Source organism: Catharus ustulatus, chromosome 2 (assembly GCF_009819885.2).
Source record: "Catharus ustulatus isolate bCatUst1 chromosome 2, bCatUst1.pri.v2, whole genome shotgun sequence".
NCBI classification, from domain to species: Eukaryota; Metazoa; Chordata; class Aves; order Passeriformes; family Turdidae; genus Catharus; species Catharus ustulatus.
The window spans coordinates 72,399,993-72,521,888 of NC_046222.1; the positions used below are offsets into that span (position 1 = coordinate 72,399,993).

General features: G+C 40.8%; 1 protein-coding gene across 5 annotated transcripts; it reads right to left on the minus strand.

Annotated features, from left to right (window-relative positions):
• Window positions 1-16,115: 16,115 nt before the first annotated feature.
• Window positions 16,116-118,318, minus strand: TBC1D4 (TBC1 domain family member 4). Of its 5 annotated transcripts, XM_033051480.2 has the most exons (21): window positions 117,794-118,318; window positions 60,190-60,792; window positions 57,982-58,071; window positions 54,712-54,816; window positions 50,967-51,099; window positions 49,050-49,141; window positions 48,168-48,278; window positions 47,390-47,509; window positions 43,826-43,900; window positions 42,629-42,855; window positions 40,650-40,799; window positions 33,941-34,098; window positions 32,848-33,057; window positions 30,989-30,991; window positions 29,185-29,343; window positions 27,698-27,856; window positions 27,014-27,258; window positions 24,137-24,296; window positions 21,798-21,967; window positions 19,913-20,089; window positions 16,116-18,352 (listed from the first exon to the last, which is right to left on the minus strand). In XM_033051480.2, exons 1-21 carry the CDS (start codon window positions 118,271-118,273, stop codon window positions 18,125-18,127), a joined length of 3,855 nt encoding a protein of 1,284 aa, XP_032907371.1. In that variant the 5' UTR covers window positions 118,274-118,318; the 3' UTR covers window positions 16,116-18,124. The 5 variants fall into 5 exon arrangements, with proteins under 5 accessions (XP_032907371.1, XP_032907373.1, XP_032907374.1 ...); XM_033051482.2 differs by lacking the exon at window positions 30,989-30,991; XM_033051483.2 differs by lacking the exon at window positions 40,650-40,799 and having other exon boundaries at window positions 117,794-118,317.
• Window positions 118,319-121,896: the final 3,578 nt, after the last annotated feature.

A 121,896-nucleotide genomic window follows, 5' to 3' on the forward strand; every position in this document is an offset into this window, starting at 1 on the left:
CTAATTTCCCCACGGGGAAGGATACACTGACCCACAGACACTGGGGGACACCATGGTTTTCCATCATTGTTTCAGGAGTTGAGAACTTGTAAGGGGGTTTTGTGGTTGTTTTTGTTGTGTTGGGCTTTTACTCTGGAATGATAAAACAATGGAAATCTACATCACATGAGATCTTCCAAATATAGCCCATATTGATGAGAAGAAATATATTTATCTCCCTTTGTTCCTTTCTGAGACCACCACAGATGCAAAGAGTAGAGGTTATTAAGTCTGATGTCCCAGCTGTATTAGCCTTTCTATACTGCAACTGAATACACAGAATTGAATTTATTGACTAGGCTTACATCACTGAACACAGGTATCCAGAAAAAGATTCCTTCAGTGAACTGGGGGGAGAGACAGGGTTGAGGAAAAACATATTTTGATTTTTCTTCAGTTAAGACCTTGAAAAAAATATATTTCAAAATATACAGCAGCAGTGAGATGTTTCCACTGTGTATGTATTTGCAGTCCAGTGTGTCAGAAAGTTGTGAAATTATTCATGGGCTTTTTCTCTGTGATATGTCAGTGGAGAAAGATACTATCTCCTCTCAGCTAGTTTCTCCTAGGCTTGAGATAGCCTCTGATGTTGATTGGCTTACTTATATGGCTAGAAAGATCAAATAGAAGACACAAGTTGGATGCTTTATTCAAATAACCATTCATTTTTTGGCTTATTTGAAATACAGAGATAACAGTTGAAAATTTCCCCAAGAATACACAAAACCCCTCAATAATGTCAATACTCATTCTTGTCATATATGGGAAGACTGTCTACAGTGAGACAACATTATTCTTTATCTGTGTACATGGCTATCCTTACAGAGGACTCTATTAATTTAATTATTTTTTCCACAGAAATTTAATGATGGTCATTCACTCTTGACTGTTTTCACCCGTTTTCCCACACAGTACATGAAGGACAGGAGTCTTCCCAGAGCTGCTTCTGCAGCAATCAAAATTGCAATCACAATTGTTATGTTGCAAGCAACAAATTTCATATTTTCTGCTACTCTCCCTTCAGGGTAGGTCATGTTTGAAGCAGTAGTTAGGATTCTATTTCATTGACAGACATGTCCAATAAGAATATAATTTATTTGAAAACACTACCTATACTTGTTCAGTCAAGGAGTACAAAACTGCATTTTTTAGATTCAGCTGAGCTGAACATTGCTTAGGTGCAAAGTCTTTACCTTCTAGTACAGCTAATACGAGAATTGGCTTTCCTTGGCCAGATTCTGGAGGGATTTTTTTAAAAATCTAGACATGACCACTTAATTTACTTAAGCCAGAAGGAAGATTACTTATTAAATAAAATGGGTTTTGATTTAATCACGTTTCAGAACTGACTTTGATGGTCTGGAAAATCCCGGAGGCAGTGTAAACACCTGCATCCTGAGGCCAGTGTGAGCAGCAGCTACACCAGCCCTTAAACTGTGCTCCTTGAACAGTTTTGCAGCTAGATTAAAACAAGGTAAGCATTTCTAAAACTTCAGCTGGTATTCTACTTTGAGGCTTAAAAACAATTCTTGGGGTTTCTGTGGCAACCCCACAACCACACAATCCCCAACCCAAGTTAATTCAGAGGATAGATGAAGAAATACAGATGAGTTATCTGAAAATGCAGTTCAGTATTGTTGTCACTATCTGCACTTAATACTTGTGACAGACACTAAAAGAAGTGCCAGTGCATTGTTCAAGCAGTCCATCCTACTGACAAATGGGCAGCTGTGGTTAAAGGGATGCTTGGACAAGCACTCTGCATTGGATGGAATTCAAAGCAAAAGGATCTCCCCTACTGACACAGGAATCACTCTACAGAGGTTTTGTTTTTGAGTGAGATACACCACATCTGTAAACAGAGGGCCTGGACAGCCAGTGTGATCCACAAATGACAGCTCTGACCACCTCTTTTCCTTTCCCACACCAGACCAAACAACATCTGAAGGCAGCCTTGCAATAACTCGTGGCAGACTTCTCCATCTCACTCTGCCATTTGGAGCACGTTGCCATTGTCTCTCCACAGGCTGCCCACGTCTGGTCTCTGTCCCAGGCCCACAGATACTCATCTCCGGGCTATGAAAGCAGCTGCAAACTGCTTGGATACATGGAGCAGCTGGAAAAACCCTTGATCCATGCCAGGGCTGAAGGGATTCTGTTGTGGAGGTGTTTCAGGCCTTACCTGCATTCATAAGCACAGGAATGGTTACATAGCTTGCAGGATATAATCAAACCTGCTCTGGTAAACACAGAGATGCAAAATGCAGACTTTAGAACCATGGCAGAGATCTCAGCAGAGTGACCAGAACAGGAAAATGTGGAAGTGTATGTATGATGAAGGATGAAAATGGGTGCAGGCAGCATCACATAGCACAGTAGTACACAGTATATTGGGCAATGGTCACAGAAGCACAGGGGCTTATTCTGCTCTTACCCTGTCTTCTAGACAATCCCTGCTAGGTGGCTACATCCCAGTTTTCAGGTTTCCCCAAAACAACTGGAAGAATTAAGCATATAAAGTAAAACATCTATACGTGTTAGCCTATAAAGTAAAATCTACTACTTTTCTGAGAAGAAAAAAATCCCATTAAAGACACCATTCCCCATATAAAAGAATAGCAACATCAGAAGTTCCACACATCTACCCATTTGAAAGGCAAAACTGAGAAGCCTGGCCAGGTTCCCTTGCCTACAGAATTAAAAATCGCCTCTGCCCCAAAAGAGGAGCCAGTGCTGATAATCTCTAATAGGTCAAAAAAGAATGCTTGCACACTGGTTGGTTTGCCAGAATAATTCATGTGGTTCAGCTAATTCCTGAGCAACAGCAACAATATTCACTGCTTACTGAGAGACTAAGTCTGCCAAGGGAGCAATTTTCCCCATGAAATATGTAAGCAGTTGAAGGAGCAGAGATGAGAATAGTCGATTTTTACATATCAGATATACTTTTGCTTTGCTATAGTGACAGAACTTCAAAGGAGAGTTAAAATGTCAGGTGTGCCTCAGTTTGCACATCCATATGTGTCAAAGGTCCAGCACAGTACCTGTTTGAAACGAGATTTCCTGCCACAAAAGACTGTGTTTCCTATGCCAGGGGATGGAGTCAGTACCATAGCCACCTTATTTCCCCCTTTTTCACTTTTATCAGCTCATAAATTCTAACCATACGAGAACACATTGTCTTCTTAGACAACAGGCTTCAAAAACAAGGGGAGGAAATGTATTTTCCCAGGGCTAGGTGGCTCAAAGGATTGTACAGCTATAAAGATCTACTCACAAGGGGATTCAAATGAGATGACACATGGGATATGATGGTGGGAATTAAAAAAAAAATCAAGGCAGCTCACAAGACTAAGAAAAAAAGAAAACATTCAAAAACGTAAAAATCCCCAAACCTGACACATTTCAGGATTCTAACAAGTAACTGCTGAAGCTGTGAGAAGACAAAGATCATTGAGCTGAAATATTGGTAGTAGTTCTTTCACAAGGGAATGAAAGGTCACAATGACGTCTTCTCTCCAAGATGTAGTTTCCTAATTTTCTCCCCAGTACCAGGAATGAATTCACTGAGAAAGCTGTGCCCTTGTGGAAGGCATGAAATCTCCTGCTCAATATTTACATCTTTACTGAGAGGTAATATGGAAAACAGGTTCAGGGAGTGCAGAAGCAGGCAGCTTAGGGAATACTCTGGCTTGGTCTGAGGCTCTGCAGAGGCAGACAGCCATCTACTGCCAACAAATGAAATAGAAAGCAGCCCCACAGGCTTCCTGAGAGCTGCATTTACAGAAAACCATGCCTTACAGGAAACAGCTTTGCTTGGCACATCAGGCTATCCATGCTAGCCAGCATTAGGACAAACCTGTCTCAGGAAAATGTAATATTTTCTTCTCCCACTGACATGTTCGTGCTGCATCAAGGGGAAACAAATCCGGAGCAGATGATGGAGTGGAAGCCTTTTTCATACAGATATGCTGCAGGTTTTTGGATTCCATTTGTGGAAAATCCCTTCTCCCCACTCTCCACCCACCTCAACAGGCACAGTCGGATTCACAATGAATCCTCACAGACTGAAACACTCTGAGCTCTGACAAGGCAGGGCAGCAAATGGAGGCCAGCAGTGCAAATTGGAGCGCTGGGAGCACACTGCAGGTAGCTGAGTATCAGATTATCCAGGCACCACAGACTACAGCTTCCACCTGGAAGGCAGAGAAACAAAAGCCTCCCTTTGTGTCCCAGGGTTTGGCAGGAATTAAACACAGCTCCTCTTTGTGGTGGACCCAGACTCGCACAAGGAACAGGGAGCAGCCAGTGAACTCCCAGGCTGTCCTCAGGGAATGGACTATTTTAAGCCTGCTTGCAAACATCTCCCTGCGTATGTGCTGTATTTTCACGGAAGAATAATTTAATCTTCATTGCCATCATTAATTTTTGACAGAGAGCACCATATGACATCGTGTTTACAGCCCACTAAATCTCCATTATGAAGCCATGCTTACAGAAAGAAGAACAATCTGAAGAGCTGTGTTAACTTTTATGATTATATTCCAGCCTTGAAATACAGAAACATGATTGAAGTTACACACATACATTTAAAAAAAAAAAAAAGTACAGTAATTTCACGAATACAAGCCGCACCAATTTGACTAAGATTTTGCTCCTAAACCGGAAATGCGGCTAATAATCAGGAGCGGCTAATACAACCTCAGAAGTGCCTGCCAGAGTGCTGAGCCGAGCAGCTGCAAAGTCGGCATTTTGCGATTGTTACAAATCGCTACTTTGTTGCACCGCGGGTGGAGCCTGGCTCCGTGTAGGCAGAACGGGGGGCGGGGAGAGAGGCGGGAGAGCTCTCTTTCCTCCTCTGCCACAGCCCAGGGGAGAGACGGGGGGGGCCCGGCGCCGCCATTGCCGTGGCCCGGGGAGGAGAGGGGGGACCCGGGCCGCCCCTACCGCGGCCCGGGGAGGAGAGGGGGGACGCGGGCCGCCCCTACCGCGGCCCGGGGAGGAGAGGGGGGACCCGGGCCGCCCCTACCGCGGCCCGGGGAGGGGGGGGAAGCCGGCGCCGCCATTGCTGCGGCCCGGGGAGGGGGGGGGGGAAGCCGGCGCCGCCATTGCTGCGGCCCGGGGAGGGGGGGGGGGGAAGCGCGCGCCGCCATTGCTGTGGCCCGGGGAGCCGACGGGAGCCCCGCGCAGCCATTGCCGCGGCTCGGGGAGCCGACAGGAGCCCCGCGCAGCCATTGCCGCGGCTCGGGGAGCCGACGGGGTGCTTTGTCCCCGCCCGCCGCCGCCGCGGCAGGAGCGGGGAAACTCCGTCCCTGCCCGCCGCCGGCGCCACGGGCGCGGGAAAGCTCCGTCCCCGCCCGCCGCCGCTGCCGTAGGAGCAGGGGAAGCTCCGTCCCTGCCTGCCACCGCAGGGCAGCGCCGACCCGGGGTGACCGAGCCCAGGGGCAGCGGCGGCCGGCCCCGAGCTGCAGCACCGTGCTGGACCACCTGGCCCCGTCAGCGGCCCCTAGCGGGCCGAGCCTGCACAGCCTTAGCTCAGCCAGTAAACCCCGCCCTGCCGCGGTTCTGTTACTAATTGCACGCGGGTCCTCGCTGCGAACGACAGAGCGGCTTATATTCGTGTGCGGCTTATCTATGGACAAAAACCAAAATATTTGCCAACACCCAGAGATGCGGCTTATAGTCAGTGCGGCTTGTATTCGTGAATTTACTGTAATTAGATTTTGTTATGTTTTTTCCAGGATCCAGAGGAAAAGCTTCTTGTTTAAATAATCTGTACTAATACAACAGATACCTTTCAAAAGACCTGCATAACATATTGGCATTCATTATTATGCAATATTTATCCTATTGTTTCCAGCTGTGTTGAACAGCACGGGTAAGTTCTGCTATTTGGAGAAATTCTATGACAGCAGCAGAGATTTAACTGTGGTGAGCAGGATTTTGTTAATACTTCTTGTGCTTACATACTTTCATTTGGCGATCTCAGAGTTTCAGTGGGATCTGTTACTTTTCCCTGGGGCACAAAACCACGCAGAACTAAAAATCACCATCAGCAAGGAGAACTGAGGAGACCCAAGAGCTCTTGAACCCTTCTGACACAGAGGCATCACAACCACCGAGGTTCTGAGAGGGACTTGTAAAACCAGGAACAGTTTAGCAGCCACAACACAGCATGGCACAATTGCACCAGCTCAACAACAGGGAAAAGTTTAGGCCTAGATTTACCCAACTAAGTTAGGCACATCCAATAAGTTTAACACTTCTTCAAAAGTCAGTGAAACAAAAGAGGTCCATCCAGGGAGTAATTCTAGTCTTAGACTAAACTATTTGAAAGAGAAATAAAGCCAGGATTATCCTCTGGAGTTCTCCCACTCTTCCCTTCCTGCAGAGAGTGCACAGAAATACTCAAATAAATGCCTAAACAGTGCAGGGCAAATATGGACAATAATTGTCCTCTAACCCACCTCCTTTGAGATAAGACTCTCTTTGTAGCAGTGTGACTTCCACTATCTACTTTAATAAGTATATATTCTATTAAGCATTTTATGAAGCATTTAAGTGTATATTTAATACAGTGCTTCCCTTTCAATCCTGCTCCTAGCAGCAATCATTCTTCACATACACCCAATCTCCTTTGGATTTAAGAAAGTTGAGTCATGGCTTAACATTCTCAAATTAGTCCCATTAACATTAGCTCCCAGTCATCAATTTCTAAGGAAAACCTCAGTATTGAAGTGACAGCTCATGACTACACAGGGCAAACCTGGGGTTGTGTAGGTAACTCCAGTCAGCGGGAATCCCTGGAAAGTATTTCTCTGAAAATCAAGGTTATAAAAATTAGACACTACAGCCAACAGCCCTGTGGTTAATTTAATCTTCATAGATTAACCAAAAATTTCTATAAAATTTTATTATTGTGTGTATTGTACAAATTTACACGAAGACTGGGTTTTGGAATCATTAATCTTTTCAGTCTCCAAAAACCTAGCAGCAGCTACATGTCATTTTCTTTGTTAGAGGAATGAATAAAATTCTGGGGATCTTTTTTGGTTTGTTTGTTTCTTGTTTTGGTTTTGGTTTTTAGTATTATTTGCTCTTTTTTTTGTTTTGGCATTATTTTTCTATTTTGAGTGATAGAGACAAAACAAAGAACAACAGTTTTGGCTGTTTCCTACCAAGTTCTCTCACAGTCAAGGGTTTTAGGAAAAGAGCAGGAGATATTTTTATCACCATCATCAAGTACTCCATAGCACAAGACTACTGATGGCTCTCAGATATGACCATATTTTTCTTTATTTTTTCCTTTTTTTCTTTTCCATTTTTTAAAATTTATTTTTATTGGTAGCACAGCCTGTTGAACTTCACACCCCAGTGAGGGCATTGCACAGCCACATTCCTGCTTCACAGCCCTATCTCAGCCATCATCAGAGGGCTGCTAAGAGCTGGTGAAAGAGCAGAGGAAAACTGAGGAGTGTTCCTGGAGCCCTGGAGAGCCCACTTTGCCTTTACTGCCCGCACTGCTCTGTGGAGCTCTCTCTGCTGCTCCAGCACCCACACCTGCCCCTTCACTTCAGGTTTCAGGGCTGCAGCATAAGGAGCACAGGGTAGGAGGCAGACAGGGTGGGCACATCGACATAGCCTTGTTTTCTCTGAAGTTTACATCACATCTCAATCTCCTGGGTCATCTCTGTCTCAGGCTGCTGCCCTGAGCCTCTGTCCCCCCTGCCACAGCTGTGGTGAGCTCGCACTCTGTGAGCTACCTGGCTTCCTTCTGTCTTTCCCTCCAGCATGTAGAGCAAAGAGAAAATAAAGCTTTTAGTGCAGCCTGTGGTCAGGAAAAAATTGAGTGAAACAGTTACTTTTATTGACATTGCTTTATTCCCATGGCTATTAGGGGCAAAATTGAATAAGGGGGGATATAGGATTGGTGATCACATCAGCTCTGCACTGTGGTTAAAGGGCTGTGAACCCTGCTGAGAAACTGGTGATCTTCTTTTTCCTCCCATCTGTGTCTAATGCATTTCCATCTAATTGCTCTGACATTTACCTAGTGGAGATCAGATGTAGGATTTGGAAGAGAGAATAGGTTTCAATGAATGTAACAATTAGATTATGTAAATGAGAAGAGTGTTTAAATACTTAGGTAGCAGACTTTGCAGAAAGCTCAATATCCCAAACCTTTGCAAGCTCAGTTAATCCTACATGGTATAATAGGTATGACTATGTGTGGCTTTTCACGTGAAGGCAAAGGAAGTAATAAAAGCTTCTCTTAAAGGATGACTAAAGGAAGCCACTCTCAGTACACAAGTCTTACAGCCCCTGCAAAATCAAAGAAACATACTACACATCCTTGATTCCTCTGTAATGAAATGGTATCTATCATTTACACGCACAGACCAATGTATATTCTGACATTAAAGAAAAAAAAAAAAAGTTTAACAATCTGACCATAAGGGTGCTGTTACATTTGGAGGGTTATAAAAAAGGCTGATACCAAGGAGGTCGTGTGCTCTAACTGCCTGACTTGGCATTTGGATTTTTCTGAAAACTAGAGTTCCTCCTCACCTGCAGGTCAGAGACCAAGCCAAAGAGATGCAGGGATTTTGTGCACTGGATCTTTGTTCAAAAGTTCATCTCTTCCATTTTATGACTTCAGAAGTTTTAGGTGAACTTGCTGAATTGTTCTTTGGATAGAGGAGAATGTTTTACCCACTCCAGTTGTTCAAGTGACTTTGTGTTTGTGGCAAAACTTAATGTGTGACTTGTTTCCTGTGGGAAAAGGAACCCTGTTTGTGGTAAGCAGTGTTTGTGGGTGCCATCAGGGTGCTTTAGGGCTGCAGAGGATTTTATTGGTAGGTTCTTTCTCCTCCCTACATTGTTACTGTGAAAGGCAGTAAACATTATATCTTGAAATGTTTACAGCTTGCAGAGGGTTGCTGGCAGAGCTCTAGAGAGATATCCCAGCCTAATTTGTGACTCCAGACCTTATGGGGACAAGCACCTCCAGCAGGCAAAGTGGCATGGGTTTCTCCCCACATACCTAATGCAATCCCAGCCCTTGTCCTCTCCTGCACTATATGTTCCCTCCTTCTCTTCTGTTTCTCCTTTTCCTTCCCTCCTTCTGGGCCATTACACTTTTAGTTGTGTTTGAAGTGGTTTGCTGCTGTGCGCACACACTATGGATGGTGATAGAGCACACATTTGTTTTACCACATATATATGGAACCAGGCCCTAAACTCCAGTGTGCTCTATCTACTTGAGCCAGCAGCAGTAGCAAATCCTCCTTCACCTTTCACTCCAGCTCCAAGCAAAGTTTTATTGCTATTCATTTCCTATTTCACACAGGATGGACTACATTTTATTTCTGTGTTCAGAGGTTTACACTGAGACTCTTTTCAGGCTCAGACACCCCTGAGATGAAGGGAAAGAAAAGGAAGAAAATAAAAATAATAATAAACCCCTGAAACTACTAGCTCAGATGACACTGCAGTTGAAGAACAGCAGTTTGGTATGTGTGGAGAGACAGTGACAGAATCACATTTCTCTCTTCTCCTTTTCCTGCTCTCCCCAATGTGGTGACTAAAGAACCGAACTTCGAAGTGTGGGAGCAAAAATGGGCTGGAAAGTCCTACCAGGACTGAAGCTCACACAGGGGAGGGAGCACACTCAAAGGAGCAGAGGATCTGCCACAGCCTAGATAGCCTGAGGGGTCATGTTTTGTTTAATAGCATGTTCATTATAATTTCCCTCAAAGCATGCCATAAAGGGGGGAAGTGGGAGGAGGAGAGGGTCAGTAATTGAGATCCTTTGAGGGTTCAGTCCTGCTCATTATTTGAATCTCTTAAGTATAAGAATAAACAAAAAAGGCTGTGGAAGCTGTCCATATTATTTATCCACTGCTGGAATTTTTTCCAAGATGCATTTTTGACCAGAAATCATGCTTTTTGTTTCTTAACAATTGTGATAACCATTAGGCAATTATATAGAGGGCTTGACAAGAGGCGCTGCACCTATACTTTTCTTGCTGGTATTTGCAGCGGATGGGAGAGAAGGAAGGAGTACATATTTTAGATCTCAACATAGCCAGAATAAGGTGGACATCAAAATTAGATGAACAAGATTTACTCTTTGGAGAAGTCTCTACAAAGTCAGTGTTGACCCAAAAAGCTTGATGAAGGTTAAATCAAATCATCCCACCTCTACAGGCACTTACAGTATAGTTGTACATCTGCCTACACTGATCATAATTGCCCTGGGCTGATGCTGCTCTTCCCACCTCTTTGATTGATGGCAAATTTTTGGGACAGTGCACATCTTTTGCCATCTTATGAGATTTTTGTTGTGTAGGCTTTCTCACATCACAAATAAATATAGTTTCCTAAATGAAGGATTCTTCTCTCAGCAGTTTTGCACCATTTGAGTGCTTTTGCTCTTTAGGATGCTATGATCATTTCAGGTGGTGCTCTGAAAAATACATATTTTTGTAAGAGATAAATAGGACAAATGTCAAGAAACCAGAATTCCTCAAAAACTGACACACTATCATAAGCTTTGGTATAAATAAGCTCCTATAAATGGAGAAGTGTTTGTCTCATCTACTCTATGATTTCCTACCTTAGTTCCATGTCTTCCTCCCCTCCCACACACAACCACTTTACACATCTCCAGCCCCCTCAGCTGAAGTTTCCTTCAGGGCTGTTTAACTACATCAAGCTGTCTTCCACTGAGAGACAGTTGAAAACAAAAAACCCAACACCATCATGTGCTAGGAGTGTTATCAAGATCCAAGCCCTGGACCTTTTAATGACTGGCCAGCTGTGGCCATGCATATGAAACATCCTCTGGAACTGCCTGTTGCAGGAACATGCAAATTAACCCCAAGGAACAGCCAGACAAGGCTCTCTGCATTTTCACAGAAGATGGAGAGCAATGTTACTTTCCACTGAGCTGATGAAAATACATTTTTTAGGAAAACACAAGAGCTTAGATGGTATCTTTCTCCAGTAGGCTGAGGTTGGTAAGAACATCACCCACGAGCCAAGGAAATGGTAAGAAGTGTCACCCTTTGTGAAGAATGCAAACAGGATTTCAGTGGCTACACATATGGAACCAGCTGACCTAAAGGGAAAAAAAGATCCTGTCCTCCTGCCAAGAATATAAAGTACTGAAAGCAGTTATGCCACTGTGAACAGTTTAGTGGCTCAGCATTCCTCATTTCCCTTCCCATTTGGAGTAAGAAGGATATAGCTTTTACATGTCCAGGGGAAAATATGATAAAATTCTGTTCTTCCAGAATTGCTACTTTTCTTCCTTCCACAACATGCAATACCAAAAGTCAGTGCAAAAATAACCATTTCAGCCTATCAAAGCCCTCTGAAGTTTTCGGGACACAAAGGTCACAAATTTTAGTCAGGATGATGGCTTAACAATGATTCAGCCTCAATAGCTGTGACTGTTCAGCAGGCAAACAGCTGGAGGGAATCCCTGCTCCCAGAACTGTGCAAATCCATCCCTGCTACCAGGACCCCAGGCTATGCAGTATGGAGGCATATCAGTCACTGAATTTTTAAGATACTCTCTCCCTCTCCAAAGCCTCAAGCACTACTGAAGTTAATGTTGTTCCTAATTATATCTTAAATAAACATGTGACATCAAAAAATTACTCTATAGATTCTCCCCCATCTATATTTACTCAGGCATAATAGCAGCTGCCTACACGATTTTTGTCTTGCTAATGCACAGCAATAATCATAGAACCACCCACAGCCCATCTATTTTGGTAGAGTGCAGAAATAGACATTAAACCTATAAATGTCAGAGCATGCCTTCGTTTCAGATGTTAGTATCATTTAAATTAGCACTTGAATGATGTTTCCACAACGTGAGAGCTTTTCAAATGATGGTATATTGCACATGAAGTGCACTGGCCCTGCTTTAAGCACCTTCAACCCATTAGGCCCATCTGTAATTTGGCGCTTTTAGAAAAGCAAACGCATCGTATAAGGAAGAGCTGTGGTCCTTTTTGTTTATGCCCAGAGGTCCCCAGGGAATTGCTGAGTAGTTGACCATGGGGCTCTGGTTGGGAGGTAAACATGACTTGTGCTTGTTGTCCAGATGCATTTGGGAACAGCTGAGTCTGGATGGTTGGAACATCACATTATCTGAACGTGTCCTCACATTTCAGAGTGAGCACAGTGCCCAATAGGAAAGCAATGCCGTTGGAGGGAAAATGTGTTAACTGGAAAATGGAAGCAGCAAATAATGTTTATTCTGTAGGTGTAGGAAAATTAGGAGCAAATCCTCCACCTTCCTTTTGACCACTAAACCCCAGTAAGATTAATTAAAAGAAAACTAGGAAAAAAGAACTGATTATTTGAGATTTAGTGGACATGGGGAAGATTATTGCAAGAAAGTCTTGTTTTAAAAAGACAAGAACAGGGTTAGTTTGAAATCAGACGGTTAGACCAGATCAACTTAATGCTGCTTTCAAGAAACACAGATTCTGCTCAAACAAAATAGTGTAAAAGGAGACACCTGGGATGAGACTGCTGGGAAGAATGTATGTGTGTTTTTAGGATGAAGTGCTTCCATAACTCTCTTACACACGTGTAAAGATGAAACTCTGTTAAGACATCCATTTCTGAGATGGCCCTATATGTCATTTAGTAAGTCCTCTCATTATAATAAAGTCTTACGCCACAAACATCACATTTTATTGCAAGTAACATGCAAATAGAGCATCATGCTTCATCAGACAGGAAACTAAATTCATACTCTTCTCTAAAGTAAGATCTACAGCACCCCCCAAGCCGCCACACACACGAGCTGCGTGTACAAAACCAACAGTGACACCTCGTGGGCAATATTCAAGCACAAATAGAATAACTGTGATTTCTTTGGGAATACCAACTTTAGAAATTGATCACTGCAAAAAAAATTGAAGGCATATGTTTTTTGTAGCACTGGGAGGGAAAAAATATCAAATATCACCCTTTACTGAGTGCTGCAGAGGATAATGCAGACAGCCCAGCAACTCCACACAGAACTAGTCAAGCATCCTGCAGGAGCAGGAGCAGGAGCAGGAGAATGGAGGGAGTTCTGACTGGCACTGGGGGTCTGCCCACAGCAGTGGTTTGAACTAGAATCAGGTGTGCACTCCAAAGGACATCTCCCCCTCATCCCTACTTTCTCTGGTTTGGTTTGCATTCCAGTGCTGTCCCAGGACATAACACTAAACTGGAAGACAACACTCAGGACAAACGGCACAGGACATGGGCACACAGAGCACAGGCCAGGCTTGGCCCCACCTGCAGCAAGGAGCCCAAACCTGCAGCATGGAGGGATGGGCAGCCTGCCCACAGCCCCCCACAGACTGGTTCTGGGTGCTGAGCAAGCCAGGCTCTGCATGGTGGCTGCTTCTGGGTCCCAGCTAGCCTGGATCTGCACCTCACACTGCCCCCCAGGATATCTCTAGTCCCCATGTCTGCTGCTGATATCAAACTAGGAGGAGCTGTGGGCTTCCTCAAGGTTAAAGGGACATCTGGATGGACTACAGAGCTAGGCAATCACCAACTGTATGAAATTTAACAAGAGCAAGTGCTGTGTTCTCTATCTAAGATGGGGCAATTCTGGTCATATGTACAAAGTGGGGGATGAGAGGCTGCAGAGCAGTCCTGCAGAAAGTGATCTAGGGATTTGGGTTGATGACAAGTTAAATTTGAGGCAGCAGTTGCCATGACAGCAAAAGGGCCAACCTTGCTCTGGGGTGCATCAGGCACAGAATGCTTTCTCCCACTTAAGTTCCAGCAAGAAATGATGTATAGCACTTGTGTCATCTCTCAGCACATGCTCTCATCAAAAATAAAATCCATATAATAAAACCTTCTTACTTTCCTTTATCAGAGTGAAAACTTAAGTAAGTGCAATTTGAGCACAGAAACAGTCTGGATAAGCTGCAGGAGAAGTTTCTTTAATGGTAAGATCACAAACAATTCCCAAATCACTTGTTAAAAGTGGCTGCTGAGCAAAAGTTCTGAAGAGAACAGTTAAGGACTGGAAGACTTCTCAACTCAAAGGAAATGCCAACAGAACATTTTGATGAAGGTGCACTGCCAGCTCCTTCCTTTGGAAGGCTCCTTCCTTATTAACAGGTCAATATTAGAGTAAAACCAAACAGACCAAGTACCAGTCTGTCCAGATTCTACTACACTGCAAACCAGCCAGCACACAACCTGTCAGCTGCTCAAGGCACACAGTCATCTTTGCTTCACTGCCCAGCTTTTTACTGTCACTGCAGAGTTCAACACACTTTCAGACAGAATGAGCTAACATGTCAAACTTATAAACATATAAACTCACTCTTTCACACTGGAGCAAGGATATAGCTAAATACTGAATGTGTCTTTTTTGAAAATAGTGTTATGTTTTGTTTTTTCTAGTCACTATAAAGACTGAGGAATTAAATGCATTCAAGAGCTAATTGTGGCAGTACAAGAAATACACAGAAATACAGAATCAATTAGAATTCTTCTAAAGGATGGTGTAGCCTGGCATAAATCTTGTCATGTTACAGCCTGCACATGCCTGTCAACACCCATCTATGACTACAAAGACTGACTGGATAATCATTGTTAACACTGCCTGGGGTTATTCACCTCAGCACAGAAAACGCTATTCACACTAATACCTTTGTGGTTTCAGGTTTAGATTAAGTGTCCAGATGCAGACCCTCTGGATCACAGTAGTAATATGAAATTCTTGGATAAAGCACTGAAATTCTTTTGTATGTTACAAATTGTTCAGCTTTCTTGTAGTGATACTGAGCTAAGAAGTGGCCACAATCAAACAACTTAATAGATACGTGATTTCAAGAAAGGCAAATTTTCTGTAAAATCTAGTGCTTTTTTAGACAAAAGCGAACAAATGCAACTTCAGGCATCTTAAATAAACATTCTTCTTTTGAGGAGAGAAATAAATATTTTACTTTGTAGGAGAAGAAAAAAAAACCCAACTAACAACTTTCTACCCAGGTTTTCCATCCATAAAAAAAATGAGTAACAGTCTCCTGCATTAACTCTTCCTACCAGACTGACTTATTTTGGCTGTATTCCTGCAAAGTGGAACTCTTCACTTACCAGTGAGCTAGAAGGACATATGTCTTCCCAGACTTTGAAAAAAGCCCTCTACCAACAGAAAGCAGTCTAAGTCATCCGCTTCTGAAAACAGCAGATACTTTTCACCCAAGATTTAGTTCTCCAGAAGCTGAGACCAAAAACTGAGAACTCTGTTATGCCTAGTTCAGAGAGAGCAGTAGCTTTGTTTTGAATTTCTTTTTTTTTTTTCCCATCAGAAAAACAAGATATAGAAATAGAAAAGCAATTTTTCCAATACCAGGAAATGCCCCTTCTCCCAAGCAATTATCCTTGCAGCTCTACCTCTGGCCCACTGCACCTTAAGACCTCCCTCCTCACAGCTGCACAAGTGCAACTGCACAGAACATCTGTAAAGCTGTCTGTACATTACAGATGGACACAAACACATATCCAGTTCAATCTTCTAAATAATCTTGCTAGCTATTAATCTGAAGATGATCTTGAGGATACCTGCTTGAGTGCAGACTTCAAGCTACACAGCCTAGAGACCCCCAATTACAAGGCACTCTTGGGTTCAGCATACAAACATGATTAGAAGTGTCCTGATGCCATGAGCCACCCACCTCACTATGGTTTTACTTCTGTAGTTTACTCCCATGTGTTGTTGCACCCTCCTCCCATTTCAAAGTTAGATACACAGAGTTTATCAAATTACTCGTTTCAATAAGCATATGTACTAACTGAACTGCTACAGATCAAAAATACCTTTAAACAATTTCATCTTCTGTTAAGAACCATGTAAGATTACTCTCCCTGAGAAGAACATCCTTCCTTGTACTCTGTGTACTTTTACAAATACTGCAGGTTTGCTTCCCCACAACCAGAAACTAAAGACAGATTCTTTTCATATTTCATGTGAATGGTACTATTGAGAACGAGATTGGTACCTGAAGTGTAGAAAAATAAAACTAGTCAGAGGCTATGGGAAATGCAGCAATGACATTTATTGGAATTTCTCCAGGCATTACATGAAAAAATTCTGAAGTGAAACAGAGGATAAAGCTCATCCAGTGCATCTTTAAAAAAAAGATGTATCTGAATAATCTTGGTTCTTTGTAATAGACGCTGCAGTTCCTGGGATTAGTTTTTTATGTACACATCAGCTAAAACTCACTCTGAAAAAAAATGCAAAGAACTGCTTTTTCACTTGACATTTCCCCATCTAGTACAATACGACATTCTTAAAACATCTAGACAGATTCCACATAGTTTTATACACCCTGCTAAGACCTTTCACCCCAAATGTAAAAAGAGAGACTCTTAAGTAAATCAGATCTTTAATCAAATAAAACACCATGGAAGTGAAAAAACAACAACAAAACACCCAGGAGAGCCGAAGCCCCTGAGTTCCACAGTGTGAAGGAAATAAGCGTTGTTGTTCCTCACTTTTATGGTAACATAAAACATAATACTTAGAATGCAGTGATATTCAGTCCTTGCTTTCTTAATTGGACAATCTTATGTGAAAAGACACTGCTGTATTTGGCACTTTGCTTAATTGGTTTTCTTACTAAAAAGAATAAGTGTTTCCTGAAATACAGTAGAAATGGAAAGAGATAACATGAGCCACTGTAAAATGCAATTAAGGGTTCAGACATGCACTTCAAAATACTTATCTATTACACATTTGTCTAAGCCTTCTCAAAAATTCCACTCAAAAACATTTTCAAATCTATATGCAACTCTATAAACATAATTTTTCACTTGAAATGATCAGAGTTTATCCCACCTTCTGTCCAGAACACATAAATTCATGACTTTTGTTTTAAAAATATCACAAAGCAGTATTAAAACAGGAATAGCCTGGAAAGTGTTATTAAAATTGTGCCTGTACTTCAGGATCCCCTTTGAAATGTATAGCCACTGTATATGTGAAAACTGAAAGGTACATAATATCTGAGACTTGCTTGGTCCTCTCTTGTGCACTCACACTTACTGCAACCTACCTCGATTTTCTTCTCAAATAAAATTTAAAACAGCTTTCTGCATCCCAATACAATTAGACAAAGCTTCTTGCAGCATTTCTTTGGTTAAATGAGAACCCCTGACACACCTAACTCTTACAACAGGCAAGTCTCCACTGGAAAATCAATATCAGGATAAATACCATCCCACTGTTGTGCTTCCTTCTCTCCTCATCACGATCAGCCCCAGCACAGGTGGAAGCAAACAGGCCAGGAAGGAAGTGGCAGTCACTGCTCGCTCTCGCCCTGGCCAGCTCTGTGAGTGTGTGCAGACACCTGTTCCTTAGCTCTGGGTAGTGGAGGTGCAGCTATAATGTGATGCTCTTTTGTTTCCAGTTCCAACATGCATGTGGAATTACACTGCTGACTGGTCCAGCCCAGGCAGTGGATGGCACTACAGCTCTCTCTGTGCAAACCAGGTCATGATACTTTGTCTCCTTAGCGGTCTGTGCTCACAATCTCAGTAGAATTAAAAGAGAGGCACGCATGAGTTCACACAGATTTTCCACAGAAGACGTGAAACATGCTGCTCTTTGGAGGGAAAATTACATTCTCCTTTTTTTTTTTTTCTTCAAGTATTATTCAACATATTCAATATACATATATATAAAGACACACTATCCTCATTTCACTACAAGACAAGTACATCCAGAATGAATTTGCAGATCGCCATTATCTTTCTCTACTCCAATTTCTCCTTTCCTTTAGGTCAACTCCAAATATACATCTACTCATCATAATTACATGTGAGAATCCTTTATTTCCCCCTTGTGATTTATTTACATAATCATAAAAAAATTAATAGCCTGAATTTGCATACTGACACTTGAAGGCCCATCTGTAGCTATGAGTGTCCCAGCACTATTTTTGGGTAATACCGTTGCCTATTGCTAAATAGCTATTGTAAGCAGCATACAAATTTGTTCATTCCCTTTTTGTTTTTTCTAAGCCTAGAAAACCCTGGTTTATGGCTTACTCCATATTTTATTATTTGGGTTATAGTTTACTTCCTTCAGGAGCAGTTCACAGTCTGACAACACTTCTGCTGGCAAATATTTCACAATCTGCTCAAGAGTCTTTTGATATGTTATCTTCTCCTGTTCCAGGGACTGAATTACAGTCTTCATTTTGCTCTCTCGTGTCAAAACAGTCTCCAGGCTGGCTTCCAGACTCTGAATTTTAGCATGAGCAACCTGTAAACAATAAGATTATAATATATTGATAAATTCTGAAGAGTTTTCTTTTAATATTATGATATAGTATCTGCTAAGGAAAGAATTACATAGCTATTTCTAAAAGACATCAGTGTAGGCAGACAATACAAGGAATGCATACTGTGTATCACAGACAAAATCTCCTCATAGTGGCCAGATCAATCTGAATAATTTCTCAAAGCTTTACAAAGGGAAGGAGACATGCAAGTTGCAGTAAGCAAGGGACAGCTGAGAGTAACAAGGAAGTGGAGCCAGAGGGAGAAAAAGGAAATCAGCAGAGGGAGGACATGACCTGTCTGATAGTGATGAAACAAGGGGAACCCTCTGTGATAAAGTAAGTTAGAAGGATGGAGAAGTTGGAGGGAAAGAGAACCTCAACATTAAGTCTAGAATCAGACTGTGTTCCCTATTCTCTAATTAAAACCTACAGCTTCCTCTGACTATTCAAAGAAACCCTGGACCACAGCAGCAGCAGTTCCCTCTGTGGGAACTGGAAGAATTCTGATTGTTCCTGGGAAAGGATACAAGCAGAGGAATGAGGAAGTTACACAAACAAAAAGGTGAAGAGGTTAAGCGCTGAGAAAGATGCATTACTGTAAGGCACTCTGAAAGAACAGAAAAGCCTTGATAAAGCCTTTCAAATCAGCCCCTCAACTATTGTATGCCTTTGCTGCATTTTCAGAACAGAGGTAAAAGCCACAGCTGCAGTAAATAAACAAAGAAAAATAAAAAAAGAAAAATTAATAATAGTAAAAAGTTCAAGTGATTCTGGTTTTCAGTATCAAAAGAACACAGCACCCTTATACCACAAACACAAAAATAATGAGGACTTGATAATTCCTTTTTTCCTTCCATTTTCACGTTTCAGAAGCTGAAAGCGCTTTTTGAGCTCTTGGCAATGCTTGTTCAAATTCACAAATATAACAAGAAATAGCCTGATGATGAAGAAAACAAGAACTTATCTTTCAAGAAAATGCAAGACAATACAACATATTGCAACTGAAGCAAGTCTTGGCCAAGCTATGAGACAAAGGGTAAATAGTGAAGGAGAGAGGGCTTTTTTAAAGCATAGCTTCACCAGGCAAAGTCTGGTGGGCTTTCAGATGTCATCAGGTCTGCTAGAACTATGAGTTTCAACAAAAGGAAACAAAACAACACTGCCTATCAAGGCCTGGACAAAACAAATCTGCTGCACTATGGATTATTTCTTAAAACTTTCCAAATAGGGAAGCAGAGAGATGAAGGGACAGAGAACTCACTTTTCAGTAAGATACACAGATTTTGCCAACAGATTTTATGGCAGATAAGGGTAGAGAGATTTTGGGAAAAAGGAAATGTAAATCAAGAAGGAGAAGTCCAAGGAATGACAAAGAGAAGAGAGGTATGCCTAGCAGAAGTGAATGGCTGTAATTAAGAGAACTGCTCTATTGCACAAGGTATCACAGTAAGAAGACTTCTCACATACACTTAATAAATTTTCCTCTATTGGCTGAATCACAGAAATGACTCCACCATGAGTTTGTAGCCTACGCTGTTTACCTGTAACTTCTCCAACAAATCCATGTTTTGCCTCTTCAGATGATTGTTTGCCCTCTCCAGCTTCTCCAGAGGTTCACCTTCGTCACAGGGACTCACATTTTCCTGTAGCTCATCCTGAAGAACGTGGTACTCTACTTCATAGGCATGGAGCTGTTTTGAAATATCCATCTCAAACACCTGCCATGAGAGAAAAGTCCATTTTTAACTACAATAGGGAATGTTCCCTATTGAATGTTTATGTGAATATGAATGTTTGACTAAGAGTCAACTCTTCTTGATTAATGCTTTTCCTGTTCCCTTCAAAAAAGTATTTTAAGGGGATGTCTACAGTAAGAGCATTATAACAGAGTTGTAACCATAATAAATCATAGACTTCAGAATAAATCGGATCATGCCTTTCACAATTACCAAATACTATATCTTACTACGAGATGTATCAGCAGAGAAGTCTTATTCAATCCAAGAATTTAATAATATGACAAAGTTTTTATTGACTCTTGCTCAGGAATATTAAGAAGTTCAAGATAGAATTTTTAAATCAGGGATTAATCAGATCTCTGCCTTCAAAACTGGATCCCTTGCCTCCAAGAGCTAATTTACAGACTTCTGTAAAAACATTCTTCATCGTTATAGTTTCCATATGCTCTATCCCTGCATGATGACACACTAATTTCTTACTGGGTTATTTTATGGACAAAGCATTGTGAAGACTACAGAACTGAGCCTCTAACAGTGAGGGGACATATGACCCCAATCTGTTTACACATCTAGTCACAGCCTCTCAGCTTCAGAAAATTACCAAGGATTTTAGACTAGGACTTGAAGGATTCTACTGTGACATCAATTTTCCTAGAAATCACAAACATTCCACCAACACAAGACACACATGGATTCCCTGAAAAACCAAGTTCCATATTACTTTCACTGTTCTATTCTATTCAAATGAGATAAAACTTTAAATTATGTAGTGTTCAAGCTGGATAAGTACCATTTTCCTCTACATAGTTACCTGATCAATCATCTGTGTATTACAGATCTGCATAATCTACATTTTTCTTTCATTGCCCATTATAAGGGGATGGTCCTGGGAACGACAAGACTCAGATAGCCAAGCAATTGCCCCTGCAGCCAGGCTAGGTAGCAGCAACAGGATACAGGCAGTCTACACATGAATGCAGATCTGGAAGGCTGCTCAGAAGAGACCACAGCACACTCAGCTGAGCTGACCTGCCCTGCATGTAACCACATTCAGCTCTGCAGGCAACATAACCCATTCTTTACCCTATCAGACCTGGCTTTGCATAAAGTCATTTCTACCCTGCCCGCACAGCACAGCTGCTCTGCAATCCGTGCAGAGCACAGAACAGATTTAATGTCTAAGAGTATCAGAAGTGTTAAACTTCCATCTCCACCACTGCCAGAATCAGTGAGTCCTGAGAGACACAGAAGTGCCTGACACAGGTTTAGCATGGCAATGACAGTCAATGCAATGAAGAAATGAAGATTTACATTGTCAGAAAATGAATTCTTATCTAACAGCACCTGAGTCAAACCTTAACAAGCCACAGGAATGCACAAGTGTTTACTCCACTCCTGCCGAGGGACATGGTTTTCTAGAGCTCTTCTGTTATCTCTGAACTACCACCTGAAGGAGGAGAGCTGCTCAAAGTTTCACAATTAAGGTACTAGACTGAGGCTCATTCTCAATTTGCAGCTTTAATGCAGAGGAAGATCAATTACAGATACACAGATTCCAGCCATTGACAGTATTTCTCAAGAAGCTTTACATATCTTCTGAGCAGACTTTTGCATATAGTGTAAGGGTGATTCTTTTAAAGTAAACTAATTGGGGGAGGGGGGAAGTAAAGAGGAAAAACATCCTTACCTGAGTAATAATTTTTTCCATTTGAGGTTTTGTCATATCTGGAATAGTGGTTTTAAGAAAATCAACAATGTTCTCAAAACTCTCACATCCCATTATAGATGTCTCTTGACTGCTAAGTAGGCTCAGTGCTACTTTAAATATGACTTCTGTTCCTTGAAGAAAAATAATGTCTAAAAGAGAAAATAATTAAAGTATCTTGAAAATGGGAGCTAGAGTAATTGGAATATTACATATATTTACTGGGATGCTCTTTTTAATCAATCACAGTGCAGATGTATTCATTTCAGAAGTGCAACCTGTCTCATTTCATCATGAAGATAAAGCATGAATTTTCCTCAATCTTACAGACGTGAGACAGCATTAAAGAAAATACTGCATGCTTATTATGTCTGTAGCAGTTATCTGCCATAAGCATTTCATCACTGTCTGCCAGAGACTGTTAACCAACTGCTAACTGGTTTTAAGTGCTCCTGTGACTGAAAAGCAACTGGGGAGCAGATCACAACACAACAGTTTTCAACAGGCAGAATCTAGTCCTTGAAAATAAAATAATGTAGATTCCATAACCAGTTATATTGTTTTCAAAATCCATAGTAGTGACCTTACTGGCTATAATCTAAGCCCCAAATCCTTAGTTTGAGGTATTATTACATGGATAAGCAAGGAAAATCTGGGCTCTGCAGGTCAGTAGACACAGACTGTATAGAAATGTGAATCTAGAGGACAGTAAATAGAAATTCTGCCTCAGAATCAGTGGTGGACTCGAAGTTACTGAGATGAAGGCAGCACATGGGCATTTCAAATAAACCTCCTGAGCTGTTGGCTCTGTCACACCACAGAGTGTTCAGGGCCTCACAACTGAGGAAATTCAATTCCTGATCCTGATACTTAAGAAGTTATCTCTGGCCTAATCCAATATCACACAGCAGCACAAGGACACTGATGAGGCAGCCATATCCCTCACATGCAGTTCCTGAAATTCTCCCTTCTCAAGTCTATGATGGACATCCAAACAGCATTAAATATATCATTTGTGAAGGACAGACAATAGCCATTTGTTCCTGTATATGACAATGGCCCATAAGATACTGAAAATTCAGGAATTCAAAGCATTAAGAAGTAAAACAACACAGTAACTTTTCAATTTTAAAAAGGGAACCTGCCTTGCTCAGCTTATTTACAGAGAAATGAACATCGAACCTCCTTCCCATCTTTTCCATCTGTAAAAAATTCATTTAGGAAAGGAAAAAAACAAACAACAAAAAAGAAATAAACACAAAATGCTCAAGGTGCCCAGAATCCAGAAATCCCCCTGGGAAACAAATATTCACATGACTGATACACCACTGAGAAAGAGATACACCAATCATTTGTTTACCCAGACAGCAGCCAGCACTGGCTAAAAAAAAAAATTAAAAACTTAAAAACAAATCCAACCAACCAAAACCCTCTTCCTGCCACCGAGCCAACACACCACACAGACTGAGAACCTAACACACTCTAGTATTAAAACATGAGACAAAGTCAGGTTGACTTTCTTGGGGAAAGACAAAAGGTGCCATATGAAAACAGAAAGATCAAAGGGAAAAAAGTATCTGATTTATAAGGAATTACCTTACACATGCACTTAGATTTTTGATGCATATACAAGTACAATGAGTTTTGCATTAATAAATAAATTTTAAGAAAGGTGCATGACTTGAGATTTGACTAAGCTGGAAGTTCTTATGGATAAGAAAAGAACCCAAAAATAATTACTTGACATCCTGAAACTGTAAACACTACCAGGCATAATCAGTATTTAGGCTTCTGTACTACACATTGCCTGAAGAGGAGTTTTTAATGAAAAAAATATTTAAATTAAATCAGAGGCATACTAAGATTTGGAAATTTTTCAATATATACATGAACGCCTAAACCAGCCTTTAAGTTCAAATTAACTCGAATTTTTTTAGAAAGCACTTTAGAATCAGAATTCACAAATGCATTTTCTTTTTTCAGTTTGCATGCTCGACAAGATGAACTTTTCTACTGATATAAACTGAATATATTTGCATAAAATACATTTGCAACCATAAACTTTCTGCTGCTTACACTTCAGAAGTCTCTTAGGTAGTAAGCAAAGATATAATTATTTGCACAAGTCTAACATCTCAAGAAATATCTTTTGGATTTTCTTCTTAAGAAGGAGCTGACATCCCACCATGAAAAGTGTTGCTACTTGCCACCCACAACAGTCATCCCAAATGTCCCCAGCATGTAGAAAACTACTCCCGGAGTGTTTCAAAACACAATGGATATTGTTCTGTTTATTATTTCAATAGAATAAACTTTCTTACCAAACACTCTGGCTACAAATCCTAATGAAAATTGAGATGCAAACAGTGTAAGAAACCACGGTGCAGCATAAAGACTGGGACTGATTTCATTCTCTTCAAGATGATTATACAGGTCTCGGTGGTAATCATGTAGAAGCCTTGAGAGTTGATACATCTGAATCTACGGTGCATGAGGGGATTGGGGGGTGGGGAAGAAAGGAAAGAAAGAAAAGTTCAGCTTTACTCAATTTTCCAAATCATTCCTATTTCATTCAAGGAAAATTAATTGCAGTACAGATGGCACAGTAAAATGAAGCTTAATTGCCTCCTGGGGCCTCGAGTGGTATCTACTCATGTATAAACAACCTGCCACTAATGAATTAAAACCAACAGGGCAGTCAATAACAAACAACAGTTTGAACCTGATTACTAATGAAGTATCATTACAGATTCACAGGCTTAAGGTAAGAAGGGAATATATGGCTCTAACTTTGTCAAACCAGAACTTTCAGTCTTGCAGCAATGAAAGTAGCTGTACCTCTTCCAAGATGTCAAAACTCTTCATGAGTTATTTGAGATTAAATTTACACATTTCAGCTTTAATTCTTTGAATTTTGGTCTTATTTTTGCTGCATTTAAAACTCCATTACTTTAGAGAGTTTCTGTACCCACAGAATACATTTTACACAGAGGCGTACTACACACATATTTCCCAGCACATCTCCCAGTAGTCCTGTGGAGTTTAAGATTCTGATACAAAAAAGTGTTGCAACCTATAAAAGGTTGCAAGGGAAAATGGTTAAAAGGTGCTATTCATGGCTAAAAATACCACTCTGTGGTAAATTATTTCCTTGTGACGCTTCTCTCAGAAAGCAGAAGATGAGAAGCAGACACATATTGATCAGTTGTCAGGTCCAATTTTATTGTCAACAGTGCTTTATGCTTAAGGTGAATCTGTTCCTCAATAAGAAAATGACTCCTTAAATCCAGCTATTTTCCTGCTTCTAGAGGTCATGCTTGCTCCCTACCAAAAGCTGAGTGCACTTGAAGCTACCTGTATGTCAGGACTGCACACAAGCAGAGGGATCACTTTCATTTAGGCAGAACAGCTAACTCTGTGCATGCATTTGAGCTCTTGCTTTAACTGTGTATGATACCAACTAAGCCAGTTTGTACACTGTCAATACAAAACATGAGTGAAATCAGAACTGCACCACAGGGCAGTAAACCAACTGGGATAAAGGATCTACATTACTACTTTTCCCAGACAACAACTAAAAAATCAAGGTCAAATAAATTTTCATTATACTGAAGAATCATCCAACATTTTTCTTTCACAGGACTGAAGCCAATTCTGCCTATAAGCTTGTTTGTGTTTCACTACTGAAAATTCAAAAGAATTTGTAGTGCTCTACTCCTATTAGAAAACAACCCAAATATAGTAAGATCCTCTAAGTCTTTTTGCCTAGTTTGTCTTGAGCAGACAAAACTTTAACAGAAGAACTGCCTAGAAGCAAACTGGGGGGAAAGATAGGTCATTTAATTTAAAAGGCAAGCAGTACTACAAGTGGTAAACTTTCTCAAATTCCAAAGTGTTCTTACTAAAGAGGTTCTGACAACGAAAGAGTCACACTCATTTGAATGCAAGTATCAAATCCTGAACATGTGAATGCTTTCAAATCATCAGAGGATGGAAGTCTACAACTGCAGTATAACACACACACATCTTCTAGGGGAAAAAATCCCCACAAACATGCATTTATCACACTTTGACCCTCACTGGTTTAAATACTGTGGGGAGGGATGGAACAGGAGGAGGTAAAACAATGCTTTTTATGGGTATTCACTTTTAACTCATTAACAACAAACTTGCTATAGCATACTTACACTTATAGTCCTCTATCATTTTTAGAACAAGTACATACAGTTTCTTTAACTATTCCATTGCTCTGGACATTTGCTAAATAAGCACCTAAAGTGACTGGTCATGAAAAGTGGGCTGAAATTCTCCCTTTAGTTTTACCCAATTATGAGTGTTTGCTATGCAGGGACCATGGGGAAAAAAAAGGAGACTTTTGTATTATCTGCTGCTTTGTTTTCTCTTCCACCACTGTGGATTATAAAAGTTTCAACTTTTCAATGGTATATTCCTTTATAATATAAAGGGTGTTTAGTTTATCATAATTATTCAAATCAGTGGACAATTACATGTCAAGGTGAAATATTTCTCAAACTTTAAACCCTGAAATTTATACAGGTCTGAAAAATTTTCTGTCTCCCTCCTAAACAGTCTTGAGTATCTATAGCTAGCTGTTAAATAATATTGCACAGCATGCATAATTGCACAAGATAATTAAACTATTAAAAATGCATCGATTTTCTCTCTCTGTTGAGGGTGATGAAGTAGAAGAAATGAGAGAAAAAGAGGTGAAATGATTAGTCAAGGCAGAGCAGCCCCAAGTACAAATGACTGCAGAATACATTGACTGGCCACTGTGTGTCACTATTGACTTGACTTGGCCTTACAAGAGAGACCTCTACATCCAAGTGCCCATGGACTGAAGAAAAACAAAATCTATTTTTCAACTCCATCCATACATGACCAAAGCATACCCGTTTCCTTCTGGCATAAGGAAGAGAGAGCAGTGACGAAGAGAAAAAGAAGTGCAAAATAGCAAAAAGCAGAATTTCTGAAGAGACGGCAGGAAAAACTGCAAGTTTTAAACTTCTCTGTTTGCAAATTGAGAGGCAGAGAGGGGCTTGACAGTAAAATATACATGTACCTCAAAACCTCCAAAACAGTATAAGAAGCTTCATAAGGCCCTGGAGAACCTAAACAACCTCTACGAGGTCAAAAGTAATTTAAAACTATGGTTTGCTCCAGAAGGACTGCCTTACCTGTAGTGACATCATGTCTGGTCTGTACTGCTTACGGAAGCCAAGATCATACATGAGGAATTTCAGCATTTCAAAGGCCTGCTCTTCACTCATATGTAGAAGCAGCACTCCAGCTACAAAACTTATACCTTGACAATAACCCACTTCTTTGTCCAGCAAAGAGTACGCTTTCAAGAGATTAAATAGTGACAGCTGTCCTGCTCCCAGGTGTGTGGAAAAGTAGGGATGTGTAGGGAATGTCCGTCCTGACATAAATAGAGAAGAGTAGTTGATATTCAATTATTCTGAAGAGAAACCCCAGTCCATCTGACAAACAGCACTTCTCCTCCCTCAGACCATTTCTCTTTGCTTTCATAAGTAGTTTGCATTTAATCAGATCAATCTGTATATTACCACTGATTTTGGACTGCACCTTTTGAACTCATATAATATTCTTGTCTGCACAGAACTTGCAGAAACAACTGACTTCTCTTTTCAAATAGATGCAGAAGGGTGTAAATATGAATGGCATAGCCTAGGAAATCATCTGCCTACAGGACTCTAAGTGGCACACACAGAATGTATCCTGATGACATAGAAAATGGAGCTCATAGAGTAGCATCTATCTTCAGCAACAGCTTCTATTATGACTAGTGTGTTTTTCACTCAATGACTCACAAAACCAGTCAGAAGGGACAGACTTACCTAGATCTACGAGGATGGCGTGCTGTTGAGCTGTCAGTTGTTTCAGAAGTTCTTTGTAAGAGATGTCTGGAGGCTGTTGTTTATTTGGCAGCCTGTGCCTGACTCGGTGTTGCACAGCCAAAAACTGCCAAATTTCTCCTCGACGACTTTTTGGTACACCTGCAGGTCAGTCAAAAAACAAGAGGCCTAAGCAAGGGGATATTTTTAGTGCTGCAACAAAAGAATTTGCTTTGTCATAATTTTGGCTGAACCACTCTAGAGAATCCCTTACAAAGTGAACTCCACTCTGCAGAGCATTCACTCAGTAGCCATGGCTCAGTCCCACAAACTAAACATGAACTACAAACTTAGGGGTAGATAGCTCTTGCTTTGCCACTTCTGAGCAACTTTTTTTGGCCAGTTTTCTAGCCTCCAGCAGGAAAAGACACACAACTACACTCAGAATGTAGAACGGCCTGTTTAGAAAAGCTGAACTAAATTCACAAGTGTAAAATACTGGGAAGTCCAATTCCTCTTTCCCTTTGCAAAGGGCTGCTCATGTCAGTCCACAGATGTGGAGAGATACATCCCTGTTCGGTATCTGACTCTGTAAACCAACCCTTCAAAGTCAAAATGTCAACTCTGCTAATACCTTCTAGGTAAATAATTATTTAACAAGAAGACAAGTTAAAAAATCGTATCTTTGTTCCCAACTCTGAACTGCAATCCAACAGCAGAAGATAGGGTATCAAGGTAAATAAATTGTTGGCAGACTTCTGCAGGTCACTAACAGGAACTGTTTTATACCTATGACAATTTACTTTGGTAGTAATTTAAACTTCCCTTCTGTACCACAATCAGATTACACTGAATTATTTTTCAGCATCTGTACACAGACATGAGATTCTATGGACGAGAGCAGAGCAGCGCAATCAGACCCTATATTTGCATCATACTAACAAAACCCTCTGGACACCCTCTTGGCCTATGGCTAGTCCAAAGGAATATCTACTTCAAGACAAAATTCCCAGTTTTTCACTCCAGGAAATGAAATACAAAGTGACCATAATCCAGACTCTCCAAAACTTGGCTCTGATTCCTGTAGGTTTTAGGCACAGTCCACAGCAGACATTATGGCCCTGCCCTCTCAGTAAGCAAGTAAAATCAGAACATCTGAAGTTCAGACTCAATTGGATCCATTGATCAAAAACCAAGAGGTCACAATGTTGGCTGCAGAAGCTCCAAGTTCAATCTTTAATGTAATGACACATAGAAACAAGATGCTGCTTTCAGGAGTATGACTGTGCATGTTTCTGCTGTGCTGACATTGCAAGCTGCAGGCACAGCAGAACCTATTTTCTGTCCTTCAGGAGAAGGCAGCACCTTGGTGAAAATAAGTTAATTTTTTGCTACTGGAAAAAGTGTATTGCTGATTTCTGCTGGTATCAGAGGGGAACAAAAACTATGATCTTGGAACTTCAGAGCTAAAAGCCCTCCTACATAAATACCTTCTTTTAAAGTGGAATGAATATCTTCCATGTCACATCGGATTTTGGCTCTGCAGTTTAGTAGCTTCTTATCCCAAATATTTATGGCATCTTTCTGACATGTGCCAACTTCATCATAATCCAGTTTTACTTTTCTTGATTGGAGCTCATCTCTGCTCGCTAGAACACAGAACAAAAAGGAAGAGCACATGGAAAACCAGAATATCACCAAATTACAAGATAACAGCAAATACAGAAACCCCACTCAAATTAAATATATCTATCCAATAATCTGACTGGGAATAAATGAATCTACAACTCATTAGTTTATAGCTTAGATGGGCCCAGTTGTCATAAGATGTTGCATATAACAATTTAACTTCTCTTACTGGGTCATGAATATTAGCAATTTATGAAGCACATAAAAATATTTTTTAAAGTTTGTGGCAAAAAAAAACCCACTCAACAAAACCTCACAGCACCTGCTCTGCAAAAACATCTTTGATCACTTTATTCTTGTTTATATTGAACATTATTACAATTGTTTGAGTATGGAAAGTCCCAAACATATTGTATTAGAGATTTAGGCAAGCAAGCTAGGCAAGTCTTCTGAACTGAAGTCAATCACACTGTTTCAGGTTCTTACATGTCCCTTAAAAGAGTGAGATTAGTTCTTAGCACTACTACCTAGCATCATCAGGCTGACTAGTGCAAACAGAATGAACCAGCATCAACCATATCCAGATAAATACATTTGTGCTGAACCACAGAACTCTTGCTGTTATAAACTTAAGAGCTTTGCTGCACAGAACTACCTGGTACTAAGTATTCATTACTTCTGAAATAAAGCTGCATTGTCACTCTGGCATTTCATGGAGAAGCAGCTTTCATTTCCATTACTAAGAAATTAACTCTGGGTATTCTATTATTCATGATGCATGTGCAGAAAAACACTCCAGTTCCTCTAACTAGTGGTACAAAAAACTGAAACCAAGACTTGAATGTGTCTTAATTTAGAGAGATATGTTTAACTGTCATTGGAGTGAGCTGCACATTTCACAATATCACCTCTGAGTTGCAACTGAGTTTATCCAAAATTTGCCTTGATCTGTGCACACTACTTGCAGAAGCCTCCTTTCTCTTAAAAATGTATTCCCTTTCCCACTATCATCTCTAGGTGAAAGCAAACTCTTGCTCACATTTTTATACATTCTGCAAAACAAGACCATCTTCACTTCAGATAGAGTCAATATTGGATCAATCCACAGGATCATTGCCTAGCCCACTTCAAAAATGACAAATTATTTCCAATGTTACACCTCTGAGATCTTACCCATTCAAGACTACAGGGGGCTCCTGAAGAAGCAGGTACTATACAAGGTGCAGTGTACTGCCATAAAAATGGGAGTGTGATCTTACCACAGGAATTTGCAGTTCAGCTTGGCTGATTTCAAATGCTACCCTACTGCTGTACGATTTCACCCAGGAATTCCCACTCTTGTAAGCAGCATGCAACAGATTCAAGACAGCAATTACATATCTCAGTGTGACAACAAACTCCCACGTTAACAGTGCAATTAACCCTAGTGAAAGCCAGCAAGTCTGCCTGTTGATCATACATGCCCTGTCTAATACCCCATCCCTGGTTGTTTTCAACCATCCTTGCTAACATTTTTTCTAATCACTGCTAGGTGGCCTCCTACTTTTTGCAGCTCTTATATTTCTAGGTGATCTACTGGAAAAAGGAGCTTCTAGCTTCTCAGAAAAAAAGAAAAAAGAAAGGAAAAGAAAAAGAAAGCAAGTTTGTGCAACTGACAGAACTTACCTTCTGTAAAATAAAGAACTAATAGCATTCAAGTCTCCTCGACAGCAAAAGGAATAGGAAAAGAGGTTCTATTAATATTTTGTACATAAAAGTGAACAAAGGATTAACAGAAATCCACTAGAAACAATTTCACAGTGATTCCAGTCTTAAACCAGTCTAATATATACAGCTAATAAATTCACAGCTAGGAACCTGGCTTCAAGTAAAGAAATGTCTGCATTTATGTTACTACATTTCCCTTTCCTGGGATGTACATTTAATTGTTGGCTAGGATGCAAAGAACCACCTGAACCTACACTTGTTTGGAATGTATCAACTCTGTATATGTCCTGTCCATAAAATGGCCCATGTTATAACAGCCCACAGGAAGGAGACCTAGAAATAGGTGTTAGAACAGTTTACTTTTCACCCTTTGAAAATAAGGTGATGAATTCTAGTCAGCAAGAGCACCAGTTTCACCAGGGGTACTCATGAACCTGAATACAAGAACGGACACATGCTGCTCAGAGCACAAACCAAGAATATAGGCTGGCAAAGTTCAGCATCTTTGCTGACAACAAAGATGTTGTCACCACAAATGATCAGGTGGGAAGAACCTGATTTCTGCATATTTATTACAGAAGGGAAGCAACTTGTAACTGAGTCTTAAGGAACCGGACTGATTTAACAGTTTTCAGTACCCTCAGCCACAAATTGCAGGTATAACAAGGAGTTTATCCCTCAGCAGCTCAAAGTAGCAGAGGGAATAATGTGAAATTAGTCACCACAGCAGATCTCCAGCTTCCTCACCCCACAAAAATAGACTATTTGCTGAAATGGTTTATGAAATGAAGATTTTGGCTGTGAATCTAGGGTTTCTACAGAACTGTGTATCAAAAGGGAGACAGACTGTAGAGAGAAACAGCACCAATACACTACATGTGTAGGAAATACATTCAAGGATGTTCGCTTGTATGGACATGGAAAGACTTCCGTCCTGATGTTTTTCTTTCCTCTCCCTGTTTCCCAGTAAGCTAGTCTAAAGAAGGAGAAAGAGTTAACTGATCTTTACAAGACCATTATGTATGAAGTAGTATGGTAGTATGAAGGATCAGTCTACCATATAGGTTATACAACATAAAGGTGAAGATGAAGGCAGCAATTGTAGAGAGGACACTTGGAATTTTCAGCTTGCACCAAAAGCTTGTTAGTCTATTATGCATCCTATCTTACTTGTGTGAGTCTTGACTAGATTATTTAATAAAATATCCTAGCCAGAAACTCAGGGAGTTGACAATCAGAATAGCCAACTTTAGATCCCTCTCTAACAGCACTCAATTTTCAGTGTACAGTGCTCATGTTCTAAAAAACAGAACTTTCTGACATACCTCAAGAGCCAGTTGCTCAAAAATCATATTTGGATTCAAGCATTAATAAATTACCACTGTGATGTGGTTAATGAAGAACAAAAAGCCTGGAGAGAAAGGCCATGAGCTGCAAAGGACTGAAACGAGATAGAAAGGGTAAGGTTTCACCATACCTAAGTGTTCACACAGCACCTGTTCTCCTCACTCCACATCAGAACTCCTAAACTCAGACAGATACAACACTGACTAGCATCCTTTGTCTAACATGCACTCTAAAAGGAAAATTTATCACTTTCTTCTGTTCTTCTGTCACTAAGATTACTCATTTTAAGTCAGGTAGACAGAGAACCTGGTAGACTGAGACAAGACTAGGAAAAACAGGCTTTTTCTAATACTGTAACTAAAAAGTTAGAGAACCACATCTCTGTTTGAGGTGCCCAACACCAGAACAATTTTCATCTTCAGGCAGCAGAGTCTGCAATAGCTTTTAGGAGTATTTTCTAAATAGCTAACCTTCCAGCTTCTGGTTTTCTTTTTCCATTCGAAGTAACAGAATTTGTTGATGGATGGCTTTTCTCCACAGACTTTGCAGTTCTTCTGAGTTTTTCCTCTCTCCAGTTTTATCTGGACCATCCTCATTTTGCAATACTAGAACAAGAGGGTCCTCCTCCAGGGGTGGAGCAAGAAGGGATAAGGGTAACAATTCACTTCCATCATGACCATCTGCAAAGAATCAGAAAGCTATTACAGCAAACTCAGATTGTTTGATGTATCATGAAAATCTATGTCATAGCAGAACAAAAAGAGCTGTCTTTCACATTCAGCAGTGATTTGCTGATTCCAAAGACAGAGAAAATGCAGTGCAACAGAAGAAAATTATTTTTAATATGTTCTTTGTTTACATTAATAAAGTCATACTTAAATTAAGTAGAGTTAGATAAAGGGTCACTCAGTACTTCAAATCTTTCTCCTGCCAGCTCCTTCCACAGTTATGACAAGACATTTACCCATAAAGCCTCCTTTACACCTGAGCTTGTTTACTGCTATGATTTACCATGGGTTCTACATTAAAGCTACTTTTTCCATCTGCTAACCTGCAATACAGAGAGTGCTACAGCACTCCAAATATAGAGTTTGCTATGGTTTAGAATTCTGCCAAACAGGACTTTATGAATAGCACAATTTCAGCTATTTCAGAGGTTTCTACCTTGAATGGCTTAAAGCTGTAAGAATTATTAACACATTCAACAGCTGCTATGTGCACTACAAAAACAAGATATAAAATTTACCCTTTTCTGCAAAGACTCCTATTAATTTCCTAACTGTTAAAAAGAATGTCTTAGTCAGCAAGACACCTGTCTTAATTTCCTTGCTACAGAAGCTATGGCAGATTGCAAATCATTTAATTTTGATGCCAAAATCCTCTCTTCAAAGCAACAAAAACCTAAATAAATGCCAAATGAGCACAACTGATCTCTGGCAAGGTTCTAGCATGAATATTATACCACACTGACTGCCTTCTCCCTTTCATATTATCACATGTTGCAGTTCACTACAGTATTAATTAACAACTGCTTGTTTATTTTCTTTAAAAGCACACACAGACCTGGATGCTGCATCTTGGAAGGAGATTTATTCATAGGTGAAGCTACCTGCAGGAATATTCTCCGCCGCCAGGAGACGCGGCGAGGTGTGAGCGTGGCCCCTGCAGCATTTAGAGATTCACTGCTGCAGGCTGATGTTCTTTTCTTTCCCTCCCCATCACTGAAGGAAAGAAAAAGCAGATGGGGTATTTAAAGTCAGTATTCCTTGTAGGGGAAAAAAAGCCATTTATTAACTCTGTCTACTGCATAACCAAACCTGCAGGAGCATTTGTGGGGAAGCTTAAGAAGGCAAAGCGCGCTGAGAGTGAGCTTCACCTTGAATATTGAAATGCCCAATTCATTTCTTGTAGCACAGTGCTGTGAAGTTTGCACTACATACCACCAGGAAGCATTCATAACATTCATACAGGACTCAGCTGGAAGCTCAGAACAAAAGCATAACTTTTTGAGAAGCTAAGAGAGAAACATGGTAATACTTAGCCTCTAACTTTGACAGCAATGGGTTTTGTTTTGCCATACATCAGTCTTCTGGGAGCAATCTGATGTAACACCTCTAAAATCAGAGATGGTGCTCCAGTGGAGCACAGCACTCCATTTAGTGCCATTTTAAATGTCATGCTGAGCTCACAAGTGAATATTTCATTGGAGACAATGTTCTGCCTTCTCATATAGTCTCTTTCCTAAGCTTCAAGAAGTGGATGCTTCGCTTGGATAAATGGGGACATATGTCCTCATGTTTCATCAGCTGTAGGAACAGAGACCCTGCAAACAGAGGGCAGATCTTCTCCTCAGCTGCCATGTAGAAATATAATTACACATTAATTTTAATAGTATCTTATGCTGTTGGAAGAAACAAGGAGAGGAGACAGGATAGCTTACTGGGAGGACACACCAAGTACACCTTTCTACTGACTACTGCCAGAGAAAAAGACATTCAGCTTTCATAAGTACTTGATCCACTTTCAGAAATATTTCAGAATTTTGCATTTGTGGTAGTAAATTAGGTACACAGATATTGTATAACAATGGGCACATTGATATCTGCCACAAATCCTTCCATGTAACGTCAACAGCACAAGGCAAAATTACAAGCTTTTAGGAGAAGAGCATCAAACAGGGAGCTATTTCTGCAGCTTCACCTTTCTCACAGGGAAAACTGCTATATCAAAACAGTAGCTACACTTAAACCTTCATCCTGTAACAGATTTCAATGCTATAGGGCAAGGATCCTAAAAAGTTAGATGAAAGGAAAGCCCAGCATGTTTGCTATGTTTTCAGTGGGAAGGCAGTTGCAGGTGATTGCAGTTTGCCAGCTGGAGTCTGTCCTCCCACATCTGGCTTGCATTGGAGAAATCTGCAAGCGAGGACTATGAAGTTTCAGCTTCACCAGTCTACCAGCTACACTATCTTAATCAGCATGCAATAACTAAAACTCTGTGCTGAATGAATGTGCTGAATTCACCAAGCTCGGACTGGCCTTTTTGGTGACCAAAGCTGTCACTATGCTAATGATCTTAAACACCTCCCTGACATTTGTAAGCCTGAGTCACCAAGTGGACCCACTGTCACACCAAGGTGTCAGACCCTTCTTCATATCCTGGCAGAGAAAGAACCATGACTTCAAATTCACCCACCCAGCACAAGGCACCAACCCCTGCTCTCCTCTCAGAACAGTGCTACTGTGTGGGAGCCCTCAGTGACACACAGTCTGAATTGTTCTCCACTCCTGATTTAGCTTCCACAGCACCTTAGTTCCCTATAGCATCACACTACTGGTAGGTGGCCACAGTAGATCCTCATGTTGCACTAACCTAAACAGCAAAGTGACAATCTTCTTTGTCTAACTCTGTGTCTTTGATGATGGGTAACCACTGCTTGTGGTAGCTGAACACAGACTACTTAGGCTATAACACTAATTCTGAACCTATACGTTTTTAAAAGGCATTTCAGTCCAACAGCTCTTGGAAATGGGATACTGAATTTGGATATATATAACTCTAACTTATGTTTCTATAAATACCTGTAACAGAACTACTTCTTACTATTTCAAGTCTTACATACCATCATGTTATAACACAAAAACTGAGTCATTCCAGGGTTTACTAGACAGTAACAAGGGAATAAAAGTTCTTTTCTACTGCTATGTACAAAAATCTATGTTCAGCTACTGTGCCTCTAGACAGTCCTAGGAATAGTGTTCAATTTACAGTAGCAAAATTCACAGAAAAGTCAGAATAAGGTAGGTATTTTTGGGTATGAAACTGACCTGTTTACACCATCTGAGTCACGGAGTTTACACTGGGATGAACTAATCACGTACTCTACCTCATGAAGTATGCAAATCATACAGCTCTGAAGGCCTATATTTCTGTTGTTAAATCCTCCCTTCACAAAAATCCCCTGTCGTTTTAAGCAACTAATATTAACCACCTTCTCTTTCAAAGAGCTGTCCAGTAAGTGATTAGAGGAAAACTTTTGCAAGAAACACACCTTGGAAACACACCAGGAAAACACCAAGATTTAGGAAAGGAGGTTAGAAAGAGAGCAAAGAGAGTTTCCTCATTTCAAGACAGACAACTCCTAGCTTAGTAACAGATCTGAAGGTGTAAAACAATACCTACAGAACAAAAGCAGGAAGAAGTCAGAGTAAGATGGTAGTGTCTCCTACCCTAACAAAAAGATTCGGGAGGTTGATGCAAAAAAGAGTTTCTCTGAACAGGGTGGGGGTAAAGAAAAAAAATTAGCTATCAGCTCCCACAAAACAGGTTTATTAATGTGAGTGGAGATTAAGCCAAAGCATCTCCCAAACAAGAAAAACAACTTCTTAAATAGAGTTTGATCACTGCTACTGAAAAGCAGAGCAGAGTTTTCACTACCACCTAAGCAGACATCTTAAGTGGACATCTTCCAACTACATGCTGCAAGGTCACCTATGGAAGAATCTCTGGAAAAAGATAACAGTGTGATACTCTGTATTTAGGACAGATGCATCACAACTCAGTTTGGAGAATAATGGTTCTCTGTAGGGCTACTTACCCTATGCTTCTGACCCAATACAGAAACCAAAACACACTTATCAGCTTGTATATAATAAAAAATGAACAGCTGTAAATTCAATATAAAGCCTCAAATATTTCAGCCTCTACTTTCATCCTTAAGCTGTTCCAAGAACTAACTCATGTACTCCAGAGCACAGAGTACAGATCATGTAAGGTTTCATCTCAGGTAACTGCAACTCAGTTTCACCCATTCATTATTCTATGAGATCATGCATAGCATGAAGGTGAGACAGCTAGTTCAGGGGAAGAAAATAAAAAGAAAAGAAAGAAAAAAAATCTCAAAAAATTGGTCAGATTACAAATATGCTCATTGCTTAGTTTTAATTATCTAAATCTCTTCCCAGAACTGTTCTTTAAAATGCTCCCAAAGGCTGATATTTTAAAAACTACAATGCTACTCCATTTTTTGTGAACTCTTTACATAATACTTACCTGAATTATTTTGCACTTGAGTCCATGAAAGCCAAATGGCTTGTGAATAAATAGGTTGTTGTTCATGCCACAACTTGCATTTTTCCCCATTTTGCTTTCATTTCAATTTCTCTTCTTGATTGCTCTAAGTAGCAATTGAATCAATGCAACCTACTTAGCAATTTGGAGGCTGAGACAGTACAAAATCCCCCAGATCAAGTATAGAATTCGACTTCCCAGCATTTAAGCTGGCATACACCTACATGTACTACTAATGCATGAAGCATTCCTCCCACCTGAGAAGAAAAACCAGTTCCTACCAGTTTACATCCCCCTATCAGTTCTCACTCTCGTCATATATTTTTATGCTGAATAATCACTTTCTGCTATTTTGTTTAAAGAATATTCTCAAGTATTTTACTTCCTTCATGAGACTCAAAGTAGTTTTTAAAAAACGAATCTGTTCAAATTGAAATTCAGCTTAAATGATCCTTGCACAGCAACATAATGAACAGAGAAATTGTGGGCTAGTCAATATGCACTGAAGGTCGCTGCATTTTAAAAGTGCTGCTTTTGTGTTTATATTAAAAAATCTTGATTATCTTTATGTTGACAAGACTTTTTTTTAATCTTTATTTGCAATTCTGTCCAATGCTGCACAATATACTTGTCAAAAGTCAAGATTATGTAGAGACCATTTCCATCCTAGCCTTTTCTCCAGAGAAATATATTAACAATGTCATAAAAACATTCTGAAGGTACCTATACATATTGTGTTGATGCCAAAATTTTATATACTGTTCTTTCCTTAAAGAAAGGAACTACAGTAATTTCACTATTATAAGCTGCACCATTTTGACTAAAATTTTGCTCCCACCCCGGAAATGCAGCTTACACTCAGGAGCGGCTAATATGTGAATAATTTTCTGAAATTTCCAACCCCAGAAGTGCCAGCCGAGGTGCTGAGCCGAGCACCTGCCAGTAAAACTTGGCATTACGCGATTGTTACAAATTGGTTACTCTGTTGTGCGGTGGGTGGGGCCAGCTCAGTGCCGGCAGCGCGGGGAGGAGAGGGAGGCGGGGAAGCTCCCTCCTTCGGGCAGCGCAGCCCGGGGGAGAGGCGGGGGGCTCTGTGCCGGCAGCATGGCGGGGGGAGGGAGAGGGGGGCTCCGTGCTGCCATCCCCGTGGCTCGAGGGGGAGCGGGGGTCTCCCGCCCCCGCCTGCCGCCACGGGAGCGGGGGAGCTCCTTCCCCTCCTGCCACCACCGCCGCAGGTGCCGGCGGGCTCCGTCCCCGCCTGCAACAGTGGGGCAGCACTGGGCCGAGGCGAGCAAGCCCGGCGGCAGCGGCAGCCAGCCCTGAGCGGCCCCACCGAGCTGGGCCACGCGGCCCCGTCGGCAGCCCCGAGCCGAGCCAGTAAACCCCGCTATCCCGCGATTCTGTTACTATTTGGCAACTTTGTTGCACACAGGTCCTCACTGCGAATGACAGAGCAGCTTATAATCAGGTGTGGCTTATTTATGGACAAAGAACGAAATGTTGCCAACACCCAAAGATGCGGCTTATAGTCCGTGCAGCTTGTAATTGTGAAATTACTCTATATGGGGGGCTGTAACTACATGATCTTTATGGTCCCTTCCAATCCAAACCACAGAAACCAACCAAACAAACAACAACAAACCAAGAAAAAAATCCCATGTTATTCTGTAACATTCTCTTTGCATAAGCCCATCTGAGCGCTACAATTCAAAAATCTTTCTACAATGAATTCAAACTGAAACTGTGTCTGCTCTTGTACACTGAAGTTTTCCGTAATACCAAGAAAAGCTGTCTGCTGCATCATGTGTAATCTCAAAGCTGTATGATAAAGAAGTGAGGCTCTACAGAATGTTTCTCCAGTGCAATATGAATTCCACACTTCAGGAATGTGTAGTAGCTAGGTTTATTCTGGAAAATGCACTGAAGTTTTAATTAGGGTTCCTAACAAACAGTTTATAGTCTGCAGATTGCAAAGCACTGACACACTGTGCTTAATTCCAGCCTATCTACACTCACATGAGAATGCTAACACCTCACACTTACCCTACTGGGATAGATGGTGGTCTTTCCTCTCTGAGAATAACAAACACAGGCAAAAAAACTCCAAAGAACCAAAGAAGAAACCCACAAGAAAGAATACACAGTAAATATGAGAACTTCCTCTCACTCTTAAACCTGATGGCATAACATACATTTGCAAGTTTTGGCCACTGTTAGTTGGACAATATATTTCATTCTCTATTAGCCAGCTGAAGTGATGGATTACCTCAGTGACTCTTATCACATCAGCATTATTCACACAGCACTTCTTTCTGACTATATCTATTGTATTCCCTTCACAAACCCAACTAGATGCTAACAGTGTACTCTTGCTACTGCAATTTCCTCACCATGACAGTTTGGGCCCAGCTGCCCCCAGAAACACCTATAACTAATGAGATCCCACTTTTACAGAAATCTCAGTTTGGAATTATCTGGCATTAAAATCCAGTTTTCATACAATACTCAATCCTTCATTCTCCAAGCTCAGAAAGTTGGGTTTAATGGTGTCCATTGCCTGTACAAACTGAGCTGAGCATTGGTCCAGCTTGGACCAACTCTGCCATCTAAAGGGAACACAGAAACAAAGCTGGACTGGAACCCAAATTAGAGGTATCCTGTAAAGAGACAGTTTTGAGTTTTTTTTTCACCACTTTTCATACCTTTGCTTCTTCCCAAATCCTCTTCAACTGGAAGTTATTTGTTAATTCTCTCCAAACATCTCACAGTTAGTATCACCCAGTTTACTTGGTGTTTCCCCTTCCTCATGCACAGGCATCCCACATTAGTACTGTACACTTTTCACATTGCTTTTTTCTTATTTTCACATGCCAGTGATCATGCCGGTTTGCATTCAGCAGAAAAAGCATTAAATTGGCATAACACTCCTAAAACCCATTGCATTTCATGTGGCAAACCAATGCAGCAGATTTGCAACACTGCAACAGAAACAGGTGACAGCTACTTGATGTCAGCATAGAAGCCTTTAGTTTTAACAGGCTTTTTTATCCAAAAGCCTATTTGCCCATTTGCAACACGGAAGTCTATCAGAAATGCAGGAGCACAAGGCAAAATGGGAGAGATGCCATGTGCTGCATTCCACTGGGAATCCTGCTGTTAAGCTAGTGGCACTGGAGAACTAGGCAGGAGACAATGCTCTCACCTCTTGGAGAGGTCACTTTCTGAATGCTGGAGCAACCTTCCTGAGCCCTGGTAAAAGGTTTTCAAGAAAGAAGGGGCAGAGAGAGAGGAGGGGAGACCAGGTGACGCAGATTCACTCTCACTGAGAGCGCGCCGAACCCCGACCACAGGACTGTGCAGGCAACAAGAGAACACAGCAGATGGGTCAGCACGGATTCGGATACAACAGCAAAACCACCAGATTAGAGACACTGGCCAAATACCTCATCTTGGCTTACATTAACTTGGTTTCCCAGAAGATAAAGTATACCACGTGCACTCCTAGGCAGCTTCCCTGGGGATACTGACTTTGCTGTTACAGCTGATTTCTATTAAAAACTTTTCAATGACATTGCAGAATAGAGAGACCACCTTATTTCTTTAACTTTATTTATTGCCAAAGCACATTCAGAAAAAAGGAATCTTTTAAACATTCATAAAACATCCTTAGAAACCTTCTTCCAATAATATGAACCGCATTGTTTCTTCCCCTTCTGTTTTCTTTTGCTTTTGTAAACAACACATTAGGAAGTAGAGATTATTTAAATATAGTCTTTCTGAAGTAATGAAGTGAAGTAATTAAATTAAGAAAGGTAGTCCTACTCCACAGTTAAATATTATTTAATAGTAGTGACAAATATTAGAGGGGGCATAAAAATTAATTCTGCTTCTTTTGCTTAACATTTATGACTAATCCTCAAAAGGAAAGAGTGAAAAATCCCAGCCTAGAACCACGCTGCTACAAACTGTTTTGACTAAAAATCTGCTGATGCCACTTACGAGTTATTACAAAGTAATGTAGTCAGCAAGTCCTTCACTTTGAACTGTCAGAGTTTCCTGTTTGCATACAACATGGTCAGTGGGTAAAAAGTTTATCTCAGTAAAAAACACATTATTTCTCTCTCTAGAAATGCAATGTAACAAAGGTTAGTTTCTTAACCTTCACTCCATCCTATTCTCCCAAAACAGAATAAAATTTTTGCCCTTCTCTATTAGCTGGTGCAGCATTTACACTGATATTTTAATGTAGACATCAAACAGGTGACAAATTACTATTTAAAGCAATTTTTAGAAATAACCCACAAAAAGTAGAATTATAGCCAAGCACTGAAACAGACAATAGCCTGGAGAATGTGATCCTCCAACAGAGAAAAATTCAGCTCATCTGGACCTGAGTTTTGTAAAGGGTTTGGAGTTTGTATAGTCACTTACAGCCAGCATAGAGGAGAAAGAGAAGGTACAACCAAAGAGGCCCACGATGAACTGTGGGGACCTCTTCTGCTGAGTGAAGGAACTGTATTCCATATGTTAATAGCTGGAGAGTCTCCAAAAAGGAAGCAGAAAGAAGTTACAGAGGGAAGCTACAGAGGGAAGCTCTGGAGAAAGGCAAACAGGGAAATCACATGCCTCACAGGATGTGTTTAATCCTTATGTCCTTTTGCAAGACTCCTCACCAGTTTTAATTCTGGACATACTCTCTGTGGGATTTGACTAACACGGCTACAGACACATGAAGCTGTTAGTGCCTTTTTCATCCTGGCATCCAAGTTTCAGGCTGCTATCTCTGCCACTAAAAGCACTGAGGGCCTCTTTTCCAAAGGGTCTGACTAACAAGACTGCCAAAAAGGCTCAGCTTAGAGGTCACAAATAAATAAATAAACAGATTGGTGCTGGCATCTGGCCGAATCATCAGTTTGAAGGATTGATGCCTCCCCTGAACCACTAATTCAGGGACTATTGAGTTACTGCAAAGTACCTAACTACTCAGAGGCAGAGAAGACAGGCTGAAAATAAATTAAATTAACAAACCAACCCCAGAGAAGTGCAGAAACCAACCTGAACCAGGCTCCTCAGCTCCTGTTCCAGAGGCAGGGCTGCTGCTGCAGCCTCCACGAGGAGGGTGAGGCTGGCGCAGGGGGAGCAGGGGACCGCGGGCAGGTGGCACAGCATGCCCGGACTCACCTGGTGGCCTCCACGCAGTTCTGGCGCAGCAGCGGGGAGCGGGCGCTCAGGGACCGGCCGTTCTGGAAGGTTATCCTGCGTCTGGCACTGGAGGGAGGGTGGCTGAAGGTGTGCGCGCGCCTCCTGAACTGAGGGGAGTCCGAGCCTTCCTCGGGAAACGCCTGCCAGGCCGAGGACACGGGGGACGCGGGAGGAGTAGCTGGCGGGGAATCGCCCGGAGAAGTGTCCTGAAAGGAAGTGCTGGCTGGGTAAGGCCCGAGGCTCTGTGCCCTCTGAGAGCTCTCACTTAAGCCACAGGCAGCCAGCGCCGGGGCACCAAAGCCTCTCCCCCTTCTGGGTCATGGCCTATTGTATGCTAATTATCACCCAAACCAGACATCCTTTGGTAGCTCACTCCAAACCAGCAGCGCCCTTCTCCCAAAAAGTGAAAGCAGAGGGAGGAATAAAACTGTACACGCAACACAAATATACTAATTACTCCAGGCATCCTCTCACAGGGATTGGCATTCCAGCTACCAGACCTCTGTCTCTTTCGGGAAAGCACAGGAATGGAAAAGGCCAGGGAAACTGCTTTTAGCTAGTTTCCTCGACATATCGCGAGCATACTTCCTGTACCGTCACAGCGACATCCTGGAAGAGAGACTGTTAATACACAGCCAGTTTATGAGGAACTGTAGCAGGAAAACCATAACAGAATCTTCACCTCCTGGGAAAACCAGTAACCTCATGTGAAGTAAAACTTTAAAAACAGGAAATAAAAAGAAAGTGAACAGAGTTCCGCCCTCTTGCTACCATACAGCATCCCCAACAGCTGGGCTTAGGTCAAAAATTCTTACTTCCCTAAAGCAGATATTACTTACAGAAAGGATTCTTCACCTTCAGAGCGCTTCCTTTTGTTGAGACATGACCTTACTTAATTACTTCAGTAAAACAAGGCAGAAACCAGAAATTCCTTGCTTTTTGTAAAAGCAAGGGAAGTGTAGGAAAAAAAGACTGGCAATCAGATTAAAGCTGAAGCTTCAAGTCAACATAAATCCCGGCTTTCTTACACCCTCTGCCTCCCAGTGGAATCATCTTTGAGTTTTGTAAGTTGATGTGCTTTGTTCTACTTCCTTCAAATTAAAGCAGAGCGCCGTGTTCACGCTCCATTGAGAGCCGTGCATGAAAACACCAGTTTAAGCTAAGCTCCTTACGTACTCTGTCAGAAACCAGGCTGCTGCAGCGCTCAAAGCTGTCCACACTTCCCAGGCGGCCTCGCATTCTGTTGGCTCCCTGCAAGACAAAAGGCAAGAAATTTAATCTGGTCTGTTTCCTCTTTTTCTGAAGGTTGGGCAAAGATGGCAACACCTGCGCAGGTGAACACAGGACAGTTCAGGCATGTGACATGTCTGAAATAAGACCACAGATCACGGGTCAAGCACGGGACTTTACAACAAGTGACATCTCTAGCTGGCCAAACTGCATCTTCTCCCACATTGCTCCCAGGAGTTCTAAACCTGCAGCTCTATTGTTTGAAGCAAGTGAGTATTTCCTGACACTTCAGAGGCAAAATAGCTAAGTTGGCTCAAACAGCTGAGTTCAAAAAACTCCAGGCTTCAGTACTGTGCATGCACTGCTCCTGATGGATGCATCTGACACACTACAGTCCCATGAGATACAGTTTATCAATATCCAAGCATTTCAGACAAATTATATCCACCTAGGCAAAAGGAGTATAAGTACTAAAACTGGGGAGAAATGCTCTCTTGGCAGCAAATCTGGCCAAATAGCATCAGACAAGACAAGACTTTTCATTTATAATGCAGATAAACCTGATGCAAATTTGCTAGAAATTTATGCTAAAGGATCTTTGCTGAATTCGTAACAGTCCTTTAGTTTCACAAGAAAAGGCACAGATCCACAAATAGATCCACAGTACTTTTGACTAGCTTTCACTCCTATGTGATGTTTTCACTCCCTGGTGATGTCTGCTATTGGACACTTCTGACTGCTGAAGCAAGATGTTTTCAGTATTTTATCAGGAGAAAAATAGCCTAGGTTTTAGCAAAACTATAGACACAGCTATTCTTGGTATGCTTGCAATCCAAGGGAAGTTTTATCAACATCATCAGAATTTATTTAGCCTACTTTTTCCTGGTAAGAGTTATTTTCAAAACTTAAGAGTGCCTTTTAAGCACATTATCCCGCTTAAGCGCATTACCAATAAATACTCTGCCTGAAGCATCTTTTCACTGAATCTTCCAAAAAACCAAGAGTAAAGCGTAAGTTGGAAGTTTCTCACTAACTTTGAAAATGCACACTTTTGGCACTGTAAGAAGGACTTTTTGGCTAAGAAAGAACAACAACAGAAGAGATTAGTGCAGCATGGAGTGGATGAAATCTGTTCAAGAGGTCAAACAAAGGTTATATTTATTTTTTATTTATTTCTCTGAGGTACCTCATTAGCAAGCCTGTTTTTGGTCCAAACCTCATGAAAATAAGATCAGTCCAGCAAAACAAACAAGTAAAGGAGTGAGATTCCTCTGGGACTGTGTGAAGCCAGGACACAGAAACCAACATGTTTTCTAAGGCAAGTAGTGAGTCGCTTAATATGCCACTTGATGCTATTTACCTAGCTAAAAATCCATCCACCTAAAGTGTTCCTAGATACGACATACTATTTTCTTTCTAACTTTCCTAAGATTGAGGCTAAGACTTCTCCAACTTCTATTGACTTCTAACTTCTATTTTAAAATTTTTCTCTATAAAAAGATGTTGAATGCTGCTTTAAAAAAACAAAAAAAATTTAAGTTCTTTCTTGGTCTCTCTGTTACTAAATGTACTTTTAAATAAAGATGGTATAATTAGCTGTATCGCATTTATACCATCTGCACCTGGCTTAAGGAGGGGAAAACAACTACACCAACAGGTATTTAGTGCCTAAATACCTTTAAGAATTAACCAGGATCTGTTAGGCTTGTTGTAATAGCCTGATGAAGAATAAGAACTACAGTCATTGTGAATCACATGTATGCACATAACACACAGTATACCTGCACAGAGACATTTGTATGTATGCACCTGCTTTAAACAAATAATTTGTGGTTGAGCTGCACTCCAAGTAATTTTTCTTGGCCTTGCATTGTGTAACCTTTAGGTGGATCTGCAAGGATGAACCCCTATGTGTATCATGACTCACTGCAACATACTGCTCATACTCTTGTTCCTGATCTGTACTGTCAAGGTAAAGGTGAGATGACCACAGTCACAAATCTGCTTCAAAAAAAGCAAACTTGAAATGGCCCTAATTCAGACTCAGGTGTCCCCTTCTCTTGAACTCAATCATGGGCTGGGTAGAGCCTTAGTTTATAATATGCAGCATGTCTCAGTGGCCCCGGTGAGAAGAAACATACTATACCCAAAAACCCCTAACATCTATTTATAAGAAATTTCCCTTCAGAGATTTTTCAATGTAAGCAGTGTATTTCATCCAAATGACTTTTCCTTGACATGACTGGAATGCCACCATGGCTGTAAAAGCTTTATTTCAGGAATTACTTCTTTCACAGCCACCACAGGGTTAGTGACCCACCACTGGAGTTAGATCACTTGCCAGTCACATGTCCCTTAGATGTGGAAAAGAAACCAGACACATCAAAGGCATGACTATAGCTGTCACCATTTGATGATATTCCAAACTGCTGAAATTACACTAATTTTCTGACTGCCATCACTGTTTTGCTCTCTTTTACATTCCCTCTCTCTCTCTCTTTCCATATTCATATTCCATAGTTTGTGAAATCTGCTACACAAGAGAGGTCAAATTTGACCAGGAGAGTTTAATGCTAGTTTCAGTCCTAGATCAAATGGACATCCACCTGTAATTTCTAAGGATTCTCTCTGGCAAAGAGTTCTGTTTCCTTTATAGGAAACATCCATGGCATCCTATGTTACTTTATGACATTTCCATGTCAGCGGCAGGACAAGTGCAACTTAGTGCTTTTGATGTTACTAGCAGAGGGAACTTATTGTCACTGGTCCAAATTGTCCCGTATTCAGCTCATCATATTTCCTCTGTAACGTCACACTGGATCCCAGGCACACAGCCTTCTTCAGATACCTCTCTCTATGCCTCTTCTCTGACTCACCCTTCTGAGCAGAGGACACTAAGCAAAACTTGCCATTCAGACTTTTTTACCAAAAGACTATTTAATGTAAGAGATTATCCACAATTTCGCGTACATCTGGCTAGGAAAATTAAAATGAAGATCAACTCACTTTTTAAGACTATTGCTTTTTTCCCCCTTGCAAAATGAACTTTGTTACTAGCTTCTAAAGATTCTTAGCGCCTAATATGAAAAATTGTAGCTATGAGCTGGAAGGTGTTACTTCTCAGAATAGAAAGATTTCCCATATATGCAAGGCACATTTATTCACACTTTGCAAAACCAATAACATCTCTCTTTATGGGATCATGCAACCATCCTGATTGAATTTTATTCTGAAGCAACATATCCAACAACACGCAGCTGGCTCACTTGCCACCTACAATGAATGTTCATTATTCAGAAATTTGTCTTTTTCCCTCAGTATGTGTGGTCTTACAGTAAACTTTCTTGTACAGCAAAGTCACAATCAACCCAGCTGTAACTCAGATTTCATAACAGGGATATTGCTTCATTAAGCATTTATCAGATTGAGGACAAAACAAAGAAAAATCTGATAGGTCTTTACTGTCAAGGATATCTGGGACAGCTGATGATAATGAGTTGTTAAACTTACCCTTGAGAAGATATTTTCCAGAGAGCTAGTCAAGGATTTCTTTGCCTTGTTTTTCAGAATGTCAAGTTTAAACCGGCCACCACTGGTGGTATTTTCTGGAATTGCACTGTTAGAAATGACCTGTTGAAATGAGCAAGGACACAATTCAGCTTTGTCAATTCTTTTTTTAATTGCGAAGACTATTTCCAAAGACTAGACCTGAACCAGGTTACTAAGAAACAAAGTACCCTTGGCCTTATTTAAAAAAAACCACGACAAACATACTACCCTCCTTCCAAAAAAAACTCCAAACAAAAAACCAAAACAGTCTCCCAAACAAACAAACAAACAAGCCAAACCCCAGTTAAAGGCACATTCCATCCCAAAGACTATACTGTAAAAGTATACCAATTTAACAATACTGCTGCCCATTTCCTTTGCGAGTTCATAGTTTAAACCAAAACTGATGCCCTTTTCATTCCTATTCTTCCTAGATATTATTGCTTGGGCATAGGAATCAAAGGGGAAAGAAAAAAGAAGAGTTATCCTCACACTATAAGGAAATACAGACATAAAATTAATTGGTTGTCTTTCTTCCTGTCATGCCCCCTCAACTTATAAAACCCAGGTGAGCCACTATAAATTCAATCAGATTTCTTTTCCTGTACAGTCCTTTCTCAATTATAATACCCAGCTTCAGGTACTCCTGAAGAAATGTAGCAGTGGTCTTACAGGTAATTAAGACAGCATTTTAATAGGTTGGGAAGGAAGGGAGGAATAATACAAAACCAAGCTTTACCGACGGCGCTTCACCAATGTGGATGTGTGTTTTCTGCTTGGTCTCACAGAGCTGACGGAGATGTAAGATCACTAGCTCATTTTCTTCCTGGTCATTGTCAGGCTTCATTTTCTGTCAGTAACAGCAAAAAAGGAGTTCATCTTTCAAGTCATGATTTGCTTATTTCTCCTTCCTATGTAGGTATTCCATGAAATACTGATACACCAAATGCCAGAGCACACTGTTATTATGTCGAATTGCAATTCTGTCTGTGTGCCTCCACACTCCTGAGCAAGACAGAACAACTGAAAAATGTTGCAGGCTGGAGAAAGAAGGAAGCCTTACACCCACACCTTTTCTTTTCTAAGACTGTCTGTTACTTTACAGCCCTCTAAGTGGCATAAAGAGACCAAGCCACTCTATTCTTCAGTAGTCCAGAGAGGAGCACAGCCTTCAGAAGCCTAAATCATTGCACGCTTCATCCACTAGAGTACATCGACTTACACCAGAATGTAGTGCAAAAGTAAGTAAAAAAACACAAATTCTGAGAATGCCAAACATGTTCCTGACACCTGCATGTCCCTCCTGCTCTCAGCCTATGCCCGCATCACTTTCAAGCAGGGAAACATGTTTACAGATGAAAAACTAAGCTCAGAACAAAAAATACACTCTTACATTAGAACACAGAGCATCTCAGCAAATTTGGGAAACAAAACTTTTCCAAGAGCAGTATCACACATGCATCAGACATGAGGTTAAGTTGGAAAATGCTATTTCAGTATGATTTTTAGTGGAAAAATAGTAAATTCTAGGTCAACTACACAAAAAATCAAAAGCAAAAATACCTAGTCCATTTTATTATGGACTATTTCAAATGAGGAAGAACAGCTTCTAAGGTATTACCTGAACACGTTCAAAAATGTCTGCTTGCTCATTGTCAGTTAGTGATGACAGATGTCTCTGAATTACAAGTTTGGCTCTTGGTGGATAGAGTCCTAGGAAAAGAATAGACCATTAAAGATTCTCAAACAATCTCTCAAAACACTTTTGAGCAACGTGACAGTAGAAGATATAAACCTGTATTTGAGTTTATACAGGTTAAATATATGACAGTTGTATGACCAATGTACACATGATATTAAATAACTGAGGTTTTGCTAAACCACACGGCTTTGTCTCCTTTCTTTAGCAGTGAAAAATATAACCAGCAGCAGCTAGGTGGCCGGCTCCTCTGTAAAAGGTTGTGCTCCCTACCCCACCAATGTCTTCTGTCCTAATGCCAAGAAATCACTGAGAGCTGGAAGCCTGACGACTGCATGGGAGAGGAGGAGGAAAGGAACAGATCAGGGTTATAACGGGAGAGACAATCAATACAGAGGATACAGGATACTTGGAAGTTTTCAGATGCTTTTACTGAAAAATTTAGATGCCTTTCTGCCAAAGGAAATTATAGACTAGAGGTCATACCAGAGAACTAAAAACACTTTTAAAAACAAGAACACCATAAAGCTGTAAGAATAAAGGAAAGAATTTCTGATATTCAATAAAGTGCACATTTTGTCACAGAGGTCATTCTAGGAAGCTACAAAAAATGTGAGTGAAAACAAACCCCTCGAACCAGATGAAGATTTTTTTCCCATCTAAGGTAGATATCATTCACAGAAAATTGCAACCAGAACTAATGAAATATTTTTTTCAAAATCATGCAGCTTGAGGTTTGATTTTGCTAAACTTCCAGACTCAAAGTAGATGAATTTAAAAAAAAAATACTAAAATAGTTTTTCAGTCACTAAATGGGAAGTTTACAAAATTACTACAACAGTACTCTAATTGTTGCCCCAAGAGAGATTTTATTTTGATACTGAGTACTTTTCAAGTTACTTACACTGCTTTATACAGCAGCCTCCATAGTTTATCATTTACAGAAAACTTTCCCAGCTTAGCTTTACTACTTCTGTTGTTAAACCCGTTGTTAAACCTGGAAACTGTAAGTCTAGCAAAAGCCTAGCAAAATTTTACCCCGCTAGGATTTTACATTTAGCTTTTCATCCACCAGAGGGAAGCAAGTGGCAACAGTGACTTTCAATGAATGGGAGAACTGTAAATATTGAGCACCACCACAACCACACCAGAAAATACAAGACTAGTTTGCTTTTGGTAACATATTTGCTTTTTTTTTTGCATATAATACTTTGCAAAGACATATAGCTGAGTGACTATAAAAATAGGATCCCAACTTTTTAAAAAAAATTCTATCTTGAAAATTTTTTTAATGTGTTCTGGCATCACTTCCAGAGACCGTACAAAAGTTTGCCTATTCATGTCTGAAGTCAGATAGTTGTCTTAACTTTCTTTATTAGATATATTAATCTCCTAAACTAATAATTTATTTTCCCATAACATAACTAGATTTTGAAGTGTGTAAGGGAATAAACACAAAGAAGGAAAAAATAACCCCACACAGGAAAGAAGGAACACACAGAAAAGATCCTTTTTGATCATGGCCATCTTTTTATGAGTCATTTTGAAAGGATGCAACTTGAGAAAATAAAAATAAAACAAACAAATGGAAGGTCAACTGGTGGATTTTGCTGCTCTGATTAAGAAAGGTATGATGATGGAAGAGTCTGGATTTATAACAGAAGCTACACTATATTCTTTTGCAATATCATTACTGCTAACACTCCACCTAAGCACAGGGAATGCAAAGTGACAGTAAGAATTGCATACTGGGATACTTTCCCTCTGCTCTTACATTGCCTAAATTATTCCTCTAGAAAAATCAGCAAAGCACAATTAAAAGATAAACTCAGCTGCTACCTTCAATTCTTTCACAAAGTTTGTGCAATGAATGCATAGGGCAGGCCTCACACAGTTTAATCTGCGTCTTGGCACTTTGCAGGGCTGCAGCAGTGCTGAAGGCTTGCTTCAGAGTCAGCATTACCTCATCAACCTATATGAGAAGGAGGGAAAAGAATATATAAGCAAAAATACATGCCATATACACAAAATTAGATTTATATATCACATCTCAGACAGGTGCTTTACAATTAAAGAAAAAGACAAAACTACTCAAACACAGTTGCTAAAGAGATCAAGGTTGAATTCCCAGCTTTCTGCCTTTTTTTGTAGATGATCACCATCTTTAAGTTCTGCCAGACAGTGTTATTTTGATGTCTAACTGCATCTATGCAAGCTTACTGGGAAAGCACCCACTATTTTAAGAGGTTGCAAGTGAGAATTTTTGGCTTGAATATATGCTGGCTAAATAAAAAGCATTAATTTCTTTAGCTTCAAGTCTCTCCTGTAAACATGTTCCCTCCTAACCTGTCCTCCCACCACTAAACCATTTTAGCACCAACCCCACAGAGCCATCCCTGCTGGCAGAAAGGAGCTTCCCACAGCAGCTCACTTCTGTCCTGGATACCAGACTGCCCACCAACTTCATTACAATCACTGCATATCCTTAAGTGCTGCTGGCCTGCCCTGCAATCTGCCCTGATCTTTCCCCTGCCACTACACCACAAACACAGCAGTGCTGTGTTCCCACACACCAGCACTAGAAAACCTCAACTTGTACCTAAGAAAGGTTGAACTCACAGCATTTCTCCACATTCATTCAAATATGCTCCCAGACCTGGCATACAAAGCACCTGGAGTTCCCCTCTCTGTATTTCAGGGGAATACAATGCTCAGTCCCAGCATCATCAAGGAAAGAGGGAGACAGCAGCTTGAGAACAATTTTAGGAACAAAATCAGTATTCTACTTCAGAACCAAGTCCTCACTGTGCTTGTTATTTTGTTTTATAAGCAGGAAGAACAAAGCTGAAATATTTAAGACCAAAATCATCCAGTTTAACATTAAAAACATACAGACTTTTCTGAGAGTCTGTCACTTGGGGGAAAAAAAAAAAGTAGAAATGGAACCTGAATGTAGAAATTTGAACTGGTTTGCATCCCAGTATGTCTAGGTTTGTTTCCTTTGCTTTAAACCTCACAGTTTTAAGCACAACCAGTAATTTCTGGGTGCTTTCTCAGCAATAAAGCAGAACACTGAACAGTGAATGTCCATCTTGCAACATGGACTGGTAAGTTTTTTAAGTTGGCTGCAATCCCTCTCCAATGCAAGATCCACAGAACAGTGCTAAGCATATGGATTATGACAACCCTAAAGTCATAAGAACTATAGCACAAACTGTAACTAGGCTTAGAGCAAATCTATACAAGCCTCCCAACACAGCCTGCCTGGCAGTGGAGAATCTGGAAAGCTCTGCCACAATCAAACTGTCACAAGGATCCGAGTGATTGCATCTGAAAGTAGCTCAGGAATGTTTATTTCATACTGCAGTGTAGGCATACCCACACATATCAGCACTAGAATAAGCAAAGAGGTTCATAAAAACATAAAAACCACTTCAGCCTTTCAATTATGCATAGTCAGATTTATCAATAGGTCAGATGTAATTTTCTATTAGCACAATGATAAAGCTGATTTCATAGCAAGGTCCCATTTTGACAAAAATGCAGCCTCAGCTGAGCTGTTAGCTGTTTGAAGTTTTATTGATGTTAATCTATTCAGTCCCAAGCTAGTCAGTGGATCAACAAATTACATTTTCAGCTAGCTAGAAAAGTGATTTTTAACTTTATCTGAGAAAGAGTTAGCAGCTGTTACCAGTGCTATCAGAAACAAACACCTTTCAGCACAAGAAACAGCTTTTTTTAAAGTATCACAGTTTTAAAATAAAAATTGAGTACAGTAGTTTCACGAATACAAGCCGCACGGATTATAAGCCGCACCCCCGGTGCCTCGACAATGTTGCTGTCTTTGTCAATAGATAAGCCGCACCCCGAATATTAGCCGCACTTTCGTTCGTAGCGAGAATCCGTGCGCAGCTTTCACAAATTGGCCAATTAGCAACAGGATCGCGGCATAGCGGGCTTTACTGGCTCGGGGCGGGGCCAGGCAGGCTCGGCCCGCTCATGGTTGCCGATAGGGGTGGATGGCCCGGCTCGGCGCTACGGCTTGGCTGGGCCGGCCGGGCGGTGCTGCTGCCGCCGCCGCCGCCAGGCTCCCTGCTCCCGTCTGCACTGCCACTGCTGCGTTTGCTTGCCCTGCGGGCGGTGCTGCTGCCGCCGCCGCTGCCAGACTCCCTGGCTCCCCGCTCCCGTCTGCACCGCCGCTGCCATGTTGGCTCGCCCTGGCCGGCACTGCTGGCCCCCGCACCGCCGGGCTCCCCCACGCTGCTAGCCCTGGTTCCCCTGGGCTCCCGTGCACTGCCAGCCCTGCTTCTAGGGGGCTTTTCCCTGCTGCCGGGCAGCCCCGCGCCGCCGGGCTTCCTGCTTCTACTATCCTATCCTATGCAATGTGGCTCCCGTGCACTGCCAGCCCTGCTTCTAGGGGGCTTTTCCCTGCCGCCGGGCAGCCCCGCGCCGCCGGGCTTCCTGCTTCTACTATCCTATCCTATGCAATGTGGCTCCCGTGCACTGCCAGCCCTGCTTCTAGGGGGCTTTTCCCCGCCGCCGGGCTTCCTGCTTCTGCTATCTTCCCCTATGCAGTCGGGCTCCCCTGCACTGCTAGCCCCAGTTCTCCCGGGCTTCCCCGCCCTGCTGGCTCAGGCTCTGCCGCCCTCCCTGCCCCGCCCTGCTGGCTCAGGCTCTGCCGCCCGCCCCCACACTGCTGGCCCCGCCTCTGCCCGGCTTTCCCACCTCAGCCGGGGCCGGCCGGGCTCCAGCTTGGCTTGGGGCTGCCGCGGGCTCTCACTTCCGTGTTGGCAGCTTTTAGAATTTTGTTAATGTATTAGCCACCCCGGAATATTAGCCGCACTTCCGGGTTTCCACCAAAATTTTGGTCAAATTGGTGCGGCTTGTATTCGTGAAATTACTGTAGTCAAAATTATTTCCTGTATGAATCTCACACTGTTAAGCTCTCTGTTATCAGTAAAATCAGTGGCACCTGGAACTTCATTTAATTGATACATACTTTATACCATGTCCAATGTACTTTTTTATAGTTATATACATCCACAAATACTACTTTTTTTTCTTCTGTGATCAGATGCTGCTATTTTCTTCTCCTGAGGAACAAAACTGACTACAGGGAAAAAGCTAAAGCCAGATGTAGTCTTAAGACACATGCAGGATCAGCCAGCAGTTTAAACCCTACCTTGAAGGGTATGTTTGGGTTTTATCCTCAGCTTTGTTACTGATTCAATATGTCTTTATATGTTTAATGGGGAACCAAGTCTCTCAAAAGTTAGAATTGGAAGAGTTAATCAAATACAGAGCCCAAATATGCTCACAGTCTGCATGCATGAACACACCCACATGGATTCATCTATTTATTATTGATATATGCATCAGCAGAGTACCAGGATATGGCTGTGTATGATCAGAATGTAAGCATTTCCTATTGCAAATTTGCCTGTGCACAGATGACATCCTGCACCTGAGCAGATGTGACCACTGAGGCTCAGCTGACACAGCAGAACAACAGAGACTCCTATTGTTCAGGAAATGCCTTGGAAAAGCTCTGATGAAATGGTAAGAATCATTAACAAATACTCACCAGAGACTCACTTGCACACTGGAACACATAGCAAACATACTGGCTTAACCCCGGTTCCACAGATTCCCGGCAAATAAAACCAAAGTGATCTACGTGTTTGATACCCTAAAAGAGTTTAAAAACAGCATTAGTGGATTTTATAAACAGGTTTAGTCTACAAAAAATTTAAAAACTATAAATGCATACCCCTAATGATCTATTTTACAAGTAGTATAATTATTTTTAAGTTGCTTTTTGTATTGAAGTTATATAAAGATCTTTATGCAATCAAAACCAAAGTTATACAGCAATAAATCTGGACCAGAATTCATTCCATTAGCAAAACAAGATTTTCAGGGAAGAAAACCAAAGACCACTGGGTTGTATTTGGAATTGCCTCCACAGTAAAAATTTGATGCTACAAGCCATGCTAAAACACAGGATTGGAGAAGTAACAGGGTAGCAGCAGACTCTTGCTTTCCTGCAATACATGTTAGGACTACACTAAAAAAGAAAGAAAAAAAAAAAGGAGGCAATGAGTGGCAACATACAGAATTCCAATTAAATTCTGAAATAAATTCTTTGAGACTGAGTTACACACCAGAATTTTCAAGACTTACTACGCATTACTACTGACACTTTTTTTTTCAAGATCTCAGTATAACAGCTTGACAGGGAATGCGGCCTTGCTAAAAACAGCACTAAGAAGATCAAAGAAAAGACAGCTGCTTCCTAAGAAGCACACTATATTCCCAGTCTCAATTCATGGAACATGACTCACTATTGTTAAAGCTTTTGCCAGTGTTTTTATCATCTGAGTATGGTAATAGTAGATTTTCTCCAAATGAAAGCCTAATCCCTCAAGTTCAAATACAACAAAAATCAGAACATGGCTGCTTGGATCCATCTCCAAAGAAAACACCTATATCATAAAAGAGAGGAGGAGGCAAAGCAACTTGCCTGTCACTACAGAAAACAAGACAAAATTGGAAATGCAGTACATGCCACACTGAACATATTGTCCTACACACTGCAGTTTTTAAAAACAAAATTCCAGAAGTCACATTTGTGCCACTTAAGAGGGTTGCTAAGATGACAAAAATGGCATTAGTTGAACTATAGTCCAACTAATCTTGACTTCCTTTTCTCATGACATATGAAGTCTTCAAAAGCATAAAATAAAAAAGGTCAGCTGTACACACATGTTGATCCACAGAACAGTGAAGTGTTGACCTCTGTTTTGCAAGAAAACATATTTATCAAAGGTGGTTTGGTAAGATGCCAGTTCCCTCCTTACTGACAATGTCTGAACAAGTCTACTGCTGTCTTGACTTCTCAGACTCCACAGGAGAACATCTGAGGGGGCAGACATATGTGACTCTTGCCCTACTGAAGCACAAATAGGACAGTATGTTCCTAAATCAACAGCACTTCCATCACATTTCTTTAAGAGGTCATGGCAAAAGAGCCAAGTTTGTTGTTGTCCTGGGTTCCCTCAAGGGGAAGGTTGCAACAAGAAAACTTCTACAGCTATTTGATATCTGAGTTTAGACTGCACACTCAGAGGTTTATCATCAATTATGTCTGCTGCTTGACAATTAAAAGGAGTGTGGATAATGACTTAAATGCAGCAGCTCAACCATGCTTAAACTATAAAATACCTTTATTAGACCGGAATAAGAGAATCCAAAATGCAAACTGGCAATAACATCTCCTTTTCATTGTTTGTAAAGCTTGGAAGGACAAATATTCCTAAGCCACAGTCCCACAATACATAGTAAATCACTTCCCTATAAATCTGTAACAGAGGAGCCCTGGGGCTAGCACCAAGTTCTTAAAGGAAGTACTGATGAGGTTTATGCAACCAATGCTTAGTCTTGAACAAATTAATATTTTATTTCTATTGAACACAGAACCCCTTTGACTTCTCTAAAGTAACTGTTACACATTAAAAAAACCCAAAAAACAAAAAAAAACCCACCAAAAAACCAAACAAAATCCCCAAACTATTGTGACTGCCTCCTTGAGTTACTGAAGAACGCAAACTAACAGAAGCTTTGATCCAAATGAAAGTGAAGAGGGGAGTGAAAAACACCTCCAAAGCCCAACACACAGAATTACCTGACACTATTTACTGTACAAAGTTATTTTCCTGAAGGAAAGTTGGGCCTTGATGGTTTTCCATGGTGTTATTGGTCACCATTCTTTAAAGTCTGCAGAAAAAAGGTTGGTCCTGCTTAGGACTATTTTGTTTGACTATTATATAAGTAAGTATACACAACCTAGGAGCTCAGTAACTAAAGCTGAAGTGTTACCTCAGTACACACAAAAAGCAGGAGAAGACCCAAGTCGTCTGCAAATTCTGCTTTCCACATCTCTGCTTTAAGAATCATTTTGATCTGTATTTATTATAAAACTATTACTACACTGATTATACTGTCCCATTCTCGATTTGCACTAGTTTTTTTCCTCTACCAAAAGCAATATCATTGTAGTTAAAATGTAGTTGATTTATGGATCTGGACCTTTAGTTGGTAGCTCAAGACACCACTTGAGTTACAAGTATTGCCTAATTCTTAATCTGTTTAGCCATTGATAGCCCAGTCATGCAAGAGAAAACTTGTTACTAGCATTAAAATGAATGCACTTGAGGGTGAAATACAGGTTTAGAGAATGCCAAAAGTGTACTTTAAACTAGAATAATCATGTTTAAGTAGGCCTGAAGTGGTGATATGGCATGGCAAATGAAAAGAGATAATAAAGTAAGAACTCAAACCAAAAAGTGTCTGTAGTAACTGGTGCTGAACAAGAGCAAGATGGAAAGGTGAACGTCTTAGCCATGACATTTAACCTTAGAAGAAATAATTATTAATTACTGAACATAGCTAGGTACACCTATCGCCATATTCTCCAGAAGAAATTATGCAGGTGGACTTTTGTTTTTCTGAAGGGTTGATTTGATGCTCTCCTACTTTCATTCTGAAGGCTTTCAGGAACTTACCTGTTCAGAAACAGTACACTCAGAGCATCCTAAATGGAGATTAAACTGCTTCCAAAAACATATCCAGTACTCTCCCAAAGCGGAACAGATCATACTTTGTTTACTGATGAGTGATTGAAGCTGCTGCTATTACACAGCTCAGATGGTTATTTTGCACTCATCTTTTCTGGAAAAAGAATTCTGCATTTCTTTTTTTCTCTTGCCTATAGACCAGCAAGGCAACGCAGCTGAAGAACAAATAAAATCTTTTTCTCCTGCTGATGTACATATGGCATCTTATTAATGCTTACCTGAGAACATGAGGAGATATCTTTAAAATTCTTTTCAAACACAACAGATTTGGTATCTGGACTGATGAGGTTAACTTCAAACCTTCCAACCTAAGGGGGAGAAAAATAAATCTAATTTATGACTGTCTCGGGGGCATAGCATTTACAGCAACAAAAATGTCAGAATCTCGCCCTTTCTTGTTCACCACAGAGTACCTTTTGGCACAGCAGCTTACTCAGCAGGAACAAGGGTGCCAGGGTGCTGTAATTCTGCCCATGGTGAGTAAGAATATTTCAGCAAGAACAATACACTCAGTTGAATAACAAAAACGACTTGGAAAAACACAGCTTTTCTTCCCCTCCCCCACCTTTTTTTCTTCCAGTTATTTTAGTCCAAAGATCATATGTTTGACAGACAATACTAAAACCTTTAAGAAATAATGTGGCTAAATTAAAAGCTGGGGGAAAAAATGGGAATTCTTGGTTTTTAAGTTACATCATAGATTAGCTGAGAAACTGAGACTATACATTTTGGTTTGTACTAAATCCAAATAAGAAAGAGTAGGTTCGGCAGCAAACTACCTTTGAGCTTTCCCAAACTGCTTCTCAAGCCCATGGAATTTATTCTGCAGACCTCAGAGATCTTTTCAGATAAATATTTTTCATTACTAGTGATAAGCTGTGGTTTTCTGAAGGGCAATGCATTCTCACTTCAGTTATCATTTCCTCAAGAGAATAAAAACCAAGAATGATCCTTAAACCAAATGGAAAGACAAAATCCAGGCATTTAGCCCACTGTTATTTTAAGGTCCAAAGATTTTTCCTTTTATGGGTCACCTCCTTTATCTGTCCTGTTTTCTCAAAACAAGCTCCAAAGAACTTCAGGCAAGAGAAGTAATAACCACTGGAGTCTGAAGGAAGAAGCCTTCAGTGCAGAGATGTTTGAATACTCATCTGGTAAAGAGGAGACATTAATACAAATTATCAGAAAGAGGCTGCTCAAACACAAGGCTGTGGATGTCTTATGTGAAGTTTTCTCTTTTTAAGCACACAAAAACAAGGTTTTGTTTGCATAGTAGTCTTCATTGACTCTCTGAAAGAATATTCATGTTTTTCAGCTAGGTTCTAAATATCACCCACACAGACAATCCAGAACTACATATAAAATAATTATTTCACTAAAAAACTCTGCTCCTTTAAGTGATTACTCCATAAACAAATACAGTAATTTCACGAATACAAGCCGCAGCAATTTGACAAAAATTTTGGTGGAAACCCGGAAGTGCGGCTAATAGTCGGGAGCGGCTAATATGTGAATAATTTTCTGACATTTACAACCCCAGACGTGCCAGCCAGAGTGCCGAGCCAAGTACCTGCCAGTAAAAGCCGGCATTTCGCAATTGTTACAGTGTTACCGTGTTGCCCTGGCTCCCTGCAGGCAGCACGGGGGGCGGGGAGAGAGGCGGGAGAGCTCTCTTTCCTCCTCTGCTGCAGCCCAGGGGAGGAGAGGGGGGGGCGCCGCCATTGCCGCTGTTCGGGGAGGAGAGGTGGGGGGGGGGGGGGGGGGGGCGGGGGACGCCATCATTGCCGCGGCCCGGGGAGGACGCGGGGTGCTTTGTCCGCGCCCGCTGCCGGCGCCACGGGCGCGGGAAAGCTCCGTCCCCGCCCGCCGCCGCTGCCGTAGGAACGGGGGAAGCTCCGTCCCTGCCTGCCACCGCGGGACAGCGCCGACCCGGGGTGACCGAGCCCAGTGGCAGCGGCGGCCGGCCCCGAGCGGTAGCACCGGGCTGGGCCACCTGGCCCCGTCAGCAGCCCCTAGCGGGCCGAGCCTGCACAGCCTTAGCTCAGCCAGTAAACCCCGCCCTGCCGCGGTTCTGTTACTAATTGCACGCGGGTCCTCGCTGCGAATGACAGAGCGGCTTATATTCGGGTGCGGCTTATCTATGGACAAAAACCGAAATATTTGCCAACACCCAGAGATGCGGCTTATACTCAGTGCGGCTTGTATTCGTGAATTTACTGTACTTTTTCTTAAAATTTGCCTGAGCTTACGAGTTGAAGTGAAACTTCAGCTACTTGTGTTCCAACCATTTATGAATAGATACTAAAATATTTATGACAAATCATGAAGCCATACAAGATCCATTTTACTTATCTTGCAAAATTTGTCTGGACAGGGCAAGAAGATAAATTAAAAAACCAACAGGAAATTGCCCATCTAGAACACACCTGGAACAACATTGTCCTGTTCTTCTCAGAATCAGAAGGTTGAACATGACTGGGAGCACTGGCATGTCTTCTGCGGGACTGTATTTTCAGGTTTGTGTCATGAACCCTTCTCTGCATGACTGCAGTGACACTGCTGCACCGGGAGCGGAACTCCTGCTGCTCATCAAAGCCAGAGTCCTCTAAAATCCTCTCTGGAAAGGAGCCACGAGTGCTGGCCAGGTTGGTCAAGTTGGTCTGGCTGCCGATGGTAAACATTGCAGCATGCCCTGAAGGGCTGTTTGGGCTGTCCAGCTCCTCAAAGGGGCTGTCCAGAGGAGAAGCTGGCACATTTTCTTCACACAGGGGCAAGTCCAAACTCGACTCATTATTGCGCTGCTCGTTCAACAGTTTCAGGCGCTGGCGCTCATGAAGGCTGAACTGCTCTATGCAGTCATCAATGAGTGTGGAGGGAGCTTTCTTGTGAGCCACTGTCACCTTTCCACAGTACAAGACCTCAAATTTTTGGGAATCGTAGAAGGCATCTTCACTATCCTTACTTGGTTTGGCATCTTCTTTCAGTGCTGCTTTAGAGACTTGTCTTATGCTGCTGATGACATCAGGAACCTAAGGGGACAGTGTGAAAGGCCTTTTTAGTAACCACAAATGAGACAGCAGAGACAGGATGCATCAAGCATTTTTTAAGGTACGTATTTATATAAGACATTTCTCCAGCAGAGTGCCACAAGCTTCTTGGCAAAGAATATAAAACCTGTAAAGTCTAAATTCTGTATGGACAATTTATGCAGTGCAAGCAGAGCAAATAATTTCTAATTTTTCTTCTGGAACATCTTCCAGTACATAAGGTTTTAAATTACCAGAAGGTCAACTGGCAAATGTTCACATCTTTTTTCTGTTTGTTTGTTTTTACTTAGACTACCTTCTCTTTTCCATTGTCCTCTGCCCACATTGGCATATTTTACTGCTGTATTCTGTAAAAGGCCATCACTGTTCCTTTGTTTTTATTTTGCAGACACACTTATTCTATTCTAAGACGGTTTCGGGAATAATTTTGTGGAAAAGAGACCAGCAATCTCTATCAGTTTCAACTGACAGTTTTGGAATAGAAGCACCAAGAATATGGACAATTTACTGAAGTACCATGTACAACTGAATTAGGTCTCACTTATTATCATCTGTAAAAACCTTGCCCCACCCATCCCATGGCACAGTTCACCTTAAGATCACACTTCCCTGCTGACTCGGTTATTGTGCAATTAAGCAACACACACAAATCTCTCTTCTCCTCTGCACAGACCCCCACCATACCCTGTAGGGCCGAACTGCACATCTCCAGAAGAAACTCAGTTTCAGCCCTGTATCACACAGTCCTTCAAAGACACCTGGCTCTTCCTCCATTTTATCCCAATCACCCTGGGAGGAGTCCACTTTCAGTACCAACATATTTAATATCCAAGCTCGTTTTTCATTTTGGCTTCACAAAACAAGGACTTACTCAACTCTAACTAACAGTAGATCAGAGTGGTAATAGCTGCTCTTTTGACAACACCTACTCTTCAGAATCATACCTCTTTCACACATATCCCATTTTCCATTGAAGTATAATGAATGGCAGCACACTACATGCATTGGGGAAGTTACTAGTGACAATGAGATAAACAGAGAATATCAATCCAATTTTCTTTGCAAGAGAAATTAAATTCTCAACATTCAACTAATCCAATCAACAGCTTTCATATTCTATGCAGCTTCTTTCTTTAATATTTGATATTTTTCAAAGAATTTTTCTATTAAAAAAAGGTAACTTTAAAGTCATACCTTAGTAAATAATCCATGGTCCCTACAGTATCTCTTTCTTTCAGTCACATGATACCAGCTAAAGCTTGCTACTGAGGCAGCAATCTCATACACCAACACTCTTGCAAGTCACAGTGGAAAATTACCTCATCTTAATCCCCATCTCCCATTACACACTCCTCATCCCTTGGGCATTCAAACTCAAATCTGCTTCTAGTTCATTTATTGCAAAATGAAGTTCAATTACCCAAAGGTTTCCAGACCGTTTGGCTTCTATCCCTTTAGATGTCACCATCATCTCAGTTTTCAGTGAGGCTAAAAGCTAAGTCTAGATCTGACACAGATATGAGAGTGTAACTTTTCTTCCCTCATTCTCACTACTGGGCTGGTTTACCATCACCCAAGGTGCACTTCCTCCCAGTCACGACAGTTCAGTTGGGCATACACAGTCCTTACTTTGCACTTGCCTGTTTGTATTCCAAGACACAACTCTTTTTCCACTGATTGGTCTCTTATTCTCTCTATGCCCTGTACTAAAAGAAGTTCTAGAGTTTAAATTTCTTAGTTCTCTATTTTAACAAAATTCACAAACTAGCTTTCTTTTAATTGAAATTTCTCCTTTTAGAATCCAGAAGCTCTTACAGGGCAATTCACATATATTTGTATTCAAAGTACAGTGACAAATTATAATTCTATTCAAAATGCATACACATTACACACAATCAACTAGAGTGACCACTGTCAGCTGTTTAATCAGCAATTTAAACTTTTTTAAAAGTGTACCATCACTTCCACTCCAATAACTGAGCTTTGCATCCTGCTCATCACCTTTAAGATAAAAGACCTGGATATTCCTAAGTATTTCTAAAAATACTCAGTAGCCTCCTAACACATCCTTCCACCAGCAAATGTCCAAATAGGCTGGGGATACAACACTACCAATTCTACCCCCAAGAGTAATACCCATCCATTCCCTCTTTTGTCAGAGAACTCCCTCAAATGCACAGTTTTAAGTAATTGCAATTCTACTTAGAAAAACCCACCACCCTAAGTATCCTACTGTTTATCACTTTTATTTCCATCTTTTCCAGATTGTGTATGTCTTCAGACACTAGTATTTAAGCCACAATCATTATTTCAGTATCTCTGCTCCTTAGAAAGCTTTTGGAATACATAAATTGCTACGTATTTTCACTTCTGCATAGAGGGATCCCAGCAACAGAGCAGGGGTTTCAGCTCATACAGCCCAAACAATCTTGTTCCCTGCTTTGTTTAGGTAACTTTTTTACAACCTATGGGGGTTTTTTGGGTGCTCCCTCATCAGCATTCACTTTTTTACTTCTTTTAAACCCATAGACAGAACTCAAATAAAATATCAAAGTGAACATTTGGAGATCTGTCTAATCTCTGTAGTTATGAACACTTTTCCTATATACAGATGAAGAGAAAAACAATGTAATACAACACAGGGATTGCAATACAATTGATAACTAATATCTGTCAGACAGCCCAGAACCAGTTCCAGATGCTTGTTAGTTGTTTCATGGGTACTCTCAGCAGCATGGTGTAAAAAACAGCTTCAAGTATAACATTCAAGACAGATGCTAACATTGCCAGGCTATTAGTTGTGCACATGAATTTTATTGGTCTTTAGTGTACAGGAGTAACTGTGTGCTGCTGCTGATGTACTCAGTGACTGACAATGTGCCAGCCTGTGCTGTTAGACTGACCCTCTTCACTCCTGGAGCGACACTTTCTTATCAAGAACCAAGAGCTACTTTTGAGATGCACCTTATCAGGGGACAGTACTTTCATGTAAAGATTTGATTTTGAGCAAAACCCCTAAGTGGAATCAAGTGAAATCTAAACAACAGTTTTCATCTGTGTTTTCCTGAAATGCAAGTTGCAGGAAAAGTTACATAATTATCAAGCATACATCCCATTATGGCTTTTTACACATATATTTGACGTATACCATTGCATTTTGACATTTTGTTCCTCTATGTACCAAGAAACCCCAGCCATAAAAGTTTCACCATTGAAGTTGTGTAACTTTTTTGGATTTGGATATTAGCTTATTATCTCTTAATGTCAAAACTGCAGGGCAAAGTTAGATAAGCTAATAAGCAGAATGGAGCTTTTAAAATACTGAATTACCTGGATGAAAATGCTTAACTACTTTTAGAAATCAGTTTAGGAATATTAAGATGACAGACTCCTGAAACAGTCAAAACTTACTAATGTGCTTCCAAGTTCTAGTATTTCCCTGCAGAAGTCTCATTAAATTAAGTAGCTGGAGGGGAGAAATGGGATTTTTACTCCTGAAACCCACAGGGCCATTGACAATCTTCCTGGACATCTACTACCAGCTGTTACAGTAGAGCAAAATTAAAAGGTTAAGTGAGTTATTGTATAGGTTTTCAGTCTTCACCTAAATATAAAGAAATTTAATGCTTAAAATATTTAAGCAATTTATCTACTTAACACAAAATATTTAAGCAATTTATCTACTTAACACACTCAGATTTTTTTTGTAAAGCCTTGAAGACAGTTACACCAAGAAGAAAGACTGGATTGCACAGGGGCTACACAGCATATTCTCAGGGTGAGAGAGGCACACTTCCAGCCCAAAGAAACTCTGTGGTGGGACAATTCAAAAAGATTTAAATTGCCCAGACTTTGCCTCTTCCAAATCCCATGATCTATAGGCCCATCATCTTTTTCCAAATATTGTTGGACAGAGAAGGAAATAACTATGTTCCAAAGGTAGTTTGCACAGGGCTTCTCAGTCCAGAAAGGCAGGAACTGATGGTGCAGTGCTGGAACAGGAGTTCTCAAATGCAGAAACAGAATGTAGGGCATTATTATAGGTTTTATTCATGAAGTTTCCCTATACTGCTGAGTAGCAGCAGACTATTTCATGAATCAGAACAAGGAAATTACCCCCCACCCCCATACACTTATTCAAATATGTTGGAACAACACACAAAGCTTTCTCTAATGCACCAGTGACCTTATGCTTAAACAGTGACAGTCACACTTCTCAGATATTAATAACTGAAACCAAACAAATTGGATCCGAGAGCATCAGGTGATCTTTCCTCCCCTCCAGGATGTCAACAGTATCCATGCCTGTCAGGAAAAAACAGCAGCATGTGTACTTCAAGACCATTGAAAGAGTGCTTATAGTAACTCCTCAATCTCTGAGCAGAGCCAAGAGAACTCAAGAGCAGAGATCATTCCTCAGGGTCTGTTCCAAACAAAGCCCCCAAATGCAAGAGGCCAACAAGCAAGGATGGACAGGGGGTACCATAAGTACTAAACTAAACCTGTGATACTAGTTTGGCTCTTCAGTGTGAACAAAACTTGGTTGAGAAAAAAGAAACCAAAACCACAAACCCCAATACCAAAACCAACGAAACAAGCCTGTGAGTTAAGAAGTAAATAATAAGTGCTCTATAATGTCATTGAAGAGGCAATCTTTCCCTCCAGGGAAATATATTTGATCTAATAAGAGCAATAAAAGAAAAAGAAAAAAAAAAAAAAATAAACCACAATGTCACACTTGGGAACCCAAAGCAAATTTGTTATTCACATCCAAGTAGCCAAAGATTGGATGAATCAGTCTTCACCCAAACAGATCTGATTCAATTCGTGATGATTCACGTAACTCAACCAGAACAGATGGCACTGGCCAAAGTCTGTATCACCTACAATTAATTTGATTCTGCTCTGAAAAAATCAACATAATAACTAAAGTATGACACTGACACAAAATTTGTTTACCGTAGACAGAAGAGTTGAAACCAATGACAGCATCAATTTTAGCCAGATAATCCCCAATCTCCTCTATTTGTACCACAAACCTATGATCTCAGTAAGAGACCTTTTGAGCTACTGCAGCACACCATTCATTTGGTCAGATAGTGTAGAATAAGGTGGTAGCACTCCTGCTCTGTAATCCAAGGGCTAGATCTACTTCTGTCCCTTGTGACTAGACCTGTAACAGTGTTAATTCATAAAGGAGAGCAAACAACTTCTTCATGCAGTAGCACACTGCACAAAGGGCATGTGATTAGTACTGCCAAGAAATGTACTATACATCAAGACACTTCACTGTGTTCTACACAAAATAGCAATCTTCATGTTGGAAAGAAACATCACTTTAATTGATACAAGGAATGGAAGGTTCTTCATCTGACCAAAATGCAGATTAAAACCAAAGGGAGGACTGAAGAAAAATAATTACCACCAAATTCATCTCATGTAATGTAACTGAGGTTTTGTTAAAATTAATTCCAAGTGCCACAACCCTTAAAACCTCAAAACCATTACTTCAGTTATGAGTATTTATCATCATTATCTTCAAGCTGCGAAGTAGAGAGAGTGTTGAGCCTCCTGCATCATGCCTGATGCAGCATAATAGTACAACATTTTGTCAAAAGTCTAGAAAGAGCAGAGCATCTCCATTGTAACATTACATGCTTTCTTGAACAGCAGAGACAGAAGTGGAAGCATTAAAAAAAATCCTTTTGAATTTACGAGAATTTACAAAAGGTAGATGTCCCATTTTTGCTGGAGTGATAACTTTCAAATGAATCCTTCAGTAATTACTGAGCAGTCCTTTCAATTTTAATCCAAACTTAGAGCTAAAATGCTATGGATATTGCAAAGAAGAACAAAATTCACTGGCTGGATTTCATTATTTCCACAGATGAACAGAATTTTACTGTGCGGCAAAGCTGCAGCTCTTCCTAATTTGTGTCTAGCTTCCACATGGAAAATTTCAGTCTGGAATTTATTAACAAAGCAAAACCCTCTTCATACCATAAGGCTTATAAACGTAAGTGTGACTGTGAGGTACTAATCTAACAAACATGCCTAACAAATGTGGCTACTTAATGACAGCACTTCTAGCAAGGCAGTTGTTTTCAGAACAAGGAAAAAGCTCAACCCCTCTCACTTCATCACCACGCAAAGTGCAGCGGCAGATCCCTTCCACCATACAGAGACAGGAGATGAATGAACTTCACACACACACGACAGGAGCACTCAGTACCTTCTGGTGGGAGATCCAGCTCAGAAGCAGAGGCATGTCCAAGCAGAACTGTCACCAAACCTTAGTGTCATGAACACCAAGACTCAGGAACAGATTCCTGGGATAAGTGAGTGCAGAAAGGATCCCTCTCTCACAGAGGGCTGCTGGTGCTGCCACAGCATTTCCTCAGGCTCGTTCCGTGATATCACAGCAGAGCCAGAGATCCGTGCAGCAGCCGTTATTCTTCAAAAGTCAAGTATTTCCTGGCTTGGGGCTGGAAGCATCCGCGCTGCCTTGGATTTGAATAATGCATTGCACTCATGATCAAGCTATGTACGCTTAAAAGCAAACAAAAGAGAAACAGGATACTGTTCAGAAATCAACACCCTGTGCTTTGCTAATTACTGGGAGCTTGACCTCTATCAATAAGAAAGCAATGAAATGTGAGAAAAAATTAGGAGCAATTAGAATGACTCTCCTTTTAGTTAGTGTTAACTTGCATATCTATAAGGTAGGAGAACCCAGCCACAGCAGTGAAACATGAACAGAGACAAAATAAGCTGCATATCACATCCTGCTATGTACCAGGCATTTGACAAGGAGGCAAAGTTCTTATCTTAAAAAAAAACCAGCCAAATGCCAGCCAAAGTGCAGATATCCATAACTGTTCTCAACTAGAAAGAAGGGTGGGAGAGGGAAAAAATTGTTTTCCTTTAACTGCTATAAACGTTTTTATTGCCATCCAGTTAGACTGGCACTGATCATTCAGACCTGTTGTACTTCTAAAACTGCTGCATTCTGCTGCTTTCCACTCTGGTGACAGTACTCCACTTAACAGTTTTCACCATTAAAAATGCATCTGTCTGATAGAGATAAAAGACCAGCTTGGCGTGATTCAACTTATGCAGTCACACAAGCAATTTGCTTACTTTGTTTATACTCAAGGTATTTAGAAACTAGAACAGAAGAATCTGCCTACATCAGCTGACTTCCTGCTGAAGGAATACTGACTATCTTCTTCTTTTACAGAAATAAGGAGGATTTACAGCCATGAGAAATGCTATCACAAAGAGAAAGCAGTAACAGTCAAATTACTAAGCAATTCTATAATCCATCTGCACTTACTGTACAGCCTAAAAATAACAGTTTAGAAAACTCCAAGTCAGGTTCTCAGCAGGCAGTAATAAGCATCTGCCATCAACTTCAATTCATTCTGCTGCATGCCTGGGCCAACACAACACAAGCCCAATAGCAGAAAGCTGGAACACAGGGGCTGGCAAACAAAGTTTCAGTGAAAGCAGGTTTTGGAGCTTCAAGCTAACTGCCATCCCTGGCAGCTACTACTGCTTTCAGATTTCTCCTCTACAGGCTCATGAATTCAGCCAAAGCTTAAAGCATCAGAAAACACATTAAAGGATTTCACAGAGGAACATTAAAGGATTGCATAGAATAAATTTTTGCTTTCAGGAGACAGTCTTCCCTCCTAATTTTACTAGGTGACTGGTCAAGACCCAGCTAGGTTTGCTTCTAAAGAACTGCTACAGAGTAGTGCATGTATTTTACTCTGACATTCAGCCTCATGCTACACATTGGGGAGATCACATATTCCTGCCGAAGGCAAAGTTGAAAACTACTACTACACCACTCTAAAGAGAGATTTTATTTTTTAGATAGGTTAGCCAAAATAAAATAAAATTCCATTTTCAAAATAATTCTTATTCAAGACCAATCCAGGAATTACTTACACTGTTGTGTTTTGATACAGTCAACAAGCAGAAAAAAGGACCAGAGTAACACAGCATACATTTAGCAAACCATCACAGTATCTAATTTGCCATTGGAAACTTGTGGATCACCTAACACCTTCTGTGTGCAACACACACAAGATGCTTCTATGCCAAATATCCAAATTTAAGTAAGCAGTATAATGATAGAAGGTGGATCAAGTTACTCTAACAGGAAAGAATGTCTAAGAGTTACAAGATGGTTTAGACACCTGAGCAGACAATAGGTGCTTTTCTTTATACTTCTATGCAAGCACTCCACAGTGGTGTATCACAGAACTTCAGTGCTGGCAGTGACAGCACAGAACAAGAGGAGCAGTGCCTAAGCAAGGAAGGCTCTTGCACACAGTACTTTGCTCCTATGTTTAGGCCAGCCAGGTGTGATACTTTTCCACCTTTCAGATAAAGCTCACATTCACTCAGGTTGAGTACTCTGCAACCCACAGAAGTGTCAGTACAGAGGTCTCATGATGATCCTTAGGCTCTTGAAGATGGAGATTAGTAAAACAATTCATGTACTTTGAGCGTTTGCAAGTTTGTTTCCAAGTTTAGGACACAGTTCCCAGTGAAAGACTTAGCAAAGTACAGTTTGTTTGGAACAGGAGGTCTTCCTAAACTTCTTCAACCCAAGTTCTTACAAATTATAAAAGCACAAATTCAGATATTAGCTAGGAATTTTCTCCTGAAAACCACATTTTAGCTTAACTTGGAAGTTCTAGTAAGAGGTTTATTAAAGATGTTGTTTTTAAAACTCCATCATAACATATACCCTATTTTTAAAAGGGCTTGCCTGAGAAGATAAGGGGTCACGTGGACAGTCCCAAACAATTAATGCATTCTCTGCATTAATTTCCTTCTGGGGGGGTGGGGGGGGAAAGTTGGAGAGCTTATTTGAGTATTTTGCCCATTTATGGTCACTATCTATTTCTCCAATACAGATCATGAACTTCATTTTAGCAGATTCAAAGTGGCAATACTGAAATAAATGCTCCATGCACCGTGTTTAAGAAGGTGGCAATTTTTTAATTCTATAGTTTCAGATAGAAGTTCTCAAGATTTTAAATTTAAAATATTAACTAACATGTTGATTCACTATGAAATGAACACACTTTGGTCTGCTTTTCCCTAGTCAAGATTTCAGGACTCCTACATGGCAGATCATGAAGACTCCTAAAGTGAGTATCATCCCAGATTTGCTTAAAACCTACCATGATACCCATGGATGATACCACTCTTATAACTTGTTTGTTACAATAACCACCTTCTTCTATTATCACTGAAGCAGATGGTAAATGGTTTAATTCAGTGCTGACTCTGGGAGATGGGAGAAGTTAGATTCTATTCAGTCTAGCAGATGTGGGTATACTCAGTCCAAGGAAGTCATGCACTGCCATAACTTCTAGCTCACTTAATGAGGTTAGAAATTCCTCAATAGCATGAAAGCAAGGAGTTAGCTCTTTTCCTATTTGATGTTTTCCCACTAACTCTCAACTGTAGTGGGAGGTTTCAGATTACAAGCTTTCCTTAAAAAAGGCTCTGCTTACAGAAGGCTGGACACCAAATGCAGTGCCAAGCAGCAGGTGGTACTGCAGCAGAGACAAAAAGTGCTACTACTGGGTTCCAGGCTCCTTTTGTCACAAGAACATTCACTAAGAAACTGTGAAAGACAAATGCATATGATTCATCAGACAAGGTGGACAGAGGATAAAGAAAATAGATTGCAACCTAGTAGCATTTCAACAGCTTCGCCATAACAGGCCGAGTAATGTTCAATAGTTCTCTAGTTTTGGAAATACACACCTGTACATGTTCCAGCTTGCCTGAACTTACAGTTCACAACAGCATTGTCTTGTGACAGTATCAAATGCCTGAGCAACCAGTAGTACAATTAACTCTTCCCAGATAACAACCAGCAAAGAACCCAAGCATAAACACAGCAAGGAAGGATTTCAAAGCCATACTCATCCAGATGCTGGATCGCCAACTGCTCTGAAATGAGGTGCTGGGAACTTCCACCTAACTAGGCTTCCTTCAGCACCAAACTCTTGAACCAACACTTTGCCTAGGGGAATAATAAATACCACACCTGAAGGCAAAGTTAGCACAGCACAAAACACTAAATACTACTCTCCCTGGGAGTCACATTAGTCTAATCTTGTCAATCACTAACTGTTTAAAATACCAAGATTCCATCAGCTGGTAGCTGTAAAGAGAATTAAATCATTAGACAGTTAGAGTGTTCAAATGCAAATCCATACAGACACAGCTGGATGGGTGAGTATTCCAAATTTAATAGCTGAAAGTAATTAAATGCATGGTCCTTTTACGTTTTAACATAGAGAAATTATAAAAGAGCTATAGACTTACTGTTACTCCTACTAATAATAAAAAATAATAATAAAAAAAAACAACAACAAAAAAAACCCCAACCAAACAAAAAACAAACTAAAACAAAAACAACTCACAAGACCCAGGGGCAATAAAAAAGAAAATGCTTTCCCAGAAAGTTTTGATATAAATGAGTCAATAAAGTAAACAGACAGTCAGGACCTTTCAGAGAAACAGCTTTATAAGGCATGACTCTTGCACCAGTAGTGACATACATGAAGAATAAGCTAAGGGTGTGATAGAGACCCATGAGACCATTTACGTGTATTTCTAAAAAGTCTGCGAGAGCATTTTGCTTTGGTCATGAATATGGCTTCTACAAAACTGAAGGAAAAAAAAAAGCATAGAGGCACTTAATCACTGTGTAAGTAAGAAAGCACAATAGGTATATAGAGTCAAGACGGGTGGGAAGGAGCTGTTTCTGAGCTCATTGGGGAGGTTCTACTAATTTTTTTAGGCAACATTTTCGTATACATAAGGTAAAGTAACATTAACACTGATTCACTAATTGCTGCTGGTAGATGCTACTTATTTCAGTACCGCTAAACTTTATTTTCTGAATTTATTGAGTCTGGTACATGCTAGGTATTTCTGATTCAGCAGCTGCATAGCACCACCTGACAGCATAAACAGCAGGATTTTTGGAATTGGCTTGAGATCACACAGGTAAGAAGAACAGATACGCTGCATTAAGTAACTGCAGGTAACTTTTTGACAACAACAGATGAGTAGCATTGGTTTTATGAAGTCCTAACAACACAGTGACAAATTAACTCAGAATTTCTGGAATTTCAGTTCATTATTAATGCAGTGCAAAACCCACACTGCTTCACCTTCCCTAGCAGCATCTTCATTTCAGTAGTTCTTGCATGGCAAGGTTTTGGTAGCAAAGGAGTGACTTCCATGAGAAGCTCCCACAGTTTCTCCAATGTCCAACAAAGTCAATGCCAGCCAGCTCCAGGACAGACCCACCGCCGACCATGGCAGTGATGGTGGCAGCCCCTGCAGGATAATGTATTTGAGAAGAGGAAAATCCCGTGCAATGGCAGCTAGGACAGAAAAATGAGAATACATGAGAGGAACAGCCCCACAGACACCAAGGTCAGTGAAGAAGGAGGGGTAGGAGGTGCTCCGGGTGTGGGATTCCCGTGCAGCCCATGGTGCAGCCCATGGTGAGACAGCTGTGCCCCTGCAGCCCATGGAGATCCATTCTGGAGCAGAGAGCCACCTGCAGCCCCTGGAGGATGCTACACTGGAGCAATGGAAGATCAAAGGAGACTGTGACTCCATGGGAAGCCCATGCTGGAGCAGGATCCTGGCAGGGACCTGTGGATGCGCAGAGAGAGGAGCCAACAGTGGAGACAGTTTGCTGGCAGGCCTCCAGCAGGAGACCCATGCTGGAACAGCCTGTTCCTGAAGGACTACACCGTCTGGGAGGGGCCCACACTGGAGCAGTCTGTTCCTGAAGAATTGTACCCGTGGGAAGGACCCAGAATGCAGAAACTGGTGAAGGGCCCCACACTGAAGCAGGAGAAAAGTGCAAGGAGTCTGCTCCTGAGGAGGAAAGAGTGGCAGAAACAATGTGTGATGAATCCCCACTCCCTGTCCCCTAGAGCTGCTGAGGGGGAAGAAGGTAGACAAAATCAGGAGTAAAGTTCGAGAAGAAGGGAGGGGTGGGTGGAAGGTGTTTTCAAGATCTGGTTTTCTTTCTCTATTTCTTTTCTACTTCTTCTCTTCTTTTACTCTACTCTGATTTGAGTAACTCAGGCTGAGCCTGCTTTGCCCATGACAGTATATCTAAGTGATATCTCCCTGTCCTTACCTTGACCCACAAGCCTTTTGTTATATTTTCTCACCCCTGTTCATCTGAGGATGAGTAAGAGGGAGGCTTTGGTGGGTGTCTGGTGTCCAGCCAGGGCAGCCCCCACACCAGTACTAATAGCACGTCTTAGCTGGATATCTGTATAAGGTATGTTCCCTGCTTGTAAAGGAGAAGGGCAGCATAATCCTAATGTGTAGGGATTGGTAAAAGTATACTTAGATTTAACATGGCAAATCCCATCATGTGGCTCCTGTCTGGCCTGGAAATAGAAACACTTATTTCTGGTCTGATGGGCCAGGGATGAGGAGGGAAGAGTGATTTTGCCACTGACACAGCAGTGTTCTCAGGACATTTAAATAAGTTGATTGGAAGGATAATGTAAATCCCATTCACTTCACCTTACTGCAGGAGTTTCTTTATAATTTCACCTAAGGTATTGTTGTGCTCAGCTGCCATCAAAGCAAGATACACCTTCAAATGACTTAAAAGGTTTAGAAATAAGTGAGTGAGCTGTTCTCTCATAGAAGTCAACAGTCGTCTCCTGACTGTAAATTAAAAGGAAACAGGAAAATTAAAATTTAGTTTATCCACAACATTGTCCTTCGACAGCTTATTTTTTATTTCCAGTAGCTCAGATTATGAAAGATTTGTCCCTGCAACTGGAAGTCAGTTCACTGATGAGAGTTAGCAGTGAACATACAAAACTATTAACAGAAACCAGAAAAAAGCAGTGAACTAAGCAGTGAACTTCATTCCTCTTGCTCATCAACTCTCTCTCCCCAGGGGGAGCTTAGCTGATCTGGGAATTATCTGTGTTAGGAATCTATTCCTGGTCATGTCTGAATGTCCTGTTCTCACTGAAGTCAAGGCTGAAACTTGTTTTGCAAAACCAGTGAGGAAACACTGCATCATAAAAGTTGAGCGTATTTCTTAACTACCTTTTCTGTGATTCCTGGCATCCAAACTCAGAAGACAAGGTATGTCTTCCTCTGGTGGGATCCCCAAGTTTCCAGTGTGACAAGTGTGAAGGTGTGACAGGTGAAGTTTTCATACGGGCTTCTGAAACAATTCTATACATTTCTATACAGTAAATACTGGTAAACTTCAAGGCGAAACAACAAAAAGTTCCACTTCAAGGGTAATCTCAAATGTGATAGAAATATACAACAGTAGTTAGATTTATTTATTCTCTAGGGAATTTTTAAACCATTTGACATAGTCTCCAGTGCTGTAGTTTCTGTTTGTTCAAGAGCTCTCAGGGAGCAGAAGCCAGCATAGGACACAAATTGGATCATTTCTGTGTTCTTGCTCTTGTAAAAACTTAACATCTTACATAAATTAGGTAACTTCAAGACAGAGTTATGATACAATGAAGTAGATTTATCAGATTCATACCTTATCAAGAGAATTTTACCAGAACTTACAAGAGTTCAGAAATTAATATGGACTTCAGCTAGAAGCAAAATCCAAAAAATACATAATCCATTCAAGAAGACACTATGGAACTCAAAGGTCAAGATGTAGTTCAAAGGGATTTACACAAAGAAAAATAAAACTGAATAGATTAACATCTCCACCCATATTTTTCATAAACAGAAGTCAAATCCACCAGCATGTAAATTTTTTTGTTTGGGTTTTGTTTATTTTTTAAGTGGGGGAGACCTTTATGAGAGGGTTATGAACCATTGGAACTAATAATGACAGAATCATAAGTGACAGTAATAGGAAAATGTAAATAACAGGAATATTTTCTCCTAAACCCAGTACTGGGTATGTACACAGTTTCAAAGTGCCAACTGAGAGCAGATTTCTGCAGTGTTACAACCTGCCCATGTGCTTGAACCTACATCCTATAAACAGATAACAGATTTTAAAATCCTATTTTCTCTCATGGGAACACTATCTCAGACTTGGATGTTCAATTTAGTATCACTCTAAAAGTACTGCACCTCCTCTACCCAAGCAGAGGACATACAAAAGGAGTTGATTTAATGCCATTTATCTTATCACAATCCTTGTTCAATCTGTTGGACTCCTTCAAAGATGCATCACATATAAACACCAGTCTTGGAATTAAACAATTTGGGATTGCTACCGGCACATAACATCTAAAAAAATGTGTTATTTCAGTTAGTAGCAGATTCATGATCACTGTTAGCCCGATTTATTTAGCCAGCTCTGAGACTGACCATAGCAGACACGGGTTCTAGAAGGACACAATAAAGTAGAGTTGTTGCAAGGAATTTGTAAGCCCCAATAGCATATAGTAAAAAACAGCTACTGAACAGCAAATTAAAATTTGTGCCCTTTTTCATAATAGAACACAGGAGGAAAGCAATCCATTAATTAAAAGCTAATCAAAGGAAAAGGGAAGAAAAGGAAAGGAAAGAAAAAGGAAAAGGAAAGGAAAGGAAAGGAAAGGAAAGGAAAGGAAAGGAAAGGAAAGGAAAGGAAAGGAAAGGAAAGGAAAGGAAAGGAAAGGAAAGGAAAGGAAAGGAAAGGAAAGGAAAGGAAAGGAAAGGAAAGGAAAGGAAAGGAAAGGAAAGGAAAGGAAAGGAAAGGAAAGGAAAGGAAAGGAAAGGAAAGGAAGGGAAGGGAAGGGAAGGGAAGGGAAGGGAAGGGAAGGGAAAGGAAAGGAAAGGAAAGGAAAGGAAAGGAAAGGAAAGGAAAGGAAAGGAAAGGAAAGGAAAGGAAAGGAAAGGAAAGGAAAGGAAAGGAAAGGAAAGGAAAGGAAAGGAAAGGAAAGGAAAGGAAAGGAAAGGAAAGGAAAGGAAAGGAAAGGAAAGGAAAGGAAAGGAAAGGAAAGGAAAGGAAAGGGAAAGGGAAAGGGAAAGGGAAAGGGAAAGGGAAAGGGAAAGGGAAAGGGAAAGGGAAAGGGAAAGGGAAGGGAAGGAAAGGAAAGGAAAGGAAAGGAAAGGAAAGGAAAGGAAAGGAAAGGAAAGGAAAGGAAAGGAAAGGAAAGGAAAGGAAAGGAAAGGAAAGGAAAGGAAAGGAAAGGAAAGGAAAGGAAAGGAAAGGAAAGGAAAGGAAAGGAAAGGAAAGGAAAGGAAAGGAAAGGAAAGGAAAGGAAAGGAAAGGAAAGGAAAGGAAAGGAAAGGAAAGGAAAGGAAAGGAAAGGAAAGGAAAGGAAAGGAAAGGAAAGGAAAGGAAAGGAAAGGAAAGGAAAGGAAAGGAAAGGAAAGGAAAGGAAAGGAAAGGAAAGGAAAGGAAAGGAAAGGAAAGGAAAGGAAAGGAAAGGAAAGGAAAGGAAAGGAAAGGAAAAAGAAAGGAAAGGAAAGGAAAAAGAAAGGAAAAAGAAAGGAAAGGAAAGGAAAAAGAAAAGAGAAAAAAAGACTGTTACACACGAACTCAGATAATTACAGGGACACAGAACAAAGCCTGTTACAAGTTACTGGATTGACAGGTCTGAAATTTTTATGTACAATCAAGGAGTAACAGTCTTTTGAGTTAAAAAAAATAAAACTATCTGAAGTGTCAGAAGCTGTCACTTCTGGAAATCAGTCACTGGATTAAGTGGATAAATTGGTAAGCAGAAGGATGGTTTTAAGACAGCACTTCAAAGAAACAGATTAGGTAACAACAGTTGCATGTCATGTAGTAGCATCCTGGTATTATACCTTGTTCCTAAGTGGCATGAAGGTGAAATATAGGGTTTAAGACAGCAAGAATTTATTTCCAATGGAAAATATTGTAAGATTAGGACACTGGTGAAAAACAACTGGCAAAACTAGTATTTTTTAGGGTTTTTTTCTGTGTCTATGAACAGAGGTAGAAAATTAAGATCAAATTGAGGTCATGTGGTTGTAATAGATGTTGACTGTAACTAGTATTTTACCATAAATAAACAAGCCAGAGTCATCTTTGCAAGCAGTTTTTGTCAATAATCCTGTATTGTTTATAAGCTACACTGACTGCTTGTTGTGAATTCCCAAGCAGATAAGAACTGTTCATGATGCAAATATTTCACAAATAGCCCCACCCCAATAAAACTTGTGGATGCAAAGCTGCTACTCAGAAATTGGGATTCTCCTCAAACTTAATGTTATATCTTATTTCATAGTCTATAAATTTACAGTAAAATAGTTGTCATTTATTCTTCTAAGAAAAAAAAATGCATCATTTTCCCCAGTTTATGGAATATCCTACAAATTTGTTCTGCAAAAAAACCCAAACAGATATTTGGAAAAATACTTATGCAATTAGGATTTTAAAAGAGGATTTTAAAAAGAGTAAGCTGCTAAAAACATAATTGATGTCAACCTAACACTGAAACTCTCAAACATTTATTAAAACTACAGTTTTGTTTTGAAAAGTTTTTCAACCTATAATTATATGCAGGTTAATTGGAAAGCCTCACATTTACAAGAAGAACTACCCAAGTGGTGACAAGATGACAGAAGAAACTCCTACTGGAAAGGGAAACTCCACTCCCCAACAGCTGGTCCTTAGAAGGGCTCATACGTGCAGCCGGAAAGGAAGAGATTCATCTCAAAGTTGAGATGTTGAAGAGGTTTCCTGCTACCACCTCCCCAGTATTCGCTCAAGATATCACACCAAAAATTGTGATGAACCTGGCAGTATTAGGTTAATAGTTGGCCCTGATGATCTTACAGGTGTTTTCCCACTTTAATAAATCTATGATCTCTCCTGATAGCTGCAGGCAATAGGATTGCAGACATCGTTGTATTTCTATTAAGCTTGGTTGGATGCTCACACCCACAGAAGGTAAGAGTATACTTTCAAACATTAATTTACAAAAAGCATTCCATTTTGCCATCCCAGCTTTACCTCAACACTTCCACAGGCTTTATGAGCAGACTTTCCTTGAATACAAAGAACGGAGACTGTGACTCTACCCAGCAGGTGTTGCTCATAAACTGCATAAACTGAAGTTTCAGAGCTTTAAAGTTTCTAGATAATTAAAAAATATTTAATAGACTGAGTAGGGGAGAGGGAGCTGCTTTTTGCAACACAAGAAGTCCCCTCATCACGTTAAGAACAAAGCTGCATTTATATAATTTCACTGCTTATCTGAACGCCACCCTGCGCTATCTAACAAAACACACACTGCACTTTTCTGATAAAACACCCTGTGCTAAGGTAGCTGTACCTACTGGGATGTGAACATGTGTCCTGAGCCCTATTACAAGCAGCACAGAAACAGCAGATTTCAGGGTTTGTGTACTCAGCTTGGGTTTAATCAGCAGCTGCACAGTGAAGGCTCTGCACACCTGCAAGCCTGAAAGAACAGTGGCTGCCACGGCTTTATTTCTGTTCTAACTTGAGATCTTGTCATCTTAACCTTTACCTTCTAATATCATCAGCCACATCAGGCTGAGCATCTTAGCCAAGAGCTTCCCATTTAGAGAGACAGAAAACAGATTGCAATACTTTTCTTTCTTTCAGTGAGGTCCTGAGGTCATCAAGGAAGGGGCCAAGCAACACTCACATCAAAAGGTGCAGTAAATTAACCTTGCAACAATGCACAGAGGGCTTGACTCTTGGAACAGAAGCCTGGCCAAGAGGCTGCAACAATCACCCTCATTCACATTGTTTTGCCAGATTCTTAGGCTCTGTGAGGACCCTCTGCAAATGCTTTTAATTTTAAAAGCAGATGCTACTAAATTATTCTTTATTTTACTCTGGAGGGAAAAAAAGAAGAAAATAATTTGTTTTCTACAGTATTCATTATATTTACAAATGCAATTTCAGTTCTTTGGTAGATCTCTCAAATTTACCACTAGAATAAGGTTATAATAATTAATTTTCTACAGTACAACTGCTTGGGGAGAAATAAAGACCTTGCTTTTCTGAAAGAGTCAAGAATTAGAAGAGAAATCGAGACCCCTGGAAGTAAACTCTCCCTTGCACCAGCACTGTTTCTCCATTATTGTTAAAGTGTAGGCTTCAATCTCTTTCCTTCCACAGCCATGCCCAGAAGAGTTCAGACTGATCCACCATTCCTAGTCAGCAGGGCTCTGTGAAACGACAGAAAGTCTTCCTCTCAAACCAACCTGCAAGAACAGTTTTAAATGCCTATGAAGGTTCATGATCTGTGGTATGTGGTAAGTTTTCTATGAAGTAATTGCAAAGGCTATGCAGTAGAAAAAAAAAAAAAAAGTATGAGAATTAGTACCACTTCAGTAAAAGCTTTTTCTGTTTCAGAATGCTTAAATGAGCAGCTTATCTATGGGGAAAAAAAAAAAAAGGAAGAAAAAAATTGATATTTTATTATATCTTGTAGCCAATAATGAGTAAGTGAAATCTGCACAGGGAGAACAAGGGGAGAATCTCTCTCTTCCCAAAACTTGAACCAAATAATGAAGTCCATCTTTCCCAAGAAGAATATGGCAGCAGACAAAGCTTTCCCTCCATGTCACCTGTGTCATTTGTACATTCAACTACACAGTGACACTTCCAAAAGCAGCCAGGTTCCAGCAAGCAATACAATAGCTCACACAAGGTGAACCAGCTATGTCCACTTAGTACCTCTGTTGAGTGTTTCTGAAGTCAGTCCTGCTAGCATCATTTTTCTACACTTTCAAGGAATCTGATGAAAGACTGGAAGATGCCAGCCTCTCAAATTTCAGCAACAGAAAACAGCCACCATCGAATAATTTATTTATTTTTTTAAGTACACCACTGAGTCTTTCTGCACCAAGCAATCAAAAACACAGCAACAATACAAGTTGAAGGTGAACTTGGGCAGATAAGATAATAAGCTATACAGGTGCTTTACAGTGAATTCTGACAGGAAACACTTCAATGCACTGCCAAGCACTATCACAAATTTGGTGAGAACTGCATTTAAAAAATAAAAAACTCTGATTTTCTGAAGTCATACTCAACTCATAGCCAAGTTTATTTTTAGGTATCAAGTTCTATTTTTTTCATACTTCAAAAAATGACATTTCAGATACTTCAATCCCTAGTAAAGCTGATTTACATTACATAGCACATAAGTAGCATGAAGAGCATAATCTGATTTGTGGTGGCTCATGAACGACAGACAGGACATTTATACATGCTACTTAAAACTTCATCTCTTAGGAAGGAAGATATTTGCCTACCTATGGTTCTTCAGTCCATCTTGGTAGGGCTGGGAAGAAATCCAGTTGTTCTCAAAGGCCTGTTTTCAGGATTCAGAAACCAGGCAACACAGTAGGCTGCATCTGCACATCTTAATTTTTGCTGAAAGCATAGCCAGCTTAACCATTCTTATAAGCAAACAAGTGCTTGTAGCAACAACCAGGACTTGAGAGATTTATTTTTTCATAAACCCTTTGGTTTATATTAAATTCTAGCACTGATGGTGATTCTGGGCTGATTTCTGCTTATAAAACATTATCATTTATTGTTTCACAGAATGAAACTGTCAAAATAAAGGTGCAGTGTAATGGACCCTAACCGCATGCTTTTTCTTTCTTTTTTACATGAAACTAGCTTTTGGAAACTGGACTCAGACTGGAATTCTACAATGCCTTAGTTCTATTCTTAGATGAGCCTAGTCTATCACATAGGTAAGTGTAATCATTTTCTGGGGGACAGTCAGGGATATAAGAACGCTGCTTATGCAAAAGCAGTTGTATTTCATCCCCAGCATCATGAGGCATGGCAGAATAACGCTGAGAAATTGCATCCTCAAGCACACACAGAGCAAACATACATTTAATAGCTTTCTTTTGCTGTACCCAATGTGCAGCTCTTAAACCTCACTCCTTGCTTCAGATATTTGAACCTCTCAGGGAAAAGCAGAGTTTCCCAGTACCTAGACAGCAGAAAGAAAGAGTGTTTGGAATGAAACACCTACTATTTAGAAACTACTATAGTAAAAAATCAGAGTGAAAGACCTTATTGGGATCTCCACAGCTAACCTGGAGGTGCCCAGTCTGCCTTTGTAAGGGATCACAAGCTAGCAGGCTTCTCACAGTGAAAAAGTTGCATGTCCAGCCATGAGACTGGAAGAAATAATCACAGGTCTCTCGTGAAAAATCTGCAGGACTATCTATGGAACCTTGTTCACCTCCGTTCCTGGCTCAAAAAAAACCAGCTTCTGAAATTACATCATCAGTTCTTTCTTGTCTTCTCCACTCTCATAAGCACCTAAGGCTCATGTCTTCCATGAGTTTGCCTGCTATGTCCACCTTTAGAGCAGCCTTTGCTAGGAAAGCCAAGTGGGATGCAGAGAAGAGAAGTGACCAAGTAAGTGGCTGTGGAAAGCACAGATGCTCACACAGAGCAGAACTGACAAGCTCGAGCTGAGGTAATGTGTTCTGCTGGGCTGGCCAAAGCACACATGAGTGTGTGCACAGTAAACACCAGCTACAGCTGGCATAACACACTGCTTCTTGCCCAGAAACTACCCCAGGACATAGAATTAGCTGGGAAACTCAAAGACTGTAAAACAAAGAACCTCAAAAATGGTTTTACATTAAAGAAATTCTTATTGTGCATTTTGTGCTTTTTTACATTCCCTCTTACTTCTGGCTCCATCTCACTGGACAATTTCACATTCATTTTCCAGGAAATGCTAAAGGCCCAGCAGAATCTTCTGAGGCACCCAGCATATTATAATACATCTTTCTTATCTCTTTTAAACAGAAGGAAATGGATCAAAACAAGAAAGTATGTAACTCATGAACTGGCAGAAGTGTTTGTTCTGCAGCAATCTGGATTTTCCCGATTTGTGAATGAGAAGCTGCATTACAGTTTTACATGAATGCTAGCACAGTGTTATTTCAGGCATGGTTAAGACCACAAATTTAATCCCTCGTTCCTACTCCCTCCTAGCTACACACATTGCAGCATTTCATCAGTTACAGTCACAGTTCTCTAAGCATTAAGCTAAATGTTGCACATTAAGACTACATTATTCATTATCTCCAATGCTACACCAATTTTGTGTGTTTAAGCTCAACCTGTTCCTATTTACACTTCACAGCATGTCACTGAACACCACCCACTATTTAAGAACACTGAAAACACTGAACAACATTTCCCTAGGTTAGATACTGCCTCTGAAGCCAAGCTGCTGACTTTACAAAAGCAACAAGATGGAGCTGCGTCCCCAACAGGATAGCAGCGAGCCTAACACACATCTAATCAGCTTTTCTCACAGGGCACATCCAGAGCTTCTAGATGTTAAGACTTCAGGTTTTCCAAATGCATAAGAGCTATCCCCTCACGTTCTCCCATGAAGTATTTTTCAAGGGCATTATACTACCAAGCTGAAATATCTGTTATGTGGCTTCAAGGACTGAAACGATTAAGTGTTTGAATTCAAGGAGTGTTACACAACCCTCATGCACAGAAACAAATCTTCAACCTTGGAAGAGACAGCAGAGATTTTGCCATCCTGTAATATAATGCCACAGCTACCTAAGCTACAATCAAAATCAATATTAAAATATTACTGAAGTAAACTTTTGGCATACTTGTTTTCAATAGAAAGATGAACTCTAAACTGCACATAAAATGCTAGTGTAGAAGTACTCTGACTAGTCAGGAATCTTCGAATCCTAGGTAGCTACATAATGTTTAACTATTTAGTCTGTCATATGCTGATTATCTTTTTTAAACTGAGCTAAAGCAATTCATGCATACAATATTTCTGTTATTGTCAATCAAAATACAACTTTCTTATGCTTTAGGCAAGAGTATTTCTTGTGAATAAACAGACAAGATTAATAATTTAGTGGGTGGCTAATAAAAGTTGGAAAGGAGTTTTACTACTCCATGTGAAAGAGGCACAATAGCCATTTCAGGTAGGAGATGGAACTTAAACCTGTAGCTGAATCCTATCCTGCCCTGTCCCACCCCCAAAGAGCTTTCTCTTTACCCCCCCTGAAACAAGCTGGACTGAAGAATCTGAATTCTCACAGGAGAAACACAGTCAGACAGCAGAGTGCCCTGCATCTTGCTGATGTCTGGTCAGGCACCCCAGATTCCAGAATGAATTTGGTAGACCATCACCAACTATAATGTGCCAGGTGTGGGTGCCTAAGAAAAACTCAAAAGCATGGAATAGCAATAGAGTGAGAATCCACTTACAAGCAGCTCTGATTTTTATCATCTCTTCATATACAAACTTCAAGGTTACTGTCTAAGTATCCCAAACTGGCAAGAGTTACTTCTGAAGACCAAAAAACACAGTGTTCCACTTTCCAATTGCCCTAGTTCCATTCAGGAGAGGGTTAAGTTTTGCAGCAGCTTGGAGGGGCCATGGCCAGGACACACAGGTTACTCTGTACCACTGTGTCCCATTGTTGGGGCAAGGTGAAAAGTCTCCTCCAGGGAGAAGGAGTTCCATCTGGTTGAGAAAACCTGGTGAACAGAGCCATCCAGTATTATAGGGTGGGGTTTTTCCTATATGAACAATTTCTTCTACCTTCTGTACAGCAACAAGTATTACAGTTCATTTTCTTATCTCCTTGCTGTTTCCAGTAAACTGTTCTTATCTCAACCCATAATCTTTGTCTTCTGTGCCTCCAATTCTCCTCTCCAGCCACCTGCATGAGGGAGGGGGGAGGCAGAGCAAGCTGCAGTGTGAGAGCACTAAATTGGAGAACACCATTCCTAAACCATGACACCAGTTTATTCAACAATAAAGGAAAAATAATCTAGTCTGGCTTCCACCAAAGCAATTGGAAATACTTGTTTTTAATGAGAACCAAGTTACTAAATCTGATCTGGTGTTTCAGATTATACTGAGCAGATTAAAACTTTTCTTTTACTTACCATTCTCTTCCTAGTTATTTCTTATTGCCTTTCTCTCACTGTCTCGTACAAGTCAAAAATTATTTTTTGGTCCAGAGTGTCCTTTTGAGATCTGACACTTACTCTTAAGAAATTTATTCTTCCTAAAGCAAATCCTCTATAAATTCCTCAGTGAGACCATTTAAAAAATGGATTGGGGAAACTAAGGTATTTCCTAAGATCCAACAACCAAATTATGACAACTCACATACTTCAATTCTGCTTTTATCCAAAATTTAACTTTTTTTTCCAGGAAAGAGAAAAACTGCATTAAGAGAAAAACAAAAAAAAAATGTAAGAAAATCCATTATATCTTCTTCCTATCTTCCTAAATAACCCTTTCCAAAGGGTTCTTCAACCCCCAAGCCCAGCTAAATGAGCAACTGCCATTTGAGCTTAGTGACCAGCGGTACTACTTGTTATCATCCAAAGCATCAACAGCTAGGAAGGCAGGACATTTCCCATGGCATTCAGCATTATCTGAGAGATGCATTTCAAAGGCTTCCACTTTTAGTCCCAGGTAGTAAGTACTCTCTAATAGAAAGGTCACACATCCAGACTCCAGTCAGAGTAACAACTTTCTGTCCTATCACCTCCACCACACCCTCATGTGGCCATCAGAGCTTGCTCCTCTCTTAATCCATAAGTCTGAAAGGAGGCATAGATTTCACAGGGAGCAGTCTCCCCACTACCAGCTCTGGATCCTTTTTGGGCAGAGTTTATGGTTAGCAGGATAATTCCTAAGAAGGCTTATGCCGATTTATGTCTAGCAAGCCTGAGATCCTCAGAGAGTCCCATAACAAAGCTCCAGTGAGTTGCTACAGGATCAGCTCGTGTGCATTTACTGAACAATTCATCACACACACTTTGACAGCTCTGGCAGCTGCAGAAAGCTCTTCCAGCCCTTCCCTTACAGCAGGGATTCTCTAGCTTCCAAAAAATCCTTGCTCAAGTTTTAGACATTAATCAATGTTTTCTTGATGACCTTTGCTCACAGAAAGCAACTACACATTTTAAAATCAGTCTGAGATACAGACTCCCTCTGTACAGAAAGTGGTCCTGCTGTGTCCAAATTGTTAACTTTGAGCAACAATATTGATTAAGAAGAAAGAAATTCAAGGAGTCCGCCCAAGCTTCCTTATGATAGACCCTAATTCATGGACTGGCTTTATCAAAACTGTGTCTTGCACTGACAGTTTTCTACAGAAGTGTATGACCTTTCAGAAAACAGTACAGAAGTAATTAACAAGTTGGAGAATAAAAAAACCTGTCCAGAAAGTTATACAAAGAAATCCTCCTTTATCATTTCACCATCCTATGATTTGCATAAAGACAACTTTACAATTTGGTTCATAGCGATGATAAAGCTCTGCATACAAAAAAACCATTTTTGCACCTCAAAGCCAAATTCTCTGCTTGAGGAAGACGTACAAAGAAACTTAATTTTTTGGGTTTTTGTGGGTTTTTATTACTTTAGACAAAACAAAGTGTACCAGATCTGAAAAGAGAAGCTCAAATACTGAAATGCAGAGTTGTGTGAAAGATAAATCCTTGCCAATTGCATGTAACCTCTCTTCTGACTGATTCTGTTTGAACTACTAGAGCAAGAAAAGTTGATCTTTCACCCAAAAAGTTTGCAGGAAAAAAATAAGGAAAAAAAAATTAACAACTCTGTATCAAGGTTCAAACCACACAAAGGCCTTACAGTTATCATACAGGAGAGATAATCTTTGGCAATTTGACTTCTGACAACTGGAAAATTGTTTGTGGGTGAAATTATGCAAACTAGGTCAGACAGTGTCATCTACATATGATGACAACAAAGTAAACTGTAGGAAACAACCCGTTTGCTGGAAGTTGCATGGCACTGCGAGGGCAACCTGAGCACCTTCCAACACCATCATCTGGGAAACAAGGCATTGCTAAAAACCAAGCTACATAATATCAGCTAATTCCTGGCTTGTAAGGGCCATTATCAAAGTATTTCATCAAGTGTAACAGCACCTGTTCTAACTTAGATTCTCTCTGCTGCTTTTTTTCTCCTGCCCCCAGCTATGATCGAAAGGATATTATCCAAGAAATTACTATAGCTGTAGAGACAGTTGCAAAGGAGAAAGAGTTAGGTGAGAGTGAAGAACTTTAGCTTTAAATATGAAGAATACTTTTGGAGGTAAATCTTATAAGATGTAGATCTTTCACATGACAGCTTTTTATTAATTGTGGCAGAAGTCAAAAGATTCCTAGGAAGCCTGAAAAAATGAGTAAAGGATTTTGTCCATGGTGACAGAGGATAGAAGAGCAGCAGCCAGCATTTTCCCAGTGCTTTGGGGAAAGCAGCATAGACAGTAGTGAGACCTCTTCTTTAGTGAGAGCCCAATCCAATGCTAACTGGGCAGAAGTTGCTCCTTACAGCTCCTAGTTAAAAGGACCAATAAAACAAACAAGGAATTTACCTTGTCAACCATACATCCTGCAATGGAAAATCCCTTTCTTTTGGTCACAATTGCCAACTATCATACCATGAAATATTCCAAAAGATGTCATGACTTCTTCCCTAACTAAAGCTCTAATGGAAGAACAGCATTGCTGCTTCTGATATGTAGGCAGACACTACATGACAGCACAGAACTCCCTATCTAGACTTTTTTCCTGAAAATGGCGTGGAGTCAAGGGAACTATCTCACAGCATTATAAAATACTATTGCTACATCAGTGATTCAGTCTGGCAGTCTCTCCAAAGCTGTCAACATAAACAGAAGAGGCCTTGTGCCCCAAGCAGACATGCAGATAAAGGTACTGAACACAGTGGTTCCCACTACAAAATTCAAACTAGATGAATGCACCCAGAACAAAAATTGTTTACAGATGGCCTGAGACAGGACAAGTTTGTTTTTGTAGATGCAGTATTTATCTTCAGGCATAAGACTCAGGCTAGTAACTTACCCAGATCCTAGTATCTGGAATCATAAAGGCAGAGCAATGTCACCAGCCGGTGGATATTTTTAAAATCCTTTGAAATCACTAACTGGAAGGAAACATGCTAACACTCTAAAGGAATGAATTACTACTTGAATTAAATGCTTAAAACACTCAAGAGATCACATTAGAAAATTTATGCATGTTTTGGATGGTAAGTTCTACTATTAATCAATTCCTAATAAAGAAATCCCTCTCTAAGTCCAACTCCAGTCCCTTTGAATTCAAGTGTACTACCACAGAGACTCAGAATCTTCATGGAATGGTGACTTAAAAATGCTAAGCGTCCCAATGACCAGTCAGAAGTCAAAGTATACACCTAACACTTCACACTTATCAGGCAAATCCCACCTTTGCAGCTTATGAGTGGCCACATCAGACCACCCAAGCAGAGCTCCACAACATGCTTAACTTCTCTCTGTAGAGCATCTCCCATGCTAGCTGTGCTGACACCTGGCTGAGGTGGGAGGGAAGTGCTGTACGCCTGCTGTGGTACCACTCCAAGTAAAACACAGCTATGGCAGAGCTACTGTGGAGTTGTCAGCACTTGATCTCTTTTCCATGAACCTTTGCTGTGAAGCAGACAGCTCTTAACAGGAGCTGGAGCACATCTCGTGCTCTGCACATCTGACCTGCACCTCTAACAGTGCTGAAAGAAGACTTTCCACATCAGTTCCACAACCTAATGAAGGAGAGCTTGGGTTTAGTGGACATGTACTCAAAGGCACACTGAACCAATCTACAAGATATGAAAGTCTCATCCTCCTCCACGTCATAAAGAATCATGGTAACAATGTACCTAAGCATCAAAGAGTTTCAAATTATCTTCCCAAATGTAAAGAAACAGATTCCTTTAACTGGGAGCAGGCGAGACATCATCTTTTGCCTTCCTCAGAAATATCTTTGTTTCTCAAATGATCTTCATCTGAAGTTTAATTAAAACCATTTGTCTTACAAAATGATGTTGCTCTTTTTAAGCATGGTTTGTGGTAAAAACAATGTGAAGAGAGGTACAGGAGAAAAGAGAATATTCTTCTTTTAGTTACTCTTAGTGGGAAGAAACTGAAAGGAAATAACCTGTATCTTCTTTTCCCTTGAAATGTGCATGCTCTAAACCACAGGCTAGCACCACTGAATGCTATAAAAGCTTGATCTGACTACACAGTACAAATGTATCACCCATCAAATGTACACTGACAGCCATTCAGTAAGGAAATTCAAATTCATACTGTCACAATCTGCCAGTCATATATTCCCTACAAGTTATACTCTTTGGGACAGTGAGCAGAAAAAAACCATCCTTTAAGAATTACGTTTTTGCACACGCAACATAATTCAACACCACAAAGAGAGAAAACAACTGTGCGCTTCTGTCTGAATTCACTGCTAGCTTTCACCAACAAGAATCCCCTTCCAGGTCCAGAGTGTTGCCAGCATTCTGGAGTTTTGTTACACAACTGCAAGCACTGCTTCAGCTCCCACCATGCAATTTTCCCTGGTAGCAATTGTTAAAGACTGTTTTTCCCGCTGTGCTATGGAACAATGGGAATGATTAATGTACCCAAGAGCAACACTTGAGTCGACATTATTGATATCAAGTGTTGGTGTTTGGCATGAGATGAACTAAGTTCCGTTACATTAGAGACAATTCTCCTCTGCCAAAATCCTAGCCTCATTTTTCTAGAGGGGAAAAAAAAGCCCTCCACATAAGTAAAAACATTTTTAGGAAGGTTACCCACTTAAAAAGATATAGCTAGTCCCATTGTTTATTTAATATTGGCAGAAAAAACTGACATTTAGAAGAATTCAGAAGCATTAAGATTTTAGCTTTACCCACAACTTGTCTCCTCCAGTATAGTCACTACTGTGTTTCAGTTCACTTTCTTTTTAAACAAGGTTGTTTGTTTGTTTATTCAGCCCTTATGAGCTGGGTGAAAGTACAGTTTTGCTTAGGTACACTTTGGTCACCATCAGCTCTCCCCTAGGAATTATTGTTCAGGACCACAAAATTTGCTTATCTTAATATTTCAGTATATTCTCCTATTTGTACCGAACATCCTTTTAATCAAAAGGTACAGATACCGCTGGGTTCTTTGAAGCACTTCAAAGCTTCCCTTTTTGAAAGCAGCTACAGAAACACACATGCAGCCACAGCTCACCCCTGTGAGCAGCAGCTTAGGGAGCCTCTTTCATCCAGCATGAGAAATGTCTTGCAAGGCCAGGCTTCGCACATTCAACTCTGGCCATGGAGAGAAAGGTGGGAAAGAGTGGGGGAAGCAGGAAAGAACTAATATTTTTCTACATAAGTGATATATTGTTATGCAAGTGTTTATTGCATTGACAATAAATGCAAGCGCTTCAGTAGTGAAATGCTGAACACATGCAGCTTCTAAAGAGTGGATACAGAGTGAGGTGCACAAGTGTAGAATGTCTTCCAATTAAGGTCTTATGATTTCTGAGAAATGAAACAACTTAATTGGGGGCTAAAACCCTTTTTTTTACCATTTTGTAAAATGTAAGCATTACAGTAGTTAAGTTAGATCTAAATCATTTGTTTGTATATGACTGCACACCATTTAACTGGGTTTTAGTGCTCAAGTTTAAAAATGGAAAACATGTGGAAGCTTGGCACCCATTCCATAAGCATATTGTTTAAGGAACTCCAAAAACTACAAAGGAATGGACATAAAACTTTTTTCAGAAAAGTAATCTCTCACCTTAATGGAGGTACGATCCTCACAAGTTAATGGAAAAACACAGTGGATTATTACAGGGTTACAAGGAGGGAATAAGACTTGGGGGTTTTTTTAAAGTTTTGTAACAGCTCCAAGATCACAGAATTGACATAGAAGAATGCAAAGACACACTGATGCAGATGATTTTTCTCCCCAGACTATTTCAACTCTTCCTGCAACAATTCTTCTGTCTCTCTCATCTCCTCTAGCATTGTTCTAATGTGTGTATAGAAGCATCTTATCATGATTGTCACCACTGGACCTCTTAAACTCTAAGCTTACAAATGGAATACTTCTATTTACATTCCTTTAAACTGAAACTGCTGGAAGAGTGAAAAAAATTCCTCATACAGCTGGATCAATGAAACAAAGACCTTAGGTTAAAATACACGTTCCTTAGGAAGTTGGTGACTGGAGTTGTGGCGTACCAGATTATGGATAGCAGAAGCATGTGTCCAGGAAGTTCATGTTTGTGCAAATGTTATGTGCACTCTCAACCACCAAAGCAGTATGAATCACCTTTGCTGTTGGGTACAATCAAGTGGCAGAGTAAACAGCGACAAGACATCTAATTTCTAACTGACCTTGTTATTCCTGCAGAACATCTGAGCCTTACTTACCTACTGCTTTAATAAGCCAGTAACAAGACAGCACAGCAGAAAACACCTTACAAACATTTTAAGTACGACTTAGGTTCTACAACTACTAGAAAACAACTTACTTCTAAAGACCTAAAAATCTTAAATCAGTTTTTTGCATTTGCTGTAATTTCATAGTCAGTGATGCACACATTCCTTCCTGCAAGCTATGAGAAATATGCATCAGAAAATCGAGGATATAAGTGCCTGACAGAACCACAGCACAGGGCTATGTTTGTTACTGTTGGACAATGACCTTTTTTAAAGTCAGATACTAGTATTAAAGAAAAAAAACCCCAAAACCAAACAATAAAACCCAAAACAAGACAAAACCACCAAAAAAAACCCAAACAAAAAACAAAACCACAAAAAAAAACCCCAAAAAACTCACACAGCAACCATAAAAGAGCAAGAGAACATCGGCACTGTCAGCAACCAAATCCCGTAATCATACCCATAGCATAGGCTGGGACTCTATAGTTTGACACTTCTTTTTAGTCTACCATGGAAGTGATTTTATTAGTGATATTAAACTGCAATGAGAAATTTCACAAATCCTGGTAGAAAAGATTACTATGAGTTTTTTTCATCATTACACTTTTAATCTGCAAGCAATTTGAAAACCCTATTGTGGAAACATCAGGGAACTACTTCTGGTTCTGCAATTCAGAGCCTAGGTTTTTCTCATTAACTAAATACAAAGACTGAAATACAGCTGACATATTTGATCATTCATTAAGATAAGAATTGGAGCATTTAAACTCCGTTTTTGACACAAATAATAATCCAAGGAATTTACTTTTTTCATATTCCTGCATAATACTGGAAATAAATTACAAATTTATAAATGCATAGATATATTTTCTTTAGGAATAACTAATTCATTTACTTAAAGATGTATTCTGCTAAAGATAATAATGATTCACAAACATTCTATTTTGTGCCAATAAAGAGAACAATTTTTAATGACCTACTTCATGTGTAAATAGAAAGGAAACAAGCCATAAAAATGGATGCCAAATCTTCCACATTCATCAGAATGAAAAAGATGGTCCAACCCAGTTCTCTGCAGGAGCTCCCTCTTCCTAGAGAAACTGCCTCTTCATCAGTTAAGACAACTTCATTTACTAAAGTAAGACACAGTTCCTGTTAGATTTGACCAGCTTCCCAACAACTAATTCTCCCTACACATCCAGAGGCTTTTCTGGGATCAGTTTGGTCATTTGCTTCTCATACTACCAGTCTGAATAGCTAGAGCTGCCTGTAACTCCTCTTGAGAAATGCAGCAGTCAAAAAAGATCTCTTCACATCTGCTTTCCTTTAAAAAACTCTGATCCTCAGCAGTTTATCAAGTCATTCAGCAGCTTTCTCTTGTTCACTGTGGATAAGCTGCTAGTCAAGTATTTCCACTGGTGCTCTTAAGGCACTCAAAGTAAAATCCCTTGAAAATACTGTTTGATGCCTTTCAGCTTGCCACTTGCTTTCAATTGCAGTCCAAAGTCTCATCCCTGCTCACCGACTTTGCAAATTCACTCCCAACTACCCTGTTGGCTTTCACCATCTCACCCCTTTGGCTTGTTCAAACATTAAGGATGAAACCTAACAACACAAGCAAAAAAAAAGTGAGAATGCATCAGATCTGACCCCTTCTCCCCCTATACCTCCAACATTTACAGTAATTTCATGAATACAAGCCGCATCATTTTGACTAAGATTTTGCTCACAAACTGGAAATGCGGCTAATACTCAGGAGCGGCTAATATGTGAATAATTTTCTGACATTTACAACCTCAGAAGTGCCAGCCAGAGTGCCGAGCTGAGCAGTTGCAAAGTCGGCATTTTGCGATTGTTACAAATTGCTACTCTGTTGCGCCGCGGGTGGAGCCTCGCTGCCTGCAGGCAGCACGAGGGGCGGGGAGAGAGGAGGGAGAGCTCTCTTTCCTCCTCTGCCACAGCCCAGGGGAGAGACGGGGGGGCCCCGCGCCGCCATTGCCACGGCTCGGGGAGGAGGGGGGGTGCTCCGTCCTCGCCCGCCGCCGTGGGAGTGGGGGGGGCTCCGTCCCTGCCTACCACCACAGGGCAGCGCCGGGTCGTGGTGACCGAGCCCAGTGGCAGCGGTGGCTGGCCCCTAGTGGCCCCGCCGAGCAGCAGCGCCGGGCTGGGCCACCTGGCCCCGTCAGCAGCCCCGAGCGGGCCGAGCCTGCACCGCCCGAGCTGAGTCAGTAAACCCCGCCTTGCCGCGGTTCTGTTACTATTTGGCAACTTTGTTGCACACGGGTACTCGCTGTGAACGACAGAGCGGCTTATAATCAGGTGCGGCTTATTTATGGACAAAGAACAAAATATTTGCCAACACCCAGAGATGCGGCTTATACTCAGTGCAGCTTGTATTCGTGAAATTACTGTACATGCAAGTGCTGCTTTCCATCCTCAGTATCCCCTACTACACTATGTGTAAGGAAAAGTTTCTTCACCCAATGGGTTGTTGGGCACTGGAACAGGCTCTGCAGGGATGTGGTCACAGCATCAAGCCTGACAGAGTTCAAGAAGTGCTGAGAAAATGCTCTGAGGCGCATGGTGTGATTGTGTTCAGGGCTGGAAGCGGAACTGATGATCCTTGTGGTCTCTTCCAAGTAAGGATATTTGGTGATTTCACAATAGAGCCAACTCCCAGGACATGATACAATCACTTCAACAGTGTGCCATTGTGTCACTCCTGCAACTGCCAACTCCAACCTCATGTTTTTAGCTCCCCTGAACCATGCAAAGTGCCTAACTATCCTCGGAGGCCCTGGGACCACAAGAGACCCAGATAAAACTCTAAGCAGATGCTGGTCAGTATGGACAGAGCCAGTACCCTCTGAAAGGAGCTAGCTAGGCAAGTTCAAACACAAGACTCCCATCTGTTTGGTGCTGGAGTCAAGAACCACTTCCCAGAGCAGATACTTTTATCAGGATATACATCAGTTGAAATAGGAAGCTCTTCAAGGACAAGATCATGTCTTTATTTATACTTGCACTACTCCCTCTGCAATGCAGTGTTGACTTGTAACTGTTCAGCTGTGCAAGAGAGACTGCTAATGCTATCAGCTCCATGCTAATTAGATTAAATCTGCCACTCAAAACTTACTTAAAACACTTTAAACATCCAGCAAGGCACAAGCTATTCATTGACATCATTACCCTCCAAGAATGTTACAACTAGTGATGCCTTCATATGCTTCTTGGTATCAGCATGTTTAACTTTACTGTTCCAGCAGTTTCCTCTCCTAGAATGAACTCCATTGTAGCACACTGAATCTAATGGAAGTGGGCTCATAAAACATCTAATACCTGCTCCTATCTGAACACTGAAATGGTGTTTTGGTAAACAGATGCACCTTGTATGACTGATGGAGATGTCATTTCAAAATGGTAGCATTTTGTGCAATACGTGCACAGTCATAGGATTTTCACTGTTATCTCCCACTACCTCTCAATATGAAATCCCAGTTCCAATGTGAAGATAGAACATGAAGGCTTTTTGGATAGAAGAAGGTAACAGCCTGATGCACAACGTCGTGCACTAAATCCTCTGTCTATGTAATACAGTGGTTTTTTTTCCCCCCCAGCTTCAGCTTTGCTCTCCCACAACTGAAAGAACATCATAATTAGACTCCACCTGAGCCCCACAAATGTTTCTGAAATAGGACCCATTGCCCAAAGCAAGCTTCCTTTCCTTTATCTCCCTCATTTTCATAGCTGTCTGAAGTACAAGTTCCATAGCACTGAAGTATCAGCTCTACCAGACACAGAAACACTATATACACTAGAGATCTCTCTATTTAAGCAACTTGTAAATCCATAAATAGGCTATGATTTTTGCACTCTTCCTTTATTTATTCCTCATCTCCATTCAAGTTTTTATCCAGTACAAAGTCCACCCCAAAATAATGGAGGTCCCAACAATGTAGCTATTCTAATCAGTTTCCTATTGAAGGCTAAACCATTTTAGAATTTCTCTCCAAAGGGACTATTCCAGATGACATATTAAGTACAACCCACGTGGCAACCTGTTCTGAACAGCCAATCCAATAGTTTTACTCTCAAGGCAACACCAGGGAACTTTCATAACATCATACATAGAAAAAGAAAGGCAAGTAGATGAAAACAAGGAATAGTAAAACTCACTAGAGTACAGATTCTTCATCAGAAAACAGGAGCTCCAATGCAGCAGATACAAATCATCTCCACGTGTTTTAGGACAAATGCTCTTTTTGTAGCTTCAAAAAAATAGCAGAGACAGTTTAATTCCTGGTACTACAGTGACAATCTCCCTTTTAAAACCCAAACATTCTTTAGCTCCACTGGTCGTTCTTGTAACTCAGCTTAATATTAAAAAAATCAAGTACTATTGTTCTGCCATTTTGGGGGGAAGCTGTATTTTTTTTGCTGACAAATAAAGTGCAACAGTACTTTTTGCCTTCAATGGCACTACTTTCTCCTACTGATGCAAATTTTGTCTGAACTTACATCAGGATAACTGAGGGCAGAGCCTACAAATTGAATACAGCTAACCTTGCTGGGAGGCAGAACAGGTCCACAGGACACCTGCTCTGAACTAACATTTCAGTTAGGAACATGTAAACATTCCTGGTTAATGACAGAACATGCAAGGGCTTTGACTGTGCATGAGGAACATAGCAGCTGATTAAGGTGTTGATTTTGTCAGTCATTGGCTCCCAAGGAAAAACCTAGTCAAAGTTTCCATTATCTAAAGTAAACGCTAATCAGCCTTCAAATATTCAATATGAGTTGAAGCCCTTAGTTAATTTAAATTACTGCATTTTTTTTTTTTAATCTGCCTGTCAAGGCCTGCCTGATACAAGCTTTTTAATTTGCAGTGAAATAAAGCACTGCTGTAGCAGTGCAAAAAAAGATAAGACTACAGACCTGTTGTAAGGTCATCTCATCCAAAACAATATGCTTGGCTGGAAGATGCTTAATCATTGATCAGTTTTTAAAAAATAAGCACGGGACATATACTTTATTTAACTGCAACATTACCTGGGCGTTCCCCCCTAACTGAGCATATACTAATGCACTGGGCTTTGTCTTTCAAAGGCTTTCCCCACCCCCAATGGATCAAGACTTCAACCAACACACACTGAAACTGCAACAAGGTCTCATTGCTGGATCAAGGGTGGTCACTATATACCTCTCTACTGCCACCCTTTCTTTCCTTTCCCTTATACCTTTTCTTATCTGTTATGTGTTTTTACATTGATGCACTCCTAACCAAAACACATATATTTTAAAATTTTGCCAAGCACCTTATTCTACCTTACTGTTGTAAATGTTTGTTAATCACCCATAGTAAAATCAAAAAGCCTTCCCTTAAACGCACTCAGCAGACTGGGGCATAACACACACATCCTACAAAAATACAAGAACCTGTGAAATAATACACTAAAATACAGCAAACCATAACCACCCTGAAAGCTTAGATATGAACAGCCCTTGAACTCCTTTCCCTTTATCTGTTCCCAAGTTGTTTCCAGCAGTTCCTGATGATGTTTGCCCAGCTCTTCTGCAAGATGTGCTTCCATCCTCGTAAGAAACATTCAGGTTTATTTTAAAAGTAAAGCATCATAACAGACATATTAAAAAAAAAAAAAAAGGCATTGCAACAGAAATAATACAAACATACAGCTTTCTTCCTTTCTCAAAGAAATGTTTTTTTGTTTTTGTTTTTGTTTTTTTTTTAATAATGGTAACTAGGAAAATGCATGCTTTTGTAAATTGCTGTTACTCAGTTATCCTACTGAACATTAAGGAACAATTAGCTAAGAAAACTGAGAGTTACTCTTTAGCACTTTCTAATTTAGAAGGAGAAAAACTTCTCAGAATATGGAGTCTAAGAACGCAGTTGCAGGCATAGAAGGTGGAAAAGCTTTCAAGTAGCCCTAATTTGTAATTCATACCACATTTAATAATCTGCAAATCCAGATTCTTCAGCAAATATCCACATCTGCTAAATTTTTTTCCCAACCACATCACTTCAAAGCTTACTGTCAAAATTAATCCTTCCTGTCACTTATGACATATTTTATCTAATATTCTAAATTTTTTCAGGAAAGAACAGCACAATGTAATTGTTTAAAAAGCATAATATTTTTATTCCTATATTTCTAAGCTATTGGAAATTAAATTGCAACACAATTAAATATGGCAGCAGATGAAGTATAAATAGCGTCATCTGAATAACTATAGCAGAAACATCTTCCCTGTTTATCTTGGGGTTTAAAAATTTAAGCTGCCTCTCAATGTATCTGGCTGATATGACATCTTCAACTGGTTTGGTAACCTTTTTGACAGCCCTTGAACAAGTGAAATTAAAGTTAAGCAGCTGAGACAAACAGTTCCAGAAATATATCCAAGAGAGCTAGCAAAAGCTTTTGATGAGATGCAAATGTTTTATTGGTGCAGTTAACATCATTGTTACGGCAGATTTAATTTGTGAAAACATTTGGAGGAAACTTTAAATAACTGACATCCTTCCCCTTCAATTAAAATGTGACAGCTTAAACTATACATAAACTGAAACACCCTGGCTAGCAGCCTTCTGACTGCTAGAAATATTAGAAACTGAGCGAGGACAGCTTTACAGACTGCCTTTGCACTGGAAGAGAGTCTGAAAGGAAGTACAGTAATTTCACAAATACAAGCCGCACCATTTTGACTAAAATTTTGCTCCCACACTGGAAACGCGGCTTACACTCAGGAGTGGCTAATATGTGAATAATTTTCTGACATTTACAACCCCGGAAGTGCCAGTCAGGGTGCCAAGCCGAGCACCTGCCAGTAAAACTCAGGATTTCGCGATTGTTACAAATTGGATACTGTGTTGCGCGGTGGGTGGGGCCAGTTCAGTGCCGGCAGCGTGCGGAGGGGGAGGGAGGCAGGGGAGCTCCCTCCTTCAGGCGGGGGAGAGGCGGGGGGCTCTGTGCTGACATCCCCGCGGCCCGTGGGGTAAGCGCGGGGCTCCTGCCCCCGCCTGCCGCGGCAGGAGCAGGCAGGCTCCTTCCCTGCCCGTCCCCGCCGCCGTGGGTGCCGGTGGGCTCCATCCCCACCCACCGCTGCCGCCGTGGGTGCCAGCAGGCTCTGTCCCTGCCTGCCACCGCAGGGCAGCACCGGGCCAGGGCGAGCGAGCCCAGTGGCAGCGGTGGCTGGCCCCGAGCGGCCCCACCAAGCTGGGCTACCTGGCCCTGTCAGCAGCCCTGAGCGGGCTGAGCCTTCATAGCCTGAGCCGAGCCAGTAAACCCCGCCCTGCCGCGGTTCTGTTACTATTTGGCAACTTTGTTGCATGCGGGTCCTCACTGCGAACAACAGAGTGGCTTATACTCAGGTGTGGCTTGTTTATGGACAAAGAACAAAATGTTTGCCACCACCTGGCGATGCGGCTTATAGTCCGTGCGTCTTGTATTCATGAAATTACTGTAAGTCCAATGCTGCCACATTTGCAACCTCCTCCTCCAGGCGATGCAGTGCTTTTCCAAAGGCATTTCTATCCTAACATCCTTATCAATACTTCACACTCCTCCAAAGGACAAGCAGCACATGGCTTGTCACAGGGAAAGGTTTAAATATAGGAAGGAATAGGAAGCAAGGTAACACATGCTTGCTGTGGTTTGCTCTTCTCCTGCCAGGATAGGACAAGGAAAATATCCCCAAGGCCATTTGCTTCTGCAAAGTAGCTCTTGTTGTGTTATTTTACATCTAAATGGGCAGGGAAAGTAGCCAGATTGTGTGTCCAGGAGGATGAAAAAACTGCAGAAGCAATAAAATCTTTCTGGCATTTAAGGGAGGCTGCATGTGAGAGAATGTGAGTCCTACCATTCTGAGTCAATGCTAAAGCCTCTCTAAGGTATGCCATGGAGCATTCCTCTTCCAAGAAACCTCTTGAGTGCAAGTTATGAGCTCCTACTCTACTTCTGAGAGTTAAAAGCTTACGTGGACTACAAGAAAACTTGTATTAGCTATTCATAATGCATTATTGCTGAGAGCTTAAGCAAACTCCAGAAAGAAGCATAACCATGGCTTCTGACTGATGAGACATGCAACCAAAAAAAGGTTCAGCAGAATCATGCAGTCTTGCTCAACATGTGAGCTTTTTAATTTTGGTTACAAACCATGTGAAATACCTGAGCTTTAACACTTGAAAAATTACTAGAAGGAAACCCTTCAGAATGCATCACTGGAACTCCTACTATTCATCATTTTCTCATTGGTTTGTGTGCTTTTATGGTATTTTTTGTGTCTAATTTAGATTGGGAACCACAAAATGCAAATTAATATTCCAAAATGAATGATGACTTTGTTTCTCAGACTCTCACATACTAGATGTAAAAAAAAGATTATTAGTCAGTGCTTTCTTAGATTTTAGGTTCTTTTCTACCTCTAGTGTGCATTGTGGAAAAGTAAAGGAACAAATTTACCTTTTCTATTTAATATTGAAGATGAAAATTCAAAGGGAAAAAAGGTCAGTCACTATAAACAACACATTTCTTAAAAAAATTTATATTCCTGACTGACTACTCCATGGACTAATGTCTGGCTATAAAAAAACAAGATTTAGATCTAATTTGGGATCTCTTAAAAATAGGGGTATTAACAAATGGAGAATGATTTTTTCCTTATCAACACAGGATGTTTATTCCTGATTAACTTTATACACCAATGTTAATCTTTAATATATTAAAAATAGCTCTTGCATAACACAATACTTGTCCATGGTGCCTGAAGGTTATGTTCCTCAGAACTATTCTGGTGTTTCCAAAAAAGGCTTAAAGGTCTGTATGTAGATTAGGAACCCTAAACTAGAGGGTTCTACATGGTTGACCTTGAGCCACTATAAAGTGAGAATTTATATAACTTTTAAAAAAATTAATAAATTGTATCATCTGAGTGATGGCCTGGATGTCAGAAACTCTCATGTCCTGATTCACTGCTCAGAGGACAGGACCAGTGCTTTGGGGAGTAGCCTCAGCTCCAGTTAATCAACAGATCTAGGATGTGGCTTGGATCTTTCCACACCAGGGATCAGTGAGCAGTCAGCAGCCAAACATCTGTTTTCAAAAAGACAGAAAGCAGCAGCAGAAACAAAAATTCTTGCAAGGAAGCAGATCCAGTTTCTGAGGAAAAGGGATTTTTTTGGCATGCCGGGTTTCCAGAGGCAGATTTTGCCCTCTTCTGTAACACATGCCATCAACTCTGACATGACAGAGGTGAGGTCATGATGCCCTCTGAACAACAAGGTAGGCTTGCTCTTCAGACTGAGGTGTCTTCTGGGGTGCAGCACAGCTCTGCTCCTGCTCTGGGGGCTCTCTGTCCAATGAAAAACAGTATGTAGGAGGCAGTGAGAACCTGGATCTTATGTCATGGACAGAGTAAAGCAGAATCATGAGCTGAAAACCATTCCTGGTCTCTCTCATACTACAATTACCAACTGAGGACCCAAGTTTATTTCTTGACATCAAGAAACAATCCCAATGGATTTCACCTTGTAAAGACAAACCTGCCACCTATCTTTGTCTGAAAACTAGAACAGTGCAATTTGTGCAGTTTACTTGTGCAAAACAGAGCAATTTTGATGAACTCGTGTTAGAGCTATATAAAGCTTGCACTGAACAACTAAAATAGACTGGTATTCTGATGGGTACGTGAGGCAATCTCCCATGGAAATTTCCTTCCTGTTGCAATCCTAATTGAAACAATATGCTAGTAGATAACTGCCAAACACTCAACTGCTCCCATCACACCGTTTGTTCCAAAGTTTTCTGAACCTCATTGGCAGTCTTGAAAAAAAAACTGTGAAAGAGTCTTAATTAATAGAATTTCTCCTCTCTTTAAATACCACATTTGTGGCATGTGCATATATATGTATATAAATGCAACAATGAGACTCACAATAATTTGTGTTCCCAGTCACTGAGTTACTCAAAAGGTGAGGATACAGTGCCCCACATCATCAGTTCCAACCTTCTTGAAACCTTAAGAAGACAGAAGGACTATCCACCATCAAGTCTGTATTCTGTTGTGGTGTTTTGAGGTTCTTTTATACAATATTCACTTTTTGCAGCATTATGTCAAAAAGGAGCCAGATTCCACGAACCTCTCTCTGCAAGAGAGTTGTATTTCAGCTTCTTTCTGAATTTTTTATGTTTGCATCTAGTTAGGTTGATTCTTAAAATTCTTTTGAAATGCAATTTAGTTGGACCTCTAAAGGCACATAATAAACTCCATTTCGCAAAAACAGTTGACAACCAAAATCAAGTAAAATTGGCTGTTTCAGTGAAGTATAATTGTTAAATAAAGCATATGGTTCAGCCAGCATATAGTGACCCTTTAAAGTGTTATGTATTTTAAGAGACCTCTCACCCTGTTAGGATCATTTGTCTCTGCCCACAGCTGGAAAAGAATGTTGATCTTCACATGTCAGTTCGTACTTAAAAATAAGATCAGTTTATTTTAAACAAGTTTGTAATACTGAATGGATACAGGGCACCAAATTTGTTTCTGTCTCAAATGCAGTCTGTCCAAGCTGATTGTTTCAAGTTCAGAAATACCAAAAAGTGATTAAAAACTGCTACAGTTTCTCTACTCTATTTAAAAATTAATAGACCAAGCAGCCATTACCAACAGACAGAGCTGGAAACTTCCAAGGGAAATGGAAGTGTGTTTGGACAGATTACCTGTCTTTACAGGTAATCTAGGCATTAACCAATGAAAACCCAAGGAAATATGAAGAAATGTCCGATTTTTTTTCCTCAATATTCAATATGTGTCTCAAAGGGTATAAATTAATTTCACATTTACATTTGAGATAAATTGTGAATTTTTAAGAGGCGACAGAGTTCTCAACTTCTCTCAAAGGGTGTCATATCTGCCCTTAATACATGCTAACATTCTAAAAAGTAGTTGCTGTATATTCAGAGTGGTTACTAAAATTTAGACTAAAAAAGCCTATCCTTTAAATTCAGTAAAAGAGTAATCATTTCCCTTCTGCAACTCCACTTGATAAACAGATGTATTTATCAGGAAATACCTTCTCAAAAATGAGATCAGTCACTTTCAACTATGCACAGCCCAGTCTAATTCGAATTCAGATGCAGCTGAAGGCATTTTTCACAGATGGTAATAAAAAGGGCAATGCACTCTTTACTACAGAGGCGTGACTGAATTCATTTAAGCTGTGAAATTACTTCTAATGCTATTGGAAGGCCTTCCTCTTGAAAATGAAATTACTGGGACTGAACCACACAGAGAATTAATAAACTCTAGTATTTCTTAATATCTCTGAATTAACAGAAATAGATAGATTTTCATCTAGCTTTTCCATTACATAAGGGGAACATCTACCACACACCTGGCTCTAGATGCTTATGGCTAAGATATGCAATTCCCTCCTAGTTTTACTCCAACCTGAAAAGCATCTCCTTAGGGCTCTCTTTTTGCAGAAGCAGGCTTAGACTAGACTGCACACGTATGGTTTCACCAGCTCTCCAGACTGCACACAATATAAAATATATGTGTCCTGTCTTTACTGTCTTCTCTTAAGGCACAAAGGAGGACCAACAGGTCTGCTGAGGCTCACCTCTTCATAACCCTAAATCAGATGCTCTGTCTCCTGGTGTTTGTTCAGAAGTAAGAATATGTGACCATGAGCAAAGGATCAGCTAACTGCATCAACATTTTCCATCCTTCTTGAAGATGACCTTAAAAAGAAATCTCTATTTTTAGAGCCATCCCTACCCCCAAAGGCTAGAGTTCCTCTCTAGTTCCTCTTGTTGATCGGTCAGTCCATCTGGAGGGAAACTACAGTGCTTAAAATACAACAGAAAACACGACATAGTTCAGACACTGCTAAGGAAGAAATACACTTTTGCTTGGGTTTTGGATTCTGATAAAAAATACAATCATCACAAGCAACTCTTTCAAGGCATCTGGAAATGCCTTGTGCAAATTCTTCAGTGTGGACTCATTTCTAATAAAATTTATTCAGTGTGCCATATTTCTAATAAAACTGCTTTTTCCAAAACATCCTGAAGTTATCAGAAGGTCACATAAAACTGTAACTACAAGAAGTATATGAAAGGAAAGATCCAATAGCAGGTTCTTTAGTTCCTAAGTTTTTGGGAAAACAAGTAACAGCTTATGGTCTTGCAGTTATTTGAAATATGCCTTCTGGAAGAGGATAAGTGACATCTTACACACTTTCCTATTAAAGCACATTTCAAACCAGCTAATGAATAAAATAAAGAACACATGACTTGTTAAAAATCAAAATTTACAAAAAGCTTTCATCTGGTAACAAGACCTAACCATAGTGCTCTTCAGATTAACCTTCCCAGTCAAATACTGGGCTTGCAGCCCATTTCAGGAATATTCATACACAAGCCAAGGCCCTGAAATCAGCCAGAGTTGTCCAAGAACACCTGAAAGGCCTGTGCCTTTAGAAATCAGCTTGGAAAGAACCACCACTTGTTCAGTATTTAAGCATGTAAAATCAGCAGAATAATGTAGTTCTGTGTGATAAGTGGCATTTTTGTGCCAGCCCAGCTGTAACACTGGGCGATTGTGTTCAAGCAGGAACTGCAGCTCACAAGGCGGCGGCATGACTGCAAGGCCACAGACAAAGGCTGTTTACAAGCTGGGAAACAACCTGAAGTAAGGTTTTAGAAATTATAACTTTATTAGAAATTACATTTATAATCCCATATTCTCAGCAGGGGATCTAGAAGGAAGGGTTCAAAGGAAAGGAACTTATCTATAGAGAGAGAGCTGGACATTTAAAGATGATCAGTCCCACAGACAGGAGGTCGATGTTTGCTGAAACAGGACTCATGTTGTTCAAAGCAGCCATCAGCACCACAGTTGCAGATACCTTTATATGAAACTGTAGAATCAGCTGCAAAAAATTCACTTCTGCTTGAGCACATCAAAATTGCTTCACAAAGTCTAAGTGCTCCCATGGATCATTTTTCATAAGGCATGGATGTTTCTGCTTTATACCACTGTGTGTGGGAATCCTTGGGATACACAGCGAAAAATGTAATTCATAACTTAGACTCTGAAACAGCAAAGTGAAAGTCACTTATGCTTGAGAAAATATAATTATGGTAGAAGCCACAAGGAAATTTTATTGAGACACAATCATCCTTCACTGAAAAGCTGGAGAAATGCACAAGCATTAGAGCTCCCCAAACATGTGAAATAGGCCTTTTTGTTAATCTGGACTATTAAAAATGGCCACTGACTCAATCTATTCTTCAAAATAACTGATCTTGTTTACAGTCCTAATAAGCATGCTGCATAACATAAAGTCAACCCACTTGCATCAGTACCTGTTTTTATTTTAACTCACTCATCTTTAAAAAAGATACTCCTAGTCTAATAATATCAATTTATTTCCAACCTATTTCTGGGGCACAAAGAAATAATGCTTTTATGAATGGAATTTCCATGTTTGAGCTATTAAAAAACATTTTCATGCAACAGTATCTTTTAATGAGTAATTTTGATGTAGTTAACGTCCCCTCTTTTCTTAGCCAACGCCATCTGTTAGTTTATACACTGGAGGCTCAAACAAGAGGTATGCTTTGATGTATTCTGTCATCAATGCTGCTGCCACAGGCTGAGACCATCCAGGTTGAAAGAAAGAAGCTACTGGGTAATGAAGAACCATGAGAGCACTCTGAGCTACCTGGTCAAAAGACAGGGGGCATGGTTCTCTGAGGGACCTGAATCTGTGAGGGGCTAGATGCAATATAGCTGAAAAAATTACTGCTGCTTTTGGGGGTTTTTCCTTTGTGTTACTCAAATTATGCAGACAAGTTGTCACATGGGTAATATGAGGTATTCAGATAGTTACTTATATTGTAAACTTGTAGTGGTAGTGCTGCATCTCTGTAAGCAAACTGGCAACTGTGTTTGATGTAAGAAACAACATGACTAGAAATAGGAGTGTGTTTGTCAGAGTCACTGGTTAATTATTCAGGAGTCTGATTATCATACAGGACACTAAAAGCCTCCCTCTCCTATGGTTGGCCACTAATCATTCCTCCAGAAGAGTCCTATGGAAGCATTAGTATTCCCCCATGGAGCAGGGGAATTGCCCTGCTTTTGCCCTTAGCTTTACCCTATGTTGCTGCCCTCTCTGAAATAGCACTCTGAAATTCTGTAATGTATTGTTACAGGGCCCATCCATTCAGCAGCTTCTTTAAGACCAGTAAGCAAACTGAAGGATTGTCCTCTTTACTCACCCTTTGCCACAGTGCACTGGGGCAGGGGTTTGCAATTATTCTTGATGCTCAGTTTTGAGACTGCTTGATTGTAATAAAGCAGCTGGGAGGCAAAGGCAATACTTAGTAAGGTAGAAGTCCTCTTTGTTTTACAATTAATTAACTAAACTGTCAAAACAATCTTCCAATAGACATGATGTTCAGAGATAAAAAACTGAATATAAATCTTTGAGAGGATTAATTTTACATAGTTGCATACTCTGAGGCTCATATTAAACACATTCAAACCTCATTAGACAGACATGACCATCAGCACAGGCACCTACAATAGCACCCTGGTACTGCATTAAGAAGCAGAGAAGTAATACTCAGGAGACTTTCAAGGACAGATATTAACTTCATAATTTGATATATGAACCCTATCTGTATTACCAGCTAAAAAGAATGTGTTCTCCACTACTATTACTAGTGGATTGACAGAGAAGAATAAATTAGAAATTGATAATTATGTCAATGTTCTAAATATGTTTGCACATTTGAAAATCTGAAGCACTAGAAAATGCTGTCAAACCAATTAAATGTTCCAGAGATTAAAGTATGCTTATCTGGAGTGCACTTTTCACAGCAGTTTTTAGCGGGTTCAAGTTTACTTTGCTCTTAAGCAGGCAATCCAGCAGCTGTGGCAGCAGCCATGCAATAACAAACATCCTTCAGCAGCAATTTGTCTCCCTACCAGCTATAAATGACTCAGCTGTTCATATTAGGCTCCAGGAGTTATTTTGCTAATATTACAGACTTTTACCAAACAGCACACCATCCCTTTCCTCTACAATAGACGCTGGGTTTTTTTCATCGGTTTGAGGCTTTTTTTTGGTTACTCATACCTTCCTTCTGACACAGAATACATTTGTGCTGGTCACCGAGGAGACCAGCTTTCACTTTTCATCAGCCACTAGCAGTACAACTTAAAAATAAATTTGTGCCAGGTCATGTGTTTTTGAAAAAGGGTGTGAAGGTGAAACTAATCTTCAAATGCAAAGGAACTTTGAGCAAGTAAAAACATTAGAACAGCTCTATTAAAATTGAAATTAGCACCATGAATAATTATTTTCATATAAAATTTCCTGTTCAAGTTCCTATTCAATAAACAATTACTACCAGAACACACATTTTAAAAAAACTGTTAATACCAATTGGAAAAAAAAAACCCAAACCAAAAAAAGCTAATTTTGGTGGTACTTCTAAAACATGAAACTTGAAACAAGCCATATAAACAGGAATAAAGTTAAAATTTTTATAATTCTGATAGCTGTATCTGAAAAGCTCAGCTCCTGGCAGCAAGCAATTAAAAGAATGAATGACTTCTTTTTTTTCAAGTTTTAATTTAAGGCCAACAGCTTGTGGGAAGTGTTAAAGGGATTATTATCTTTTTTTTCCTCCTATGGTCAGAATCATGACTCTTCATGATTGATAGTACTGCACGCAGCACCAACCACTCCTTCAAAGTCCAAAGATTATAATCATAGACTGAGACAATTTCAAGGAGCTGAGAGAGGAGCAAGAGGTATGACATAAGAAAATAACAAGCAGTAACCTTCTATACACAAAGAGTAAAAAGACTGGAAAAGTAAAAAATTCAAAAAGTAATGCATCTGTTGACAATCAGAAAGGGATCTCACAGGGATCTCTGTTCTTTACTGTTGTGTGGGCAGCTCTGTACCAGATTACCCATTACCTTCATGGTACAGTTCCCAATCCTACCTACACTGTGACCACTCAGAGGTGTCAACTAGAGAAAATATCCCTTCAAGACGTGTGCTGCCCTGGAAAAACACTCTGGGTGCACACCACAAATTTCCCACGTAGATTTGGTGTTTCCTTAGGTCTCTGCAACGTTCCAATTTCCAATATCAACCCATGCTGAAACTGAGTTAGAAACCTATCACATCCTTACTCACCTGTTTATTCAATTGAGCTGAAAGTTATTTTAACATTTTAATAGGAGCAGTACAGGCAGAAACAAAAAACTTCTAGAGTATTACTTTTATGACATAGTAACAGTAAGAGACTGCTATATTTGTTAGTAGGATGACACTTAAAGCAGTAACAGAGTAGTGAAGCAGCTTCTAGCAGCTTGATGATCTTCTAGCAGCTGGTGATCCTACAAGAAAAGGCTGCAATTCAGACAGTGATTTGTGTGCCTTGGATCCTGTTTCAGAGCAGGGCTCTCCAAACAGTCTTAAGTTGTTCACTGAATAGTCCCCTGAAACCAGCCCAAAGCAATTAAACAGGGGATGAAAGCATGAAGCAGACCCTGCATAGTTTCATGCAGGGCTCTTGTGGGTGCATAACAACAGCCCTTCCAGGAGCAGTGATCCATTACAATTCATGCACACAGCTCCCTGTAACATGGCTAGGGAGCCCACGTGGCAGCAGTAGGCTCAAATGAATCGACTGACCTGTGTAACAGGACACTATTAAGCCTACTCTTTATTTCTAACAAACTGGCCCAGGACAGGGCTAGCGTGGATGCCATGCTTCCACAAGGACAGCAACAACCTGTGCGACTCCACAGAATATTCTGAGCTTTCCACAGGGCTATGGTAAGAATTTTAAAATCCGCAAAATGAGTGTCAAAGCTAGCAGACCTCTGCCAAAGCTTTTCAGGTGATGGTAAACTATGTGTATAAAGTCTAACAGTAGAATTGCAAAACATAACAGCAGGACTAAATAGCTAAAAGAATCTCCAGTATTAGAGGTTGGGTTGCCAAACAGTGAAATAGTATTGCAACATTTCATTTTGATACTTCAAGCTTAGCATAATAGCAAAGTTTATGATAATCCAGATAGTAATGTGAGTCTTGCAGATTTGTTACTTGATAGGTAATGAACAGCAGCATATACATATATATCCCTGCCTTGCTGAGGTTGACACTTCTAGAAGTAATGTCCTAAAGCATCCAGTCTGTTGTGCTGCAGATATACAAAAATTAACTATCTTCTCAAAATCTAACCTTTTTATGATAGTTATGTGAGAACTCAGAGCACAGGCATATCAAATACCTTGCCAAATCTTTAAAAAATAAACTAAGAAATAACATGATACCAAAACTAAGCTCCTGTTCAATTTACTACCAAATCTCTAATTTTCACTAAAGATGAAGTTCCCTTTCAAACTTCCATAAAACTGCAACCAGCAAGACTACAACTTTAAGTAAAACAGACGAAATGAAGAACAGTGACCAATCATACAGAAAAAAAATATTTGGTTACATAAAGAAACACAAAACTAAAGCAAACCCAGCAATCTGGGCTGACCTCCATGTTTCTCACTCTCCCAGCTGCAGTGCTGTATATTTTAAGGACAACATACATATTGAACAAAGGAAAACAAAATCCCCTAAAAAACTCCACAACATTTATACAGATTGATTGATAGTCCCACATATATATATTATTTTTTATATAACACCTTCTTATGTGGTGATTTCTGCAGACAGAAAGTCACTATGGAAGAAACTTATTAATTTTGTAAACTTCACACTATCCCACTAAACTGCAGATACTATTTTTAGTTCTCCCTAGCACTAAGCAGACAGGGAATCCAAGGCACAGTGCCAGGATGTAAACCCACTCCTTCTGAGCTGGCTTTAATCATGTTGCCTTGCTCCTACTTGGCTCCCATGTTTAGGTCAGCAAATTTTCCCAAGGCTAAATCTGAATATATGCACACATATGCCGTGGATAATCTGGGTGTGTTTCTTCATGAATAATTTAAATAAAAGTATGGTGTGTTGCTCCTACTGAAAGGCTCACTTGATTTTCTTTTGGCAAGGTTCACCCAAAAAACTGCTGCTGAAAACAGCCAACATCTTGTGTCTATTTATAATGTAGTTGGTTTACAAAAAAAGTGTATCCTCTTTACAAGTTATTTTTTGTACTGCTAAAGTTTGCAGTTGTGCTGCACAGAAAATTGAGGCCCTCAAGTGAGTACGACCATAAAGTCAGCCCAGAAGTATTGTTTACAAAAGGGATACTTGTTTGAAATTGTTCTCTGTAAAAAACAAGTCTTGTACAAAAACCTAAACCAAGTTTTACAGAAAAAAGCAATATTTTCCATAGAAAGCTCCCTTATCAGTTGTTGTGGGATTTGCACATCAGAGCAGCATTTTGGGATCTTAAATTATGTTCTTGGTTTTTCGTTTTTGTAGAGTAGTTTGTTTGGCAATTTGTGACCTAACTGCTTAATTGCCACAAAAGCACCATGACATTGAGGGCAGTCTGGTATTTATTTTCTTTGCCAACTATGACAGCAGGTCATACACACAATTCCTTCATCTTCTAATTTGCACACCAGCAGCAATGTATTTTTTCCCCTTAGACTACCAAGGTTGTAATTCTGCACGCTGTGACAGAGCTGGGGCAGGCAGGAATTGCAGACCTTTGCGTTTGTACGGCACCTGAAGGTCAAACATCAGCTTCTAACACAGGCTTTAGCTGGAGCTGCTGTGAAGCTTCATTTCTGCCCTTCAGCCAAGCAGCAAGCAAGCAACTGGTTCCTCCCTGGCAAATACAGCACTGTTAAATATACATTACCCCACTCTATTTTTATTTAGAAATCTTACCGTAACTTGAGATGGAGTTGTTAGGAATAATCAAGCCAAAGCAAGAAACAAACGACGAAGAGCCACACGAATATATGCGTCAACAAGTTATCACTGCACGTCCTAGTCTTTCACTGCTCTGTTACTGAATATTTACTCTATTTCAGAAATACTTAAGAATCCACAGACAACTGACTGTTCCCAAAGTTCCTGGGACATTGCTGCTTTTTGCTATTTTTCTGAATTAACACAACAGGAAACGCATATCTGTGTCACATAATACATAAAATATATTTAACAACAGCATTCTAAAAAATAAATATTTATTTATCTTGCTAGGAAAAACAAAATCATGAACAGTCGGGAAGGCAGTCACTGCTATGCCCTGGAGGATAATATTCTGACTTCCCTCAACATGTTTTTCAATGCATCAAGGATCTCTAAACAGCACTGTGCAGATCTGCATGTTCCTGCCAAGAAGAGTAATGAAATAAAACATAACCTCAGTCACTTTAACAGAGCAAGCTCTTTGTTAAGGTTTATCAACATACAAAAATGAACTTTGTGACTGAAATATACCTTTAAAGTCAGCTGCAATGGGAGAGGGAAAACTGCAGAACTAAGGGATGGTAGAGCTGGAAAAAAGCCACACTGCTATGGTATTGGTTTTATCTTACCCAACAGCTTCCACAAGTCTTTCACACTGGCTTTGAACAACGTTCTCTTTCATGTTTGCATTTTAAATTTATTTAATCCTTCAGAAATGTGCCACGTGCCCAATACTGTAGAATCCTACCTATCTTCAGCAATTCCAGAGATGCAGAAGAAAATCCTCAACCATATTACCCATCCAAATTTCTGGAAAGCATTATTTTTAAAAGTCTATCTAATTCTGAATACATAAAATGATTTTAAAAAGGAAAATTATGGATGCCATGAGAAAGCAACCAGATTTGAACAGAAACAAAGACAATTCACTACTGCAAGTAGCTGATAAAGTCAGGAAATGTGGTTGAATAGATACAATTCCTCCAAAGCATCAAGCAGAGTTTCTGAATAGCATTAGGATTCCAATAAAAATTTAAAAATGAAAAAAAAAGGTGTTTCTTTTTTGCAGTGGTTCAACTGAAGTGTTTTGGTACTCTTACAAATGATCTAAACTGAAAGGAGTTGTAACACAACTGCATAATTATTAGCTCATGACATATTTTTGAGGATCTGAACAGAAAATTTAAGAGGTCATCCATGTATTTACTATATGGCATCAACCTTATCTGAACTTCATGCTGTGACAGCATTTGAAGTACACATTGAAAGTTTTTGTTCAGTTGACTCAACTAAAACCACACAAAAAGACATAAAAACCACATTTAGGCACTGCAGCTGAAGCCAAGACACAAAGTTTGATCTTGCAAAGTAAAATGATACCTATAGTCTTGCTGGTGCCAAAGTTTTCCCTTTTTTGGTCCAGAAAGAGTCTGTTAAGAGAGCAGTAGAAATCCTGGTAGCACCACCCTCTCCAAAAGAGCACCAAGTAATTAAGTTCTCACTCTAAGTCCTAATTCCCTGCAGCAGGGAGAGGAGGCAGGGGGCTAAGCAGACCATTTCACCTAAGAGGGATGGCTTTAAGCAGGCTTTGCCTCAAACAGCAAAGGCACAGTTGCTGCTTATTTCAAGCAGGGTGGCTGCTACAGACAGGCAGAAGCAAGGAAGGGAGAGCAGCTTGAGACGATCATAGGCTTTGTACTGGTAGAGCATGTCTGCGTTCAGAAAAAAAACTAACTGGATTTTTCAAAATACATAGTTAACTTTCATAAAATATAAAACTTAAGACTAATATGGGTTGCCATGAGCCCTTTCAGTCAAATGCATGTGGTTTTGTTTGCTTTGTGTGGGCTTTTTTGTCATTTTCTCTGCAGTCTTAAATACAATATCAGAACTAAACCCATCCAGCAACTGAAATACCAGAGTAATTTCAGATCTACAGGACCATCAAGAATATTTATTTGCTCACCTCACTGATGTACCAGATGTCACCTGATTAATGCACCTGAAAACGAGTAAAAAACCTCAACATGTTCACGGACGAAAACAGGCACATCCAAAACTTATGCATGTTCTCTGGTACCCAAAACAAATCACAAAATAGGAAGTCACATAGTTCATGCATCCCTGGTGTAATCACTCACATATTTTTATCCTGGCCTGTGACATTCAGTATTGTCTTTTTATATTTTGACCTCTCTAGGGACAATATAGCTGTTTGACAAATGATCATATGCTGTCTTGCACTCTGCTTTATTTTGGAACCCATGTAACTGCATGTGGTCTTGATGTATGTGTGTCAGAACATAAGGTGACAGACACTGCTTAATAGGTGATACAGAACAGGAAAGCACAGCGCCTATTTCTAAATTAAATCACTTCACTTTGCTGCCTTAAATTTGGTTTTCAGCAGCCCTGGAAACACCGCATTATTTAATTTTTATAAGATTTTTACTCTTGAAGGTCTTGTAGGTTTTTTTATCTTCTTGTGGTTTCTAAAGGTATCTCAGAACAGGACATAACACAAAGGTGGAAGATACCACAGTCCACACATGTGATGAGAGACAAAAGCCAGATTGGAAAGAAACTCTTCCCTTTTCTTCTTGACCCTGTACTTGAAATAGTATCTGAAACCACAAGGGAAACAAAACCAGGCGGCAGAGGACAGCTGGTACCATGAGGGGACCATGCCAATGCTGCTGAAAATCTGCATGACCTACAGACCAGGCAGCAGCCTCTGAACTGGTCCCAACTCACTGCGGTATTCATTCACCACTTTACCTCAGAGAAACTCAAGATGTTCAGGGAGCTCCAAATGGGGAAGATTGATGGAAGAGATCCAAGGAATGGTGAGCTGTGTACATCAAATGCTGTACCAAACCTTAGCAAAGAGCAGAGATTCATAGGCATCAGGAACACCACTATTTGATAATGGCTGTTTAGAAATTAAATGTTTTCTAGAACTCACTTTTATAAATAACCACCTCCAAGCATTTTGGTCAGATATTTTCATTGCCCCTAAAAATCAAACTCTCCTTGTTGGCAAGACATACATATGCCAGCTAAATATTTTTTAAAGTCAGATTTCTATTTAATTGTTTTTCAAAGAAACTGCCTCTGCATTGACAGACATAACCAAAAAAAAAAAAAAAACCCCAAAACCAACCCTAGAAAAAAATAATCAGAAGAGAAGCCTTGATTTTGTATTCTTAGATACACACAAACTCCTTTCTTTAAAACAGCCCTATTATCTGGTCACTGTTTACCTATTTCACCTTAGTGAAATGCATAATTTCATGGTTTTTTTTTTTTTGCCTTTTTGAAAATACAGTCCTCCAAGACATTGCTTCTACTCCTCAAATAATGGGTGGTTTTCGTGAACTGCAAAAGGAAAAAGTGAATTAATTATTTCCACAAACATGACAGACAAGGGTATTTAAAACCATTCCCTTTCCTCTCCTAAACTTTAGCCAGGAATAAAAAGGCCACATATTGCCATTTAGAAACACTTCAAAATTTTAATGTTTTTATTATTTATTCTGTTTGTGATGTGGGAAAAAAATATTATGGACAGGATGTTCAAAAGCAAAATTTAAAGACAGTTTTACAATCCTAAAATGAAAAGTACTCTCATTTTCAAGAAAAAAAGTGCCAAATCTATTAAGGAAATCAAAAATGAAACCTTAAGCTCTCAACTTTCAGTTTCCAAAAAAGGGAGTGCAAGACTTTTCATCTGAGGCTGTATAGCCCACATAAGCTAGAGATAATAAGGCTGCTCTCCAAACAATTCTGCATTCATTGCAAGCCTTTAACATCCATGCTTTGTTCTGAGTCATTGCTTTTCAGCTTCTCAACCCATTAATTAAATTTTGACCCAAAAGAACTTAAAAAAAATTTACCTTTTTCGTCCCTCCAAGACTTGTTTTCTTAGTAAAAACTGGGACAACCTATTTTTCTCATGAAAAATCTTTCCTTGGCAACCAAATTGCACTATCAACCAAATGTCATTTCTCCCATTTGTTACAGAATCCTTCAAAACCTACAGCATATCTATTTTGTCATGTCTGTTATACCTATTCAAAACACATCTTATCAGACAACTCAACTAGTGCAATACTTGAATATGAATTCCAACCATGCTGTATATATGTACTTCCTACACCTTGACTTTACTGCCATTCAGCTCATGCTCCTATATCACATAAAAATCAAAGTACAACAGAAATATGCATGTAAACTTGACAAACTTTGTTCTTCAAACATTTCTAACTTGCATTCGCCAGTAAGAAACTTGATGTAACATGATATTCATAGAACATAAAAGCCTCCTTTGGCTAGACTTTGTACTGATTCCTTGCTTTTCCAGAACAATTGTCATACATCCTTGCTTTACTGAAACACATTGTCCAACAGAAAAGAAACACATTCTTGGAACACACAAGTGTTTCTGACAAGTGGGTTGTCTCCAGCTCTTGTCTCTGAGCTGTTACCTCTCCAGTTCTTATCACAGATTTACACTGTCACCAAGAGGCTCCATTACTCTGCTTCACCTTGACAAAGCCTAGACCCTTAACACATGGGTGTAGCACAAAAACACAGCTATAGAACATACCCACAAGAGCTAAATTCAACTGGAGTCTATCCACCTGAACTTCTTCTTTTTTCCCCACAGATCGGATTACTTTTGAAACCTTGTAACAGTACTCTTTTATCATGCTTATAAGTTTGAGAAGAGAAAACCAAAATGCATGAAATGAGTTCTTACTTAACTGGAGGAAAACTATCTTCACTAATAAGAATCAAGTATAGTATAATTTGATTTTAGATGCCAGTTCAGGTTAAAAAAAAAAATCCTCTCAAAACAGGCTTATTCATGTTTCAAGCAGGAAGCACACAGTCTAGATCAGTTTGATAATAATAAAAAAACTGCAGAAAGAGATCATACCATAAACCTCTCCCCCAGAGAATAAGGAACTCAAGGCAATTGTCAAGCTGCACACAATTAAAATCTGGTTTACAGAATAAAATCAGTATTTAATGGTAAAAATGTGTTAAAGTTGAGCTTGAAAATACTAATTAAACAGTCTTTTCTCAGTGGCTGCAAGAAGGGGTATGCCTGCCATACTTATAAACTCTAACTTCTGGGTTAAAAAAAAAAAAATCTGTTCCCAGGATTGTAAAGAAAATATTTCAAATATAAAATGAGACAATGCTGTCATCTGATGTCTATGTACAATCTGCGCATACTCGATAATTCTCAAATGACAGCAACACAAAATAACAAATCTCTGGCTGCTCCTCACAGGCTACCAGGCAACACAAAATAGACAACTCCCCTTATCCACTCCAGATGGCTACTGCTTTGAACAGTTACATGAAGCAGCAAACACTGTAGTAAGTTCCAAGGGAGGAAAAAAAAAGGCAAACATTTCTCTTCCTATCTCCACCAGTCAGATGGCTTCAGATGTCTCCCCTTGTAATTAAACAGCAAAAGAAAGACACACACCCACACTGCTAATCCAATAAAAGCATCTTAGCATCCACTGTCATGCTGACATGCTCTGGGTTTGACACTCTGCTGAAGTACTACTCCAGAACAGCAGTCACCTCACTGGCTCCTACTTTTCAGCTCTGCCTAAAATTTGCAGGCTTTCAAATTAAATATGAAGGTGCTTCATACTACTAGCTTGCTCTCTCATTTTTCTCCAGTCACAGCAAATAATGTTAAATGATGTTATCTTACCATCTGATATAATCTAAGCACATATTACACTGGCTTTTCACTGGTCATCTGGTAAAGAAATTCACAGAGAATGGCAAGAGGCAGTGCTTTTTTCTATAAATACCAGCCCTTTTTGTGATCATAGTGAATGCATGTGCATCCTAAACAGCTGGTGGACAAAGCTACAGGCTTGAAGCCAAAACTTTCATTTTCACCTACACTGTTTTACAAATTATCATGGTAGCACCCATCCCTCAAAAGTCATTCATTAACCTCTCACTTTTATAATTAACACACACCATTCAAAATTATGGCTAGCTGTCTAACTCAGAGACCACAAGACATCCCCTGCACCTCTCCTTCATTCCAGAGTTACTTAGTGTGCTGCTAAACTGAGTACTGCCAAAATGGACAATACCACGGCTTTGCAGTCATCTCCGGCAAATCTGAAGTCAGCATAAGTTCCATAGAATCACAGAACAGTTTGGCTTGGATGGGGTCTTAAAGACCAGCTAATTCCACCCCCACCGCTGGGAACACCTTCCACTAGACCAGGTTGCTCAAAGCCCCACCCAACCTTGAACAATTCCAGGGGCTGGAGTATCCACAACTTCTCTGGAGGTTCTGGAAAGGCTATTTGACCCTTCCCCTTCTTGGCCATTCATTGATACCACATGCCTTCAACCCACCTGCCTTGATGTAAACAGTCATTAGGGTTGCATAGTAAAGCAAATGAGGGAAGCAGTTTGGAAGCACTCCAGAGAAGGTAAGGAGGAGCAAGCTTAACACCAGTCAATTCCTGGATCGTGTTTGCTGTATGGTTGCACAAACACTTGTGCTGCCATAAGGACAAAGCTGAGAGGAAGAAACAAGGGGTTGAGGTTTGAAGAGGACAGGATCACTTTTCTCAGTAGCAGTGCCAACTTAGGTTGGCTGAAAGTCACTATAGCCTAAGATGGAAAATGAGGTTGTCTTAAAGTAACAGCTGTGAAAATACTTTCTAAGTTAATACACAACATGAGGCTCATGTAAACACTACAAAACAGAAGTGTGTCAAGATCCTGAAAGCAGGCAAGGACAACATCAATTCTAAAATAAACAACTAAGAGCTTAGAAAGCAGACTTTTAAAGCTAGTAACCTGCAGCTTGACTTCACCCACTCAGGATTAAGTTTTAGCACAGACCAACAGCTAGATACCTCCACAGGCTTAGCCAACCAAACCTCAACAAACTGATAATGAAACTCAGGGTGGAGATGGGGGAAAGCCACCTTCTTTTCCTTTTGGTACCTTAAAAAAAACCTGCCTGTTAGTCAGACACTTGTGAATCACATCACTAGCTCTGCATTTACTACCCTCAGTGTAGTTCAAAATCGTGCTGAATAATGCTCCTGGGAGGGATGGATATAGTCTTTATTAATGATAACAAAGTTTAAAAAATCTTAACAGGTGTAACTAAAACCTGAACAAGATACATTCACATTAACAACTTCTTTCTATTGAAAGACTTTACCTACAGTATCAGTTTGATTTAATTCAATGCACATAAGGGCACCTTCCCCATGAGGGAAGAAGCACAGACGTATGGATAGAGCTTTAGTCAGAAACAGCCTTCCAAATGTAAACATATGTAGTACTTTGCACATTCACTGGAGTACTAGGGATTCACTATCTTAAAGCAAGATTGTTTTACAAACTCTCAGTACCAGTACAGACCTACCCCAGAAATAAATTTGATTCAGCATCCTCTGCCAACAGCAGGAACCTTAGATCGCCTGAACTCCTAAAAGGACATTCGGGCTCCTCCCCTGCCAGTTAATGATCCCCTCCATGCTCTTGCTGCGTGCTCTCCTGGCAGAGCTCAACCCACAGCAGTTGCCACCAAGTTAAGCACAGTTACCTCCACTTGGGATACTGCCTGTCCTTAAGCCACAGCTATGAATGCAACCTAAATGCATCATGTTCTCTCTGGAAGTATGCCGGCTCAAATAAAAGCTAATATACCAAGAACTTTTTAGTAGTTTTCTTAATACTTCCTACCCTCCTCACTTAAGAAATCCCAAACAAAGAAACGACAGCAGCTGTTCAGTACATGCAGTAAGTCAGCTATCTTCTAACTGCAAGAGTTTTTCCTCCAGTTAGTGAAAACTGGAGAAGGTATTCTGACTTGCTCAATCAAAGGACTGTTATCAAAAGGTATTTTTCTTGTGTCATCTTGCTAAATTGATTATCCAACCTACACGTCCACCCACTATTGCTCACATACTCTAAACGGGAGAGAAAGAAGTCTGGTGCACATTTGATGTTACAGCCAAAGCCAGCTAGATAGTCAGGAAAACACAATGTTACTGCTAGGTCTCTTTTTCCAGTTGGCACTTTATCAAATATGTCCCCACCCAAACCTAGCCTTGTTTGTAGCACTACTGCATATGCCTGAGCACGGCCAGGTGTCCTCAGCGTGACCCGTGAGCACAACAGGACCCGCTGGTCACGAATGATCGCTCCTGCACCACGGGGGTCTGAGGAAAAGCACCATCCTCCACTATTCCATCCCCGTCCAGCACTGACAGCACCGCTGGGACGCTTTAACACAAACCCTGCCTCCTGCTCGTAGAGCGCACTGCGCCCTTGCCACTGAGCTGCTGCAGGACGCGAGGCCTCCCCACGGAGGGTGGACCGGGAAGAAAGGGGCTCCACGTCGCCGGGCACTGCGCTCCGCAGAGCTTGGTACCCCGGGCCTGGCAGGGGCTGGCAAGGCACCCCTCGGCCATGCGGGGCTCTGTGTCCCACTGTCCCCACTCCCGCGGAGCCCAAGGGCGCTGCAGCCGCCTGCGCTGGAGGGGCAGAGCGGAGCGAGCCCGGCGGGCACGGCCGGCCCCGGGCGGGCTCCCCCACGGCGCGGGCGGGCGTGCGGAGGTCGCGGTCCCGCAGCGCTCCGCAGGCAGCACCGTGCTCCGCCCGGCGAGGACAGGAGCCAAGCGGGGGGACCCCGGGCAGCGCCCCCGCCCCCTGCCCCACTCGCCTGGTTGGGGTCGGTGGCCCGGAAGACGTGGCAGGCCATGGGGGAGTCAGGGTTGTCGGGCTGCGCCTTGATCAGGTAGGCGAAGTAGGTGAGGTCGTGGCTGTTGTGGATGAAGCGGGCGATGTGCTGCGCCTTGTGCTCGAAGATGAAGACGGCGGGCGCGGGGCTGGCGGAGCGGCCGGGGCCGGCGGCGGGCCCGGGGCTGGCGGGCACGCAGCGCAGCGTGGGCGAGCCCAGCAGCAGCAGCACCTCGCGGGCCGGCACCCCGCTGCCCGGGGCGCCGCCGGGCTCCTGCCGCTGCCCGCGGCGCCGGATCTCGGCCACCAGCCAGGGCAGCATAGGCAGCGTGGTCCGCCGGTCCAGACATGACGAGCCCACGTACCACAACCTGAAGCGCTTCTCTCCCGGCGGGGCCGGCTGCGGCTCGGGCTCGGGCTCCAGGGGGTGGGAGAGGGGCTCGCCCTCCCCTCGCTTCTCCATGGCGGGTGTCGGGGCGCAGGACGCGGGGCTCCGCGGCCGCTTCCCCGGGCGCCAGGTGCAGCCGGCGGGGCCTGCGCTCGGCCGGAGCCGCCGCTAAACGCGCATCCCGCCGGGCACGTCCCCGCCGCCGCGCCGCCTCCTGCCTGCCCGCGTGGGGTCAGCCCGCGGGGCGGGGAAGGACGCCCGAGACACCCCTCTCCTCCTTCTCCTCCTCCTCCTCAACGCCCCGGGGCGGAGCGGCGAGGCTACGCCCCGAGCGGGCTCCAGTCCTGACCACCCCCAGCTCAGGGGCGGGACAGCCCCGCCGACCCGGGCCCCGAAGGAAAACACAGCGTGCGCTCCGCTCCCGGTTCTGCCAAGTGCTGCCGGCCTCCCCGCGGCTGCAGTGCTGGGCTTTGCCTGCGGCTCGCAGCGTGGCCGCCCGTGAAGGGAGAGGCAGGAGGAGGAGATCCGCAAGGGGAGGAAGGTCGCCGAACGGCGGAGAAAAGGAGGTGGAGAGGCCGCCTGGGCCCGCCCCCCCGTCCCGTTTGCAGAAGCTCCCGAGCGCTGTCTGAGTTGGTTTTGATTCCGACGAGTCGGAGAGTCGCTGGGGAAAAGCGGGGAGCGGCAATGAGCGCGGGTTTCGCTCCCGCCCCTCCCCGGCGAGGAGAACCAGCCGTACCGCGGCCGTGCTACGGCAGCCTCCCCCTGCGCACTGCCGAGTCAAGAGTTTCATTACGGCTGATTTTAACTTTCTTTTCCCCCCACTAAGCTTGTGTTTCCTGCTTGAGCTTTTAACGGGGGGGGGGGGGGGGGGGGGGGGGGGGGGGGGGGGGGGGGGGGGGGGGGGGGGGGGTTCCTTGTTGCTATCGCGATAACATCTCTTGTCAACGACAAATCCGCCACCTACTGTAGGTGCTAGTAACTAGTCTCCTCCACCTGAGAAAGTCGCTGGACAAAGCTTTGCCCATACAGCATCCGTATCCTTTTGGTAATTGCCGATTGTAGCGACTGTCCCCCCGTTTAAATCTGTAGCATCAGTGGCGGTAACTCCCAGTACACGTTGTTATGGCCACCGTTTTAACCCTGCCTACAAATAAAAAATCTGTAGCTTGAGCTGAAGATCTGCTCCGTGTAATTTGAGGCTACATGATTATTTGTGCAGAGAAGGGTCAGGTAGCGCTCAGGTCACAGCCCACACTAGTCTGAACTGACAGAAACTGCCGCATTTGCGGTATCTTCACACTGTTACAAACCACTCTGCTCATTTCCTGAGCAAACAATTGTGCTCTTTTTCCCCCCAGCTTAACCATCTAGTTTATCGGTTGTAAGCTTCAATTTAATATTGTTGTTTGGTAAGACCTCAAATATATATTCTCTCATGGCATCCTACAATGTCCCTTAGGACAGGGGAGCTAATGCAAAAAGTCTTATGCAGGCTAGATATGTTCATATGAATATGAACCAGCTTCAATATGTGCTACAGTGGTACAAGTTAAAGCCAGACTGGACTTGCTTTCCCAAACTGACTGATTTCACACTTGATCATCTGAACTACGTTGTTGTGCAGTAGATTTAACCAGGGTAATTAGAATAATGGCCAAATTTTGTGGATCACAAACCTAAAAAATTTCTTCTTCCTCACTCTGCAGTCAGTATTAACCCTTTGGCTGAGAATGGTATTTTAAGATTTTGTGCAACAGCAATGCAGAATGACAGTTTGTGAGCCTCTTACCAGTGCACGTGGAAGAAGAGCTATTTGGTTTCTAGCAGTAGCGCTGGCACTGGTTTAATGCTGCAGTGAGCTGCTCCTTTTCTGCCAGTTCAGTTCTGTGAGCCGCCTCTAATTTAAGTGACAGCGCTTACAGAGAGAGCGCTGTTGGCACAAAGGGAGTGGGAATGACTGCTCGGGGTGGAGGGAGCAGCAAGACTACTCGCCCCTTCAGGGTATGCTTGGTTAGACGAGACATCTAGAGCGTGAAGCAGCAATTCACTCACTTGAGCGCAAACACCAATTTAACCTACCTGGGAAGTGAACTAAACACTGGGCTTGCCCTAGAACGGCGGCAAAACCCCCTCATACATTCTTCTGCAATTGTTTCAGATGGGAGAATCATTAAATTACTCCAATGAAGCAGCCTAAGGGGGAGGCTGCAACATACTGAATAACTGCAGCTGCTTACCAACACCATCTCTGGGACTACCAGATCCCTGTTCATTTATGTTTGTATATGAACTACCAAAAACAATTTGTGGACAGCCACCCAGGCTTTTAGGTGCTATGGCGATACAAATATGTAATAATAATCAGGAAACTTGATGACAATCATGCAAACACAGTAAAATAGCAAAAAAATATTTTAAACAATTACAGAAGCCTTGATGTTCTCACATCATACAAATGGAACAAGAAATCTTCACTTGAAGGTGTTACAGAGCTGTATTTTCAGCTGATAAGGATGCAGTTCAATTACTGCAAATTATCAGGTAGAAATTAAATTCTAAAATGTGAAAAATGAATGTGAAATTCTTCAATTGTCACCATTGTGCCTCTTTTGTAAAGCTATTTGGTTTTTCCTTCTGTTGCATGATTTGCAGAACATGGCATGAGATCTGGTTATTTTCACTTAATTTATTTTTATTACTGAATTCTTTATACAAATCCCTTAGAAGATTAAATTAATTTATACAAATGCTACCACTAGTATTTTAACTACTTTCAAAATCAAATTCTCAGATGTTAGTCCAAAGTTTTCATGCTTTCTTCTTGCTTCAGCATTGTCTCTATGAATTGATTCTTCACAGTAATCCCTTTTAGCTGTCCATTACTTTTATCCATTTACTTCATAATTTTTTATCCTTTAATCTGCCTAACACTTTTTATCCCCCCATCTCATTAACAGTGTTTCAGTAGGAAGTCAGTCTTTTTTGTTATATAACTTTTCTTCTTGAAGTTGTTCCCTGTTTCTCACTTCTTTTCACTTGTAAGATTTCATGCACCTTTAAGTTTAAAATTCCAATTTCTCTCATATTGAGCAGAGTTCTCCTTTGCTGATGACATTTGACATGCCTCTCATGTAATTTCTAGTGTTTAAACTATAATGATAATGAAAGTATCTTTCTCTAATTCTTTGCACAATGTAGTTAGGAACTATCATGAAATATGTAATCCTTATAGCTCAGATAATAGGAATCAAAACCTTTGGGACAGAGAAGCAAGCAACTTACTCACAGAGCTTTGAAAATACATGTCTGTTCTTGATGAAAGAATGGTTTCTCTCCAGATCATCCCAAACAGAAGTGTAAATGCAGCACCCATGCCAGAGACATGACAAAGTCTCCCACGAGAAGCCAAAATTTTTTAACAATTCCTTTTTTATTATTAGCATTAGCATTGGCCAAGCTTCTTGAAAAAACTTGTAAAATCCAAAGGGACCACTCCAGTGGACGATCTGAAGTACATAAAGTACTGTGGACAATAATTGCCATGGCATATGCTGCAAGTGAAACCAACCATGGATCCAATCAGACTTTTTGGAATTGTTGATAACCTGCCACTGTTTTTTGTTTCAAACATATTCATTAGAAGCAAAATCTCTTAGAGAAAGAGATATTATTGAAGTGACCAAACATAGATAAAGTTA

Coding starts and splice junctions, on each gene's coding strand:
- TBC1D4 (XM_033051480.2), bottom strand. CDS start 118,273: ATGGAGAAGCGAGGGGAGGGCGAGCCCCTCTCCCACCCCCTGGAGCCC. Junction 47,510..48,167: donor ACATTGGTGAAGCGCCGTCG/GTAAAGCTTGGT, acceptor TCATTTCAACAG/GTCATTTCTAACAGTGCAAT. Junction 24,297..27,013: donor CAGACATGATGTCACTACAG/GTAAGGCAGTCC, acceptor CATGCACCGTAG/ATTCAGATGTATCAACTCTC.